At 33.8% G+C, this 144,179-nt stretch overlaps 1 protein-coding gene across 1 annotated transcript; it reads right to left on the bottom strand.

Annotated features, from left to right (window-relative positions):
• Positions 1–63,740: 63,740 nt before the first annotated feature.
• Positions 63,741–102,285, bottom strand: LOC137922713 (segmentation polarity homeobox protein engrailed-like). Its single transcript, XM_068765748.1, has 3 exons — positions 101,337–102,285; positions 64,604–64,695; positions 63,741–63,998 (listed from the first exon to the last, which is right to left on the bottom strand). Exons 1-3 carry the CDS (start codon positions 102,106–102,108, stop codon positions 63,765–63,767), a joined length of 1,098 nt encoding a protein of 365 aa, XP_068621849.1. The 5' UTR covers positions 102,109–102,285; the 3' UTR covers positions 63,741–63,764.
• Between the last annotated feature and the right edge of the window lie 41,894 nt (positions 102,286–144,179).

Below are 144,179 nucleotides of genomic sequence, written 5' to 3'. Positions count from 1 at the left end.
GCCCTTTCATATCAAGTTTATTTTCATTTATAAAGTTAGCCTAATAAAGAACGTATTTTTTTTACTATTCTTATGTAAATACATGACTATTTATAATGTTAATATAAAAGTGTAGTAAAAAAGTAAACATTTACGTCTAACCAGTATTTTATAAACTTTATTGTTAAGAAGGGCAATTCTAATTTGGAGTTTAAGCCTTTTGCTCCGGGTCCATTTAAATACAACGCTAGATTTCGGTGCCAAAATTACCGAAAAGAAAGCAAATTCCTTAATAGTTGCATTAAATAATTATGAGTATAAAATCTTTAATATTTTTTATACATTGAAATTTTATTTAAAGTGTTTCGTTAACAATTTTTAATGATTTCCTATTTAAACTTATCATTTAAGTTTCTAAGGTAATCATTTTAATTTATAAATTTTGGAAAGTTATGTTGGAGGTCATGTGAATTTTATATATGCTTAGCTGTGGCATACAACAAAAAAGGTTGACAAACACTGCGCTAAACCTTTTAATCGTAAGCAACTATTGTGTGTTAATCTAATGAGTGTATTATTGTAAAAACGTCTTTAACATGATCATAATTGGACTTGTATTTCTGTAGCAAGATTTTACCTTGTAGTTAACTGATCCTGTTCCATCTCCGATATCTATTCAGCTAAAATGTCTTCGGAGAAAACAATCACACCTTTCTCCGAAAACCGGGTAGATATCAATTAGTCAATACAATATGTCAGGCCATGCATCTGACTCAGGGCTCGCGAATTTGGGACCCGCGAGCCCTGAATCCAAAGGAGCAGTAAAAGCCAAAACGGCTAACACCGTACAACAGCAATCGAATGTAGCCAGTCTAAATATGTACGGATGGTAAAAAAGTTTTTATATACCATTTAAAAAATAAATTGCGTTTATTAAATCTACTTATTTTTACTTTCTTCTCTCACTTTACCTTCTTATCCCATAGGTCCCCTTTGCTATTAATTATCAAGTACAAATGATAAAACATTTCGCTTCTAGAACAATCTTCTATTTGAGGTCCCCCGCACAGGACTTTTTTTTCGCGAAGCAAACGCAATATTATCGCATTTCTGTCGCGACGTAAACGCTATCAGTGGTACGATTGTCATCTATATTAATATCAGAATTATAATTATAATTAAAATAGGTCTAGGTGTAATTAAAACTAAATACAAAATAATGCTACATCATTGAATAAATAAATAACATAAATAGTTGTGTTATTTGCCATTCATACTCTTATATGTAGAAGAAATATCGTTTTATAAATTCGCTGCAGGCTTTGTAGTGCCAAAAGTTATTAGCCTAACACATTCCAATAAAAAATATATTGTTACATATTTCAGAATGATGACTTTATATAGAATGATTGGAAATAGATATAAAAGTTTTAAAGCCTTTTCCTGACAAATAATCTTTACAATCACCCCTTTAAAATTTTATACCTATTTCTAACCAGCCTTTATCCTTATGGCAACTGGGGATATACGATACTGGAGTGGAGATCAGGAACCAGCAAGTAAAATGTTCAACCGCAAGAATAAACAATCCTACTAAGATTGTCGGAAGAGTCTGTATATAAGCCATCTCCAACCGGTCCTATTGGGAATATGTGAATAAAGACCATGCCCAGCAGTGGACGTATTAATAAAATGATTTTAACGATGAATTAAATTTTTATAGTTATCTAGAATCTTTATATATCAAAAGATGTTAGAATGTAAGAGAAAATTAGAAAATTGAAAGAAAAGTTTTAAATAAGTTTGTAGAAAGAATAATAAAAATGAAGAAATATAAAATTGAGGAGATGAAAGAAAGGCATAAAATAAAAGGGAAAAGGGATATGAATTGTAGGAAGAAATTGAAAATACGAAAGAACCTGAGATGCATGAAAGAAGAGTGCGAAAATATAAATATTAAATGGAAAAATTATTAAAGAAAAATAAAAGTCACTAACCCAAAAATAAGTTAGAATTACGGGAGGCCCCCATAGCGAGGCCTTTAAAAAACCTATTGTATACTAGTCCAAAATACAAAAACGATCCAAGAGGTTCATTGGTGAACGCCAAGCTTCCGAGCTTGGAGCATCAGCGAGTTGCTAGTTTATAGGTATTCTCCGGAATGCGTTTAGGAGAATGTGCGACAGAGTTACATCAATTAATTATCCCATCACGACATCCTTACACGTCTAAAATCTCATCAACCCTCATTAGGCTTTTCGTTACTACCTTTATACAAACAGCCAAGTTATGAAACAACAGCGACGTTGTTTCCAGATAACATTTACTTAGGAGTCAAGTTAAGAGTGAATAAGTTTCTTCTAGACAAGCATGTAGCATTGTAGACCTAGACCACGTCATCCCTTAACATTAGGCAAGGCAGAGGAGAAATACGATGCTTCTAGTCAATGAAAAAATTAAATGACGTGATGTTGGATTAAATTTAGAGTAATGTCAAATTTGTATCATTCCATCGTATAAATAAATAGTTAACATCAATAAAAGGTAAAAGAAGTGCTAAAATATAACATGTTTTTCAACCCCCAAAGTCACCCCTCGATTTGAAGTTATAAAAAAAACGATAGCAAACATAAGTAAATTAAACTTCTTCGCCCGGGAACCGAACCCGGGGATTCCCGATTCGCGACGCTGCCGCAAAAATTCTAATAAAATTCTTGAAGCCGCGGCCCCAACCCCCCAACCTGCGCCTGCCGAAGGGGTTGCGCTAGACGCGAAGAATTTCGCAATTTTGCATGATCAAACAGACAGCAGTCTGATCGGTTTCTATTTTGGCTCTAATATATCAAATGTATTTACATTTGCATAAGTATCATAAAGAAACAATATCATAAATAGTTTATCGATATCATCATTTTAGTCGTCAAACCAATTTGTATCTAAGTCTTATCAAAGTATACATTATATTACAAATCATTTTGGACAAACACAAATGAAAATTAACTTAGAACAAATGTCAGCCCCAACCTCCCACTATAATTATCATCGTTATTTCAGCACGTTCACTAATGGACATAGCTAATCTCATACCATAATTATCATTATTTCAGCAGAAGGACGTCCACGGCTGGACAAAGGCTTCTCCTATCGTTTTCAAAAAGGACCGGTTGGACGCGGTCTGCATCTTCCAACTTCTTTTTTTCGAGCTTCTTCCAACAAGTTTGCAAAGATCGTTTGACCACCTTGTTGTTAGCTGTCCTACACTATGCTTACAGGACTGTGGTCTCCAAGATATATATGAGATATAAAAGAATTAATAAATTAGTCCTACTGCTCTAAATTAGACCACTTCCTGATCCCTACTCCATATTACCATCCTCAGGTTGTGTGTGATTGCCGTATTCGCCATGTCGATGAATCTTGCAATCGCATCTTGAGTTTCATCCGCAAGCTGCTATACAGTCCGTGGGTGTCTGTTGTTCAACAACGATGACCGCCTCGTTCTTTAGTCCCTGAGTCTTGTTGATAGTAAGCGTTCTTGAATCTTCTTCTGTACCACAGTCTTGGCTAATTAGAAATTCTTATTTTTAATACATGATCATTCAGAGATATTATATATGAGATAATTGTAATACCATACACAGTTGCAAACAAAGGAGTTACTAGTCAATATGAACCAAAGTTATAACAAAGTTACTTTTGTTAGCATCGATATTCTTCTATTGAACAGTGGTTGCCCAGTGGTAAGGATAGAACTTTAATCATTTTTTTAAGGATTTTGGTTCAATTCCCGGTATATAATATTATACAATTTAAACTTTGTGCATTAAGACAAGCTTACTGAGGATCGGCTACAACCTCTTTTGCGTACCACGCGGTGATAGAAAACCCACCTGGCGTGCCGATTATGGTATATTCCTTCATGAACATATTTGGGGAACGCAGCCTTGCAGCATCATCGGTGCCTATTGTATAGTGTTTTTTAAGTTAGTTAGTTTTATTGTAATTTTTGTTTTATGAAAATTAATACAAGCATATTTCTGGGGGCCTGGAGTAGGCCTCAACATTTGCTGTTGTGATTATTGTTAGAGGTTATATATTATATATAGGTCGAAGATTCTAGAACGTTGAACGCTGAATTCAAGTTGTTACCGTAAAAGTTTTATTATAGCCCCCGTTTTGGGGACCTTTCGTCCACTTCTGCTTTATGTAAGCAGGGATATTAAATTCAAAAAATTAAAAAAAAATTGTGATTACCACATACCTCTTTGTCCTTAAAACCATTCATTCCTTTGTCGTCATTCTCATTCTCTTCCATTCCTTTCATCATCACGTCTCTTCCTACGCCTTCCCTCCATAATACGGTAAAATTTCTATTTTCTTATAATATTATTTTATTATTCTTCACTGTTGTACATTTCTAAATCACAATTTAATTTAGGTTTTTTTACGGTTTGTTCAAAAAATTTATCTTTCTTCTATTGACTTACGTCTTATTGCTTTTAATAACTGTTCAGATTATCTTCATGCAGTATTCGAGAAAGATCAGTCTTCCTCCCTCTTGGTTAACTAGCGAGGCGATGTTACTTTCCTCTATTTCTAGACCATAAAATTTAATTAACACTGAACATTACGTCATATACGCAAGTGGGATATTATCGTATTTAAAATATACACAGCACACAGCACGTGCATTTGAAGGAATACGAGTTTAACATCTAAAATATTATTGTTTAAAGAATAAAAACAGACATTAGGAAATATAAAAAGCTAGTAAAGTCATAATAGCAGAGTTATAAGACAAGAGTTCGTCACAAATGTTTTGCCTTACGATAGTGTGAACATACAAACTGACTCAACAACTTTTAAAGCGTATATGGAATATTTATCTAAGTCAACAAAATAAAAATTCCTTTTTTTAAATTTCGAGAACCAAAGAGATTCATGTATTTACACTTTAAAAGACATTTAGTGATACTGAATGAAAGAATGAAATAACAAATTCAAATTATTTAACTGATTTATTAATAATAAATAATATACATGTTTCTAAAGTACACTTACGCACAAATAAAAAAATGAGTTTTGTTTTAATTTTAAAGTTAAACAAATTAAAAAAAAACAAGTTGGTTGGTTATATTTTATCGTACGAATGCAAGTTCAAGACCAGTGGCGGGTAATTCTACTAGAGCGGCATAAAAAAAAGGTTAATTTGGGGCGATGTCGTTGCGTCGCGTATTTCGCATAGCTGTCTATAAGGGTGGGTTTGCATGCACGTGAAAAAGACTTCAGAGCAATTTATATCAACTGGGCAAAATCAAATGCTTATTATGATGTATATACTGCTTTGAAATAAACTCTCCCTAGTTCAATTTCAAGAAAAGGGTTGCGACTAAATCGCGGTAAAATTGATTTAATTATCTGTACTCTATTTATAGGTGTTTGTATAATTTATTTATATTATATCCTCCTATTTAAGTAAGTTTTTATCAGTAATATGATAACATACATAGTATTTATATATAAAATATATATACCTGTATATACATAAAAGATCTCCTATGTACTTACTCATCACTATATCTGAGAAACTACATATCTCAGAGAGTTAAAATTCCGTAACGATATTACTTTTTTAAGTAGAGATCGGCTAAGTGCGGATTTTACGAAATTCTATTCACAAGTTGGTTGAGAAGGTGAGGATATATGTATATACGTATAACAGCTTCTTCCTACTCGTTAGTCTTTAATGCTGAAGAACACATCCTTCTGGAAAGCCTCATTAAGGTTTCCAGAAGACGGTTGATGTAATGTTTCCGACCTGTTCTATTGGAAATCTATTGAGTAGGCCTACGTCCAGCAATGAAGGTTCTACTACTGAAACGACGATGATAATGATGAAATTCAAAGTGTTTTTGTATGCGATGGAGGTAGGAGCGAGTGGTATCATAGTGAAATCTATCTATAACCTGTTGAAGAATTTAAGCCTTTCAAGAGCGGACATCATATCGTTTCTGGAACAGGCTTCCAAAGCAGCATTGGCATGATCGTTTAAATTTTGATAAAGTAAGGAGTGGAGGGGGTAAGATATGGTGAAACTCAATTCATTACAAAAAGACAGTCGTTTATTTTGGTACGATTGCACCAGAGAACTGTATCCGGCGCCTCTTCTAACAACACGATAATTTCGACACCCACATAATAATAATGGAATGGACTGATGTTACTTTAATTTATCATCAGCACCGTGAAACACGGAAGACGCGTTTTGGCCTATGGCTTCTGCCTCGCGCTTGGTGACCGGCCTTGCTCTGACCGAACCCAGTGACATCTCGCGACCTTGGCTGTGAACTACCCAGTGGAGTCTACTGGCTCCTTGTTGGTACTCAGGAACCTTTCAGCTTCAACAGCCGCCGACTGCACGAGCCCGCCCACCTCCACATCAGGCGAGTAAATCTTCGAAAGGCATTTATAATTCTATCTATAATTTTTATATAAAATTGAGGCCAATTCCATTTATTTGTATATATTAAAATAAGAAAAAAAATTACGTATACTAGATTCTTGTATGTAAACCCAGCATAAGGCGAAACAACTCCGAAATTCCTTGCCGACAGTGTGAGAGAGGTGAGTTGCAATATTCTTGCACTCAATCGAGGGCCCCCCAGCTGCCTTTTATTGCTTCTCCGGCAATCAAACAATTGTATATTCACGCCCCTTTCTTAAAATAAGACTGGCCACCCTAAAAACTTCTCGCTACTTAAAAAAAGAACAAAAACAGTAATTGAAATGATTTTATTTAATGTTTGTCTTAATAATAAACAGTAATTAAAAATGTAACTCTTGAATTACGTACATTTTCGGACACAAGAGTTTATAAATAATGAGATTATACAGATGATTCGTTATTGATGTAAAAGTTTTAAACGGGTGAATGTTTTGTTCATTGTTCATTTTTGTTTACGCTCTGTATTTTTTCTTTGTGAGTTAGTCCGGTCCCACTTGTGGGCATTTAAGATTAACAACAAATAAAATACGTTAAGGAAATAAAATTAATTTTAGACGCGTTTTTTTTAGATACAGGATGGTTAGTTACAGAGATAAGAGCTTTAAAAGCGTGAATGTAAAAATCATTTGCTGTCAATTAATGTTTAGTACACTCTATTCAAAAAACGATAGTTTCAGAAATCATATAAAATTAGGATTATTACAAGTTGAAATGAAGTGCAATAAAAATGCTTTAATATAACATATGTACCACTGATTACTTCATAAGAGGTTATTGAAACTAGATGTAAAAATTTCAAAGAATTTTTTGGCAAATGAGCTATACATTTACGCCATTTTAGCTCATATATCTGTAAAAAATTGCAGTTTACAGATAATATAACACAAAAGATATGTCAACGTCGCAAAAGGATTGACAACTCACTGTAAATCATTTCAGACGACGTCTGCGGTCTAAAACCGAATTAGTGCTTACACTTTGCCCTTGGTGTGTGGCCTAGACGCCGACTCGTTTTTGTTCCTATATTTATACGCTAAACTAATAATCCAACGTAATTAGATCTTTGGTGCCCCAAAAAATGCATCCGACAGTGGCTCCGGCGTAATTGGCTGTTAAATGAAGCCACAAATGAATGGTCCCGTTGTCTAATGCAACCGAAGCGTTTCAAGGGTCAACTAATATCGGGCGTGTAATACGTAAGTCGGCGACGTGGGTGGTCGGCCATTTTTATTTAACCGTCAAAAGGTCATTCACCCGGTCGATTACTGTGATGTCGTCACACCTGTTAAGGTCTTTTTTTGTTGGATACTGTTCGCTTACATCTTGTTATTAATAATATTTTTTTGTTGTTTATCAAGATAACAAAGCGATTCCCGTCACTTGATTACTGTGGATTTCACTTCGAGCGATGTTGAGATGCACACTGTTTCTTTTAATTTGCGTAACATCTACCATTTTTTTAATAATTTAAAGTAATGTGGTATACAGTTGAATTTGTTTTAGAACTAGAAACAGATATAGCTCTCCTATTAATACATCCTTCAACTTAAAGCTAGCTACAAGGATTATTAACATGTTCTGATCTGAAAAAAACAAACTACAAGCTTAAATGCTATCAGAGAATAAACAATGATTGAAATACTAGAAGCAAACAAAATGAAGAAAATTAGATAAGGAATAATTATAATTTAATTAATTTCAGCTGATAGACGCCCACTGCAAAGCCTCAAAGATATCTATGGGGGAATATAAGCGGGTCAGCGATTGCAGTATGGTATTATGGTACGCAGAGGATGAAGAACAGCAGCATTCCTCTAATGCACAAAGTGTGAATTATATAAAACTTTATCACGGGAATTGAACCCGCTCCTTACGATCACAAGTTTCAGTCTTTAAAGCTAGGCCACTACTTTTCTATATATAAAATAATAATTATCTATTTATCGAGTGTTATTGAGAAAATGTGTCAAACTTTTTTTCGTCGTTTCAGTCGACAGACGCCCGTTACAAGGTATAGGCCTCCCCAAAAGATTTCTGTGTTGGATATATCATATTCCTCGCTCTTGATAAGGGGGTTGAAGATCGCAGTGTGATATTATGGTACACAAATGATGTCTATGTCTATACTCCGAAAATTTGTCTGTGAACAGTAGCAATCCTGTATAATGAAAGCACAAAATGTGAATTATATAAGATTGTATGTCAGGAATTAAAACCGCGACCTAAGATCGAAAGTTGCCGTTCTCTATCGTTGTATTACCATTGTTAATTTTTTTCAACGATCGTTTTCCGATATTTATATTATATTATTAATTTTATTTACGCCGTTTTCAGCAATAAAGGCTATTATATTTATTTAATGCGTCTATCTTACGTGATAATTGTATAAGTTTTTTTTATACACTCTTGTGTAATTGTTTCTTTGGATTTCTATTGAGAGGCCTAGTGGAATTTGAATTTGGAATAGAACCCGCGACATACGATCGCAAGCCTTTGTTTCCTACCACTGAGCTACCACTGCTCATTACATACGAAATAAATGACATGTAATTTAACGTATGTATTTAGAGATATTGAGCAAGTACATAAATTCATTCTTTTATAATCTGTCAAATCGATGTGTCAAAGACATAAATACTACGTGACTTAGTGTTTGAAAACATTGCATACGCAATTAGCGGACGGACGTCAGTTAATTCCTAAGCACGTTGGAGAGGAAGATGATAGCCAAGAGTAGAAGGAAGGGGGTGTATTCACATATGTAAAAAGAGTATTTACAACATACACCTCCATAACACAACAGCAGCGCACACACCCACATTACTTTTATGTATTGTCAATTTAAAATTCGAACGCCACAAAATGATTTTATAAAATGGCCAAAAATACGAATTGTGAATGCTACAATTATATATGCTATAAATTCAGTGAGATATATAAAATTTATGTCGTTACAGACAGATGATATATAAAGTATTTTTCATAGGATATCTAGGCAAAGTGAGGAATTCGTCGCCGTGGTTTCAGACTTTAGACGTCCACTGTTAAGCACAGGCCTCTCCTAAAGATATACATGAGAGATATATCATAATCTCAATACTTGGCTGCGGGTTGCGTAAATATCACACATATATTACATTACTATACGCTACCGTATATCTATGTAATTTTTTATTTTATTTTTCTTTTACTTTTGTTTCGAGTAATAATTACAACTTAATATTGAAAATACAGTACAAAACAATGTGTATAAATCTAAACAATCACAGCATGTGTTACGTAAAAAGTACATAACAAATACACGTTAAAATATTAAAGTATAAAAATATTAATTAAAAACAATCGAAAAATCATTTGTCTGTGTTCTGGATGATCACCATATCTCTTGAACTATAAGGCTTAGAGACTTGAAATTTGGAGAGAATATTGATTTTATCTAGTAAAAGTCTGCTAAGAAGGGATTTTAAATGTCATTAGCAATAAAGGTTATGTTGACGTTGTTTAGGTCCGCGAAATGGACAAGGGGTAACTAAAATACTAACATATAAAATTATCAGTGTCATATTTCTAAACTTTTGCTTATTATTAGACATATGTATAATTAGTTACTTTATATTTTAACATCTAAACTTCGTTTTCAAAAGTAAACAAATCCTTCACAGGTCTGGATGTAGGAATATATAATAAAGTTCCACAATATATCTCACTACTTCCTTTTCTTAGTATAAAATCTAACATTAAAGGTTTATTATTAAATAAATCATATAGCATTCAACAGTTTTTAATCGAAATGTGTGGAACTTGATCTGTTGACTTATTTACGTCATTTCAAAACAGCAACAGTCGAGTATCTGGCCGGTTCTTCTTAACAGATCGACGTTCCGAGCCGGTGGTAGCTTACTCATTGACTGAACACGCTGACCTTTTTGTAATGTTAAAAAAATCAACGATAAAAAAGTGTTTGTAAATGAAAAAACCAAATACTTATTTAAAAAGAGATATTCGAATTTCGAATACGATTAATCGACGTACTAATTATAATGTTAAAATAGTCGACAATTCAAAAGCGCTTATAAATACCTATTCGAATTAAGATATTTTGAATTTAGAATTTTTGAAAATCCAATTCATTCTTTCATTTGATAGCCGTAATGATAGTCTGGAAGAAATCGCCATTTTAGGTGACAGCCGTTAATACTTTTGCTTATTATAATAATTCATATTCTTCTTCTACATGTATGATAAAGTGTAATATTAAGATATAAAATAGAAGAACAACTCTATTTAATAGACATGGTGTAATAATTTAAAATTATAATGGTAGAGTTATTCTGCAAATAAAATTTATAAGACGTCATACCTCGGCACTGAAACATTCCACCAATTGAAGTACATGGAGCCATTTTAAATCGAAGAAGAAAGTGAACACTTTTTATGACTAAAAATTAGCAGCATTTATTAAACGAATAAATAAGTTTACTGTAGATATAATGTAATATGATACATTGTACTCATATACTGCAACACTCTTTGGAAAATGATGTAATATTTTATGTTATGTTAATAATAAACAGATTATACCTAATCTTGCAACACCAATATACACGGTTCTTTAAAATTTTCAAAAATAGAACAGCACGGAAAAAAGATGGTAGCAGTAAGTGGAAGCGTGGAAAGAGAAAAAGAATTGAAACCGCCCTTTACAGAACTTCGAGCCTAGTGCAATGAGAATCCATTTTTATAAAGAAGAACAAGTAGAATTCTTTGTCACAGTAATGAATATTTAATTTAGATGCATATAATGATTAAAAATATATAGTAGACTGTGTTTCAAATAAAGAAATGTCATAATTGTATATCTGTAGAGTTGAAACACACCATAGAGTAAATACAGCTTTGATAAATCAACATGACTGAATAAAAAATATATGGATATATTTCATCACTAAACTATTCTTTATTCAAATTTTTTTATCAACCTAAATATGTCTATATTCGGAAATATATAATTAAACTTGCATTGGTATGTTGGCTTAACTGAGTAATAGATTATGCAAATCAAAGTTATTTCATTATAAATAATTCGCAAATAATTACTTCATTAGAATTAAATCGTAATAGTTTAATCTAATCGAGTCGACAACAGCTCTGACATGCTAATGATCGATTTCTATACTCGGAAAATTAATATAATAAATCGCATGGCCGTTGCTCTGAAGGTAATAATAAACATTTGTAAATTCGAATATAATTCTACAATTGTTTATTACTTCCAAATAAATATTAAAAACCTTTAAGTATATAGCAATAAGGTTTAAATTAAAAGGAATGTATTAATATAGATACATTTTTATTTTTGTAATTAGTTGAAGCCGATCGAACGGAATCAATATAAGGAGGAATTTTGAAAATAGAATGCGCGAGGCGCCGGCCAATCAACGAGTAGGGTTACCGACGCCATAATAATATTCGCACAGATATTGTAACTTTTTTTTTATCGTCCACGACTATCAGTGTAAACTTTTTGCCGGCGTACGAGATATGTCAAATTACAAGTTTTATTTTTATTCGCCGAACAGGTTTTTGCGTGGCAAATTGCGATTGACAACTACAAAGGCGTCTGCTACATAGCACTCTCTACCGCTTCTCGATAATGGATAAAAATGTTATTATCATTTTGTAATATGTTTTTATACTTAACATTACATTGCAGTCTCATATCATTCAATAGAAAACCTATGTGTGACGATTTGTGATATTGAAACGTGGTCTGTAACTTATGACTTGATTAACAATCACTTAATTAGCCGTGAAAGGAAGATTCTCAGGATATCTCAACAAGATTGGATCAGGAATGAGGAGATCCGAAGACGAACGAAAGTATCCGACATGGGCAGCCAGATTTGCAAGGTGAAGTGTTGTTGGGCGGACCAATAACGCGTAGAACAGGTGCCTACTGGAGCTGTGAAGTCCTGGAGTGAAGACCACGGACTGATCAGAGAAGTACAGGACGTTCACTTAAGATGAAGGAACGGCATAGTTAAGGTCGCTGGGAGACGCTGGAACAAATAAACCGATGCTAAAAGAAATTACCTTAATGTCACTCATCTATATATATCATTATAGAAAACCATTTGAAAATATCATCTATCTTAATACTATCTGTTTAAGTTGGTCACGTAGAGACCAAAGTAAGGATTTTAGTAGACCATAGACCAGATTGAATTTTATTTCGAAGAAGTTAATGCTGCTAGCCCTAAGGCTTTTAAAGCTTCATCTGCCATGATCACGGAACGGAAGGGATCGTTAACTATACCATAAACCTAAATATTCGTGTTTAAAACCTATATGTGACACTCTGACGGAGATGGAAGCGGAGAAGGCAAGGCTTACCTGGTCGTGTCAGGGTTGATGTTTGTGTGGTAAGTGAAGAGTGCGGATTGGAGGGCAGCGTGGACCACTTGGCAATCTAAGGAAGGAGGATGTTATTTGCCTAGACTCTTTATTTATACCAAACCCTAAAAATACGTTAAGGAATCCTAAAAGCAACTTTATTTATACAACCAATCACAAGCCGTACTTTACAACCAATCACACGAGTCGTTTGTGTGAGAGCGACGGAAGATGTGTGACAAAGATAGGTACGTATAATAGTACGAATGCTCCTAGTTTTGTAGCACGCAATGATCTATGCATCCGGTTGTTGTCGCTGCAGATAATTCATTACATGATTATTGTTTATCTTTTTTAATTAAATACATTACATAAAGATCCTTGAAGTACTCATAAATGTAAGTTAAAAGTTTTCTTTTTAATTATGTAATACTGCAAAATCCGATAAAACTGCGACACCTGTATTGTTATTGAGATATTTATTATGTATTCTGTATTATAAGGAACCCTTTAATACTTCAACCACATTGCATGCAAGAGCATAGAAAATATGCAGAATCCTATAGCAATGTAATAGAAAAAGTGGGAATGAGACGGTCATCTGCTTACTGAATTGACGCATTTATAAAAGCACGTAATACCACCGTGCATGGCTTCATAAAATTTTACGAAAACCTAGAAGCCTATAGAAAAATGGTACCAGTGACTGACACGAGTCACGAAGAAACGACTAAGGGGTACAATGCGATGTAGACCACAGGTATAAGCATTTTATGTTATTTTGTATTTCACCTTCATTGAGGAGATCTTTGCGAAGGCTAACATTTTGGATAATGAAGCACCAGTCATTTTACTTTTGATCTTCATCTAATTAAGCATTCGAATGCCGTTACGAATGTTAAGAAGCGGTAGATGCGGCTTGGGTAGACCGTTGATATAGTCAAGGTCACAGGAAATCTCTGGACGTGGACATCGATAATAGTGGTGATCTTTGAGGGAGGCCAATGCATTGTTGCGGACGTCTATAGGCTGACATGATTATCAAGCATTATTAAAAAATTAAAAGCAGAACAATTCACAGCCATAGTTTGCACAGATTAAAAAAATATATTTTATCTGTACCCGTGAACCTTAATCGACCAATCGCGGCGCGCGCCTATCTGTTACGGGCGCATGCGCACCGGACACAAACAAAAATAAACAACTGCATCGAGATGGGTGGTCGCCCATCTTAATATATCAATTTACAATTTAGATTTTAATCAGTGCGATGTGTGAGTAACTAACACCAACGTCTGACTTAAGACTATGCACGATTTATATTCACACATCGATATGAAATCGATTCTGATATATTTTAACATTAATCGATATAGACATGGTTAAAACTATGTTCAACTATATGCAGAAAGTATTTTGATCTTTTAAAACTCTTTTTTTTATTTTTTATGCACAGATAAAAAAAATATTTAGCTTAATCTTGTTAACATTGATTTTACTATCAGTATGGTTGATATTCGATCACAGCTTATTTTTGTTTTAGATCTAAACGTCATCAAGGCACTACCTGGTTGATCGGTTATAGGTGTAAAAAGTTTAAAAGAGTTATTTTATAGCTTCTTTGGTTGTCAATATATGTTACACCTTATCCAAAAAATAAGTTTCAGAAAAAAAATGTTAATATAGTAACAAAAAGTGTTCTAAATAACACATATTAAAGGTTATTTTTTACTATCTATACTTTGATATGCCGAATAAAAAAATAAATATTTCAAAATAATCACTTCATACAGGGAGTTATAAATTCACCGCTTCAAAGCTTATACTGCAATAAACAATCATACTGTATATTTCAATATGTCAAACGAATGGAAGGATGTGGAAAGTTTTTCTTTTTAATTATTTCACATTTATTTGTTTTACAAAATTACATACTTTATATTCTCAATATGAAGTAATCGTAAAAACTGTTTTATTTTTTTAGGTAAAAAAATGTACAAAAAGTTTGCTTCATATATTTAAATAAAGATAATGTAATTAAAAAAATCGATATTAAATAGCTTATGCTGAAATATTTGTGTGCGCCCAAAAAGCGCTGCGCACGACGCTCGCCTGTCACGACACCTGTCAAACTGTCAAATCGGAGGGAGCTGTCAAAACAGCGCCCTATCAGTCTAATTGATCTTAACGGAGATCATTCTACCAATCACGGACGTGTTTGGCTCTAAGCTTTTGGCCGTTCCGTGAACCATGACGAATTAGAAAAAAAATACATCTTCACAATCGACATTAATACATTCATTTTTTTTTTCATTTTTTATTAAGTCCTAAACAGTAGTTAATACAGATAACATATGCAAAACTTGATAGAGCCATCTTACAATATAGGATTTTTAATAAATCAAGTTTTTACTACAAAACAAAGAATGATTTGAAACCAAATTTGAAACACTATTAAAATAAGATAGGCCTAGAACTTCTGGCAGCACAGTCTGTATCTTCGTCATGACATCATCCGCGTGGAATTTAACAAAAATTAATAAGACTTTTTCGTTTTAGAATTTTTCTAAAATAAAAATAGCCTAAATTACTCCTTATTACATTAGCTACCTGTCGGAATAGGTCCCGTCAAAATCATCCAGATATTCCAGAGATTAGCCGGAGCAAATACACAGACAGACACGCAAAAATTTAATAAAATGTAATTTTGGTATATGTACCGTATATATCAGTATAAACATAAAGTAAAAGGCGGTAATTTTAATGTTAAAAACAGACGCTCCAATTTTATTGATTTTTATATATGTAGTTATCGAAATTTTTAAACTCTTTTTTTATTATATTTTATATGTATATATGTTATAATATATTTGTTGAATAGGGTGCCCATAAATTAATTTTCAGGGAATGAGATATAAAAGTAAAATAATAATATTTTTTAATGTTTTTTTGTATTATGCACTCCCAACTCCTCTCCTTCATGTCTCTTATCTCCATCAAAGGTTGTCTGGTAGAGACCGCCTCTTGTACTTCTATATAAATTGTTTATTTTTTATTCATTATCTATTATATGTTATAATGCTTTGATACGTTTACTTTTGGATTATTTATAGAGTGTTATGTGTACAATAAAGTGTAAAATGAATAATTAAATAGTCGGATTTTAATATCGTAGATAATTTACAACTAAAATTGTTACCGCTTCATAACGGTAGAACTAGTAGAAGAAGTGGTGAAAGAAACTTCAGCAATTCTATTATCAAATAAGAAAACTGTCCTGGTATATAACGGTAGGATAAATCAATATATTCAATTAATGATTGGAAATGTATCATCCTATTGCTTCTAGCTTCAATCTTCATCAAATTTGAATTTGAGGAACTTTCCTCGCACTGCATAGGGCATCATCTATTGATTTATCTAAGCAAAACAACTCTGCATGTCCAGTAAATGGAAGTTCTTCATGAGCTAGACTTAGAACTTGTGTTCCGGGACAGACCACCAGTGAGGTTCCCATAACCTAACTCTAATCAACTGTCTTAACCTTGAAGATAACTCAAGGATAGGGTATCTCGGCACCTCAACCGAATCCCGGATTCCAGCAATCTGATCAGAACCTTTTTTCAATTGCATCCAGGAATAAGTCAATCTTGGTCACTTTTAGATATGCTGTGCGAGGGAGATAGCATAAGTCTTTCGGCCAGCGGAAAAGGGCACGGTACAAGAACTGTGCGAAAGAGACATCGCGAAAACTAATGTTCGAAAATCAAAGTAAACAGATGATATATATACTTCATTATTGACATTATTCCTGTTACAATAATGTGACAAATCATTGAAAATTATATTTAAAATAAATTAATTGTAAATAAACTGCAACGGTGTATATACATGATGATTAATAATAGGCTATAAAGTTGTAAATGCCTAAATGTATATTTTTTTGCTTCGTTAAACGCGTTGTACACACTATCCAAAAATCGATGGTTTTTAGAAATAATAAATAACTTAATGATAATATAGTACGAAAAAGTGTTTTAAAAATACGTATTACTACATATTAAAATCAATTATTGTTTACCAATTTGTTCTGCAGACTTTGCACTGCTAGAAGTTATTGGCATTGCAATAGATAAGCTATATTAACTTTACAGTTTTCAGAAATCCCTTTATACAAAGTGTTTTAAAATTAGCGCTTAAGCTTTATACTGAAGAATGAGACAATTTAAGGCATCTACACCTGTAACTAATCATCCTGTATATAAAAATGAATCATTAAAAGGATTGCCAAAACTCGAAAACAACTCTACCAACTCGATATTTTTTAAATACTTTTCATTAAAACTATGAAGGTTCTTACGAGGGAAAAAAGAGAAAATTACGACATAAATAGTGCTAGATGTACGGATTCACGATATCCGTACACCGTTGAAATTCCTTCTTAAGCAAACTAAGTTTTGCTAATACTTTTATAGTGCGAACAACCTACCGACGTCATTGTTTCCAGCCAGTTACAACTTAGGAGTCTTCAAGTCAAGAGTGAAAAGGTTTCTTCTAAGTAAGCAATCGTAGACCTCGTCATCGTTTAACATCAGGCGAGACATAGGTCAAATGCTTCGCCAAAAAAAAATAAAAAAGTAAACAATACATTTCTTTTTCCCCAAAAATCTACGAATAAATTAAAACTTGTGTGATGTCAATTGAAATAAAAAAGACGATGAGATAAGATAGGTGGGATGTAATAGAACAAATAATATTATGTACCATAAAATTTTACTTCGTATGAAATAGAAAATTCATTTTTATAAACAATTGTAGCTTATTCGCCGTTTCTGCCCATAGATGCCCACTGCAAGGTATAGGCTTCTCCTAAAGGTATATATGGGAAGATATACCTTAAAGTGGTATTATGGTGCGCAGAGGACGCTGCTGCCCATCCTCTAGAAGAGAGTTCCCCAAACTTTTTTGTGTCGTAGACCCCTTGTCATGTTTTTCCGTGTTGGGTAGACCCCCTACTTACCTGATATTGATTTCCTGTAAATTTCTAACTGTAGTGAAGTTTAGTGTTAAAAACTTAAAGTAAAAACACATGATATTTATACATTTATTAATTGAATTTTAATTAAAACTACTCAAAATAAAATTTTGTATCTGTTATATAAAAAATACGTAACATTAAATAAACATAAAATAAATTATAAATAAAATAACATAAGCAATAAGTCAATATTTTTAGTGAGAAAGATGAACCTGATGCTGTATTAATAAATTATCAACATTTGGCTTCAATTTTGTTAGGGTTAATCTTAAATCTCCTCGGCTAATGATGTCCAGTCTGTGGACCCCCATTTTCATTTCATGGACCCCCAAATTTTTTTTCGCTGACGTGGACCCCTTGCAGGTTGTCATAGACCCCTAGGAGTCACTCCACTTTGGGAATCACTCCTCTAGAACCTTGTTTGTGAGCAGTGGAATTTCCAAATCATTAATGCACAAAGTGTGAATTATATAAAATTGCATCCCAAGAATCGAATCCGCGAAATAAGATTACAAGTCCCAAACATCTACCTCTTGACTGCGAATGCTACCAGTTATTACTGGCACTCTGAAATAAGTTTTATCTATTTATTAATTTATCTATTGGGTTATAATTGGCCGATAACTTATGAACAAAGACAATTGTGGTAGAAAGTTAAGAATAAAGACTTTTATTACATCACTAATTTCATACTGTAAACATACTATGTATAGTACAACATACTAAACCCCCTTGTTTACAAAAGGGGATTAAATAAAGAACTTAATGCCTGGAGCCAAAAATCTCATCTCATAGTGTACCGGTGAATAGAACATTACAGTGAACAGTTGGTTGGTTAAAAAAAATCGCATTTAAGAATTTAAATCACTCATATATATTAAGAATTGAAAATTATACATTAATTACAAATAAAGTATATATTGAATTACGTCAATCCGTGTTTAAATTTATTTATTATTTGAAGAAAATTTACAGATATCTTAAATAATATTAACAGAAAATAAATTTGAGAAGGGCTTTAAATGTTTTCGCAAATAGAAAAGTTAAGATTGTTGTTATTGTAAATATCCTTATTGACATAATTTTTATAGTATTATGTCCACTGGTGGACATAGACCTGTCCCACAGATTTCCTTTGGAACCAAATGGAAGCGACCTGCTTGTCTTACCGATCTTAACTTTGTTTACTTGAGACTTTCCTTTTTTTTACTTTTTTCATCGAAACTTATGATCGTGGTGTCGAACCACGATATACATAACCAATCATGAAATTTATTTGTAATCTATACAAATAAATAAAATTGAAGTGTATGTTTGTAATTTAATTTCCGTTAAATACGCTTTTCAATACATGCATATGAATATATATAAAGTACATTTTCCAGAATTACTTATAGTCAAATTTTTGTATATCTGTCTGTCTGTTTGTTCTGCCTAATCTCTGAAATGTCTGGAAGTATTCTGACGGAACTTATACTGGCTGATAGATAGTGTAATAAGGATTAACTAAGGCTGCTTTTATTTTAGAAAAAATCTTTAATGAAAAAAAGTAAATAAACTAAACATTTTTTTTGTTGAATTCCAGACGGACAGAGTCGCGGGTATAGCTAGTGTCGCATAATTAAAATGAAATAGATAGAAGAATTGTTCATCAAAACTAGCAGTAGGCGGGTCTTGAGCAGCTGATGGCTGTTGAAGACGTTAGGTTTAGTAAGTGGAGACCATGACCCAGTAGACCAAGCATGAATAAACCCACCACTAGGGGCAACGACGACATAGATTAGATAACAGGAACTCGCTGAATTCGGGCCACGCGAGAACGATCGCTTCTGCAATTTTCCAAAGAGGCCCATGACTTATTGTGGGCATCTATCAGGTGATAAGAAAAATAAGAAGAATCAAAATTAATCTATTAATAATAACTTTAATCTATACGAATAATTACATTTGAATTTGTTATAACTTTTTAACAATTAATATCGAATGGCAAAATATAATATTTCTCTATAGTCTCACTTACAAGGATACCGGATTTATCCAATATAAAGGATATTAATCAATATAAAGAGTGTTATCTTTCATAATTGATGCTACATCATACGGATTTTTAGCCACCAAGCAAAAATTTAAAAAGTTTGGCTGGGAGTTGAAATTTCTACCTCTTTCGCGTCTATCGGCTGAAAATAAGATTTTAATAATATATGGCAACTTTCAAATTAATGTTATTATGTCGACATTTTGAATTATATTACTTGATTAAGAAAATGCGTGAATAAAAGATTTCTAGGTGAATTTAGACATCTGGTTCCGTGGTCTAAGCAAAATCTAAAAGATATAACTTCTTTCAAATAGCAAATATTTAAATGACGTTTGTAAGAACAGACAAAAGAATAACTTTTTGAATAAATATAACTGCGTAGTGATTAGTCGATAGAGCACAGTCTGTATTTTATACACAGCCAGTCAAACCGAATTGGCGACAAGGAGGGCTAATTGAGAGGACCCCCGCTTCGGAGAGGGACGGAGAGAACGGGATACTTTCGGACCACCCAAGACGCGGTGCGGTATTCATACAATGCGTTCTGATTGCGTATTGTGATTCTTGATCGTTTAATTTTCAGTTTTTTTTTTTATTTACGTCTATGCTCCATACTTTTCGCCTTCGATTTATTTATCGATAGATACTGTCAATTATCATGTTACCGGTCGACGTGTGTGAATATTAAAAACCAATTAGGTATGGTATGTTACATTATAAAAAAATGCCGTTAATTTAAGTGCTATTGAAATTCAAGTGTTAATTGATTTTGAATTACAAGCTGATTAATTTTTTTTTAACTATCAAAGTTTTTTATTCGCTGGACATACCCCACAGATTTCCAATAGTAACGGATGCAAGCCACCTGATTGACCGCCAATATTGATTAGAAAGTAATATTGTATATTTTGTTTAAATATGTTTTTAAATTTAATCCTTAAAATCAGTCATACAGTCGTTGATTCCCCTAAATATTATAAATCTTACGCCCTAGTATACACTATTGTTTCTATTTTATATAAATTGTTAAATACTAACTATATTCCATATTAAATGTAATGTAATATATTCAAGACACAATGTTTTTTAAACTAAAATAATATTGGTTAAACATCGAAGTGACTCACTCAAGTATCAAAATACTCAGTCGCGGTATACCAACTGGTAATAGGCCAAGAGCTTTGCACCAATACATTTTTTGATCTCAACCAATGATTGTACGTACACGCTGCTCTATACACGAACATTGGTGAGAACATACGGGTCTATAATTTGTTGGCAACCGTTGCGTTTTATTTTAAACTTTTATTTATTTACCAAGTCCGATGAAGATAGGTATCGTCTGGACCTTGAATCTTGAACTCGTGGAATCTGCAAATGTCACTTAGGCCGTGGTATAGGCCATGTCAAAAATAAGATATATATGGAGTTATGTACAGACACATTGTCTACTATCATTGTCTCTGCCTATCTTATACATATACAGATATATATATACATCTTTTACATGTATGTATAAATATCCTATATATATTTAATTTCTTGGTAAAATTATATACAAAATTTGCAAGGAATATCTTATTTATAAGCATATGCTCGCATTCTATATATGAAGAGAATAATTGCATCATATTTGGTATAGTTGTGTTATATTACCGACGTCAACAGCTAGATGAACGTAGTCGTATAGAATTACTATTATACTGTTTATGAACAGCATGTATAGCATCTTCCGACGACCTCAACAAGATCGTCTTGTTGCCGACGATCTTGCTAGTGGACACCTTATTTTGATCGAATCGTGGTCTGTTCAGCAGCCTGTTGTTTGAGCTTGACAATCTAGCTACACAATACCTGACTAAATATTGTAGAGAAATCGATTAAAAAAGAGCGTATGCGATCGTTCTCATAGTCTTGTATCGTCTATATTCACTGCAACAAGTAGGTTGAAGTTATCTGGATACAAATGCAGGTGAATTGGCCATCACAACTTGGATATTGGTAGTATATTGCGAAGAATACAGTCGTAATATTAAAAATTTGTTCCAGTATTAATCAGTATTTAGTGAATGTTGACAATCAAAGCGACCGATGTCAGAATTTCACTACGTACGTTCACAGACTATTTGTTTAACACTTCTCCATAACAGTGGAGTGGGCTTTAATAACTTTTGTACGCATTTGATAATTTGATTGATGTGGCGTGTGTTTGGAGATCTGAAAAGAATGTTTTGTTAATGACCCGATAGCCGAGCGGCGACTTCCGCTGCGGAGTCCTAGACGCGGCGCCCTGGAAGTTGAGCGCTCTGTAAACACGACTCGGTGCCAGATGGATGCTCTACTACTGGACTTCTATGCTATTGCCATCAGAACTCCTTCAAGACATAATCTGAACTAATGATGGATATATGTTCCCTATATATCTATATTGTCTATTTAAACTATTTTGTACATCTTCGATAATAACAAAAAAAATAATTCATAGAGAGGTACAAAAGGCGGTCTTATCGCTCCAGGCGATCTCTACCAGACAACCTTTGGATGGAGATGAGAGACATGAAAGAGAGGGCAGTTTAGGATGTACAAATACCTACATTACTATATATAGATATAATATATAGAAATAAAATATGTATTTACTACACAGTATCCTATTTTGGCAGTCAAGGAAGATTCTTTTACCATTTTTAAAATATTGACAGTGATTTAGCACATCTAAATCGTTCTTGTAACTCATTCTATCACCTAACAGCGACAACCGTAAAAGATTTCTCCATAAACATAGTAGAATGAGATGTCAATTTCAAGTTCTCCGGTCATCTAAGCAACTTATCGTGTGAGTCATGTAAGAAAAGAAATCTAGATTTAAGATAAGAGGGAGTAAGCAGGTAGGGGCATTCCGGCGAAGTCTAATCGGCAAACACCTGAACTTATTACGAAGTACAGAAACAGTCATATTTGCACAGACTAAATATGAAACTTATACGAAAATTCTAAACGCCCTCGAACTTATTAAGCTGTTATTGATTATCTATATTAATCTGAATTGTAAACTATTGACCCCGAAAACTTTCGCTTAAAGATTTCTTAATCAATCTCAAATAATGTAATAGACGCTGTACAAATGCTATAAAATTCTATCAAAAATAAATATAAAATCTAACCCCTGTATATCTTGAGATTTCTACATTAATATAAAATGTAAACAAAGTATACTATTGATCCTGGTAAACTTCCGCCTGGATACTTCTACATTAGTATAAAATTTAAACAATGCTAGATGCACTACTGAGGAACTATAAGAGAGGAAGACTACTTTTACATAAATCTAAGTTTTGATCAATAGTTCCTGTATAACTTACTCCTGTGTACTCCCACTGGTGGACATCTTCATTAATATTAAATGTTAACAATGAATGTTGTCTAATGAACCCTAAAGACTACAAGACTGGAAGGCTAGGTTTATATAAACATAAGGTCTACTTCTTTGTACTTCTCCCGGGGGAACATCTTTACAAATCTAAAATATATAATGCGTTATTACTTTTTACGTTATTATTACTTACTACTAAAGTCTACTAGAGAAAGGTTAGGTTTACACAAATCTAAATTCTTAATAATGGGTGATCTACAACTGATGCCTATGTACTTCCGCCGGGGGACATCTTTATTAACCTAAAATGTAAACAAAAGATGCTGTATCACTGAACCTTAAAGACTACAAGTAGGGAAGACTACATTTACATAAGCATTAGGTCTAATCAATAGGTGTTGTACTACAGACCCCTGTGTACTTCCACCTAGAAACGTCAACATGAATCTTTAATTTAAACAATGGATTCTGTACTACTGGACCATGAAGTCTACAAGAGAAAGGTTACGTTTACATAAATATAAGATCTAATCAATGGGTTCTGTACCACCGACTCCTGTGCATTCCCGCCGGGGGACACCTACATAAATCTAAAATGTAAACAATAGATGCTGTATCACTGAACCTTAAAGACTACAAGTAGGGAAGACTACATTTACATTAGCAAAAGGTCTAATCAATGGGTGTTGTACTACAGACCCCTGTGTACTTCCACATAGAAACATTTACATGAATCTTCAATTTAAACAATGGATTCTGTACTACTGGACCATGAAGTCTACAAGAGAAAGGTTACGTTTATATAAATATAAGATCTAATCAATGGATGCTGTACCACTGACTCCTGTGCATTCCCGCCGGGTGACATCTACATAAATCTAAAATGTAAACAATGGATGCTGTATCACTGAACCTTAAAGACTACAAATAGGGAAGACTACATTTACATTAGCAAAAGGTCTAATCAATGGGTGTTGTACTACAGACCCCTATGTACTTCCACATAAAAACATCTACATGAATCTTCAATTTAAACAATGGATTCTGTACTACTGTACCATGAATTATACAAGAGAAAGGTTACGTTTACATAAATATAAGATCTAATCAATGGGTGCTATACCACTGACTCCTGTGCATTCCCGCCGGGTGACATCTACATAAATCTAAAATGTAAAAATGGATGCTGTATTACTGAACCTTAAAGACTACAAGTAGGGAAGACTATATTTACATAAGCATAAGGTCTAATCAATGGGTGTTGTACTACAGACCCCTGTGTACTTCCACCTAGAAAAGCCCAGTGAACTTTTTATTTTATATAACATTTAATTATGAGCCATACATGACGACTTAAGGCGACATATTCTGATGACAGAGCCTTAAAGCGGCTCACCGCCTTGACCGGTTTGCTATGTAGCATTTCAACTGCCAGCTATAGCTTTTGTACTATTCGTTCCCGAATTTTGCTTTAAATAATATATTAAATGGTTATTCTTATACATAGATCACATATATATGTTACATACATCAAAATAGTGGCTGTTAGTAACATTATAATATTTTAATAGTTTAAATATTAATCTCTACTCAACTTTAAGGATTATTGTAACAAAAATCGATTTTTCATATTATTTTTCTTTGCCGTTAGTTAATAATTAATATAATTTAAACTAACATGAACTAACCTTAAGTAACGATATATATAATATAAGAATTTCTAATGTGAAATATTTTTAAAATTATAAATTATTTATAATTGGTAAATATACATTGAAAAGCGGTAAAAACTTATTAATGCTCCATCTAAATCATAACACATACCGAACATCATTATATATCTAATTATAATAATTTATTGCATAAAGACTATAGAATAAACATCGCAAATAACTAAAACTGAATAATGATGTGCACGCAAACAACTGAGTATACAGGGTGTTTGGTTATAGATATAAAAGCTTCTGTTTTAAATGTATGATACATCCTGTCCTTTGACTGAGACTTGTGATCAATGGTCGCGGGTTTGATTCCTGGAATGTAGTCATATAATAGGTTGTCAAATATCTCCCTTCCGCCTTTTTGTCTTCTGAATTTCGCGGCTATGTACAAAGCGCTACAGAGCTCGTATCTGGCAATACTATACATCATTTGAAAGGTCTTGACATAACCTACAAAACTACGCTATGCGTGATTAGTTTGGATATTGCGTTCAACAGTTATAGACGTGTAAACATGGAGTTCACTAACGCCGAAATTCGCGCTATTTTAAAGTTTTCCTTCGTTAAAGGCAAATCCGCTAGAGAAACGTTCCGTGAGATTAATGGTGTTTTGGGAGATGGTACTCTATCACTTCGAACCGCGGAAGAATGGTTTCGACGATTCAGAGCCGGCGAAAACGACACCATGGATAAGCCAGCCGGCGGAAGACCTGTGACGACAAATACCGATCAAATCATGGACTACATCGAGTTAGACCGGCATGTGGCATCTCGTGACATCGCCCAGGAGATGGGAGTTAGTCACCAAACCATTTTAAACCATTTGCAGAAGGCTGGATACAAAAAAAAGCTTGATGTTTGGGTGCCGCATGATTTGACGCAAAAAAACCTTCTGGACCGAATCAACGCCTGCGATATGCTGCTGAAACGGAACGAACTCGACCCATTCTTGAAGCGGATGGTGACTGGCGACGAAAAATGGATCACATACGACAATATCAAGTGAAAACGGTCGTGGTCGAAGGCCGGTGAATCGTCCCAAACAGTGGCCAAGCCGGGATTGACGGCCAGGAAGGTTTTGCTGTGTGTTTGGTGGGATTGGAAGGGAATCATCCACTATGAGCTGCTCCCATATGGCCAGACGCTTAATTCTACCATCTACTGCGAACAACTGTACCGCTTGAAGCAGGCGATCGACCAGAAGCGTCCAGAATTGGCCAACAGGAAGGGTGTAGTGTTCCACCAGGACAACGCCAGACCACACACTTCGTTGATGACTCGTCAGAAGCTTCGGGAGCTCGGATGGGAGGTTTTATCACATCCACCATAAAGCCCGGACATAGCGCCAAGTGATTACCGCCTGTTCCTGTCCATGGCGAACGCCCTTGGTGGTGTAAAGTTGAACTCAAAAGAGGTTTGTGAAAAGTGGCTGTCCGAGTTCTTCGCAAATAAGGAGGGGGGCTTCTACGAGGGAGGTATTATGAAGTTGCCGTCTAGATGGAAACAGATTATCGAACAAAACGGCGCATATTTGAACTAAATCCGATCACTGTAACACTTTTTATAAAGCATTGAATAAAGAGCAAAAAAGCGGAAGGGAGATATTTGACAACCTGTTATATAATTCACACTCCTCACGAAGAAGTTTCCAGAGGATGGACAGCAGCGTTCTCTGGGTAACATAATACCACACCACGATAGGTAACCCGTCTACCAAGTGTGATGATTATGGTATATCCTTCCATTGATAACTTTAGGGGCTTTAGGGGCGTATCCTTGCAGACTAGGACAGGAACGACGACGACATCCATTTCTAAGTCGTTTTATAGTTTTAAAAATTATAAATATCGCTACAGTAAGAGCAGTTTCTTCCTGCTTCTTCTTCACTACAACACCTTGCGAAGCAGACTAGAGTCAAAAATAAAATAGATTAAAAAAATAAACAGATAATAAGTTGACAATCATTATAAGTTTCATTGTTGAATAAATTAATTTTAGCTTTTTTATCTAAGATAAAGCCAGTGACTACAAAATACAAATTACAAAATATTAAAATTAATTATTGTTTCCATTGTTCCTGGAGACTGTATAATAGATTTTGATTAAAATAAATTAATGTGACATAATTTAGTGTGATCACTTTATATACAGTGATCGGAAAAATCTGGCAGTGATGTACGTATAAATACATATTAAAATATTTGTTATATTATTGTCTCGATCTTTCAAAGGTACTTAGCAATGCTTATTTAAAAGAATAATGTGCTTCATTGGAGTCAAAAATTTTAAGGCTTTTTTCTGATATATGAGCTAAATAGTCACCTCTTTAAAACTTTTACAATTGTGAGCAATCACATTATATATTTGTGATTTTAAACAGTCCTTTATTAAGTTTTTTTGAAGAGAGACAATCTCCAAGAAGCAAGGTGATTTATACCTGTGTGTGTTTCTACTAAAACCTTTATGATGTTTATAATGGTGACAATAAGATCACAGCACAGGACCTGGTCATGAACACTTCTTCTTTTAAGCTGATGAACACCCACTACAAAGCATATCCCTTCCAGAAGACTGCCACGATAATCGGTCATGTGCTGCCTACAACTAGCGACTTTTGCCACCTTAATTATATAGTCCACACCCACCCCCCAGTGGAGGGCCTGTAAACACCACGTCTAACAGCTCCTGGTCGCCACTTGAAAACATTAACATTTTCTACACCATTAAAACGCTTTATTGTATACATAACAACAGAAAGAAAAAACATAGAGTAATAATAACATAAAAAATTACAATAGGCGATGTCATTACTCAAGACAACTTTTCTATAACAACCATAGTATTACTTGAGGTACGGAAACCTGGTCTTTCACACGCCTCAATGTCAAGTTCAAATTTAAGATTTCTCTATGAGCACGAATGAGCCCAGCTGATTGTCGAGTTGAAGTGACGGTGGCCAGACCACATAAAGCATAGAACCGATAACCTGGATTCTTAGTTTTGGTGACCAAGGATCGGCAGACGCAGCGCTAAACGTCCTTACTAACTTATGTACTTAACAAACACGTTATGCACGGATACAATATAAATACATGGTCGTTTCAGCCCATAGATCACATCAGATCAGCCAAAGACACAGGCCTTCCCCAAAGACATCTATGAGGGAATAGTCGTCACGCTTGGCAGGCGGGTTGGCGATCGTGGTGCTGTATTATGTTCTCAGAGGACATTGCGGCCAGTCCTCTGGTAACTTATTTGTGAGCAGTAGTAATCCTATAAATATATATAATTAAAGTACAAAGTGTGAATTATATAAGATTGTATGCCGGGAATTGAACCTGCGATCGCAAGTCTATCCTCTACCACTGGGCTACCACTGTATATACTATACATAAGAATATGATTATATTCATTTAATAGCGTACTAAGCACGATAAAATTCGCATCGCATTACTTGTTTATTTATAGGAAGATATATACTATGGTAATAAACTTATATAGTAAAGGGTATTCGCAGCTTTAATTATGGTTCATTAACAAACTTATATTTAATATGTTTAAAAACCCAGAAAAAGAAAATCTTTGCATGAACATTTTCGAACATGTAAACATATGTCCGTTATTAGCATAAGTGAAAATGTTTATTTAGCCTTTATTAGCAATAAAAGCTATTATATTTATTTATTTGTTATTTGTTTTATATGTATATCTAAGTGATAATTATGTAAGTTTTTTTTATACTCTCCTTTGTAATGTACAGACAACTAAATGTTCTAAATGAAACTGCTTTCCATGGTTTCTTTGGATTTATATCAAATGGCCTATCTCTGTGGATATCTTACTATTGAAATAATGAAGTAATTTCTATATACATTTCCTAGAAAGTTATGAATAATTTGTTCGTGTGAACTTCAAGCGACTTTGCCGGGGTCGTCTCGACCTCCTAACGATCTCTCTTCGCATATTAAAGTTATTAATATCGCTCGATTACTGCACCCGAGTACTAATATGGAACTACCTACATATTTATAGCGGTCATTAACTAAATATGTGACTTTATACATGGGCTATGGCGGCATAGTTGTTACAAAGTATATCTTTTGTTAATAAAACGCTGGTTTTATTATTTATATAAATACTAGCTGATCCCGCAAACGTTGTTTTACAAAAAAATTAAAGTTTTTAATTAACAAATTAAAGATAATAATAATTGATCGTAGAGGGGTGAAAATTTAGGGTTGTATGTATATTTGTATGCATGTATCATAATAAAATAAAAACCAAAAAATTTGTATAAAAAATAAAATAAAAAATTTGGGGGTGGACCACCCTCATCACTTAGGGGTATGGAAAATAGATAGTAGCCGCTTCTCAGACCTACTGAATACGGATATAAAATTTGGTAAAAATCGGTCAAGCCGTTTCAGAGGAGTTCAAGTTCGAACACCGTGACACGAGAATTTTATATATTAGATTTATAATAAAAAGTGTCTTCGTAAATAAAAAATAAATTAATATGTATAAAAATTAACTATTGTTTACTATCTGTCCCTGAAGCTTTGGTACTGCAAGAAGATCCTGTCGAAATTCTAATATAAAAAATTAATTAATGTAACTTATGTCAGAGTGATCAATACACACAGATTTTGAAATAGGTAATAAAATTAAAAATATATGTGTCTGCGTGTGCGTGTGTACGTGTGTTTGCGTGCGTGTGTGTGCGTGTGTGTGTGTGTATACGTGCCCGCCGACATTGTAGATGTTGTACGGTCAAAAATCAACAGTGTGTCAAAAAGTTAAAAAAAAATATAAATAAAACCTATTTCACAGTGATAACTTTATTTATTTATTTAATGATGTAAACAACGTATTTCGTGTCTTACAATAATTAAGTCATAATAATATAAAATTTTCGTTATAACGCTTTATTTAATATTGTTTTTGATTAGATATTATCCTAAAATGACTTTATTCAATTGGCGTTAAATGTTGTATAGATATTTAAATTTATATTCTAGAAAATTTTCCGTTTGTTATCTCCACCAGAAATTTCTCATATATATCGAAATAATGAAAAAAATAACCAAATTGGTTAAACCGTTAGAGGTTTTTGTGGTATATTTATATACGTATTTATTTATACTTGTTATTATTAAATTTTGATAACATATTTTGATCACCTGTGTTCGACAAAAGTATAATGATAGGAGAGCTTAATTTGAAAGTAAAATCACTAAATGGATTCTTTCAACTTAAAATACATGTGATCACGGCGTATTAAAACAATAGCGAAACTTTCAAACACGCCGTGATTTGAAACCACAACGAACGGAATCCTGTTTTTCCTTATAAATTTTACCAACCTTTATCGTCCTTTCAAAATCCTTCGACTGAAGTTTTTGTCAGATTCTTTTAAATAATATCTTTATAATTCATTGCATGATAATTCAGATTACAATATACTACGTATTATAAAACCATACAGTTACTATATATGTTGGATACATATCTATATATCTATACAAATAAATATAATTGAAGTGTCTGTACATGATATTAAAATTAGCGCTTTTTACTAAACACATATGAATATATTTATATAATATATTTATATATATATATATATACCAAAATCACTTCTTTTTTTAATTTTGGCCTGCCTATCTGTCTATATGTTTTGAGTAATCTCTGAAATGGCACGACCGATTTTGACGGGACTTATACAGGCAGATAGCTGATGTAATAAGGAGTAACTAAGGCTATTTTTATTTAAGAAAAATAAATAAACAAAAAAAAACTTAACAAACTAGATATTTTTGTTTTCAATAATTTCACATGGATGAAAGCGCGGTCATAGCACTACTACAACATTTGTACAGATTAATAATATTTAATTGTTTTCATTTAAAAAAAAACCACAATAGTTGCATTACTAACCCATTATATAAACTGCCCAAAATGCAGTCACTCATAAATACATAAATAATATATAATTATTTCATATAAAATCATCGATTGTGGAAAAATCTTTGAAAAAAAAATTCTGAACGTGCGTGTTCACACGCGCATATAATAGTAAAGTTTCACACTATATCTTAGATTTTCCTCTTCTTAATTTTAATCTAAAATTGTAGTTACATAATTATTTTTTACAGCAAAGAGTTTTTAATCGGTCGAAATGTGTGGAATTTAGTTTGTTGACTTATTTATGCGATAAATTTGATGATGTTCACGTTAAAAATTGTTAAATTTCATTTTAAAAGAGCAACTGCTGAGTTTCTGTCCGGCTCTTCTCAACAGATCAGCATTCCAAGCCTATTGTAGTTTAACCACAGACTGACCACGCTGTCCTGTTGTTAAAAAATTTAACAATTAAAAAATTCGTGTAAATACTTATTTGAAGAGATATTTTAAATTTAGAACACTATTAATCGACCTATTTGTTCTAAATGTTTTTAATTTTATCCAACAAAAGTTTCAGTAAATTTGTCAATTAACATTTATATGAATAAATTGATAATTTGAGCTAATTACATTGATATATTTTCATTAAGATTTATATGATGCCTGACGTATCGCAATATAACGTGGATAAGCTAAACTATGGTTGTATGTTCGTATCCATAGCATGCGCAAGCAGCGGCCCGCGTCGTGTGTGGTCCGCCGGTCGGCAGCGTGCTCTACTTCGTTATATTATTTACAAATACTCACATACCAATATTTATTCTAGCCGCCATTCTTATGCGAATCCTATTGGAATTTTAACAAATGCTTCTTTACGTCACTTCTTTACATTAGTTTTTTTTTAATATATAATTTCGAATTTCGAATGCTTTATTCTATCTATTTATAATCTATATTTTGTTGAAATGCGCGCGAAAATCGAACGTCATTTTTTATGACGTTAAAGGTTATGGATTTCACCGGATGGTTTGAATAAAGAATGTAATTTGTTTTGAAACAAAATATGTATATTTATACATATATAGATATATGTAGACTAGCCAATTTATATTATCCAATATATACTAGAGCAAGCCACATATCGCGCAGAACATATAGCTACTGGAGCCTTAAAGAAGATCTTTTTCTACAAAATCTATGGAGGAATCCCATGCCCACCTATGGGCGACTTATGAGTGAAATGATAATACTATATCATATTAGATTAAATTTATTTATTCTCCATGTTCTATTTCAATTTATATTGAAAGATAAATGTTATAATTATCTATATGTGTACATAATGTATCTAAATGTACAGTTGAATAGATTAAATTTATTTATTTACTTCAGACTTTGTTTTGGTGATAAATCATTTACGTATTATTACAATGAGTTAAATTTAAGTATATTTGGCATAAAGACATTTAAATATAGTACAAAATATACTATAGTTAGGAAAAAATATGTGTGAATACGGAAAGTAATATAATACACTGCAAAACATACATTAACAATCGAAACGATAGACGTCATAGTTTACGACCTTTAGTTAAAAAAATAGATATTTAAATAAATTTCGCTAGCTATAAAATATAAAATCAAAACATTCAAAAATCAAAATCGTAATTCGTGAAACTCATACAAAATCAATAAATATATATAGAAAGATCGATCAACATATCTAGTTTTATCCATTTTTATTTGACACAATGTCTAAGATTAAATTCAATAATATTAATATATTTTTAAAAAGTTATAAGGAACAAAGTTTAAAACGTTCTTTTTTTTTAATGATAATTAATTTGCACACTAAATTCTATCTTTTTTTGTACACTAAATTAATTTTAATAGTCAACTATAACATGCGCCATGTTTAATAAAACAATTAAATATACAACAGAACAAGTCTGCCCGAGCCGAAGTTCCTCCGGAAACCCTCCAACTTTAAAAAAGGTTTAAGACTAGGCGCACTCAAATAACATCTGGGAAGCGACAGTCCAGTCCAAAAAAACATAACCTTAAAAATTACATACGCATTCTCTTTCACTTCATACTTAAATCTGAACAAAATACTAAATAAACAATTCATTACCATTTCAGATCAGACTTCAAATGTTGAACTCAGGCCTACCTCGAAGATTTTAAAGGTCAGGAATGGGACCTGTTCTTGCTGGTTTTTGGTTTCCACTCCAGAACTTTAAAGCACCAACGTCCATACGCTCTGCGTGCTACATGGCCTGCTTAATGCCACTTCGACCTGACCAACACGCTAGGCCACGTCAGTTTCTTTCGATCGTCAATAAGTATCTTTAACCATGTCCTAGAAAGATGTTCGAATCATAGCTCTCTATAAAGCTTTCGATTGTGAGTTTGTATAGACATTTCAATTTCGGTAGTCATCTAAATAAGTTTGAAAAACATATCAAGACAAAGCAACATTAAAACTACCAAAATTCCCATCTTTTTGTACACGTTAAAACAAGTCTAAACTACCAAAAACAAATAATGGCCGTTACAGTTTTCTCATTACTACCAATCATCTCTGTTTGCCGAACTGGCCCGATGTTTGCCGAAAGTGCCCGATGTTGTCCGAAAAACACCGAAGTTTACCGATCATGATCAACATAACTGCACAATCAATATTATAGTTTTTCATAGAGCTCCGCAACGACACATTTGCGGCCGTATAGACTAAATATTTTAAATAATGTATAGTAACAGCTTTACATCGACCGCAAATGTAATTTTGTTGAAAAACAAAGTTATATTTGCGGTCGAGATTCATGCATTTTTTGCGTTTAGCAGTGGAATAAAATTTCCCGGGCCGCATGTGTATTGTTGCGTGTTTGATATTTAAGTTCAAATGTTGACGTAAGCTGTAGTAACGCATTGTGAGGGGTTGTTGTGCCAATTAGACCGATGTAGCGTTTACAGACGAAGTTTGTTTTCACTTATAGCCGGGTCACGAGGTGTTTTGATTGACTAGGAGGAGCAACATCCAGTTTGAGATTTTTATAGATACAAATCGGCGATACAGAGAGTTCTACATACAAAAATTGTTGAGATAGAATGTTCTGGATGCCTAAAACATAGGTATATAATGTTTTAGGTAGTATATACTAGCATAACTAACCTTTATACAGGGTGATTGGTTATTTATGTAAAAGCTTTAAAGGGATTTATCGTTTACTATAAACGCCCATTGCAATTCAGACCTTCCACAAAGATATCTATCGAGGAATACCATAATCGCCCCGCTTAGCAGGCGGGTTGGCGATCACAGTGCGGTATTATGTATATATATACATAGGACGCTGCTGCCCATCCGTGAACAGTGGCAATCCTGTATAACTAATGCACAAAGTGTGGGAAATCTAACTGAAACCACTGCAAGAGGTGAAAATATAACTTCACAATCAGAGAATATAGGTCTGGCGCATTCCAATAGAAATGATATATTAATGTAACATATACACAGTGTGATCGTGTGAAGTGTGAAGAAGTGTGAAGAGACATAAAAGATTTAATACCATAAAACTTTTATATCTATAACCTAACATCCTGTAGAATTTTTAGAGACTAATGAAGTTGAGGTAGAGAGACGTATTAACATAGCCTGGAGGAAGTTCTGGACAACGCAAGAAATCGTAAGAGAAATATGCAGCATAAACTTAAAAACATTGTATATGATACAGATTTGATTGTATTTGATTAAGTTAAATGCTGAACAAAAATCTATGCAGAGGAGCATGCTTGACATAAGGCCCAAAAATCAGATGCCACCCCGGATCTAATCTCAAAGTGGTGATGGGCACGATAAAAGGTGGTCACAGCTGTCATCGAAATGGAAAGGTGATATATCTGAAATCGCAAGCAGGAATTGGGTGAACAAGGCCAAAAGACGGGAAGCCTTGCCTTCACCCAAATCAAATAAAAAGAAATTACTGACAACTGCCTTTACGGAAACACTAAATGTAACTATAGCTTCATTAATTTATTCAATATTACAGTAAATAAATTAAAAATGTACAGTTATTTAACTATTATTTTGTATTATTTCATTTCTTGATTCCATTTGTATATTTCGACAGAAATAGATATTAAATATTCATTTACAATCATTGTGACACATAAATAGCTTTGATATGGATTTTTTATTTATATTTTTGCCTCTTGTTATCTTATCTTATGGAAGGACAAGATCATTTCTTTTCTTTTAATAATTTTTTCACAGCTTATTTTATTTCCGCACTCTACATCCATTCATCTCAATTCATTTCATTTTTTTTCTTTCTTTCCACATTTCGTCTGTGTTACCCTTTCATTCTATTTCCCTCTTTTCCGATTTCTTTCTTTCGTCACCTAATTACTTAGTTTTACAATTTTTTTTATTCGGTTTTACAATTCTTCTCAAGTCTTATTTCGTTTTATTATAATATCTATGATAATGATTGTGTAAATAATGTTGTACGATCCTTATAAAGTAAAATTAAATATCAACCGCGGTCAATTCTGAAACATGTGCAGCCGGAGGGCAGAGAGCTAGCTAGCTATTTATAAGTCAATGTTGAGGGAGATGCGAAAATTTTTGATGTTTCCTATAAATACTGCACCGCCACTTACAGTGATCGATGCGTGACGTCGACAGATTTACTGTCGGCATGTCATCGGTACTCATTTCGAGAGTATAGTACAGTCACCTTACTCCGTTTGCTTCTCACTTAGACTTTTTTATACTAACGACGTTACTTCACAGAGAGCTTTCAAGATAAGAATCTGTATATGACATATTGAGATAGTCCAGATGGGCAGATCTTCGTCGTTACACGACCGATCTGCCTCACCTACTGCCATTTCAAAAGAGCAATTCTTTGTGCTACAGCGGTGATCTTGATCCTTTTACAAATCTCCTAATTTCTGACCCCATTATAGATTGTTGCGCTTATGTCAATGGATGCACGAGCTATGTGCTTACTCACCGTCACTTAGATGAGTAATAATTCAGGCTAATTTCTTTAATACGATTTCATTTTATTTTTGAATTCTTCAAAAGAAATTACACAAAAAATAATTACAAAATAACATTTAGAACATGTTAAAAAATAATTTGTAACTTAAGCCTAGGCAAAAATAAAATAAAACAGTCTATGTAAAAATAGATAAATAAGAAACTCTAGAAGAAAACTCTCTCTATCTTTCGACTTTGCAACATTTTCCCGACACTTTTCACATAGAGGTGTTTAAATTTGTTAAAAAAATTACTGAACATCAAAACTTCTGAATATTTATTAAAGAAAGATGGTAGAAGTTGATGCAGTAAATATTAAAAAAATTTTTCACCCATTCATGAATCTACCATGTTACCATGACAGCCAAAGTCGAGTTCCCCTCCTTGAAGCCATTGTACTAGTTCATTCCATAGAACACCTTAAGCAATCTAAGAGTTCGGTGACCTCCCAATCCAGCCACGGTACCCAAAGGAAGTCTTCGAGGTAAATTACGCCAAAGACCTTCAGATCCCTCAAGCCAGCGGAGTGCCATAAATGTCAATAATACACAGGTTGAATGGTCATAGTGTATAAGCTGTAAAGAAGTGAATGTACGCATGAATGCTTTTACAACTTCCACCGAAAATCAAACGTTTTAACAAATACGTTTCCAAAATTCGGATAATTACACGTTAAAATAATATATAGTTCACACTGTCCTTGTAGATTTTGTTCTGCCACAAGACTTTGGCCTGTAGTTCCCGAAGAAAAAACATAATGTAACATATTTCATAGTGATCACTATGTACAGGATGTTTGGAAGTAGGTGTAAAAGCTATAAAGGTTTTTTGCTGACACATGAGCTGTACATTTTTATCTTTTGATTACCTTACAGTCACCCTAAGTGTACCATTGCGATATACCATAATCGCCACGCTTGGCAGACGGGTTGGCGATCGCAGTGTGGTATAGTATGCAGAGGACGCTGCTGCCCATCCTCTAGAAACTGATGCCTGTCACATCTCCTTTTGGAGCCGAAAGGTCCTCAAGTGTCGGATCACAAGGAGGACCGACGACATTCTTATGGTAGTGAGGAGTCGCTGGATACGGCCAGCATAGGACAGATCATCGTGGTGATCCATGGGGAAGGTGTATCCCTTGGAGTGGGCGTCCATCGACTGAAAAGAAGATGACAATCACTCTATAGATCCAGAATAAAAAAGTCTTTACCCAAAAAATGTTTACACATTGTTACCATTAATAAAAAATATTCATATCATTGACTTATCTTACTTAACGTATTAAAAAAAAAACACAAACACACAGACACACATAAACATACCATAGACAACCGCGAGCAATTTAAATTTACATCGGGTCGTGCTTTAGTGGGCTCATGACAGACGTTGTCGCAGCGCTGTGATTTACGCGTTTAGTTTTTAACTGCGCAAGCGCCGATATCGTCGCCTTCTATTAACTTTAAACTACATAAATTGTCTATGGTAAATGTTTCAATCATCGCGCTGTGACTCACCAACTTAAGAGAACACTCTGTGATTTTTTAAAAACAATATACTCTCAAAACTGTTTTTGTGCGGTGGAAAGGGACCATATAATACAAGAAAACGCATTAAATATCGCGAATACACATAAAATATATGTGAAGTAGAAAATATTATAAACACAAAAAGTGACCTCGATCTACCAGAAATCGCAGATTATTTCCGCAAGACATTGTCTTGTTATTTCGTACAAACCCATTGGTTAACGCAGCTAACTACGAACCCGATCCGAATTCGTCTACACAAAAGTGTCGACCACGCTATAAGCGCATCTCGTCCGAACAAGTCTCACGGCGAAGGAACGACACCGGAATAATAAAGACTGGACCAGACCGTGGTCCACCTTGTAGCCCACTGTCCCACGTTCGAACAACCTCGGATCGACTCCGAATGCCGGTTAGGTATGAAGGTTGACGAAAAAACAATGGCTTTACTAATAATAGATAATGATACCAGACCAACATTCCTAAAACTGCTTAGAAAAATTATAAAAGATATAATAAAACGAAATAGGACTTGAGAAAAATTTTAAAACCAAATAAGAAACAAATTGTAAAAAAAACAACAACTTTAAACAAAATTTTGTAAAATAAAAGAAAATATAAATAAATTCTAAAACTAAGAATTTAGGTGACGGAAGAGAGAAATGAAATGGAAGGGTAAGACAGACGAAATGTGGAAAGTAAGAAAGAGAATGAAAGAACTTGAGATAAATGAATGTAGAGTGCGGAAATAAATTAAGATGTGAAAAATAAATTATTTAACAAAAAGAAATGTTCCTGTCCTTCCACAAGATAGGGGAACCAGTGGTCCCTAATAACGGAGGTCATAAACAAAGACAACCGAATCAGTTTTGAAACGCTCTCTCGGGTCCCTCCGGCGACTCAAATCAATCCTCTCCCAACTCTAATATTCCGCTAAAACGTTTTAGGAGGAAAGGTTCACACATAACATAGTTACAAGCTTTTTAAACCAGGAAGGCTAACAACTCCTGGCACACATCGAAAATAGCCTTTTTCTACGACAAGATTGTTTACCCATACGTAGTCCAGCTGACGTCAGAACCATGGGGAAGAGATGGAAAAATAACCTGAGATTTCCTGTATTAGACGTCTTGCAGCTGAAATGATGACTATAATGCAATGATCTTGTGCAAGGCAGTCTTTCAACGGGCACCAGAAAGCTGCTATGCTCCGGATTTCTCTACGAGATCGAATCAGGAGATCCGTAGACAAAAGAAACTAACTAATATAGATCAAAACGCAGAACTGATGGCGTGTGTCGTTCTTATAGGACGTTCCCCTACAACGTGTTCAGACTACCTTTTTAGGTCGTCGGAGAAGCTGAATTTAACGTAAAATTTCTTTTATAAGGTGAATAGATAATCTTAGTTAGTCAGGATCCTCGGATGAATCTAAGTGTGGACGCCTACACTTACACAGGCTTATATGAAGTAATGATCATATATGTTTGTTCATTATATCATATCTAAGCTTGTAGTAATAAATGTAATATTGTAGAACTCTGTAGGAAAGGTAAAGGAAGTGTAGCAATATATGTAAAGAAAGTATGGAAAGGAATTAAAGAAATTGTAAAGGATGAAAGAATCAAAGACTTTTATAAAGACGAAAGATGAAATAATTAGAATAAAGACTACATTCACCGATGATAAGGGTTAAATTAGAGGCTTCAAAAACGGAGCCAAAAACCACCATCTTGTGTTTCGGCTTGTTAAAGTCATCAAAGGATGATGAACGTGTTACGACTGAATTAATAAAGATTTTTTTCGATTGAAATCTGACTTATCGCAACGAGCTTTAGTTAATTTGTATCTACAGTATAATTATGTACACTAATAAAGATTGTCACTGTTATTAAAATCAAGTATCATCTCCTCGTGTCGTTGCAAAAAAAGGATTATAAAACAATTTTTGATACCACACCACAATTCACGCCTTCCGCGAAATTCGCAGTCTCAAAATATCGTGAACCGCAAAACCGCGACATCGGATATTTCCTTTATACGAAACAAAAACTATATACGTCAAGAGAAACAAAACTAAAAAGTACATTTTTTATTCAACATACACTATGACACCAAAATCAGTATCGTGTTCACTTTGTTACTTGATTCTTGATGTAATATCTTAATATCTAATTCATTTATAATAAACGGAAACACATTTATTATAAAATAACATTACAAGAAGCAATTAGATGCGCTAAATCGCTGGCAGCTTTAAAAGATGGTAAAAGAGCATTTCCTAGGTCTCCAAAATAGGATATTGCAAAGCATTTGTTATTTACTCGTATTTATGTATTACCTTTTCCACGTATAACTTATGTATATGTGTCTATATATTTATATAAGTATGTTTGTATGTTTGCCTTCTCCTTCATGTCTCTCAACTTCATCCAAATGTTGTCTAGTAGAAATCACCCCGAGCGATAAAACCACGTCTTGTACCTATATATAAATAGTTACTTTTTTGTGACTTGTGTGTTATTTTGTAACATTTTCTTTCTATATTTTCCTTTTTATTTAAATTACGACAATCCCTGGCAATTACGTTGTTTGATTGGTTAGTTTTCATTTAAGCTATATGTGACAAAAAAAACATGTATACCTAAATTAATATTGTTAAACTTTTGTTTAAAGGATGTGTTATTAAGAAGTTTCTTCTTGCTCCATCCACAAACATTACGAAGCAGAGTGGAGTCAAAATAAAAGTTGACAATCAGTAACAGTTCTATTAAAAGTTCCATTATTTGTGATCACTTGGTTTTCACTGCGATGTATTTCGAACTCAATTCAATAGCGAATCTGCATAGGTTCCTTATCTATCCAACGAAAAATTTGGCTGCCTCTGAATTTTTAAACTTTCTATAGCTTCTCTTTCTTCCACTGAAATATTGTTAAGGCGTTAATGTTCGGGATCAGGAGAATACTCTGTTTTTATCTGAACAAACTTCAATATTACACAGGGCTCCTGATCTTCGCTTGTTTACATTAATCGTACGGCGCTCAATCGATAATCATCTTTTTACCAATCTGCTACGTTTGTCTACTTGTTGTTAAATCACCCAATTCATCTACTTATTAACTTTTTACACCAGAGGTGATAGACTTGTGGTCGCATGGGGCTCGATATAAACATTTTTTGCGACCTAGTCAATTTATCCGACGTTTAGTAAAAATAAAGTTGAAATGTGATTTACAAACGAAAGCATATAAAATGATTTTATAATTTATTTTAGGAAGACACGTGTCTCGTACAGAGAACTTGTCCACACCGGCAGTCTCCTAATGATTCAAGGTCAATCTGGTCAAGTATGTCGCCGAAAAGCAGCAAGCAAGCTTGAAATGAATCTTACCATGTGGTGAAGTTTAACAGGTTAGGTAGGCAATATTAGAGACAACACCTAACGAGCTGGAGCACAAAAATTAAAACGCTTCGATGAAAGATAGACACAGTTTATTTAAAAGTCATCCGCCTACAATTTCAGATATACCACCGCCGTAATAAATTATTTGTCATGCGAATGAAATATTTTTTTTATAAAACTTTCACCACTCATTTGTAAGCATTAAATATTGATTAAATGATTTATTTCAAAATTGATATAAGATAATTTTTAATTACATATTCTATCAAAGCACTTAAGATTTAATACAAATTCACTAACAACAACACATATGTCACTTGACGCCGTTCGCCATTTTTATATCTCATAATATTTTTCGGCGTTAGACGCGGTTTTGACAACCGCCTACAAATCATATGCCGCGCGTCCTTACATTTTGCGCATGCGTAGACAGATGGATTGACAGATAAGCGAAAGCATTTTGACAACTGTAATTATTTCGCTACAACCGTAACGTCGACACATGAGTGGAAAGATATCTTCTAAGCAAGCATGTAGCATGGTAGACCTCATGGTTTAACTTCAGGCGAAACAGAGCTCAAACGCTAGGCCTATAAAATAAATGTTTTATTTATAAACTATATGAATAATTTTAAATTGTATGCACAAATGAAGAAATATGTCTCCTGATCAAAACTGTGTTTATAATGCTCGCGTTGAGTCAATTTTGAAATTACCCATAAAATTTCTTACGAAATAAAAAAGGTTATATCAGAGAAAAGATGCTAAATATCAGAACATAAAGAATAATTTAGTCCAAATGAAAATATTTGTTTCTATGAACATTAATTTTTTGCAGCCATATTAACTTTTAAGACATACATAATTTCACTTCTACTTTCTTCTATCTGCTTCGCTTCGTCTTCACTTACCGTTTTTAGTTTTAAATTGATTTTTTTCCATTTGTCTCGTTCCATTCTTCATCTATATTTGTTGTTTGACTAGCTAAGCGCCTCAGGAGTTGCAAGCAGCAATATGGTATAACAGCATCTCTTGCCACCCAAGAGCTTGGCGGCCTTCTATTTCGATAAAACAAAAATAAATTAACAGCTATATCCGTAGCTCGTGAGGACTTACAAAAACGAGCTTAAGAATTGAGAAATGAACCAAGGCTTTCGAAGAAGCTCTCAAGGTTAAGATTAAGCGGTCTTTCCCCAAACTTGGTGAAGTTACAAATGAAAAACGGCCAAAGACAAAAAAGCTTCGACCTGTTCTTAAAGTAAGAATTATATCCCTTTGTCAACTTACTTATTGGTAACTTATATTCAAGTTATGTAAATCCCGTCAAAGTGTAACAAAATAAAGGGTGTTCCAATTAGTGAAGTTATTCAAACTGCTTTACGCACAATAATTTCACGTTGGAAACTCGGGCGGGCGTAAATATTCACTCAAAATAGTTCACGGCGCACTCGACTCCGGTGCCAAAAGATGTCGCACCGATACGATTCTGTTATGTTGATTGAGTGCATTTTCATATACAGGATGTTTGTAAATTTAAAACTAAAATTTTTAATAAAAAATATTGAGCTATAACCTCTAAATACTGTTGGATATAGGCCTTGTCAAGTTCAGGTTCCAGGAACACTTGCCCACCTTGAGGGTGGACGTCTTTCATTTGTAGATCAGAGGTCTCTACTCTAGAACCTTCCAGAGGCCATCCGATCTGTCCTGATCCTGAGAACATCGACTGCAACATTAACTTGCCAGCGGACTATATAACTGACTTTCTCATTCCTGTCTCGAACTATATTATACTTCAGGGGTAACAGGTACAACACATTCATTGGAACGAGATATCTTATTTATATGAGGAGTGACAAAGCTAATCATGATTAGTCCATGGTGTATCAGAATAAATCAAAAAGTCTTTGTGCATCTAAAATAATAATAATATATGGGTTCTAATGACTAGATAACTGTAAAAGCTTATCAAGTAGGTTTTTATTATTTTTTGCTTTTGTTCGAATCGAAATATACCAAACTGTATGTAAATATCATGTTTTGAAAAAGTATTGCGTACCAGAAATGTATCATGTTTTGTATCGAATTTGCTTACTAATATTTTTAGACATCACGATTTGCGTGAAACTTTCCATTTCAGACGCAATTTACTACAAGCATCAGTACGATTTGAACCACACCACGTATTCTGTCGAAAATTTTTGTTTTGTTACTCCATATATATATATATATATATATATATATATATATATATATATATATATATATATATATTTTATGGCCCCCGTTATTGGGGTAGATATTCAATCATTCCTTTCCATACTATATTTTTTTCTTTCTTACATCGCCTTCCGTTCTGTGCCTTCACCTCCGGAATACTACTTTTTTCGTTTTTAATTTTAGATATACTTTTGTTTAATTTTGCATTCCAGTTTTTACTTCACAATTTTTATAATTCACTTTGTTTGGTTATAAATTCCCATATTCTCCCAATTTGTACCTCATTCCACTCTTACCTGACTAGGACTTGTAGCATATTTCTTCTCTATTCTTTCTTCTAACTGAAACTGGCACACCTTACAAATAAAAAGTACGATTTCAGACGGAGTTACCTTTGTCTTTTACAGCAGAGGATGATCGCCAAAGGGATTTTAGTGAGGAATCTCGCATAAACTTGTCCTCCGCCAGAAAGCTGGACATCGTGTTCCATCCACGTAAATTTACGAATTTTCTACCTAAGCATCTATAGAGTTACGAGCACACTTTTTAAGATATCTGCAGTTCCACCAGTATCCAAGAGAATGGTAACGTATAGGGAAATTTGATCATCTTTATCATGTCAGACGATAGACGCTCGCTGCAACGCAAAGGCATCCACTAAGATCAACTTTATGACAGTATCTTCGAGTTAATGACTATATCTTCGAAAATAAAGTTATCCGCCTATTGGCCAGTGCATCTTAGGTTAAACCCTTGAATTGAAAGACACGTGATACAACGGAAGTCTAATCATCTGATGTAAACTTCACTAGTCATATTTATTCATCGATAGATGCATTCTGCAAGGTATAGCTCTCCCCCAAATATCGCTATAACGTCCGGTCTTGACTATGTCCTCGATCAATCTATTGGAGAGCCTACCCGCGCCGCATCTACTGGCACGTGGTTGATATTCAAGGATCTTTGGACTAGGTACTTCGATGACCATAGTCCATATTTTTGATTCGATCTCCCATTGAATCTCTGAGCATAGCCTATATATCATTGCTCTCTGGATTACCCTTAGCCATAGCGCAATTTACTTAAATATTTTCAGGGTTATCTCAACTGCACTAATTTAATAAGAGGTAACGACAAAATAAAAATAGATTTGCAAAGTTTAGAATGGAATGCAAATTTACATACGATGTATCAATGTAAAAAGATACAAGATGTAGTGAACAAAAACCAAGACAGCACCATCACCACTGCACTGGCAGCATCCTGTTTTTCAAGCCATAACTCAAGCGCTATGACAAGCAAAATTGGACCCCAATTAGTAGCGAAGCCGACGATATATCACCGCTAACTAACCGAGAAAGCGTTTGTAGCAAATGTGCCGTTTAAGTTTTTAAAGTACAAATAAATGTTTATTTTTGCCAATTAGCCGCAGTAAGACAACGCAGAGGTTAATAATTATTTTGTGTTGCAACACTGGTTTTAGTTATCTGTGCCCATAGTACAAATAAATGTAACAGAAGGGTTTACGGTTGGTAGTTTCATAGATTTAAATTTAAATACGAAAATTCTTTATTCCACATCACTCTGTAATCAAAGAGCAAGGTGAAATTGTCATATAAAACTCCTGGGCTACTGACTGATCCTAATGGAAGGCGAGTTAGTTTGTTTTAGATTGGTAGGACTGTCTATAACATTTACCAAGCAAATTTGGATGATCATTTGGCTCAGACAAACCTTTTTGAAGGATGTTTTGATCACAAACGCTTCACGTCTTGATTGGTGCAAAATTTTTTTGGAAAAATGCGTTAAAAGCTCGTTTCATATCTCCATGCGACTTGTGACTATTCTGCAAATTTAAAAGGCTAATGCGGGAGTGCTATTTTGACACTATTGAGAAAATCAAAACCGAGTCGAAGAAGCTCTTGAAGGCTGTCCCGGAAAAAAGACTATCCCGACCGTTTTAAGGACTAGAAAAGGCGTTGGCAAAAGTGCGTTTTGCCAGACGGGCAATACTTTGAAGGGGATTAAATTGATTTGGAAGAATATGTAAAGATTTTATAAGTTAGTTCGACTTACTTCTTGAACACAGTACATCTCTTTTTTACGTCAAGTTGATTCTACCGCTTTTTCAAATGAGAAATGTCTCAGTCAAGAACCAGCGAAAGTATATATATACATAGCCTGGAGACGAACACAACATTCCAAAGCTCTACTACTTATGAAATAAATATATCTATGAAGTAATTTAGAGCGTCACCGTTACACAAAATTCTTTGACATGTACTTTGAAATCTAAGACATTTTCCACATTATGGATGCCTATGAGCTGAAACGATGTCGACGACGCTGAATAAAACTGGAAAGTGAGATTGGATCAGGAATGAGAAGATCTGTAGAAAACGAATGTAACCGACGTGGCCTGGGGTATTTTTATAGGATATCTACAAGTTCAGACGTCTTATGTTTCGTGATATGACCACAGATTAACACAAAATCTTTCATAAAAATCATGCCACGTATTCGTTAATTGGTAGCAACTATAAAATGTGTTCCTAATTTAAATATTGCCTTCCTTTAGCAAGGACATATCCATAATAGATATCCATGGCATATATATATATTAGGGGGACCGGAGAGCAATATCGTTTCTGTCGACATATTTTACTGAAATCCGATTGATTTCTGCGGCTTCGGCGTTAAAAATTTGTATATTAGATGTCAAAAGGTTGTTGATAACGCAGGTGAATATATCGTTGATTAGAAATAATAAAACTTGTTAAAAATGTAGTCGTGTGAATTAAACTTAAGTAAGCTACATTACTTTCCAGTCCCTTTAATATATTATAATGTCCATATCGGCGGGAGAATTTTACTTATAAACAAATCGAATTGCAACTTTAATAGACGCTATGCTATCCCTTTTGTATTCAAATAAAGCTTAACTTTTTTTACTCTATGCAATGACATAAACGTCAAAAGAAAAACGCGCCAATTTCTAGAATGTTTATGTCAAATATCAATCGACCATAACCAATGACCATAGATATAATTCACTTTTAAAAGGCAATACGTTGTTTGTTATGGATGTAATTTTTATTGTTTTAAAAAAGAAACGTGAGCGCTTTAACAAAATGCGCGTTAACTGTGACATTATTCAAAAATGGCGGGAAAAAAAGTTAGCCGCGCTGTTTCTTCTGCTATTGTTGTTGGTGGCGTGTTTGAATTAATTTTATACATTTCAAAGAATCAATAACAAAATTATTCATACATAATCAATTGCTTGTGAATTGTACTCGTAAACCTTTTGCTTTTACGACATCGATTTTTTTTAACTATTTTTTTATTAATTTTCTTTGTAACTTGAATGAATATTAAACGATACGTGTCTTACCTTTTTTTTTAATTTTCCTCGTACCATAAAATGAAGATCACCTAGTGGATATTAATAAATATAAATGAAAAGATGAGGAGACGAAGAGTTTCTTGTCTGAAATGGTAGTGGTAATGGCGGTGGTGGGGATGAACATTATGGGTCGAAAGGTGGGTAGGCCCCAAACCAAGTGGACCGACAACAAAGTCATACATAGCGGGATTTTACGGGATTCAGGCAGAGAAAGACCAATCACCGTAGCGATCTTTTTGGGATGTCAAGCCTTGTCAATTAAACTTTAGTATTTTAACACATATATAATATTTCATAAATTAATATTGTATCAAAACAGTAGAATCAAAATATTCAAACAAAAACATTGCGTTGAGTTTGAGTACTAAAACAATGAACTTTTAAGCCTGTTGTCCTTATCATAAAGTAAATATTTACAGTTATACATATAACAAGCTGGTACACATGGTGACATATATATAAATATATATATATATATATATATAATATGTTATAAAATACAACTGTATATAATAATTAAAATTAAATATAACGATTCCATGCCCGACAATCTGAGGAAATTAGAAAAAAAAATTAGACATTAGATTTTCAGGTTATTAATAAAAATGTAATAAGTGTGTAATAAGAGAAAAATAAAACACATATATCAGGAGTAGCCAAATTGCGGCTGGCCAGCCACATGCAGCAACCAGCACTTTGAACGATTATTTTTGGCACCGATTGATTGTCGAATTATTTCAATATTTAATTTTATATTACCTAAGTCAGGTCGTATATAATAATTAGTGAAATCTAAATACCGACAATTACCAAATAACCGACATCCTAAGTATTATTAGGTGTGCTCTCATATACGTGTGCCATTATATCTGACTTCAATACATATATTTTATACTTTTGTCATATAACTTTCGTAGATAGAATTTAAAAAAAACTCTGTACTTTGAATGTGTATTAAATTGCGGTTTACGAAAAATTTTAAATTTCGAACAATGGCTCGAACTATCAAAGAGCTTGGCCATCCGTAACATATAGCTTATAATGAAACATTAATGCAAATGATCAATGTACACCCTATACAACCTATAAATAAATCAACATCCTCATTGCCATTTCAACCTTAGGTTTCCTCCATAGAGCCCATTGGAGCCTGTTGGACCTGCATCCAACGTTTTCCGATGACTTTAAACCACATTTCTAGTCCAACACATATGACTAACTGTCTAAATAAATAATACGCATACAAACATTAGTCAAAAATAAAAATTAATGATACAATGTATTGTTATACACAGTTCGAATCATCGGAAATATATACTGCGATATAACTCATTAAAAAATATTTTAAAAAGATGTTCATATTTGTAATTTTTTTTTAATTTGTTGGTTAATAATTTATTTATATTATTATCTATATTTAATATTATTCATTGTGCACGCTAGGAAATATGTAGATAGATTATAATAGTAAAGAAAAAAGTACAATGGATGGTCTTATCACACAGCAATTTCTTCCAGACATGAATGAAAACAGTAGAAGTATAAATAACGGGTAGTTAAATTGTCCAAAACATACATACATACGTACATAGCATATATAATTATAGTAAAAACAGTATAGTCCATACGTATTACAAAACGTTGAAGCACAGTGCAGATACATTTGAATGTTACTTCGCAAGGTGCCGTGTCGTACTGGCTCATAAAAGTTGGTTGGTAGCCATCTCGCGCCGGCGCGTGACCGGCACCTCATCGTACACCCCTCGTCCCTACCAGTGCGAGAGCAGCTAAGTAATAATAAACTTAATCCTTAGTTGATTTACTCTTACTCGACGAAAGGAAAATTTCTAAAAAATTTCAAGTCTCTAATTCTAGTCGTAAGTGGAAATTTCTTCTATATAGATAGATTTATCGACTATATACTAACTATATAATTATTTTCTATTGGAGAATCTATAGCTCTGGCTGTGTAGCCATGACAAGTGTGCGTTTATCGAAGATAGTATCAGCAGTTCATGATCATACATGATCATCGATTAATAGCCCCGGTTTGGCCGTCAATAAAACCATGGACAACAATTTTGTACACAAAAAATACTGCACCATAAAAAAATGCACTATGGTCAATATGCAACAAACTTTAAAAAGAAACAAAAGGCAACAGCGTATTTCAGACACGGTAATAAACATACGAAGTTTTTTTTTTTAAACAGTCAAACCAAATAGGGCTGGCACGTTGCGACGGTTGGAAGAAAAATTTAAAAAAAAACGAATTGCAAGCTTAAAGCTCAACATAGAACACCTCAGCGCTGTTACAGTCTAACATTTTCGAAGTTAAAAAAAATGTTTAACTTAAAAGCGCTTAGCTATAACTTTTTACCAGTACAGGAATTAAGGATTCCTGAACAATGCCTGACGACACTTTTTAGTGTGCGGAATGTTTATGATCTTTCAAGGTATTCTTAATGTATCCTGGACAATCCATTACACTTGAAGGTATACAGTTACAAAATAGTTTTTAAGGCTTAACAAAAAATGATTCGGTTCTGTTATCCTAGTTACAAAGGTCATAGGATAGCTATTTAAATATTTTATTTCTTACACTTGATCTAAATCGATGGACCGGCATAATACCATTCATAATTGTAATAATAAAACCTTTAATTTCTTGTAAAAAGAAAAGTTACAGATTTAATGGAATCGGGCGTTACCTTGCGGAAGTCCATCCTAAGTAAGAAAAGGACCAATTTAGCCACTTCCGCACATGCAGTGGTAGTCGTGCAACAAAGCGCACCGCCCGCCAGCCCGCTGATAAATGCGTATGCGGCAAACAATGCGAATTACAAAACTGCCACTGCTAAATCACTCAACACGTGTTTCACCCCTCCATGAGGCATCTTCAGGAGTTATATTACACCGATTAGTGCCAAACACAGAGTGAAAAGTTACAGAGTTATGAGTTTCTTGTTTTACTAGCTTGTTTCTTTAATCTAATCTAATTTCTAATATACAAGAACCCCTCCGCGGGTGAAGCCCTCCTCCAAAGTATACCAGATTTCTCTGGCTTGTGTCTCCAGCTCGGACCTGTCACTTTGCTGATATCGTCTGCCCATCTCGTAAGCGGTCTGCCCCTTTGACGTTTTCCCCAAGGGCCTTTTCATAGTCATCCTTATTGTCCATCTCTCGTCTCTCAGCCTTGCTATGTATGCCACTCACTTCCATTTCAGTTTTAGTGTGAGGTTGAGCGCATCTTGGGCTTTGGTTTTGCTCCTTGTTTGTGTATGTCATATTTTAAGGTTTTTTAGCATGCTGTTTTTTAGACCTCTTTGATATGTGATATTTTTTTTATTAGTTTTGCTCGTGTGCTTCCAGGTTTGACAAGCATAAGTCAGGCATGATAGAAGGTAACGGTGCATAGCTCTAGTCTTTATCTATACCGGCATATTGCTTTTAAAATTTTCTCTCAGGATCCTATAACTTGTTCCAGGTGAGTTGGTTTCTAAGTAGTTGCTTTCCTTGTCAAAGTTGATTTGCTTGCCTAGATAGACATGTTTATCTATAAATTTCAGTATTTTGTTATCAACAGAGATTGTTTTTTCTAAACTTTTAGTCATCAGCATTGTTTTTGCGAGATCCATCTCTAATTAAGTTAATCATACCGTTAAGTGATATAAAAAACCACCAACTTATCGATTATAGAAACTTTTAAATAATTTCTGTAATATTACAGATATTAAGTACTTAAGACTCGTTTTTAGAGATAATTTCAATTTGATAAATTTGATTTTACACTGCACTGTATTCTTTTTTCTAAATTTAATTTTTTCAAATTATTTTTATTCTATTATATGCGTAACCTTTGTAATCTTCTATTAGGGCATGATTTATTTAGAACGAATCATTGCGAGCTGTTTTTCATTTGTTTTTTTTTTACTAAAAAAAATTGTAAATATTTGGATACAATTTGAAATATTTTAAAACAGGCTTAAAAAGCGTTTGGGCGCTTCGAATTCAAATTGCTGAGTGCCAAATGCGTATATTGGTATCGTATTAATCATCTCATGGTCACCAATATGCGCGTTTTGCATTGACTGGAAACTACCACACGTGTAGGTATTTATTCCTCAAAAATTAGCACATGCAAAGACGACGGTAACATTAATGCATCCAAATTCAAATTCTCGTTCGAATTTTAATTCGAAAGCGCAAAGATTATTTTATGTAAAAACTTGTCGCCATAGTGGCCAGCTATACGAAGGTTCTAGACATTGCTAGAACGTTTAAAAAAAAGATCACTAAAATATTTAAAAAAAAACATAAAAAGCATAAAAACTGTTTTAGTTTTGTTTAATTAAAATAGTTTAAGATTATTAGAATACTAATACAAAACAACATTGTTACACGCTGTAACAAAAGCAAAGATAATGACAAACATTAAATGTGACGTCGTTCTGTATGGACATTTGTTAATTGACCCGTTTTTGGGGCCTCTCGTTCAACTCCTTTCATAAGTGGACAGCCTTTATTTACATTGTTACTTTTACATAATTTTAATTATTTTCATACCCACCATTCGTATTTCTCAATATCTTTCATTGTTTCTTCTAATTTACTTTACAATAGCTTTAATTCCTATCCATACTTTCCTTCCATACATCTCCTCACTTTCTTCGCTTTCCCTCCAGAGTTCTAAAATGTTATTGTATTTTGTATATAGATGTTAGCGCCTATACACAAAATAATTCTATAATATAGTCATAATATTTGTGTTTGTGACAAAAAAAAAGATCGCCACAACGACCGATCTGGCGCTGCTTTCTTCGTCTTCCTGCGAACTTTATATTATATTTCAGGTATCATTTTATATTTATTTACACTCTAGTACACCATAGACAATAAATAGAAAAAAAGGAAAAATAAATAAACAGTTCATAAAGAGATACAAGAGGCGGTCTTATCGCTCGAGGCGATCTCTACCAGACTACCTTTGGATGGAGATGAGAGACATGAAAGAAGGGGCAGTTAAGGGTGTACATACATACAAACACATACTACAACTTTACGCACATATATATGACATTTTCCACATACATATATATATGCTACACTATATCCTATTTTAGAGACTAAGTGCTCTTTTAGCAATTTTTATTTTTAACATATATACATCATACATACAAAAATATATACATTTTATTTAGGAAGTCTAGGAATAGGTAAAAAGCTTTTCGCTAACAAAGGATCTATACATTTCTAAACATTTTACAATGTAATCATCCTGTACAACTAATTTACCTAACATTTCTTTCTGGCATATGCACCATTCGTATCAGTATATTTCAAATATTATGATAATAATTACTAGAGTTACGAAAAATAGTACATATGTTTAAAAATATTAATTAAAATAATGAAAAATACCAGATTAATTGTAGATTATTAAAAAAAACTAACAGTCGTAAATTACAATTACATCTATAAATAAAATTAAATAGTAATAATTTCAAAATAACAATAAATTATTATTATTATGTGGAGATCAACAGAAACACCGAAGCTGCCGACGTAGCTCGAAGCACGTAACTCTTTCAACCCTGGGCCGTTGGAGTCGAAAGGTGACAGAAGGCCAGACGACGACGAGATAGCCGGTAGATGTGGCGTAGTCTAACCACTAGAGCAGAGCTTCTTAAACTTTTGTCATTCACGACCTCATTTATGATTGCGAGTTTCTTAACGACCCCATACAAATATAAAAAAAATATTTTTTGATGATTTATTTACTAGGTAACAATATTTTCATATGTATATGCATACATATGAAAATATATAGTTTTAGAATTCGTTTTGAAACATAAAAAAAATCTAAAATTTAAAATTGCACAAAAAATTATAAAATTGTTTGACATTAAAATCCCTCGACCCCAGAAGTTTGCCCCGCGACCCCATTTGGGGTCGCGACCCATAGTTTAAGAAGCCCTACTAGAGGAACAGACGACTTAGTTAAGATTGTGGGAGGCCACTGTCTCCATGGTAGCCCAAGGATGAAGGACAGAGACTCGCGATCAAAGTTTCGATCACTGGAACACAATCTTAACCCTTAATAGCCTAGAGTTTCAAATTTGATACCAATCTTTTAAACTGAATGTTCACATTACTATAAGTTTTTTTATAGGTTGGCTGTACGAATTTTACTGTTCTATAATATTCTTTACAACGAAATTAAAAAAAATCTAATTTTCCCTTCATCTAGACCCTCAAGCAAACACAGTAATATTAAAAAAAATCACTTTCGTAAATCAGGCTATTAAGGGTTAAATATGTAATTCACACTTTATATATTAATTATATATTGCCACTGCTTACAAGTTTACACAGGATGAGCAAAAGCGCCCTCTGCGTATCATATTACCATGCGATCGCCAACCCGCTAGCCAAGTGTGGCGATTATGATAAATCCTTCCATAGATATCTTTAGTACAGGCTTATTCCTTGCAGTGGTCGTCTATTGGATGAAACGACGACGGGAAACGACGAATCATTTACATAATATAATAATTAATAGAATAACTTAATAAGTTTCTCCCGAGGACAAAACCTTTCCCAAAGACAGACTAAAAGAGTAATCAAGCGTGGCAATTATGATAAATCTTCCCATAGATATCTTTAGTAGAGGCCTATTCCTTGTAGTGGTCGTCTATTGACTGAAGCAATGACGGCAAACGACAAATCATTTACATAATATAATAATGAAAAGAATAAGTTAATAAGTTTCCCCTGAGGACCCGACAACACCTTCCCCAAAGACATACTAATAGAATAATCAAGTGTGGCGATCACGATAAATCCTCCCATACATATCTTTAGTAAACGCCTATTCCTTGCAGTGGACGTCTATCGACTGAAAAGAGAGAAAAGAGAAGCAAAGTCGTTGGGAATGGACAACGCAAGATCGGTCAATGTGGTAATCTTTGACGAAGTTTTTGCCGTGCAGTGGGCGTCTATCAGCTGAAAAGAGAAAAGAGAGAATGAAAGTCATTGGAATCAGGCAACATTAGATTGGTCACAGTGGCGATCTTCCAGGAGGCCTATCCTGCAGCAAATGTCTTCCGGCTAGTATAATGATGTAAAAAGCAAATTTTATTAAAACTTTGCGTTGTTATCTTACAGTTCTGTACCTATATTTAATATCTTTATCTAAATATATATAATATAACTATTGTAGATATTAAGTTCTGATAAAATTAAATACCATATTTGTTACTGTGCTTAAAACAATATAATACATATTAAAAACAAAAAGAATATCGGTTTCGGAACGACGAAATGTAATTTACGTTGCGTTCCCGCCATTTTGTGCGTCGATATGTGACATTTAGCTCGTTTAGCTCGTCGGGGACGAGGTAAGGTTGGGTACAATAATCATCATATTCCTGACGGCATTTTTATGTCATTTTCAACTGGAAAACAAGAGCCGTCAGCATTCCGCGGTCCGGCCGCGTTCGAATCGCAGTAAAATTAATTAGCTTCATTGTGCACGGAGCGCTTTGAATATTTCCGGTGCGTTTTGTATCTTTGTCGGTCCATCAGTCAAACGCGAGGTAATTCGTACACTGAAATATATCTCGGGCGGAAAAAAACATAATTGGGACCGCTCCACGAATTGTTGACTCCTATCAAAACTGTTTGCGAATGTCGGTAGATTGCAATCTTAATACGTGGTATACAGGGCGTCACATAAATCGAAGTCAAGTCTAAATCAAATGACAGAGCATTTAGTGGAAAGAAAATTATATTATAAAATTATTAAACAAGTTCTACGTAATTTATCTTTTTTATTGACAAAAAACAAATGAGCTTTGAAGACTCTGTTGACAGTTATCATGGACTGAACTGGTCAGGTCTCATAGCGCTTAGAAAAGATCGCCGCTGAGGTCTTGAGATTCTGAAGTGGAGACCACAGACCAAGATCAAAGTTTTACAGACAAATTTGTTAATGTCGCCGGAAAATGTTCGATGCAAGTCGTTTCCGGCAGGTCTTTTGTAAATTTATGGAGGAGGCTTTCGTCTAGATGTGGACATCTTACTGTTGATTGATTATGATTATGATAATTTCACAAATGCGCTACGTTAAATAAATAAGTTAATTGGATGCTTTCATTATGCATCTAAACGTAATTTTTGTAAGTGTAAGGTGATGTATTTAGAGCCAATTGCATAGATTTTTTTTCTTTTTATTAGTCGATAGTTTCCCATGTCCGGTCTTGCACGCCCCACGTTGATCCACATAGTGGTGGACTATCACGCCGCACATTTGGAATTTTTTATAAAATTATCTGCACGTATTGTTTCTAAAGATGTTGATGCTGTTAGCTTCGATGAAACTGTAAAATCGGGAGGCTTCAGGGGTAATTCACGGAACGGAAGGTTCCGTGAACTAAAATTATCAACAGCTGTATGCGTAATTATAACTATACAATAATATATATACAAAATTTACGAAAATATATTCTTTCTAAATTAATAAGAGTTTAGATCTATTTCACACTAAATTATTTGTGTTATATTTATTTAAATAATTAAATTCTTGTTGAACCGCTATCTATATATATGCAAATGATTCTTTTCTCGCTTAGTCACGATGTGACTTACTACTTTATTGATTTCACTCCATATGTGCAGAAGTAAATATACCTATGAAAAAAAACTATAAACACTTGATAGTTATCAGGAAATGTTATAATTCCACCTGTTACAAATTAAAATTGTCGTTCAACATTGATCAGTACTTCTTCATTACAAAATATATTTATTTATTTTATATTTAACCAATAAACATAATGATTACTTTTATACATATAAATATTTAAATATTATTATCTTTTTAAATGTAGCAGTGTAGTTAGTTTATAAATGAAAGGTTATTCAATAATTGTGACTCTTATCACTAAGACATAGATGTCTTGTATATAATTAAACACGTCTAATTTGTCTAAAATTATTCCAGAACATTCCGAGAAAATATCCGCTCTGTGCCAGTGATCTTAAATAGATGAGCCGGCGTTGAGTTCTACGGAGCAATTAGTAGTGTTGGGTTCGGTTCCCGGTAGAGTGCTGGTAAATCATTCGGTCGCGGACGGAGCGTGTGATTTACCGCCACGTTTAACGCGCGCTTAATTTGTTTAAACATATAATTAGATATAGTGTACACATAATCTAGATCAGAGTTCCCCAAACTTTTTTGTGTCGTAGACCCCTTGCCATGTTTTTCCGTGTTGGATAGACTCCCTACTTACCTGATATTGATTTCCTGAAAATTTCTAACTGTAGTGAAGTTTAGTGTTAAAAACTTAAAGTAAAAACACATGTTAATTTATACAATTATTAATTGAATTTAAATTAAAACTACTCAAAATAAAATTTTGTATCTGTTATGTGAAATATACGTAACATTAAATAAGCATAAAATAAACTATAAATAAAATAACATAAGCAATAAGTCAATATTTTTAGTGAATACCAACATCCTACAACTTACACAATTTTATAAACATATATAATAATTTTTTTACTTCATAGGTACTTTTACCAATAACGTAAATGTTTTGATATTATAAGATAGTATGATGTAAGTAAATAGGTACTATCAGTGTATGTGTTGAGATCCACTATCGTAGACCCTCATTTTCATTTCATGGACCCCCAAATTTTTTTTCGCTGACGTAGACCCCTTGGAGGTTGCCATAGACCCCTAGGGATCGATATAGACCACTTTGGGAATCACTGATCTAGATAGATGAATTAAAATGAATAGTCAAAAGTAAATAAATTTGAAATTTGAGTCTCGAATGATTCGACTTAACCCTTCGTTTGCCGCAACATGGCGCTAGTGTCGGGAAATATATTTTTATATAATGATAAATGAAATATTATTGTTTATGATTCTGTGGTCAGTATTACATCCAATGCAAGTGATTTTAAACTGTATTTTTAAGGGGATTTGGTATAATGTAGCCTACTTTATTTCAGGCAGATATGACCCGTACGCACCCGGAGATTACGGACAGATATTTCCATAGGTAGTTGATAGGTTAAAGAAGCGAGGTAGATCCACAACTGGGCATAGATTTCCTTGATAGATTTAGCGGTCTATATTCAACAATTTCCAATGACCTTTTCAAGGTCATCTGTCCGTCATGTGAGCGGATGACCCGCGCAGCGTTTTTCGATACCTGGTCACCACTGCAGAACTTAAAGACTTCAGCGGGATTTGACAGTAGGAAGACATGGTAGATGTCCTATGTCCTTGTTATATAGAAGGAAAAAAATTGAAAAATCGGAAAGAAAATAAAAAGAATATATTATTCTTTTTCCATTTAAACCACCTAGTGAATGAATCTACTGATATACCAAGAGAACGTACCAGCTTCACAATGAAAATATAAAGATAATGGTCGTTTGTTATTAAGGCATAAAATCATTTTATTGGTTACTCCTTAATAAACAAAAATATCTATGTGTATATATATTATATATATATAGAGAGAGAGAGAGAGAGAGAGAGAGAAAGAGAGACAGAGAGCGAGTTAGACAAACGGTCAATGAAAAAAAAAACATACAGTGGTAACTCAGTGGTAATAAAAGATAAACTTGCGATCGCAGGTAGTTGGTTCAATTCCCGGCATACAATCTTTTACAATTCACACTTTGCGCGTTGATTATATAAGATTGCTACTACTCCCAAATAAGTTACCAGAAGACTGGCAGCGTTTGTGTTATATAAATATATCTCAAATTATTGTCTCCGATGACCAACGAAGGTCAGCTGTGCTCGACTGACTTACCTCGAGGCACTACGACCCGCAAAGTGTGAAAAGAGCGCTTGCTTACTTAGAACTTTAACTTAGTCTAGCGAAAACAACTACATGTCGCAATTCGTGGGTCCTGTAACCATTGGTGTAAGGGATCTAATTAAACTGAGCAACGATACCGAGAAGCAAATGAAGTATAACTCGAATACTGGAAACGCCTGGGAACATTCCGCTACATTTCACACACGGCATACGCTGTCAGCGCAAATAATTCCGCGTATTCACAAATGTTGCCAAGCCATAGCAAAGACAGGAAGTCGCAAACGTTTCTTAAGATTTTATATTTTTAATTATATTGGCTTTATAAACTGAAGTATATGCCTATAGAAGAACAAAGCTCATTGGCTCGCCCGTGGTCCCGTCGTGAATAAGTCCGCTTGAACATATACACACAAATACACACACACACACACATGTACAATGTACCGGGGGTACCTTCATAGGTTCAAATAAAACAAGATCTCTCAGACTGTCCTAATTGTTTAATGGAATCAGGCGTTATTATGCGGAAGTCCATCCTAAGTAAGAAAAGGACCAATATTAAGCCACTTCCGCACATGCAGTGGTAGTCGTGCAACAAATTGCACCGTCCGCCAGCGCGCATAAATGCGCATGCGGCAAACAATGCGAATTACACAACTGCCACCGTAAAATCACTCAATACGTGTTTCACCCCTCCACGGGGCATCTTCAGGAGTTATGTTACATCGATTAGTGCCAAACACAGAGAGAGAGTGTCTTAATTGTGTCAGGATAATTGAAGATGCACAGCACGTTTTTTTGTCTGCCCCCGGTTTAATGAAGCCAGGAGGTCTTGGGAAGAAGGTGTAAGATGCAAAATCTATCCTGAAACTCTGATAGCTACAATGCTATCCTCACCTTCGACCTGGGAACTTATGAGGGCGTACTCTACGACCGTGTTAAAGCACTTGCGAAAAAGAGAGCAGGAGAGGAAAAAGCTGGCCTGAACAGCCACTATCTCAGGGACAGCTGCAGCTAAATCCCTCCCCTACCCCCGCGAAGTAATGCCTAGTGTTAATTTACTATTATAATTACTTGTTTTTAAAAGAAGCAATCCTTTTAAAAAAAATATGTATTTACTATAACTGTAGATTAATGTTTGGTTTATTTAAAATCCTCATATTTATGTTGTGTGCAATAAATATATTACTATATAAGACATAGGTTAGAAGGAAGATTCTAGATGCAGGAAGCGCATGACCGATCGTCGTAATCTTTGGGGGAATCCCATGCTGGGTAGTGGGCGTCTAAAGGCTGATATGATGAAAGAGCCACAAACAGAGGAATATGTTGTCAACATTACGGCTTCATTAATTGATTTAACAGATCCCTGAAGGATATAACCTTAGATTGCTTTATATTGACTAAACGAGGACTCGGTTTGTTACTACGGGCCCGATACACAAGATTGGAAGGTTGTTCAGTTATTTTCTACTTATGTATTTTAAGCAAGCAATCCGTGGTGCAATCACCTAGTATGTTCGGCTGTTAACCTAAAAGTTGGTAGTTCAAGCCCACCCGGAGACAGGAACTTAGTCTTACTCCTGTTCTATATTCAAAAAAACGGTTACTTTTAAAATATATACTCTCATGTAATTGGTATATACAGATGTCGTTTTAAACTTCCTCTTTCGTCGCGTACTATGTTACGCCTTCTATACTGGTCATCATAGGCTTGTATAGCTTCGGCTGTTGTATCAAGCGTATTTCGAACCTGATCGGTCGAGCTCATTGGACTGCGGACTCGTCGTCGCGTTCATCCACTTTTATGATGATCAAAAGTTTTTCCTAGTTATCACCGCTTTTCATTACTCATACCAAATATTAAAAACGCAATGACGTTCTTAAATCAAATATGATTTTTACTATATATATTTTAATTATATATATAATGATCTAAAACGTGGTCACTTATGACAGGCCTTATAACAAGCCTCAAGGTCACCCAGAGAGCATTGGAGAGGGCTAAGCTCGAAGTTTCGTTGCGTGATCGAAACAAAAATGAGGAGATCCGCAAAAGAACCAAGATCACCGACGTAACTCGAAGAATATCTCGTCTAAAGTGGCAGTGGGTGGAGCACATCGCTCGTGCAACCTGTGGCCTTGGGGCCCGGGTTACGAGTGGCGACCACGAGTTAGTCAGGCCCCAAAGGTGGACGAATGACATAATTAAGGTCGCTGAAAATCTAGATATAGACAGCGCAAAACCAGTCATCGTCGCGATCTTTGGAGAAGATAAGCCTTCGCCTTATAGTGTGTTTCTATCAACTGAAAACAAAAAAGATATATCTTCTTAAGATTATGTAATTGTATTTTTTAAGACTGTTACGTAACCTATGTATGCTGAACAATTTTTTGACTAACTTTCTTCTATCTAGGATTTTGATACTTTTGTACATCAACACTATCTAAAGTCTGCTAATTGTGAAAGCACATGATGTCCCATGTATGTATTTCGCCTATTATATTGTATCTAGTTTTATAAGTTTCTTTAATGTGTGAAAAAAATTCACACTTTGCGCATATTAGACGTCACTAAGGATTTAAAAATAGATTATTCCGTCAAAAACAATAGTAAATTGAAAAAACTATGCGGTATAAGCTTCTATAGTAAAAATATCGATAATTTCTTTATTATATATAATGAAATTAAACGCATAAGCTTCATTTTTATAAGAAGTTCTTTTAGGCAGGAAGAAATTATTTTTTCTTAAATAATACCAAATGAAACTCATATCACTAATTATTTTCTACCATTAATACTATTAATCATAATAAATTTATTATAACAGAATACGCTCGTTATGCTATTCCATATGTCGCATCATCATTAGATAGGCACGCGACTAGTCATGGTTCAAGGACACAGATAAAATATATTTTATAATCTGTGCAAGCTGTGGATGTGAATGGTTCTGTTTTTAAATTATTATTTTTTAATCCATAATTATCATGACAGAACATAGACGTCCATTGCAAGGCAATGCTCTCTTGCAATGATCGCCTGCCAGAATTCAGCGATTTCGACTTCTGCGTTCTTCTGCGACTTCTCTTGACTACGTTTGCAGTCCTTGAGGGCTTAAAGGCTTTGTTGCATCACTTGTAAATAACTATTTACACAATTTTCTGTGTAATTTAAGTATTTTTGCCTTTTGTACTATTTCTTTTATATTTGTAGTAAAATTAAGCTCTTCTCATTTGATCAGCATTCCGAGCCTGTGGTAACTTACTCACGGTCTGACTACACCTTTTAATAATGTTAAATATAATCGACGATTCAAAAGTGCGCCTTTATGCCTATCTAAATCAATTTATTTTTTTAATTTTTAAAATACGCAGACATTATTTAGTCATTTGACTGTCTAACATTTAACTATCTTTGGAAAGGCGATTAAATAAAATGCAATCGTTTTTAACCATAGATATAATTTATTTCTATTTACACTTAAAAGTAATGCAGTCCACAAATAACTATGAAATAAAATTTGTTAATATTTACAATAAAAAGCTTAATATAAATTGGAAGAAACATTGACTGGAAATAATAATACATAGACGAACAATGTAAGATATTTCTTCAACTTACGAATGTTATTAAACATAAATATGACTCCGAAATTCAATTTAAAAATACAATTTTATCTTATTCATAAATAATATTACATTTCAATTTTAATTTTTAATAAGTCTTTGATATATTCCAGAACAATAATAAATTATTTATAATTACAACATCGGAACTAATGCGGCTGACGTATTAACAAAATGGCGGCAGTAATTTTAGCGGGAAATGTCACATCTGACATTTTCATTTTAATACACAAAAAGTTTATTTTAACATTTACAATGTATGTATTTATGATAAAATTAATAAAAAAATCTATCGAATACCTTTATTTAATTCATTTCGAATTTCGTAAAAATTTAAGGAAATGAAGTTTTTAAGAATTTAAAAAAATTCATACAAGATGACAAACTAATATTTCCAATGTAACATTTATTTAAAACTAATTAATATTATTACTACTTGGTTACTTTATCGCATCGTTTCAATGACGTAGTCGAATTCAGTGCATTTATTTATTAAGTAAAATTTACATTTTACTCTGTGGCTTTTTTTGTTACCATAGGACAGGACATCGATGTATATATACTTGAAGTTAATTTTTATTAAGAATAATGACGACTTTAATAGATTTATAAATAGAGTAATAAACGGATGTAGTGACAATAGCGTTAGTCAGGGAAAAGCGACCGTTTAAGACGAGATTCGTCCTTCTCAGGGTTTTATTCGCTAGGCAACTTCTGGCATTATAAACACGATAACAGTTTTCACTGATTACTATGTGACAGTGACAAAAGACGGTATTTGTAAGTTGTTACTGTGAATAGTAACGTATCAAAAACGCTTATTAGTTAGATATTAGCTTATTAGTAGCTAATATTAGCTACTAAAAGATAATCAATTTATAATAGCTCTAATTTCTACCACGCAATTGCAAGTTGCGCGCATGCACTGCTTTTTAATTATAATGTAGTGTAAAGTTATTTCATTTTTCATATTGAACAAACGAACGCAATTCACGCTCAAATATCATCAATCCAAATCCTTTTTCTGCCATCTTGTTTGTCGCAGAGCACTCGTACGCATCTAAATCCAGAAAAACTATTTAAGCTGCTATAAAATTGTTAAAAAATTTTGCGAACATATGGTTATAAATGTCTTCTAAAAAAAGTGAAGGAAATACATGAAATAACAAGTTATGTTAGCCAACTGTCCGAGTCAACGTTTGTGTTTCTCTAGCTCCCTTAAAGATTTTTTTTTAAATAAAAGTTCTCTCCGTACTAAGCCAATACTTCAACTTTAGGTAAATACACATCCAAATATTCAATACCTATTACGTACTGCCACTCTAATATCAAACATTGGAAAATTCTATAACTTTTATAATACAGAGAAATTCTCAATTTATCTTTTATACTCTTCAATGTGGGTTTTTAATATCTCTAACAGTGTTACCGGAACCGCTGTACCGCGCCTTAGGTATATACGAGGCGGGACGAGAGAGAGTATCGGTCGTACCTATTTTTGGGACCATATTTACACTGCTGTCCGAGTAGCATTTGTAGATTCCACAGATCCGCCCGGGAAAGGACTCAGAGGGCGATTAACCTATTTTAAGTTGGCGAATCTCGTGAACTCCGGGAAGCCAAACCTCCGAGCGCTATATACTACTATTTCACCGGATTTGCAGGCGATCGAGTTCTTATACGGCTCCGACAGGCGCTCCGTGGAGTTTCCAAGGAGAAGTCATTTTGGACTGGCACTCGTCAAGAATACCCGTTTAGTGTTCCGACACAAGGGGGTCCAAGTTACCTGAACCTGGACTTGATCCGTTACCTGGCTAATGGCCTCGTCTCGATCATCACGAACTTGTTTCCTCGACCCCCCACCTTACTGCGGTTTCCTACCCGGTACAGCGGTTTCGGTTCCACTATAATGCAAATTTATTATCTGTATTTTATCTAGACTTTGGCGTATAAATTAAGCCAATTTTAAAATTATTTATTGCTCGTATTGTTAAAGAAAATTCTTATTTTATTATCTATGCATCGTTAGTTACGGAAGCATTTCACTACCGACAATACTTTGGACGAATATTAACCTACTTATGAACAGTGAATAGATAATAAATATGTTACCATTATTTACAAAAAAAGGAACATCCGGTTATAGTACAGAATATAAAGTCACTTTGATAATCCAGAAGACCGTTGAATCGAGATCATCTAATTTAAAATCGATTTGAGTTTGAACACTGTATATTCTGTATCTAAAAAAATAAATGATATTGTCACTGTCAAAGAAATCCGCCATGTTTATTTTTTAAAATTTGACATTTGTCTACTATTTTTAACTGCTATACGATGTATAGTAATCGAAAAAATATGCTAAGATTGGATACATAGCAGTTATATGTCTGAAAGAAAATACGTACTATCCGAAAAAAATATGTTGGTTTTATAAAGAAAGTTGATGAATTAATTTTGAATTTGGAAGCTATGGGGTAAGAAATAGAGTTTTGTTAATCAACCAAGAACTCATTTGATCCTCAACTGTATTGATTTTACAGCTTGCAAAAAGTAAGTTAGTAAGTAATATTTATCAAGTTAATAAAATTACTTATTAAAATGGGTCATCGTAGCGATCTTTGGGGGAGGCATATGCCATGCAGTGGGTATCTTTCGGCTGAAACTAATGAATGAATATTTATCAAGTACGCTTCTAGAGGTTTCTAGATGTTTCTAGATCTTTCTATATCTATGTGACGTTTATTTCTTCCTCGTCTTCGTCGCTTTCGGTGGCCGTGCTGTGGTTGTAGAGACCCTGTGCCATAAGCTGTAGAGCGAGCGGGTTGCGCTGTCCGGACGCCTTCTTGATCTTGGCGCGCTTGTTCTGGAACCAGATCTTGATCTGCGCCTCCGCCAGGCCCAGCTCCGCCGCCAACGCCTGCCGCCGCCGCTCCGTCAGGTAGCGGTTCTCAGCGAACTCGTGCTGCCAACAGAACACCCCTGTCATTCTCGAAAACCAAACCGATACGCACATGCACACGTCATCATTATCAAAACTACATGCAGGGTAAAATATACAGGGTGTTTAGTTATGGATGTAACAGCTTAAAAAGAGTGAAGGTATAGTTCATTCGCTGTTTGGCATATCCTAACATTTGAGCAGTGGTAGCCCAGCGATAGAGAATTGAGACTTGCGTTCGTAGGTCGCGGTTTCGATTCCGCGCGTACAATCTGATATAATTTACACTCAGTCCAATAATTTTATAAGATGCCACTGCTCATAAACAAGTTTCCAGAAGATGAACAGCAGCGTCCTCTGCGTACCATAAACCACACTGCGATCGCCAACCCGCTTACCAAGCGTGCCGATTATAGGATATCCCCCCATAGATATCTTTGGAGGAAGCTCATATCTTGCAGTGGGCATCTTTGAGTTGAAACGACGACAACGACGGCTAAGAAACTTTTCCTATCCTTACGTTACAAAGAATATACTTGATGTCTCAATCTCTCCAAGCAATCAGAATACGTTCTCTATATAACCATCAGAAGTTAGAATTGTTGTTACATTCAAAAAGTTAATAATACCTTTAGTCTTGCAAGTTGCGCGGCACTGAAAGCAGTCCTCGGTCTCTTCTCTTCTGGATTCATCTTCTTTTTGACTCTTCTACTTCTTGGTCCTGTAGACAAAAGAAAAATATATTTAAAAACTGCATACATACTTTAATTGTTATAGTATATAACGGAATATAGATAGGTACCTAACTTATACCCAATCCGATAAATTAGTTCTCATTAGCCAAGGCTAAGGTAGCAGGTTCAAAGACGCTCAACATCCACGAGGCTCAGGGTCTAAATATCGAAGCGATCACTTTTGTTCATCGAACAACAGATACCCTCAGTCTAGCAATATCATGTCACACAAACTCTTGCATGTATTACACGGACGCGACCCAAGATGCGATCGCAAGGTTCATCGATGTGATGAATATGGCAACCGCAAAGGTACTGGCGCACAACCTGAGGCAATATGGTGTATGGATGAAGAAAAGGTCGCACGAAACGTAATATTAAAAACTGGACATTTTTATGGCGTTGTGAACAACCAAACAAGATCAATAATTTAAGAACGTAAGGTTTAAGTTAGGGAATAGTTTAAAAGACTTGTTAAAGCAAGGTGACTTGCAAAAACGTGTCCAAAAAAAATTCGGAAATATTTAGCATAATTGTAAAACCAAAGGCATCGACGCTAATGTCTGTGGAATAAATATTATAAATATTATTTATTTCTTATGTTACACTAGTTGATGATTTTCAAATTTGGAATGGTAACATTTAAGAAAAAAGTAGCTGCTTGTAACATAATTAACTACATATAGAATATATTTCTAATTATAATTAATTAAATTTATTAATAAGTAAAATGTAATTAACATAATAATAATTAATTAACAAAAATCTTTGACCTCTCTGCCAATGACGTCAAAAAGCAAAAGCGAGATATGAAAATATACTGTTAACTTTATTACTTGCAACTTTATATTCGTAACTGTTTAAATTTAATTAAATAAATTGTAATGTTCACTCGTTTCGTATTAAGTAATTATTTACGGCAGTTTAGCATTAAGTATAATCGCGCACGAAATTCTGTAATAAATGTGACAGAGAATTATTATTTTGCGTCAGGCGATATCGTTCCCTGTGTCTATATCAAGAATTATATTTTTCGATAACGATTTTTCTTCGCGTGTGTACATACTATAGAGATTACGTTCGATTTCAAATAATATAAATCACAGCTTGTTTTTCATCTAATTTCACTACCATAGGTTGCATAAAAAATACATTTAAATTTGAAACATGCTTTCTATCGATTGTAAAGTGACGGTTAGGAACTACGATCTTAAGTCTCAGGTTCAATTTTCGAAAGACTACATACATTTCCTGAATTCTATGATTTGATCACTTATCATCATTTCAGCTGTAGCATATCTACAGAAGTACATACACCTCCTCTGTGGTCTTCCAATAACTTCTAATAAAAACTAGGAAGCACTCTGCATCTAGGGTCTTCTGTCAAGTCTGATCTTGACAGGGTTATTTAAGTTAAAGGGCGTTCTACACTGCGTGCCTGTGTTCTGGGTCACCACTCAAGAACATTAAAGCCCCAAAAACCGACTGCCACTTAAACCGGCCTATCCACTGAGCTGTATCGTTACTTTCGTAGAAAAATCCCGAGCCCCGAGTGAGGCACACCACGTGTCATAGTTAGTCATTTAATATATTCGTATCTAAAATTACGCATTCCAATTTGATTAAATTTATTCATATATATGTAGTAATTAAACTATATTATAATTAACAGTTTTATAATTATACAATAATGTAAATGATTCCCGCCAAAATAGAGGTAACAGACAGGTTTATTTTTTAAATCAATTTATAGATAGCAATGACATTAGATAGCAATATAATGATTTAGTAGCAACGCTAATTAAGCTATATAGCATTAGAGTTATAACCGGTTTTGAGTCGGGCATTGAGAGACCAATCCGTGTCGACGCCTCCGGCGGCTTTACACTTATGATGTTATCTCTCGCAGCGAACTATTGGCCTGCTATTTTTTTTATAATCAATCAAACGTCAAATTGAATTACATTTGAATATGTTATAATTAAATAACGAAATTGATATGCGAGTGTTAATGTCATTTCGTGATTTGATTTTTATGCTATATAATTATAGCTGTAATAGCTTTAAAGGGGTGAATGTATAGCACATTTGTCAGCGATAAGCTTTTTACAATAATTATATATCAAGTGCTCATACTGAAATACGTTATATTATTTTAACTTTTCTATTAGCATACAGGCCAATGAGTTATACCAGTAAAAAGTCTGTAGGATCAGATAGTATACAATAATTAATTTTAATTTGTATAAATCTGAATTTTTAAACGCTTTTTATTACTATATCATTACGTTAATTATTATTTCTGAAACCGTTAATTTTTGGATTTCTTTTTTTAATAAATTCAAACGTAAACTGCTTTTACACCTATAACCAATCCTCATTTATATTACCACCGAAGAATTTTTTCTTTTTATTTTCTTTTTCTTCTTCTCAGCATGCTGTCCTGCGCTACCGTCGTCGGTCTACTTAGTTGGGGGCCTATACAGACCTTCCTATTTTAATAACCAGATTTTATCTGTTAACAGGACGGTAAGGCTGTTAAGGTAGGTTGCTCTCTCATAGCAAGGGCTCCGAAAGGTGACCTCAGCTTGACTTGTCACTTGATACTCGTTCGACATTTCGATTCAAGTTGCCAGTATCAAATCACATCGGATAATGTTTTGTAACACAATAATAGATTTGTATAAGGATTTTATATACGTGAAATACTGTTTTAAAGTACACTAGGGTGACAAAGAATTGTCAAAGATGTAGGATAATAAGATATTAATTTGTAAAATTCTATTTTTAATTTTTTTAAACTGAACTGGAACGGTTATGAAACCGCTCGAATACGATAAAATGGTCTGAAAAATAATGGTTGTGCTCTTAAAGGATGTTGTATAACATATACAAATTTGAAATAGAGATTAAGTTTGAAAGACAATATCGTTTGAAATTATTGAGTACACACAATACAATTTAAACCTCATTGGAACGTGACGGCTTGCTGTGACTCGTAATTATTGCGGTGTGATATGCAGAATGCCTGTTTAGTGATGTTTTTATTTGTTTTGTCATTGTTTGACTACAAATCATTAAATGTTCTTAGTGAGCTAGTTATAAGATAACAATTGTAACTAATTTTATATTTCTAAGTTTCTATATTTGTACTTTCTCACTGCCTTTTGTTACTATTTAACTCCAATAAAGTAAATAAATTAATTAATTGATTTTTATAAAAAAAATTAAAAAAAAAACAATCTAGAACGATCTAGATATGCCTATGCATGTGTTATGACGTCACAATGTAGAAACAACTCCTGTTTATTTTTCTTTTTTGTACAGTACAGTTTAAACATAATCATGGAGGTTATTGCACGGCCATCTCTTGTATCTCTATCCAGGGCTCACTTCACACATTGATTCAGGGTCAATTCCATGAGGAAATTCACCTGACCGTTTATTATAAAGCGAAAAGATTACACAATCATCACAACAAGTCATTTCAGAGCCACGTTTTTCCATAATGTTCATATTATATTGTTAAGTGCACCGGAAATATGTATAGATAATTAAAAAAATATGCATAGTTGTATAGATAACTTATATATTCTTTGTCATAGAAACTTTGATGTTTGAAATCCTGACGTCTTCGAGGTTTCAGCCCATAGACGCCGACTACTAGGAATATGCCTCCTTCAAAGATATTTATGGGGCACCATATAAACACATCATAATCGCCACACTTGATAGGTGGGTTGGCGATCGCAGTGTGGTATTATGGTACACAGAGGACCCTGCTGCGCATCCTCTGTAAGCTTGTTTGTGAGCAGTAGCAATCATATATAATTAATACACAGTGTTCATTATATAAGTCTATATCCCGAAAATCGAATCTGTGACATACGATCATTAGTCTCAGTTATCTACCGCTGGCGTACAACTCCTCGCATATATTATTATATATATTTATATAGATACATAACACATACACAACACTAATAAGCCAGAGTATGAAAAAGACCAATATTTAGCCACTTCCGCACATGCAGTGGTAGTCGTGCAACAATTCGCACCGCCCGCCAGCACGCTGATAAAAACACAGAGTCTCTGTGTTTGGCACTAATCAGTGTAACATAACTCCTGAAGATGCCCCGTGGAGGGGTGAAACACGTGTTGAGTAATTTGGCGGTGGCGGTTGTGTAATTCGCATTGTTTTCCGCATACGCATTTATCAGCGGGCTGGCGGGCGGTGCACTTTGTTGCACGACTACCACTGCATGTGCGGATGTGGCTAAATATTGGTCTTTTTCATACTTAGGATGGACTTCCGCAAGGTAACGTCTGATTCCGTTAAATACTAATAAGCCAGAAACGATAAGATTAATGTACTGTTAGAAACGTAAACATTGCTCTTGATAATGCACAAAATGTAAATTATATAAGAATGTATTGCGGAAATTGAACCCGCGCCGACACTGTTGGATATTTATTTATTATTATTTTGGTAGATTATAAATGAATATACCTACTTCAATATGAATAAATCTTTATTTCACGTCAATAGTTGATTATATTATAGTGAAAGAATGCCTCGATTGATAAGATTTGCATATTTTATTACTTATTCTCAGAACTGCTCGATGACAACACAATACTATGAATCATATCAATGTTTTTAACTCGTGTGATATTAAATTTAGACAATTTTAATGTTCTAATATACGGGGTAATTTATAAGAGATGTAAAATCTTTGAAAAGGAAAATAGAAAGAGACGGAAGAATCGGAATAAAAACTGATTTCCTGTCAATTAATATATCGTACACCGTATTTAACCTTTAACTGCGGACGCGCGGTCTCACAGACCGCTTGCAGTTTGTAATTTTTGTGTTTACCCCTTTCCTCTTGCTCCCCGCATTTAATGCTCTCAGTAGCTTCAGTTTTAGCGCCCAAACGTATGATGAGATAAGAGATTGTGTCGGCGGCCACAAATTAGGTGAGTTATTTTACTTTATACTTGAACCGCGGTCTGTCGGACCGCACGTCCACGTTTCCTGCGTAAATAATATAAACGGTGATTTTGTTTAATTTGATTGTTTTATGTAATTTTCTTTCAAAATATCAAAGAATATTGAACTAGAAGATGGCTTTTGATCATTTTATATCGCATTCTTGACTTGTGTGGTATAAATGCTCATGTGCTACACAATGAGCATCAGAGCAAAAAAATAAAAAGTGGAGTATTCCTAAAAAAATGGCACGATCTTTAGTCATATATGCATGCGGAACGAATAATAAAAGGAGACGAGCAATAAAATCAAACGAATTGAAAATGACAATGAGGCGAGTTTTAGGCACAGATATGCTCCTAGATGAACCCCCTAGCCAGGAGAGTGATTCATTAAAACGAAAAACATGTCGTCTTTGTCCACCAAAACCAAAAAGAAAGTCCAATTACACTTGTATAGATTGTAGGCAGGTCATATGTTTACAATGTTCCAAACCCTTGTGCAAGGACTGCCAATAATTTCAAACAATTGGATCAATGTCAAAATTTTTTTATTTGAATTTGAGAAGACTTTTATTCGTTTTTATTTTAGGTTAAACCTTAGATTTATAGTTTTGATTGTTATTTCTTCTAAAAAGTTTAATTCGTTCGAGTTTTTCGTCCTACAATTGATCTCTAGTAAATGTATGCCAAAAAGTGTCTTTAATTGTTATTATGCTTTATTTTATTTACAAATAAAGAAAGATTGATTAAAAGCATCGAAATTATTTAATTTTAATATACATAAAAAACAAAAAATACAAAAGTGTACAAATAAAATTAATATTTACGTAATATTTGGACTTTAGAACATAGCGGTCCGAGAGACCGTGCGTCCGTGGTAGTGTGACAAAAAAATGACGTCCATAGTTAAGGGTTAAAAATAAATTGTTCCGGAAATAATAAATTACGCAGTGAAAATGTAGTAAATATTATCATTACGTTATTTATTATTAAAATGGTTTTAATAATTCGGATGAATGACGCATTAAAATTAATTATTGTTTATCGTCTGTCATTGCGGACTTTATAATGCCAGATGTTATTGGTCAGTCGCAAAATATAGGATATTTCATTGTGATATTTTTGTACAGGAAGACCAGATTGAGTTGTAAAAAGTTTTTTTGCTGTCATATGAACTATACATTCACATAAATCTAATATATAAAATTCTCGTGTCACGGTGTTCGAACTTGAACTCCTCCGAAACGGCTTGACCGATTTTTACCAAATTTTACATGCGTATTCAGTATGTCTGAGAATCGGCTACTATCTATTTTCCATACCCCTAAGTGATAAGGGTGGTACACCCCTAAATTTTATTTTTAATTTTTTAGACAATTTTTTTGGTTTTTATTTTATTATGATACAGCATACAAAAATACATACAAACCTAAATTTTCACCTCTCTACGATCAACCCTTATCTTACATTTGTTAATTAAAAACTTTAATTTTTTTTGCAAAACAACGTTTGCGGGATCAGCTAGTCTTCTATAAAAACAGTTTATGATTCGAAATCAGAGTAAACGTTTTTAAATTTAAATACATAAAAATAAAAGAAATGTCTATGGGCATGTTCCCGTGACAATTCAACCCATAGAATTACATGAAAATGTAGTTAACTAGCGTAAGGTACGCCCACAGACCTAATTAAATGCTTGCCGCCATAATAGAGCAATATTTCCCATCGGCCATGTCACACGGCGGCCATGTTCGGAAGTGACGTAACACGTAGTCAAGCTCACGTTTAATTATTTAAACTGCACAGTTAATAATTCACACAGTCTACATTTTATTTAACACTATTAAAAATTCAGTAATAATTTTTATACTGTGGAGTTATAATAACAACTTTTTTATACAACATATGTAACTTGACATTACGTCATACAGCCACTGAAATAATGAAGCTATAGCAAATTTAGAATATGCTAAAAACGGCCGATCAGATCAAGGGTTTTAACAATTAATATTTTTTATGGAACTGTCTTAACCCTTTAACCTACAATAACGGGCACAGGTTATTTTTCGGATAACCCGAAAGCTGCATCTATATCGTAGGAAGAAATGTTGAAAAGTTTACATAGGCTAGTTGTATATAGCTAATATAATTCATAGATAAAAGTTGGCATAGGCCTCGACCAAAAATCACAAGAATGATATCGTCAATTCACCTAGTTCACATAGAACCACACCAATCGACTTCCTTTTTTAAAATTCTAAATACTTGAAGTGATTATCACAATATTCGTCCGCCGTTTCGATAAAATGTGATTTAAATTTTCAAAAAAAGAATCGACTTCTGGTTTGCCGTGGTGATTGTCTAAATATTATTAGTAAAGTATTAAACCTTGAGTAAATTCATTAAACTTGTATTGAAAATATTTTTATATGAAAGTAACTCGGAACTTAGCCCTCTCCATACTTTGTTGAGCAGCCGTAAGCTTGACAAAACCCGAAATGAAAGACCACGTTTCATCACCGATAACACACATTAGTCGTAGACCTTCGTCTTAGCCAATAAGAGACATTGAACGACGGCATGTTTCATAGTTAATTAGAATATAGAATTGTTAAAACAAGAAACGTTTCCCTGTAAGGAGATATTGATCACATAGCGCCATATTGTTCCAATTACCGCTTACAATACTCCAGATTTAATTCCATAAATATATATACCATTTTAAATCACCCGCAATCATTTTAAAGGGATCTAGACAGTTTAGCGTGCGACTGTACACAGCAATAAATCCACACTACGCCAAACGCTATCAGCAGAGGAAAATGGCAACTATAAACACTTCTGTGGCTTCCTGTACCGGTGAATTTATTCGCCAATCCATTACGTCAAAGGATTTCACACCTTAACGAATTTACGTAAAGTACAGATTTGATCATCAAGTCGTACGTGACTTACAACAGTTCATGTAAACGGTTTTTTAAATTATTGTTCCATGCTATTTTGGATTCTATTACGTGGGTTTTGGGTTAAAAAATCGCTTGAGCGTCTTCCAAACGCAAGCGTTACGTACGTAATGAACATTGAGTTTTATCGTTTTAAGAATAGAACGGGAAATGGTGTAAACACAAATCTTTTGCAGTTTGAAAAATGTTTGGTCGTAGCCAAGCGAAAATATACCATGTGTAGTGAAGATAAGGTTTGTTTTAATGTGACCGGTGAGATATCGCTTCAAACGCCCGTTTATCACCCGATAAAACGGGTGGTAAGTTTTTTTTTTATTCGTGTTTTTAATTAAACAAAGTCCCGTGGATCGTGTGCCAGGGAATTTTACGTAACGAGGCGTAATGTGTTAGGGCACATTCTTTTATGTGTACTGAATTTTAATTATTGGAAAACGTAGGGTAGGTGCACATTTGCTGACCAAAAGTAATGACCGCTCGGAAACAATTAAGATTCGCTAAATCAACGTTAATTTACTTAAATATGACACTGTACACGCGAACCTTGTTTGTGAAAACCCTATTTTTTTATAATACTAGTAAAAAGTGCAAATAGTAGCCATTTATACAATTTAATCGCTTATACGTGTAAAATCTAGGAGTAAATATATGCTGTCAATTGATGTTTGGTACAACCCTATCCAAAAATCATTACATTTCAAAAATAATAATTAACGTAAGAAAAATGTCATAAGAAAAAGAGCTTTCGAAATACTTATTCTTACATTTTTAACTTAATTATTACTTACTTTTATAACCCCCGTATACTTATATTACCAGAAGTTATTGGCCTGCAGCTTTTCAAAGTGATAACTTTATAGAGGGGGACAATACACGACAAATAAGCTATGTATAAGCAGGACATGGTTAATAGCAGACAAGGAAAATACACAACTCATAGATTAGTCAATTCTTAGCAAAACGCGTTTACACGGCCAAAAAATGTCAGTCGACATCTGTCAGTTGTGCTGTGCAGACGTGTTCTCTTATGTCCTCCTGTGTACTATATAGTTTAGAGTATTTTCTTCGATTTTAATATGTTGTTACAATGAAATGTTATAAAATCTCCAATTTGTGTTTCACGGAGGCGTTTTGTACAAAAGAAAAACTAGCATACGATGATATGAAAAATCAAAAAAAAATATTGCGTGCATACCTTATAAAAATTAGATACATGTAAACATATCTTTACATTGGTGATTATTGATACTAATTATATAAAAGCGATCTTTACTCGTGCATCCTGCATGGGATACCCCGCCGTTACGGGGGCAATGAAAGGGTTAAGCCGGACTTCTATCAGCTAAAACTCCTCGATCTTCTAGAACGCCTTTTTGTTGAAACTTCGGGAACGCTTTCACATACTACCGCAGATTTAACAGCGGTGGCCTAGTATCTCGACTCCTTACTTGCGGAAGATCACCTCGCCTCCTTTACCAAGACCATGCTAAGTAGGTTATAGAAAGGCGCGGTATAACACCCTCCGACGTCCAGGTCTCCAGCTGCGAATGGAGAGCTCAGATGTTCTTTCTCTCTCTCTCTCTCTCTCTCTCTCTCTCTGCAGCCTCTTCCTGCGACATCACTTTTTCGCAAGTTTATACCAGCGCTCCATGACTGGTCGTTCTGTACCATCACCTTAACAAAAACGAGAGGTCATTCACCTCAGTGTCGATGAGTTCTAGACACAGCTCTTCCCAAGCTGTACACTCCTCAAGCGTGTGCTGAACTGTATCCTCTTCGCTACCACAATGGTGGCATATTGTTTAAGGACCCCCTGCCTACGCGACACAGGTACTTGCTTCTGCAGTATATATACAACTACTATATAATAGCACTGTAATAACCATAATATACTATTATTATATGTATTTACCATTATAATTGGACTTTATAATCTTCCATCATAATTATACCACTATAAAAAATGATTGACGGATCGATTCTTTATTATCTATTATGAAGATATAATGGGCTTAAAGAGAATAGCTTAAGACATTTGAAATGATTTGCATATTACCTTATAAGGTAACCTATTAGAAATCCCTGATTGTTTCCTCAACTCATTTCCCGGAGAAAAACTTGTGTAAAAAATATTATACTGTCTTGTATAACTGGTAAATCTATTCACATAATTATTCTTTTTTTAAACGATAACCATTTTTAAATTTCGATTTCGCCATTTTTAGGAAAATCGATGTAATTCTAAAGATATCGATTTCAGAAACATCTACATGTTTATTTAATAATTATAATATTTCTAGCATCGTCGATAAGACTACTTATTTTGTCAGTTTTGATAAGAAAGATATTTAGTTTTAAAAATATTGATAACATGTTAGTAACATTAAAACAAATATTACATTGAAAAAACTTCAATATTTTTAATTCCACATCTACATATCGTTCGATACATCAATATTTTATTTCAGAGATATCGATATTATATTATACTTTATATTTTTCTTAATATCGATATGGTAACAGAATAATCGATATCCCTAAATTTAATTTAATTTAATACTCTAGTAGCTTAGAAAAAAATACAATATGCGGTCTTATCACTTAAGGCAATTAATTCCATACAACTATAGTATTACATGAATAAACATACATACCTCTATATACTTCCATTTATTAATATTTATTATTGATAATAAACACATTAAAATACATAATGATGTATTATGAAAACATATTGGCAGTAACCAACGTGAAATAAAAAGTTGGAAAGATCGAATATACGATCGGCTGATGACATTAACACAGCGGAAGAATTCGGTTGAACCTAGCCAGAGAAAGAGACGTATGGAAGAAGTAAGAGAAGGCCTGCACCCAAATAGGAGTCTATATCCCATAGTAACAAACAGAACAACTTACAAATAATTAGTCATAAATAAAAGAATTTATTTATAGCTAAAATTTCAATTGGCTAAGGCTTTATTGTTAATAATAATACGTAATTATAATGACAGCGATAACTAAAATAGAAACATTTATAAATAAAGATTACGCATTCGTGAACAGCGGGAGCTGACAAACATGGAGGCGCCCTCAGCGGGCACAACTTTGAACAATTAACATTCCCGCCAACCCCGACGGACGCTACCCGGACAAATGAGGATGATAATTTATTCATAGCGCGCGCCGGGACATATTCATTACTTTCGTAATTGGCAGCGTTAAACGTAATGGCCGACGCGAAATACACCACCGTTTAAACTTGCGGATGCTTGTAATCGTTTAAACTTTCACTTAAATATACTGAATTTACTAGATTGCTTAACTGAAATATATGTACTCTGATATATTTTTGATTTTTATTACGAAAGAAAATTTATTAAATATATGTAAAAGCAAACAAGATTCATATAAGTATCATCGCATTATTTGTTCACCAAAAAATATTACCATCTACATTAATAAAGGATGTATAGCTCATTAGTCAGCAAAAACATTTGAAACTTTTACACTTATTTCTAATCATTCTGTACAAAGAGAACACTCTGAAATGTGTTACATTATTAATTCTATTGGAATGCATCAGGCAAAAAACTTCAGGCAGTAAAGTCTGTAATGACATATAATAAATAATTATTATCATTACTCCCTTTTCTAAAATCAGTGTTTTTTTTTAATCATAAATAACGTTATATTAATAAAGTAAGAATAAGTGTTTCCAATATTAAAATTACTACATTTTTAATAGCCGTCATTTCATATTTTCTACTGCTAGAAGTTGTCGCATGTCGCTGTGAAGTAGAAAATATAAATTGATATAATATATATCAAAGTGATCAATTTATACAGGATGATTAGAAAGTTTTTTTTTCAGACATTCATTTGCACCTTTAAACAACTATTTAGTGCAATAACTTTTTCTTTGCATAGCTTTCCTTTAAGAAAATTTACCTTCTGTTCTGACCGAGATGCCCTTAAAGATTTGTTTATCAAACTAATATCAACACGATTAAAACTTTTTATATGGTTTCATGTGGACTATATAAATAAGAGAAAATTTTTGAACCCGCGTCCAAAAAGCGTATGCCTTAAGTTTTAACCAAGCCACTATTCAAACATTGGTTTTGTGTGAATTAATATGAAATAATTGGCCGTGAATTAAAAAAGTGTTTTGTAATCGACATTGTCAAGCTAATATGAACTTAATGTGTGTTATTTATGGTAGAAAATGCATCGGGACCACATCGACGCAAGCGCATCGCAACTATGTTTGCTTGTTAATTAATATATTAAGTGCTAAGTTGCGAAGAAAGCTTACAAAGTGCTAATTTAACAGCCCGCTTCTACACAATTACCGGCCCATTGCGCTGGGAGCACTCGCAATGCTCTGGTTAGCGTGTTCACTGTACGTCAGGTGTATGTTTTTTTTTTATTCTACACTTGTGTAGCATCCAGCTACAGACTACAAGCATTTATTTAAACATGCAATTTCAAAAATTGTCTTTTATTATTAAAGTCGGTCAAAATTAAGATGTGCCGTTTTGGCGTTTTTTGATATGTCCAAACATCCAGGAACGGACTTGATGTACCACAGGACACACTTATTATATATTTTATTTTATTTAATGTACATTTAAATTTATTAATAAATTAAATTTATTAAAATATATTGAAAATCTAACGAAATATGTCGGAGCTTTTTCCTTTTAAATTATATAGTATACATAAGATTACATTTAAATAGACACTCAACATGTATTCCACCAGTTGAAGGATTATTTTTGTCCTTCGATAAATGTAATCGTTCCATTTTCATTTAAAATATTATTTTTTTGTGCCAAATTCTGTTAAAGATAAAAAGATTCAAGCGTTTGTCAATAGATGGCGTTAGTGTGCCGTATACCTCGATGTTTACGTTGCAGTCATTCTACGCCGCGACTTAAAGGCGACATGACGTGTTAAAACGATTCTCTGGCGGTTTTGTGTTAAGCGTATCTAGTTGTGTGCAGGAGAATTCAAAAAATTGAGGTTAATAAATAGTAAAACTTATTAACAATATATGTTCATTAAAAAGGTTAAGATTTTAATGAAATATTTTTTTATAATTAATTTAATACAACGTTAAGTACGTTTGGGGCAAGTGCCTTAAATTTATGACGTCAGAAGGCGGTAGCAGTTACGTTTGTTCCATTTTAATTAGCAACTGTATAAGGAAGTGGGTTTTGAAATATTACCAGTTTTATTAAATATTTTGAGATAGGAATCTATTAGAAGTAACACATGAGGGTGGCACGCGATTCGACGATTTCATTTAGAGAGTTGCGTGCGCCATGAGTCGCACTGTAATTATTACGTCAAATCTTTTTTTTTTTAAATCCGCATGCGTAAGTATTAATGCTTATATATAACAAATATAGTACGTAGGGGGCGCTTAGCCTAAAATGGAACCGCAGCTCGAGTCACACTACAATTTCAAGAGCTCTGAGATCAAAAGGACGCCAGCTTGTAACACTCCTTCGTAATGCCTGTTTACATTCTGACAAAAAGGGTGCCTGAGAATCTCAACTTAGTTTATATTACCTACCTAGCATTACTACAAAAGTATTTTAATACACTTATAAGTACATAATTTGTATAGAACTAGAAATTAGACTAAGATTTCGCAAAACAAAGCTGATATATTAATTACAAATTTGCTAAGATGTCTTTATAAATAATAAATTTAAATAAATATGTCTATGAAAATCTTTTTCGTTGATATCTTATTTGTATACGTTTAACGTATTTGTAATAGAAAACCGACGTGTGTGGAACTATGCAAAACGATTGCAATTAGCAATCGTAATTAAAGCAATAAAATTAACTATCGTAAACCTTAAGTATCCATCCAGACGCAAAGGTCGCGTCAACGGAAACAGGTATCCTAGGAACAACTGGAAATGGTGGCAATTATTTGTTTAATTATGAACAGCTGATAGACAGTTGTTAATGAAACTAAGATGGCGGACGGTGCCTTTGTCGCGCCCATATTGAATTCTAACCTTAAAATTCTTATTGAACTTATAACGGCTATGACATCACTGATAATAATAAACAATTATTTAATAAATAATTAATTTATGAATGGATAATTATATAAAAACAATTACCAACTAATTTTTAATATTATAAGGTAAATAAATTTGATTTTGATCTTATTGACTTTATTTAAAAAAAAAAAAAAAGTTTTTTTGTTAACCTAATGCATGTTGCTTTGTATTTGTATTTTGTTGTTATTAAGTTAATTTTGATATATCTGTAACTATTTTATCTATAATTTTTGGGATTTTGCTCAAGGCACTTTTTGAGGTAGAACAGTACCTACTAAAACTCTTTCTCCCATTTATAGTTGTGTTCTGTATTTTGCAGATGTGAACTGGATGGAAGCGGCCTGCATCCAGACCCTAACAAGGTGTATCCACATCATCATTTTTACCATAGAGCGTGCAGTGGTGGGTATGATACCCCCACATTCATTTCCAAAAGAGCTGGTTGAACGTGTTACACATCTAACGTATTCTGAAGACCCTGATAAGGTGTAATATCATCACAATTTTAGCCAGAGGAAATAAGGCCATAGATGTCCAATAAGACAGTTTGGAAATTTATATGTATGCTGATCACAAAGAAGTAAAAAAAGGTTTGTTTTTGAAAAAAATCAAAAATAAAAAGTAATTTGTATAATCTCTCACAGTAAATATTCCAAGGGAAACGTCGTGAACTTTTATCAGACGTTGCGTATAATAGAAAATACGCAATGCCACTGTCCATCCCTAAATGATAATGGTCGTGATAGCACAGTATTTGTAAGTAAATCTATTCAAACATTCTGACATGTGTAGTTCTCCGGCGTACCGCGATTGTCTCCCGCGCGTCGATGCGTGAAACGGAACATGACTTTTATTGGATGCGGTACATTATTTTTATTGTCATCGATAAACGAGTGATGAGAAAAAATGCGATAAGCCTACTCGCATTCGAATCTATAATAGCTTGAAAGTATATTACTAGATTAAAATGGTATTTTAATAGAAAACTCTATAAAAATAAACAGTAACATCTAAATTATGTATACAGGGTGATTGGTAATAGGTTTAAAAACATTAAAGGGGTAAATGTATTGATCAGTTGCTGCTAAATAATCTGCGAAAAAGCATTTTCAAAATTTGAATTACTATATACTGAAATTATTTAGTATTTACTATCTATCCATGCTTAATTTGTACTTTCAGAAGCTATTAGCCTGCTATTAGAAGCTATTAGCTATATTTTAAGGTGAGCCACAAGCCTTTATAGCTTTTACTCCAATTCTGTTGATAAAACTGATGTTTAGATACCTACTCACTGATAATCGATGTACTTTTCTAGCTTGACTTGTAGGGAATGCCTACAAGACGTAACGCAAAACGCGCTGAATATGTAACGAGACATGGATGAACGAAAGTAGTCGTATTAAGATGCGGTATTACAAGTTAAAACGACAATGGAACTTTATGACATATTTAAATAATGGAGGACTTATTTACAATGTAATGTTCATTAAATAGATGGATAATTAATAGTGATATTAATGTGATATTAATACAGAAGTAACTATAATCAATAAGGATTGTTGCTGCCGTAAAAACTTGTGAGCTGTAAAATCAAATTACATAAATGCGCAATAATATAACATAGTATTTTTACCTTGTAATGCCGCATCCTATTACGACTACTCTCATACATCTACGTCTCATTACGTATTCAGTGCGTTTTGCTTTACTCAACGCAAACATTTGTTACCTATCAATCCAATTTGGACTTTATCCAGTGTATTTAAGATTTCATTTCTTTTGTACGCAGTCAGTGTAATATCGTTACTGTCGTGAGAGGATTTTAGACTTATTGGTGATGGTATAAGGTTTATATTCGGGTGTATAAAGTGAAGTTAGGTGTGTTAGGTAATTGTGCAGGCATTTTGTAGGGATTGATTTTTTTGTTTTGCGGAGGGTTCCCTCCGCGGTGAGGGATTATAGGGAGGGCTTTGGATAACAACACGTGCGGGATTTCTTATACAGTTAAACTGTTTGTAAATTTAGTTTGCTTGAAGCGTTTAGGTACTTACCTAGACGGTCTATGGGGCTACTAACTACAGCAACGATTCGCTTAAAAATTTCTTTTCGCGTTACTGGAATACACGATGGTCAAGACGCACACGAGATATTTTAGAACAGATTTCTTAACGTTTGACCACTTTTCCCGTCCTGTCATATACCTAAGGAAGTAATTTCTACAAACATACACACTATGTGTATCATATTATAAATTGTTCTAGAACATTCTAGAAGTTTATTCCTTATTATATATAAAAGTAATAATTCTACTGTTGATTTCGACTTATACCTATTTTTATATCTATTGATGCTAACTTATATGCAGTTAAACTAAATATTTCGGTTTTCCAGCGACTATAGTTTTAACGTAAATTGAACATCATCATCAACCATAGAATGCCCACTACTGGACTTAAGCTCTCGTTTCAGTGTCTTCAGACGTCCACGTTGTGGGAAGATCTCTTATGCTTGCCGCTCCTTGATCTCCACTCCTACACCTTAAAACCTAGTGACCCGTATAGGATAACAAAATAAAATACTCTAAATATTGTTGTGTACATTTATTTATAAGTAAATCTAGACTTTTTAGTTTTTTATAAAATTATGAACATCAAAATGTGTTTATCATTATATACAAATAGATGACCGATGTATAGGCCCGGTTCAAAGATATCTATTGGGGGATTTACCATAGCTATTAAGGTACGTTAATAATACAGCTGCTCATTCTCTGTAAACTTGCTTATAAGCAGTGAAATTCTTATATAATTGATGTATAAAGTGAGAATTACATAAGATTGTATCCCGGAAATAGAATCCGCGACCTACGATCGCATGTTTAATTCCTCTACCAATGAGCTACCACAACTCAACTACCACCAATCATACTTACTTATATTTATTACTAAGTATGACTAATTAATAGTCATTTTAAGTAAAGTTGTAGTGTCTATCACAGTTGTCAAAATGCTTTCACTTATCTGTCAATTCATTAGTGATGAATGATAATAATAATTAATAATTGGGAAGAAAATAAAATAACCGACTGAGTTTGTTCGCTTTTCATAGAACATGGTGTGTTTCATTTGAATTACTGTAGCGAAATAATCACAGTTGTCAAAATGCTTTTGCTTATCTGTCAATCCATCGGTCTACGCATGCGCAAAATGTAAGAACGCGCGGCGTATGATTTGTAGGCGGTTGTCAACACCGCGTCTCACGCCGAAAAATATTATGAAATATAAAAAATGGCGAACGGCGTCAAGTAACATATGTGTTGTTGTTTGTGAATTTGTATTAAATCTTTAGTGCTGTGATGGTATATGGAATTAAAGACTATCTTATATCAATTCAAAATCAATGTTTAATATTTACAAATGAGTGGTGAAAGTTTTATATAAAAATTATTTCATTCGCGTGACAAATAATTTATTACGGCGTTGGTATATCTGAAGTTGTAGACGGATGACTTAAAATATACTGTGTATCTTTCATCCAAGTCTCTAACATTGCCTACCTAACTTGTTAAACTGCACTACAAAGTAATAAATATTAAGTAATAGTCAGACCAAGTGAAATGGAAAAAAGAAGAAATAAAAGATCTCCGTGTGACAGTAAGTGATTTTAAGTACTCATATCACATCCAAATTCAAAATACATAGAAGAACGAATAACTTGGAATGTTTTATCAGTAAGTGTTGAACATAATAACCTTTCTTACATGTATTATGTTAAGTCTCACCGTGAAGTGCAATCCATTTCTTTGCCTAAGTTCACACGGCATAAAAGGTAAAAAAAAAACTTTGTTAACTAGAATTTACCTTAAGTACTAGCTACAGGAATGTTAATATGCGAACATTTGATGACTTTTATACGAATAACATCGACTTTAGTGATGCGACGTGACGTTAAAAAGAATTATCGATAATAAATTCATGTGTTAAGTATTATCGATATAAAAAATACATTAACATCTTTATTTGGCTCGATGTTTCATGAAGCGAAACGGATAAGTCTCGTTATTACTTGTTGGAAAAACTAATGTATTGTTTCAGGGCTGGCGCTATGTAACGACACGATCGATTACAGGGTTGCCACGTGTCCATTTGTTTATTTAATATTCAGTTAATTTATTAGTTAAGGTCACGGGGAGTGGATGCAGCCAGAACCAAAATCGGTCATCTTGTTGATCTTAGAGGAAGAGCTTTTATTTTATAGATAGGATGATGATGTTACTTAAATGTAAACGTAAACGAAAGAAGTACATATGTATATAATAACATACTGTGTATATATATACATATAGGATATTGAATGTACAACATATTTCCTCATCGTCATTATTTAAGACGTCCATTGTTAGACCTCCCTTATTAATTTCCAAGAGGACCGATTGGAAGTGGCTTGTATCCAGTGTCAAACGACGACCTTATGAGGGTCTGTCCACCTTTTGAGTGGACTAAGGCTATGCTTGTCCTCGATATCCAAGTAAGAACCTTATGGCCCAGGATGCCAACTATTCTGGATGCTACAAGACTTCATAACTTGATCGTCAATTTATTATCTATTTTATTTTTAACTCTACTCTGCTTTGCAAAGTGTTATAGTTGTGGAGAAGAAGCGTGAAGAAACTCCACATGAATACATCCTTTAATAAAGTTTAACACAACTACTTTTGACTACTGCCACTTAAAATTGCCAATTCAATACAGTATATATATATACTAAATAATAAATTTGAGAGTAATTTCTTTTTTTTTTAAATTGGCCTTTGTGATTACGCTTTTTGTATTGTACTAAAATGTAAATAATCGTGTATATATTATAATTTTACAAGAGATTCATCGACATTCGGTTTAGTGAGGTCAGCCCTACATTAGAGCATCGGTACAAATACCTGCGTTGCTCTGGAACAATGTGGAACTATAAATACGACAATTTATTGGCCCTTACCCCGTAAGTATCAATCTGTTAAAAGAAACTTTAAAAAAGACGAGGGCCACCTAAACAGTAGAAATCAAGTTATTAGCGAATTCTTCCGAGCAAAAAGCGCAGTGGACGGTGGCCGCTTCTCGGTACCGGGAGATTAGTGATGTGCCTTTGTCGATGAATTATTGATGATATTAATTTGCAGACGGTTTTTAAAATCATTTTTAACTTACGATTAAATTAGTGAAATTTGTATTTTTAAAGTTGCGCAAACTTTAAGTTTGTTATTTAAAAAGAGGACGTATTGAGTTTCTGACCGTCTCTTTTCACCATTCCGGGAAGGCGGTAGACACTCCCCATGCCTAATTAAATAGATATTTCGACTCCTTTTTTCAATCTCAGTTTCTCGGTTTATATTTATAGCTAAACAAAGTTCAAGTTGGCTGATTGCTAAAGTCATCATTTCACAATAAGCTGATTACCTCTGTTTATCAACTTTCGATCGAATCCATTCATTTTAATTTATTTACTAATAAATCGCAGTATTAAAACGAATGAAATAGAAATGACTTTAAATTTTAACTATAAATATGCTATGCTATAAATTTTAATTACAAAATTGCGGTAGATATATACACAAACAAACATTGCCATGAAGTTGACCATTAAAACTTTTTTGGTGTTGAATTTTTTGATGAACATATTTCTAACATAATTATTGTAAGCGAGCTAGCATATTTATAAGCTGATACTATATGTGACGTAATACCAATAATATGTACTATTATATCGTCTTATCTAATGTTTGTGACCAGTGACCACTTAAAGGCATAATGTCAAAGGTGACCGATGAAAGGACTTCCTCAGAAGCCTTAACTTAACGAATCGTTAGACTATGAACTATACAGCAAGAAATCATGGTGATGATGACGAGTTTTAGATCCTTATCATATCGGGAGTGTTGATTAAAAATTAAATAAATATGCAAAAAGTGCCTTTAGACAATTTTGCACAAGTACTTCTAGGACTATAAAAGTGTATCAATTCGTCTTGTAGTCATTACATTATTTCCTTTAACTTTATTGATGGGCAATGGAAATATAATTTACTATATATTGTTAAAGAAATCAGGCTTTTTATCGAGTAGAGACAATACGGGTTCTTCAAAGCCTGTAAGTAAAAAATTACAAACCAAAGATGATTGTTCAATTGAAAAAAATCATTGACACCAATATAACATAAGACATTGGCTTTTCACATATACCATATGGATATACCATGATCGATACGATTGGTGATCACAGTGTGGTATTATGGTACGCGGAAGACGCTGCTGCCAAATCTGTAAACACTTTTTCGAAGTAATGGCAACCCTATAAAATTACGCAAAGTGTGAATTTTATAAGAATGTATTCCAAGAATCGAACCATCGACCTGCAATTGCAAGTCTAAGCCCTCTACCGCTACATTGTTATCGACTAATTAAAACAAAATAAAATATGTAGATAATAAAAGATATTTTTTATTAAAAATATCAATAACATCGATATAGCACGAGCACATCACTATTTCAAAACACTAGTAACGTACGTATTGTTATCGATGTCAAATGAATAATATAGATTATAAATATATTTTATAGCGTTGAAAAAGAATATAAATATTGTAGTAGCTCGTAATATATACGCATAAAAACCGAAGGCATTACACCCTGTATATACGAGCCGACATGACAAGCCACAAATGGAATTTACGTTGATGAGACATTTGCAAAAAAGTAGTCTCAAGTGATGCGTGTACGCAAGTCCAATATTGTGAAGATTATCACTGTACATCGATTATCGCTTGTAGTAAAAAAAGATCTCGTCTATGTTACTCTTCCAAAGATAGCGGATAGTTTGATTCAATATAACACGAGGCACATTTCATATTTAACAATGATTCAAGTTATTGAACACGTTTTTATATACATACGAAACATGTTGTCATAATAGTCTTCATCATCATTGGACGTCCACAGCTAAACATAAGCCTTCTCACCCAGAATTCCGGTTGGAAGCTGACGGAATCCAATGTCTTCCTTACTAAGGTCATCTGTCCACTATTAATAACGGACATTATACACTGTTCTTGCCGGTTCCTGGTCTCCACTTTAGAACCTGAAGGCTCCAGCAGCCATGTCTTCAATATCAATATTGAATAGTGATGAGAGTGATGTGGCTTCGTCAGAATCAAGGTCTACTCGTATATCATCAAGGGCCACAAACCCTCGATTACCACAGAAGTGTTGCTAACCAATTAAATCGAGTTTCAGCCTTCATAGTCTAAATCAGTGTTTCCCAACTTTTTTATGCCATACTCCACCTTAGCTTTTTTAAAAGTCTTATGCCCGGCATTTTAAATTGTTCTATATACATTTATATTTAATTAAGAATTTGCTTTGAACTTTAAACTTGGCATCTGGAATTGCATTTAAATGGCCCGGAGCGAAAGGCTTAAACTCATATTGATTCCATTTTCGAATTGCCCCCCCTAAAATAATAATAATCATATATCATAATCTAATAATAATTAAATTACACCTTTGTGGGGCGTGGGCTTCGCGTTGGGTAACACTGATCTAAATGCTAAACGGATTTTATCTATAAGTGATAGATCAAGCTAATTTCACCTTGTGGGCTTAGTAGCAACATCGAGCGTTTCCCTAAGAGGTCATATCTACCTAAACATGTGTGACCCGTCATATAGGTCGATTTTAAAAACACAAATATTTTGTAACACGAGTATGAACCGTGTTACAAGTATTTACGCCCACAATGGGATGATTACAGCCGTAAGATGTCCACTTCTTTACATAAGCCCCCCCCCCCCCTTTCTTGGTAGACTGGTTGAAAGAAGTTGAAGAAGAGGGCTTCAGGCATTTTCCAGTGACTTCATCAACAACGATCAATAATAATAGAAGCGGATATTAGTACAAACAAAGTTATATTTCATAAACGATTCTCTTGAATTATTAATATAGCAAATTATGATTGGGGAAAACACCAATTATTTGTTAAAAAACACCGGCTCTCTAGGTGTGGTTACCGGTTATTACGATTTTACTTGAATCTTTTTACTCTACACTATTTCCGGATTACGCCCGGGTATTATCGTTAAAATTAAACACTTACTTCCTTTTGATGTTCTTTATTTGAAAACGTTTCACTTCAGCCTTGTTATAACCGATTTCGTGTATTAATTAAGATATACATATTCATTTGTTCATGTCAGTAGATAGATGCGCAATGCAAGGCGTCAACCTGCACAAAAGAACGTCACGATGGCTGCTCTTCCGCTGTCAAACGACTTTCCGCCGCCCAGTGGGAGCCCCGCTGAGCCTTCAGGCTCATGGTTGCAAATCAAAAACCTTTTGCTCATGGTATACATATAACTGTGTCCTTTTTAGTTATTTGTTCTCGAAAGTTATATCTATCGTTTTTGATACCTCCGCCTCTACTCTTGTCACTGTATTTTGAGTAAAAAAACCTAAGTAAATTATTTTTAATTGTTCATTAGCATAATGTCTTCGAAAATAAAAGTGCATTGTGTAATATCGAATAGTTTAAAAAATTCCAAAATAAATAATAATATAAAAGCTTCTTAAATTTGTTCCAGTTTTTATGGATTTTTTTTAATATTTCCTATCAAAGGCTCTATGCGCACCTGTAGTTCGAAAAAATCCCGTGTTAGTATATTAAAATAAATATAATTTATCTGTTTTAACGATTTTAAAATCATCATCTTGTAGCCAATAGACGCCGACTGCACGGCATATGCCTTCCTCAAAGATCCCAACGATGGGCGGTCTTAGACTGCCAGCATCTAGCGTCTTCCCGTGACTTTGCCTATGTCGTCGTTAATTAATATAGATTGTAATAAACAATTTAATATAGATACAGACGAGCCAGAATGTCGCAAGTGTTTTTATACATAAAAAGAGACAAGAAAACTGGTTTAAATAATGATTCATTTAGTGTCTAAGTAAAAATTTTTCTTGCAACGAAATAATTTAATATATTATTTTTAAGTTAAAGCAAATGAGAAAAAATTAACATACGTACATATCTATGATGTTTAAGAATTATTGTATGATATTCATTCCTTTGTTCTTATACGGAAGCATCAGTAACTGTCTTTGAGACGCTATAGAAAGACGCACACGAGATGTTCGAAAAGAGACGGTTTGACGTTTCTCTACTAGATCTACGTTACATATAAAAGAAGGGATCTAATATGACATTGATGACAGATTGCTCTATGCGTTAAATTATTTATAGTAAAATTATATATTTTGTATTATATATTATGTCGTCGCTACACGTACGGACAGTCAATTGACTTTAGGTGCAGCATTTGTATACCTGCAGCTAAAGTCAATTGATTGTCCGTATGACTTACGACGACATATGTTATAATTTAAACTGTTATCTTTTTAATATACAGTGCTTAAGTTGAAGAGCCGGTTATATTTCTATATCACATTACATAAATATTTACACATACCATACATTAACATATGTCACCTCATAATTCTTAAGAATTATCATATATTAAATTTAAAGAATTGTAAGGTAGGCACCAGCTAGGTCCGACGATATATTAAAGGTCTTGGGAAGTCATTGGATGCGGGCAACGCAAGACTGATCATCAGCATCTATAAGCTGTTGAAATGATAATGGTGATGAATACAACTTGGAAATGAATTGCACAAACTACCACATAAAGTATGTTTTTGACAGTAGAAAAATCAACTGTGTTTGTTCTCGGCTTACGTCAAAACGCATTTAAAACCTTAGTAATTTTATTTTAAGCTAAGGGCTGTATAAGTAAGTTCGTTTTGATACATTCATGTCAAATTCGTCTATTGTTACGTACATAAGTGATCATTGTAAATGATACAGGTAGTAAAATAAAGTGTATAAATGAATTATTGATGTAAAAATTATCAATACATCGTTTACCGGATACCGGCATATGATTTGGCACATGAGAAATATTGGACACAGACCGCTTGTAACTGGTCCTATACAACAACGGACTTCCTGTGGCTGAAGTGACGATGATGAAACATAGTTTTTTTATAATTTTGATTTTGCGGAAGTGCAAAATAAAATGCCGGTTAATATATAACATATCTAAATTTAATTCACGAAGAGAGCTAAAGGAAAGTACGCCAGCTATGGCAGGCACATCACTACCGCAGCAATGTCTGAACATCCGTTCGATCCGTGGAGCGATTGGTTTTTTCCGACCGCACCAATCACTGATTATCGACAATCAAATGGCGCATCACTCCGTTTCTTTGTAAGAGCAATTGTCACAGTTAGCGAGAAGTGGCGGGCGCACTAATTAAAAAGAAAACGCACGTATCGCTAAGTACATTCATGTCCTTAATTGCGGTGAGCTTCTATTTCTGGTTGCGACGTTACTACGGATCACTTTAGTTTTGCTTTAAAATACCTTGATACGTTCTTTATATATCTGTAAAAAACTACAATCTTACCATAGATTGGCTACCTATATGTATATAACTAAATATCCCCTTTTATTTAAGTTAAATTAGGTTAACTTAGTTTAACTTGAACGCCTCTTTAACCCACTTATGGATTAAATTTCATAAAAATAATTCTTAGCTGATTTCTGTGTAGTAAAAGAAATATGCTAACTAAATTTCTTATTTTTGAACCATATGGTTTCAGAGATATCGTGATGAGTCGGAATATACATATATATATATATATATATATATATACATCTCTTACAGATGATTAGTTGTAAGTGTGAAAACTAGATATGAATGTATTTCTCATTTGCTGTCAATTAATGTATAGTACACATTCTCTTTAAATCAATAATATCAAGTTTTAGTAAATAATAAATAACGTTATTATAATATAGTAAGAAAAATAGTTCAAAATCGATTAACTACATGTTAAATTTAAATATTGTTTACTATCTGTTCGTCCAGACTTTACACAGCCAGAAGTTATCTGTCGCATCCCAATAAAAAAATAAAGTTAATGTAACATATTTGTAATAATTTTATACATGTTGTTCGAAACTTCGGATCGCTTTTTATAAATATTTTAAAAACATTATCAAAAACATCAAAACAATTCGTAATCACTTCTCTCGTTACATGTACACGAGTTTTTAGTGTCGCAAGATCTAAATAAGTTTTTGGTTCGATCATAAAGACTGTACACTTTGGGAGCTGAAGAATTCGATGGCTTGATCATGTTGCGTGGACAGTTTGGCTTGCCAATTTATACGTACAAAGGGTTTTACATTTATTTATTGATTAAAATAACTTTAATAAGATTAAAGGAGCCATGAAGAGAGCTATGCTAAGATTAAGAATTCTCTACGAGATTGAATGCATTGTGCACAAAAGAGATAGTCGCTAGAGCTTGGTTTTGGTACGGAGACGGTCTTTGAGAAGGGACACGATGTATTTAAATCCGTCGGAAGACGCTTGATGCAGACCGCTTCCAAACGATCTTCCTGGAAATCTACGTGAGAGACCTGTGCCCAACAGTGGACATTCTACAAATGATATCATGATGATAAGTAACATAGATAAAGAAAAATATTTAAGAAACGTCAAATCAAAATTTCCATGTTAAAATATATATAAACATAACTTATTTACTCTAAAATTATTATTATGGGTTCTGTTATTTTTTCTTGGATATAGATATTTTTGATAATGAAAACTTAGCATAAAATTCCCGAAAGTTCCAGAATAAAATGAAATAGTTTGAAGTGCTATAGGAAAGGTGTTTTTTTATTCATTTTTAAAATAAAATGACAATAAAACCGTACAATACCACTTTTGATTACTAGAATCTTGAAGATATTTTTTTTAGTTACAACTTAAGATTACCATAAAAATAGACTTTTATAAGCGATTTTATTTAGACGTTCATGGATGCGTGATCTAAAGGTTAAATACCTCTGGTTTTCTAGTTCATCCTGTTAGATATACTTTATTTGAATTTTAATCTCGTGTGAAATAAGAGTGCCTGTATTTTGTTTACATTAATGAATAAAAGAGATCAACTATTAACAATAATAGAATGGTACAATATTTTATGCCTAGAGTCACTAATGTGGCAACACTCCAAAATTAATGTTGCAGATGTCAACGAACCCGCGAGATGTGCCTTTTTAACCTAACTGGGCGTGCCGCCATTATGATCAACAAGATGGCCGCCGTGCGAAAAAAAACCGATAATCGCACGAAATAATTGGGACCAAATTGTTTCATTACTTCACCTGTTTCGCTGATCAGAAGTGACTGTATTGCATTTTGCGTTCGCGTTACAAAAATTCGTTTAATTTTGAACCTTATTACATTAACAATTAGACGCCATAAATACAGTGTTGCCAGTAAAAATAATTATCGTTTCCGTGCCTTTAGTTCCAGCACTGACATTTATATGGTGCGAAGTAGGCGGGCTTTGAAAAAAGAAAGTTTTTTTTTTTTAATGGTACATAATAATGTTGTCAATTGATTTTTTTTTTTGGGTCCACTCAATGAATTACGATTCGTTTCGTGCACCTGCTCGCGTTGCGCCGGCTCATGAGACTGGTCGGCTCGTTATAAAATAATTGCGGCAAAGACCTCAATGTTTACGATAAGTGAATTTTAAACTGCCGACTCGAGGATTCGCATGACTGGCAGATAATTTTTCTTCTCATTTTTGTCGAAAATTCGAAAAGATTGAACTTCTTTAGTGTTACCATGTCACCCATGAAGATCACAATAACATGGAAGGACTGAGAGGAAGTCCTAAACAGTGACAAGACCAGATATGGATCTGGAGATAATTCCAGCAGCTAGTGTTACCAATTAGTGTTTCAAAATATCAAGCAAATCAGGTTTAAGGGGCAGTGAAGGAGTCATGTAGAGAGTGAGAGAGCCGAAAATAGATGGCTGCTGGAGACTTAAATTTCTGGAGTTAAGACCAAGAAACCGCAGTCGCTAAAAGCCCTCAGAATACGTTAGAAGCTACATTTTCCGGTCGTATTGAAAATCTATTGCCTATACACATATATACATCTTATGTTTGAGATGACGATAATGATTTAGAAAGTTATCCGTAATAGATAGGTTATGTGACAGTGGTTGTAAAGTAACGTAAATTTTGTCACCCGGGAAAACACCTTTAACCACTGTACTACTGCCACTCTAACCCTGTTGGTATTAACGATTTGAATTTTCACGTATCACAGAATTTTCAGTTATCACAGAAATAATAAATCACGTAATGATAATAATGTAAGAAAAATCGTTTTAGAAATTTTAATACTTATTAAAATTAATTCGTTTTTACTATTTATACTGCCAGATGTAATTGGCCACTCGCATAATATATTTTAAAGTGGTCACTTTATATAGGGAGATTGAAAATAGTTTTATAAGCTAATAAATTAGCTATGTATTGAGCTGTACATTCACCCTTTTAAAGTTTGTACATCTACAATCAACCATCCTGTATATATTATAATTCCTTAATTAAACAGTTAAGATATCTTTCGATGCTTTACGTCAAGATAGTTCGGTAAAATTTAAAAAAAAAAACTCAATACATTTTTAATAAAATTGACATTCTTCATTTTTTTTGCAGATAGCGCGCTGTCATCTTGACATCTGTCACCGGTTTTTTTTTTTTTTTTTTTTCATTTCGAAAGTTGACAAGTCGTTTAACGGTTCGGTATTTATTTAAGTGTTGTTTGTGGAATCGGTAGCTTTCGTTGGGTACGGGCAATTATCGAAAGAGAAATATAAAACGTGTCAATTTTGACAGCGGACAGTTAAGACGTAATTAAGACTGGCGAAAGATGTAATACTCAAAGTTGTCAAACAATGTTTATCTAGTGTATACAACAGATTATAGTATTATACTGATATAGAATTTTTAAAAGGATATTGCGAAATAGGATAAAAAAAGTGGATTAAAATTTATTACTCAGGACGCTCGTGCAACTGATGGCTGTTGGGACCGGAAGGTTCATCATGAGCCAGTAGACGCGGCGTGGGCAGGCCGCCCCCACTAGTGGGGCCTAGTAGTCGTAGTAGGTCGGTCATCGTGGCGGTATTTAAGAGAGGCCTTTCAGATGACGTGTGAAAAGAAGATTAAAAATAGAGCCTTAATCTATTCGATTATCACTTTAGATTTTTTTTCATCTTGTTAACAAATCGATTGCTATTATTGAATATTTCTCTACATTCTCTTTTTGAAGGATATAGGATTTTATCCAATAAAACTGATAATAATCAATAGATAGGCTCTCTTTCATCACGAAAACACTACACTATACGCATTTTTAGCTACCCAGCAAAAATTAAAAAAAAATTGGATGGGAGCGGATAATACATCCGCCATACAGCCCAGACCATGCACATTCAAATGCAAATTTCTACCTGTTTCAGTCTCATCAAAATTATTTTAGTAGTACCTAGTTAATATCAGGAGTCTTTCAAAACTACTTGTCGCCTTTTGATGATCAAAAATCTCAGAATTCCTACAGCAACAGTATGACGTCACTACCTACAAGATAGCAAAAAAATCATTAAACAAAATGTTATCTATTGTAAAGATAAATATTAAAAATAAACTTAAAACTCAGTTCCTTTTACAACGTGTGTAAATGTGACGGGTTTTTTTTTTAAATCTGGGTTGGCATCAAATTGAAGTTTATATTTGCGACCTTTAAAACCGTTTTTTACTCTAATTATCAAAGGCGGTCCTAGGCTTAATCAAATATCTAATAAAACAACAATCCCTGAGTCGATTGAGACCTTTACGACGCTTTTTATAGTCCGCCTAATTTGACTCGGACTTAATTGAAGGCATGGCCGTAAAAATAAAAAAAAAACAGTCGGCCATCTTTGAGACGTTAAGATATTATACGTCTGGATTACGTGCCATGTGATAACGTCTTCCAATACCCCTCATTGTTGTAGAACGAAGGTCTGTAACCAATGTTCAGGTCACAGCGTGCAGAACAGATGGCTGCCGTGGCTTTAGGTTCTGAAGTGGACGTCAGGGATCGATCGACAGACAACCTTGACGATCACCGGGAGACGTTGGATACTGACCGACTTCCTATCGAACTTATTGGATATCCATGTCCAGCGGTGGGCATCCCACAGCTGAAATTATGATGGTGATGACGCATTTGGAAACGAAAAAAACAATGACGATAGTAAATGATATGATCCGGACAGTGATGTAATACCAGAATGAGAGGTAAAAAAAACTTTTAGTAATATTATACAAGAGATCTTAAAGAATGCAGCAGTATGAAAGCTATTAAAAACTTAAAAAGAAATCAAAAAGTAACCAAAGGTGTATTTATCTAAATTAGTCGCTGAATCATTTGTCTGACCCAACATCGGCTGAGCTTATACTTTTGTCATAACTTATATTTAAAAAAAAATAATATTTTAGTATCTCTCATGCATGATTGAAGCAAGTATGCATTATTTATATTTATTGTTTAACATTATTTATCGCATACAGCCACCGGTTTTCATTTAAACATTTAAAAACGAATAAGTTAAATGTAAATAAATATAAAACCTAAACAACATTGACAGCCCGCCAAAAGTATAAAAAAAAATGTAATCCACGGGCGTTCCTCTACGCTTAGATGACAGATAAAATGAAATTAATGCGACAGATTTATAATACTACGTTTTGCCTACTAATTTATGGATGCACACGAGATGCAAACATCAAAAGAAAACACATCACTGAATAACAAAACACCAGCTGTTATTCCTGAGGTGACCATTATACTTGCTAAAGGCGCTCTCATACGAATATCACACCGTTTAAAATTCCACCAGAATTTTTCTTACGTAGGCGTACCATTCAAAAGTGTTTTTTTTTTTTATTAAAAGATCACAGATAATAAACATGAACGTAAAAAAGTATTAATGATGATTTAATAACAAAAGTTTCTTTTTAATTTTTTTATAGTTTCGTATAATTTACATTTATTACATTGAAATGATTTAAAATACGGCATAGAATATATTAAAATCACAGACAATTGTTATATTGAAATATTCACATACAATATAATTAAAAAGTAAATTTTGTTTTCAACGAAGAGAACAGATAGTCACAAAACATTGTAATTAATAAAACAGATAAAAAAATTTAAGTTTTTATTTTCGAATCTGAAGCAATGGCAGCGTTCGGAACGCTCTGAAACATCTTCCGTTTAAAATGACGCAATGTTTGATGACGAAGGTCTTTGACCAGAGTTTGTTACCGGAGATGATATATGAACCTGAGGCGTGATAGTTTATGATGGGCATTATAAGAAGGCTTAATTTATAGAGAAGAATACACTCAGGATTTTTTAAGAAATCGATTCAGGAATGAGTAGATGTTGATGAGGAGCAGTTGAAGTCGACCTTTAAGGTGAATAGACGACAAGGTCATCGAAAGACGTTGGATGCAGATGGCTTCCAACTGGTCGTTTTGAAAATCAACCGTCTGGACGTCCTACAGCTGGAATAATGATCTTGATAATTAAAGTTTTAGATTGTTTATTAATTCTCCAAAATTATGGTCACTGTCGTTATTTACTTTAATATTCTAAAGAGAGGAGAACCGTTTAGAAGGTTCCATAACATCGGAGCCATGACCCCCAATCGGCCGACGAGATATACCGAATATAATTAACACTGCATTTACAGACACGTTAAGATCGTAAATCAGAACATGGACGCAATAAATAGAGTAACTAAATACGACATTAATCTCAGTTTACTCGTTTTTTTTTATTCGCAGCGTAGACTAAGACCGCTTCTGTGCAGCCAAGTAACGTTAATAGCAGACATTATTTCAAATTAACGAACGAAATTAATACAAATCGATTAATACACGCGAACGTGGGGCGATAAAAAAAGCACTCTTTCCGCATGCTATTTCGTTATAAACGCTATTACTTTTTATTCATTGTTTAATTGAAGAATTCTTTAAAAATAGTTGCGCAATGCTAATTTTGTACAGCGATATCCGATATCGTTTGTTAGCTGTTCATATGTTAATTACAACGTAATTCATGGTCGGAGATGATTAATAATTAATGATACGTATCCTGAAAACATTTACGCCTTTATCAGAATATACAATGCAAAATTATTAAAACGTATTTAAAATTATAATGTAACATTTTTACTACTTGTAACTTTTATACAGTTGTTGACATTTTTAATAAAAAAGTGGCAACATTGCAACACTTTGTTATTGTAAACTGTTTAATATGAAACAAGGGACAGTGAATAATAAATATTAATGTACGTAACAGTATTACAAACAGAATAAATCTATTTTGACAGTAATTTTTTTTAATGTCATCATCACTTTTGAAAGTCAAAAACAAGTCATCGTGTTGACGGGTTTGTTGTCCAATATAAAAGTGTTGATAATGTTTTTTCCGGCAACTACCAGGGTTTATTCTTTCCGGTTGGTAGTTATGCTAACCAAGCGATAGCAATCGACCGAGTCCAGGTTTCGAGGCCTTTGGGCGACCAGACTAAACCGGATAAGCTTCTATCCAAGGGATCTAAGATGTCGACAGCTTCCTTATCTTGTAACAAAAATGAACATTTCTACCTGCAGAAGGCAACCTTCCCAAGCAGGTTGTAAACAAGACAATAAATAAACTTTTGAATACATTCTAGGATATTGATTAAAAAAGAACTGATACAAATGTGATGATTGAGACGTAATTAAAACAGTCCATCATTTCAGCCGTAAGAACTGCTGGAAGCGGCTTGCATTAAGCATATTCCAAGGCCGTTCACCTCGTACGTTAATTTCCTATGCTGCGCCAGATGCCATTTGCTCTGAATTCTATATGGCCAGCATTCAGCTGATTCAAGTTGCTTATCTCCTGGACGATGTCAGGTACTTTGGTTCGTCTACCTATCTCATTTGTAATCTGTCTTCTTAAATAAATTCCGAGTATAGTCTTCTTCGTGGCTCATTGAGTGACTATTAGATTATTAAATAAAGTCTGGTGTAAAAGACGAAGTTACAATAATTTTACTAATAAAGAAATATATCAAAACAACAATATATAACATATATTTACTGGAATTCGTGAAATAGAATCGATTGATTGCTTAATGCTGGTAACTGATAACCTCGTTTCAAACTAAAAACTGATTTTTTTAGCGAAACATAGCGGTTGCTAATTGCGCTGAAATTGTGATAATTAACAAATAGCCGTTCCGTTGAATAGGCCGTTTCCCGTGCATCCTGGCACACGCCCTTTTTTTTTTCTTGGCGTGGCCGTAAGGGCAACGAACTGAGGAGGTCGCTTGTAATTGATACGGCTTAGGTAAGACCGTGTTGGCTCAGTGGTTATCGACTGATTCTTAGGTACGAATCCGGAAAATATCTTTTGTTATGTTTGAGACGTTTATTAATATGTTAATTTAAAAACACTGTGATTGATTATACACGTAAAAGCTTTGATTGGGGTATGGATAATAACACAGTTACAAAAGCATTTTCAAAATTTATTAAAATTAATAATAGTTTTCTATCTGTCTTTACAGATTGTACTACCCTAGTTACTGGCCAGTGACATTCATATAGAAAAAGTAAATTAATGTAACCTATTTCTAATATAAAAGTATATTACAAATTTAAGCTATATATACATTTACCCCTTCGAAATTTAAAAAGGGCACTGCAGACGCAGTAACTTGGAACGTCGCTGACAGATGTCACTGGCAGTCGAATGCATCGCGCTATCGTTTGACATGGGTGGTCGTGCAGTCTGGCCTCAAGATACCACTTTGAATCGGTCGCCTTACATCTAAATGCTTTGTGCGATTAATTTTAAAACAATCCATTACAACATACTATGTATTAAAATTAACAAGTTCTTTAAGCAAATTATAAAAAAAATGGCGTAACATTTTTAAGTGACAATGAAAATTGAGAATGAATTGCTCTATTGTTTTTGTTCAGGACATTGCAAGAGTAATAACAAAAAAACCGTCTGAGTTAGTTGTGGGATCTTCTTAGATCTGCGCGCATTTTGAATAAGTTGAAGAATGTCATTATTACGGAACCTCAAATTGATTCTAATTTCTATCAAATTGGTCTCTTCAGGCATTCTCCTCATAGATTTATAATCATTTTCTTTGGAAATGTTTGTCATATGCTATGTTACAACGTTTGTGCCAGTCTGTGGCGGTGTGTGTTCCTTAGGATGCTGTGGCATCGAACGCTGCCGACTCAAACTGCGTCTACAATATTACACTACACATCTCTACACGGGTAGAGCTGTTACCTTCGTGCGAAAGTCATCGTACAACTAGAGTGTCCAGTATAATTATTTTCAAAAGTTCACAGACCCTTCCGTTCCTTGAACTCTGTACAGAGGAAGCTCTAAAAGCCTCCGGGCTAACAACAAAAACTTATATATAAATATCACTCAACTACTACAATTAAATGATTTCCAGTAAATCTATTTCTGCCGCTAGAATAAATACAGTAAGCAATATGATACGGTAAATAAAATAGCATAGTTACAATTTACATATGTACTCGTATTATGTTATTGATCGACAGAGATTCGATACACCGATGAATATTCACTTAGAGCTTCATGTGTTGGCTTAGTATGGAAAACGCTTTTGAGTAAAAAATCGAGTCTTTTTTAACGTTAGAGGTGTCAGAGTGCAGAAGGAGTTTAGCCTAAAACCTCTTATGGTAGAGAGGTTAGGTCGTAATATCCGTGAGAAGAGAGCCCGGGATAACGGAAACTCTTCTTGATCTTTTGAATAAATAGTGACGGAAGAAACTCCGGCAACGCTCTTTGAATGATTGAGGGTTTGCGACCCCTGTGATATACGAGCCGACCGAGATTCCGACGGGGCCGGATTTTCGAATATTTGTGTAAATACATGTATAACTCATGAAAGTCGCTTCCATAATTTCTTAGCGGATATATAACGCAAACATACATGCGAATATCAAAACTACACAAATATTTTCCCAATATAAATGTTTCCAAATTTCAATAAATACTACACAGAACAAATTAAAATGTACTTTATTTACTGTGTATCATTTTTGATAAAAAAATGTATTAAACTGCAGCGGTCTATACTTTTGTTCACAGACCTGACATTAAGAAAAAAAAATTAAATAGTATGGCAATGTGTGACAGAGTTTATCTTTTTTTAATAGGACTCTAACTGCTGCTCAAATGGCATTTGCAAATTCCAGGAATATGAAGCGCATAGGACGCCTAGGTAGACGTCTTTTAAATTAGCGAAGCCCGGGGGCTCCCGAAGGGGATTGGGTTCGCCTCGAGCTCTTGGATCGCTTCAATAGAAGTTCCATGTATAGATAAGTCTCGGCTGTCAGTAACTTGGTATAAAAGTTTTTACTATATGCATTACGTTGTATCAATAATGCTAATTAAAAGAATAAAATACAAATAGTAACGTTTTCAAATCCGTTACAAATATAAACAGAAACATAACAAAAGGAAAACTATATATCAATATTCATTACGAAGTCTCAAAGGCAATAGATGGATTCTTTTAAAATTCCGTGAAACAATAGAGAAATTATTCGCAGGTGTAAAGGTTTTTTGTTTTAATTAATACATTTTATTATTTATAGCCATACATAGATAACAATTTACAAGGCTGTGCAGCGAGTTCGAATCATAAATGAGCACATCATTGATGTAGCTCGAAAAATTGCTTATCTGGAGTGGCAGTGTTGCAAACATGAGCAGGTAGACTGTGTGGGTAGACACCCCCTAGGTGGTCCGACATGCGCTGGATGTCGTGGATGTGAGCAGTACCGATTATTGTGACAATCAAAGGGTGAGGCCTATGCCTTTCAGTGATGGTCTATCAGTTGATATGATTATGATGATGATATATACGTATTTAAACCTTATTAATATTGTCTACGGTCTCATTACATATTAACTAAGAAAGGTATTAATATATAGCTACTTCCACTATGCAGCAGTAGTCGTGCAATGAAATGTAATATCTCCTGAGGATGCCCCGTGGAGGGGTGAATCACATGTAGAGTAAATTAACTGTGGTAGTTGTATTTCGCATTGTTTACCGCACGCGTATTTATCAGCAGGCTGATGTGCGGTGTACTTCATTGCGCGGCTACTGTTACATAGCGGAAGTAGCTATATATTAGTCCTTTTCTTAGTTAGGATGGACTTTCGCAAGGTAACGCCTGAATCTATTAGACAATAACATATTGTCTGACAGCAATATATAGATTTATTATTGCGTATGCATGATGTATTATATATATATCCTTACATATTGTTATATATAACAATCTGCGTGAGGTCTATGTCCAGCGGTGGATGTCTAACGGCTGAAATAATGATGATATATTACGTTTGCAGACTCTGGTTAAATATATATACTGACAATATTGGACATTTATGAAATAGTAAAGTGTATATCTATAAAGAAAGAAAAAGAAATATTTTAAAATCATTTCGTCTCTTTCGTCACAGAGCAAGGTATTTTTTTTTGTTTAGACATAACTTGCGACGGAGACAACGTTATTTGACCTTAATAACAAAATAAATCATAGTCTGATCCTAAGTGAAGTTTTTATTATATTTCTAAATCAAGTTAAACACATGTAATCGAGAAAAAAGATTTTTAAAAATTATAAAACACTGAAATAAATCTCATAGTAAATATTAATAATTATGGTTATATAGTAATATATTAACTATGGAAAATATACCCGTGAATAATTATTTACTTAATCTACAGGATGATTATTTGTGAAAGAATAACAAAGGTATACATATAATAAAAACATCTGTTCTGAACAAAATGCTTTTAAACCTTTACATATAATTAATGACACTGTATAAAGTTAGACATATGTTACTTTTTTATATACTTTATTGGATTGTCACCAGCCAACAACTTCTGTCAGTATAAAGTCTACAGAGATAGATAATGAACAATAATTAATATTATTTTCAGTAACCAATTTTTATACTGCTTTTTCTTACTGGCATATAATCATAATTTAAATCTATTTTTGCGGAATTCATTTATTTTTAAACAGGGTTTATTATATATTTAATGATACATGAGTATATGTTCAACTAATTTAAACTTTTATAAATATATAATTAATCATTCTGTATAACAATTGAATCCGGAAAAGAGTTGCGAAGCGCAAAACCCGGGAACGGCACAACCAAGTCGGTTAACATATTTTTATAACACTCGAAAGTTTCTTATAGAAAGAAAACATTAAAATCACTGGGAATATTATAAAAAAAATCTTTTCTTTTCTCATACTAATAACCAAAGAGTGAATTAAATGCCCGTTTCAAACTAATAAACATTTTGACGTCAATAAAAACATTTTAAAAAAACCTAATGATCCTTGACAAACCAGTATCTTTTAACAGAGCGTCTATTGGAACAGTTTGAAAACACTTATGAACAACTATAAACTGAAAAGAAACTTTTTTGAGGATATTGTTTAAAAAAACATAACTTACCGGAACTTGGGCGGTCGCTGTATCGGGTGCAGTACACCCAGGCCGGCCAAAGAGTAGAATTACCGGGGGAAGTATGACCAGTGGTGTCCACACTGCCGCATGTGGAAGGCGCCCCGCTGGATGTAGACGAGACCATGGAACTGGCTGAATCTGGTCGCTTCTGAGCTTCCACTGTCTTTGGTATCTCCTTAGTAACATGCTCTCCAATCTGCGACACAGTCTGCCGAAGCCCTCCAAGCGGGGGCAGCCCACTGAAGTCACTCGGCTCCTTCGACTTTAGATAGTCGAAACTGTATTTCTGGTAGTCGCTTTGCTTCGATAAATCGTAAGGTTTGTAAAGTATGCTATGGTTTGGGCCGACGGGTTTCGGTCCTTCTATTTTGTTTGTTTTTCGGATCGCGTTCAAACCAAATTCAGGATGCAGGATGTTGCTGATCGAGAAAGGGATGGAAGCCGCCGGTTGCTGGCGGCAACGTTTATCCGGATCAAACCGGTCAGGGTTTATCACGGGCTTAACATCAGGAGTCTCCGGCCTGAAGTAGCTTTGGTATTCCATGTCGTTCTGGTTAGAACTGGGCGATGGAGAGCTAGGTTGGACTTTGATGTGGGTGACGGGCGAAGTCCTGTCGTAGCGGGCATCAATTGTGGTGCAGGTGTACTGGCTGGGTTGTCGACAGTTGACAGGGCTGGTGCCGTGAGGAGCTGGTACTCGACCTTCAACCGGCCCTGGACTAGTGGCCTGGTTTGGACTGCAGCGGTCTTCAAAGGCCATTTCTTCAATTCGATGCGTCGACACAACACAAATAGAATCAGTCTATATTCTTTAAAACTTGCGCGTTTAAAATCGTAGAGGATATTTGAATGAAGCAATTAATGTAATTATTCTCGCGCGTCTCTCTGATTTCTCAATCCCATCATCGCCGAGTTCCGGAGCGTGAGGGACTGCGCTCGCGTCGGCGGCGGGCGAGCGACTGCGGTCCGCTCGAGCGATGGGGGACACGCCCCTGTGAACAAACAAGCTTTTTTTCCCTTCCCCCGTCCGTAGGCGGCGACCGCGCTTTTCACAGGCAACACCGGCCCGTCATCCGACGTGCTCTTTCGCGCGCGAACGCCGCAAGCCAGACAAAGATGGCGGCGCGCGATTGATTTAAGCTTGTGTATTTAGTGCGGCCGGTGGAGATTTGTAATTCAGTTGTAAATTGCCGCTATGGCTCTTTCGCGAGCCCGTAATGTATCAATAACACCGCTCCGTGCGCTCGCGGTGCGGAATTTCAATTAAACTTTGACAGAATTATTATATTGATAGACAGGACGCCATCTTGATGAATTATTGAACGGGCGGGAAACTTGAGAATTTTTTTTTCCAGATCGCTACTGTCGTAGTGCGCTGGCGCAATTAAGTTGTATATTATGGTCATTAGTGCGCCGCGGCTAGGTGTTTTATGGGGCGATTTTTGACGCCTTGCATAATCGTCGGCCTCCCTGTCTTTTCGCATTCAAATTATCTATAATGAGTTTAATGGAAAATGGAATTTTTAAACCATCCACGTAATTACACTCGGAGTGGTAAATTGCCTTATTTATTGCAGTACACGACGGGCTAAATAAGCCGCATCATTCTTCGATAATTGACTGTAACAACCACCATTTTTATTTAAATATAAAAGGTCAAGTCGGACACATACATATGTTATTATAAGTCATATATTGATTAAACAATCTGATATGTTTCAAAAACTATCCGATAGACACCCACTGCAAGGCATATGCCTTCTCCGTAGATCTCCACGACCAACCGTTAGTTTTAAATGGCTTGTTTAACGTTGCACTCGTCTATTTGTCTATCATTGTCCACGAAGGTTACCAGTATTTTTTAAAGCCCCAGAAATGGGAGATATAACTCTCGCAACGCTTCTATTTAACGTGATCAGGTGTTGACGTCTCCTGTTCCCTACGAACTGACCTCGCCATGGGCGGCTTATATGGTCTGTCTTTGTGTCGTCGTATCTAATCTCGTCTTAGAAAAACACACTTTTAAAATTCCTAATAAAGTTTTTAGACATTCCTTTTTTCAGTATTAAATTTAAAATTAAGAGTATGTTACTAAATAAATCTTATTATAGCATTTAAAAGTGTATATTTAATCGAAATGTGTGGAACTTTGGTTTGTTGAATCATTTATATGATTTATATGATTATAACATATACAACAAACATTGTTAAATCATTTTTGAAAAGAGCAACTGTTAAGTTTCTGGCCGTCTCTTCTCCGCAGATTTAAGTTCCGAACCAGTGGTTGCTTACTTTTAATAATGTTAAAATAATTGACAATTTTAAAGCGCGTATAAATGTCTAGTTGAATAAAGATGTTTTGAATTAGGAATAGTTTTGTAGATACCTACAACTCTATGGGTGAAGTATATGTTCAGTAGACGTCTTACTGCTGAAATGTTGATGATGAGAGGAATTTAAGAATGACTCCGTGATGACTTTCACATGATCCGTCCGTGGCAAAGTGAATCATTTTCTAATACGTCTTTCCATAGCATTATCTTTCTTTCGGACACCGTGCTTATTTCAGATTCTAGAGTAAACTCGGCTGTTTCCTATCGGTTCCTTTTGGGAGTGTATAGGTAAGGCTTTTATCCAGCAAGGGACGACCTATCACTGAAATGGTGATAAAATTTCTTGATTTTAATTTGTAATTGCCATGTTGATCAGTGAAAGCCTTCTTACTATATTTCGCTTCACGCTAAACTTTTAATAAGTAACCTCTCTTTTTTAAATCTATCTAATCTAAACTTTTTATTACTCTGTGAGTTTGCCTTTAGCGCTAAATAAAAAAAAACATAATAGACATGAAACCTCTCCCACTAAACATAACGATGATTATGTTAATATTTAACCCAGACACATGTAAGTATTAGTCAACAGTTCATATTTATAACTTAATAACTTACCAAAGTAAGTCATTAGAATTCGCAACATAAAATTCAATTATTCATCACTAACGACTCGTGCCCACTGACGCCATCTTCTAATTTATTCAAAACTACGCTTCCGTTTATGTAAAAAAATAACACCACAGATAAAAAACAAAATAACATAGATAAAATGGAATCGTTTTGTTTGTGCGTATGAAATATAGTTGTATTTTTATTGGCCGTGTTCCAGAGTGATGACCACAGACTTGCAAAAACTACATTGGTTAAAACTGTTATCAACTGGTCCTATTGGTAATCAATTCGGGAGGGTGATGTCCTACGGGACGTGTGAAGAAAGGATGATGACCTATCATTGAATCACCATTATATGTAGTCGAGTCATATAGTTTCACATAAATATACTCACTCTTCTTACTTTTTAGCTAATGGACGCCCACTGCAAGGCATATACCTCCCCCAAAGATCGCCACGATGTCTGGTCTTCCGCTGCCAGCATCCAGCGACTTCTTGCAACCTTGACTGTGTCGTCGGTCCACCAGCTCGTGGAAAAATATACCCAGAAACTTCCTTTATGGCTTTTCGTGCCTAGATCTAAAGTATAAGAGGTACACCAAAATAAAATTCATAATTCAACTTTGGAACTTTTACTAAAAATCTTATTGATCGTCAACTCGTTGTTTCTTTTTTTTAATCTATTTTATTTATGGCTCCGCTTCGCAGTGTTATAGTTGTGGAGAAAAAGCGGAAAGAAATCCCACAAGAACAATTAAAAGTTCAGATTTATACGTATACACATTATTAGATATAGCCTAAATTATACAGTATACATTAAATACAGTACAGCATATAAAAAATATTAAAACTAAGTTATATACAGAGATTTGAGAATTTGGTTATAAATCTGTAGTTCTGCAATAAAAATGTATTTATTTTATTAAAAGTTGTATTATTTAATTATAAGCGACATTAAAAGCGTAAAACGTTTTGATTTAATTTTGAAAGCAAATCGTCTTCGTTGGCCCTTATTTCTAAACACACTTTAATTAGTTCTTTCTTTCAGGCTTATGTACATATGTATTGTGCTTCTAAAAAATCTAAAAATCTCTGGAATCATTACTTTCCCGAAAGTAAAAGATAAGATGGTATGGAAAGAGATCTTCATTGATTCCGTCAAGGCGTTTCAAGACACTACGTTCAGAAATGATGGAACTAATGTATTAGTAAATCAATGTTACTGAATCTAATTAACAAAGAATAAAGATTACCGAAGTTTCGTTGTCAGAAATGAGAATCTTTATCATCATCACCATCGCCATGTCAGCCAATTTACGACCAACGCCAAGCACAGGTCTCTCCAAAAATTCGTCACAGTGACCGGCGCTACCCGCATCCAAAAACGATGAGAATAATGCTAAGTAATCGCTCTACACTTAAATCTAAAAGAACTAGGAAAAAATAATTTAATCAAACAGATTAATAATGGCAGAGCGGTGAGGCGCCATTGCCTAGACAATTGACAATGAGAAACAACAGGAAGAAAAAAACAAACTACAACATGGCGGCGCTAACTAGCCGACGGTCGCTGTCACTACTTCCACAGGGCTACCAAATACAATCCGATTCTTATTTAAACATAAATTATATTTTGTTTAAATATTTAATATTACTAATTAAACGTTTATATTAGAGAATAAATAATATGATGTGATGAAATAATTTATTTAAATAAAGAAGCTTACTGGCTACTCACAAGTTTAGAAATAACAAAAAAAAAATAAGTTCGCTATTAACAAGCTTCCACAGATAAAATAATACACTAATAAAAAGAAATAAATTTGATATAATATCAAGGTGTCTTATTTATATAATATAAATTTATTATACTTTTAGCGACGTGCGTATAATATACAAAGCACGTTTTTTTTTTTAATTGAATGTGTTTGTATTAAAAATGATGAATACATACATTTTATAGATAATGCATATTCAAAACCATCATATTTTGTAATAGGCTTGCAAATAATTTTACAATAAAAAAATATTATAAATTTTAAAATAAGGTAAAACAAAATAGTTGTAAACTGAAAGTAACGTATTTCACATTTAAACATATTTTTATACTATATCTAAAATTTTATTACATATATACTTAGTATTCGTTAATTGTATTATTATATTTTAACATTATTTCTGTCACCATATTGATAAATTGTAGTTCTAATATATAATTTTATTTATTATTGCGAAATATTAATGAGCATAGAATTAATAATTAACACCAAAAATCGTATGGATTTGATGAATTTTGGCGCTGTCAACAAAATTTGTTATTACTGTTGATATTTGCATTAGACTCGTAGCCTGTACAACATGACTTCTACCGTAATTTTATTTAAAAAAGGTTTTATATACTGTTCCAAAAAGATTTTTGTACATTTTTAACTGAGCAATGACCTTCAATCAATACAAACAATGCTTCATTGGCGACAGCAATATGCTTTTATTCAGAAGTGACGTCATTTTATCTACCATGTCATTACTCTTTGGTGATTATAGAAGACTGTCATATTCCCTTTGCCTCTCTGTTGCTTAATTTAATTCTTAACGAAAATGTCCTTAATTTTCAGGAAATATACAATAAAGCGAATGGCTTTAGTGTTTGCGTGTTACAAAAACGATACAGTATCTTTAGATTTCTAACATCTATGGAATTTTACATTTGATTCGATTTAATTGATGTTTTATAACAACAATTTCATCGGGCACAAAGATGTCAAGTTACAATGTCGTCATATTTATACAGTTTACAGCTATCAACATTAATCAATGTAGGTCCGAAAAATAAAAACATTCTAGAAGTTACATATAACGCTTTACAGACACCATTAACTTCGACCGAAAACAAATTAAATTTGAATATTGATGTTTTTAAATACAAATATTAATCTCATAACGATTTATTGAAGACAAGCGTTGAATTATTTTTTTTAAAGTAAAGACATTTATTTACTTCAACCAAAACTATATAATAATTTAAATATTTACGCTTCATGATTTTAAATGTATTTGTTAACGGGTCAAATATTTAAAAAAATTTAGAAGGTGCAAATAAGGGTTTTAAAACACTATTTACTTCAATAAAAATAAATAAACAAAAATATAAACATTAATTATGAAATCTAAAAATTAAATTCATATCAAGTAATTGAAGACAACCATTGAAATGCTTTCTTATGACTATTGTAATTAAAAAAGCAGAGAATCTCTGGTAGCCCTGTTCCCGCCTAAATAGCTGTCAAATGTCAATCTCGGCAGCGAGCGGCGGCCATTGTTGTAGCCGTCGCGCCACGGCGCCGTCCGACTTGTTTTCACAATTGTTTATTGAAAGTTAATCTCTTCGTGTTTGTTTGTCTAACACCGTCGAACTTATCGTAATGGAGAATTAATAGGTTGTAATGCAAATAGAAATAACACAACGCTTTTTATCAGCCGGACGGGCAATCGGTTTTAACATCAATCAAAATATACAAATGAATTTATTTACCTACAATAATTGCGCTTTGATTGTACAAAAAAATAATAAATTATTAATCCTACGTGATAAACGCGTGTTCAATTCTGTATTACAAATTTGAGGATGCGCCTTCGTCAACAATAATGCCAAAATAAATCATTACAGAACTTCAAAAATTATTCAACTAACGATGGTACAGTACCCGGCGATAAATATTGCACATCGAACTTTGGAAAGAGACAATCGGCTAATTTCGGCTTCGTAGGGCGTTATCTCTGTCGCATGAATATATAAAAAGGTAAATATATTTTTAAATAATTTAAAATTAAGTATACGTGCTATCTTCTACAAAAGCATTTACAATGTAGTCATCACTTGCACATAAAAATTTATTGATGTTTTTTTTAATATAGCAATAGAAGCTTTTTGTAATCTTATTGTAACAGAAAGATTAACCAAATGTAATCTAGTCTTGCACAAAAACTGTTTTTACTTCTGATATTTACACTGTATAACATCACAATCTTTATACGAGTAAATACCGTTTAAAATTGTAATAACTAAAATAGCTAGTCATTTATAGTAAGAAAAACATATAACATAGAAAAGGTAATTATTTATAAATACTTTAAATTTATTTTCAAAATCATTTAATCTTTGGTAGCCAACAACTGTAGACAACTGTAATATATATTTTTAGTAACAAATCGCCTTAGTGGCATTTACTGCTTTCGCGGAATGAAGACGGTAGACCACTACAGACAAGTCTAAACCTAGTCATTGAACTTGAGATCTACCTCAAAAACCTCGGCACGGGTCGTTAGTATACAGCTTGATTGGTTATCGTTGTAAAAGCTTTCAGTATCAGCGAAGACATTTAAAGCTGTTACATCTATTTCCAAACGCAATGTATAAAGTGATCGTTTAGTAATATGTTACTTTCATTTATTTCTTCTAATGGAACAACAGCCTAAATACTTCAAGCTGTACAAAGTCTGTAGGGAAATATAGTAAACAATTATAATATACAGTAACGCGAATAAAAAAAAACATTTTTTGTAATAAATTATCATTGCGCATTATTTCTGAAATTATGTTTTTACTGTCAAATGATCTAAACAAAAGGTTGATCCTTATAAACGTAAATATTTTGAATTTTTAAACTTACTAAAACTACGTAAATAATGAATGTTACTTTTTCCTGTGGATGGATTTGTTTCGTATGAATTAACTCATCGAACAGTGGACAGATCACATAGCGCGCATAACAATGGCCGCTGGGATCTTACTTGGGGAAGGTTCTTGTGTGGACACTGCGAACCTTCAAGCGCCGCGTAGAACCTCCACTGACTTTAAGTTCGAAAGACATCGGATGCACGTCGCTTTCCTACCAGACCTCTTGAAAAACTCACCTTTCAAATAATAATAAACATTTTATTAAGTACATTTCTGAAGGTGATCATTAAAATAAAACCTTAATGATTTTATTGAAGGCACGCGTTAGACGGTTTTATGTTTAATGCTATTATATTTACTAAATATAACTCTAATTCACGCAAGCATCTATCGGATTGGGCTTATACGTCCTTCATATACGATCCCTAAAATTATTTAATTAAAATTGAATTGTTTTATTTCTGGAAGCTTCCCATATTTTTGATCCATATTATTATCAGAATTATAATTTAAATAAAAATAAGTGTAGTTAAAACTAAATACAAAATTATGCTATATCATTGAATAAATAAATAACATAAATAGTCGTGGTTATTTGCCATTTACACTCTTGTATTTGTATCCAGTGGTGATAGAAAGCACTTTCGTGCACATCACGCGCCACAATTAAAATATTATTTCTACTTTTACGTAGCTTGTTCCATGCACTATCTATTCAACATCGCAAGTTTATCTTAAGTTGATAATACTATGAAAAAATAAATTGCCAATTATCGACAGGTTTCCGCTAGCATTCTTAAGAAAACTGCCTACCTCGTTTCGGATACGGATTTAAGATACAGATTCTAGTTCAGTGTTCGGTTTCGCTCCAGTTGTGCGGAGGGAACTCGGGAACGGAAGATCTATTCCTGGCGCGCCGTGTGTGGTCGCCGTGTTGTGGCAACACTTTATGAGCGAAGCCGCTGTGCCGCTGCTACGCTTTATTAATCGTTAAACCGCGCCGGCTGAAAGCGCTTCAGATAAAAAAAGAACAGAAGGATGAAACGATTGGCCTGTATCACTGATCGGCATTCGTCTTGCAATACAACAAATGGTATCGTTTAGTCTGTTAACTTAAACTAAGTTTATTCAAAACTAAATGCGTCAAAGAATATCAAGGTGCGCGGCAAGAGTGCGTATTTTCTCCGTTTCTTTTCACAATGTACGCGGAGAATATATATCAAATAGAAAACGAGATAGAAGATGCATTTTATCATAATCGTGGTAGACCGAAAGGCAAAAGCCTTCCCAAAGAATGCCCCTGAAACCGGTCTAATAGAGTTAAATCAATAACTAGATTCTTCATTATTAACGCCCATGGAAACCAGATAGGTTAGTATGGAAAGAACTTATCGTAGATTCCGTCAAAGCCTTTCAAGATGGACAGGAGCTTCATAAATGAAAAGAAGACTGAGGAGAGGTACAACAAATGCAGCTTCTTTTCAGACGTTTCATCATTTCTTTATGATCATTTATTTGTGTTTAGGTCACTGTGAACTTACATTTCTAATTATGTTTATAATATTTATAATATTCTCATGTATGTACTAGACCGTCGGAAAATGATAATTCATTTGATTATTAACTCGAAAGAGCAACTATGGGTATCGCGAACAGAACACAGCAGTACACAAAATTTTGGCCATTAATTTAAGCGGATTTTAAACAATCATATAAAAAAATATATTTATAGTAAGGTATAGTAACATCACTGAGGCGTGTATCCATCTAAACGTATTACTCTTCGAATTGAGAGAGTAAATTTGTGTACACTGGCTAGCACGTCACTCGTAGACTAGGAGACATTTCCTCGCGTACGTTGTTTCGAAGCTGGGCAAGCGCAGTCGGTTTTGTCTCTTAAACGCGACTCTTAATGTAACACCAGAAAAACAAACCTAGTAACGTCTGGTCTGGGTTCTGGCGAAACCATGAATGTCCTTTCGATACGACCGTTCCGTTAATAACTTCGCTTACAACTGCTATAGGGTTAAAAAATATCAAAATGTCTTCAAGTAGGGATTTAGATGCGCTTTTGAATCGTCGATTATTTCAGCATTATAAGTAGAAAACTATCTCCGCTGACCTTCTGAGAAGAGTCAGCCATAAACAAAACAGTTGCTCTTTTAAATGAAATCTAACAATATTTGAGAAAATTTAAAAACACTTGAAAGCTATAATATGATTTATACAAATAATAATGTACTTTTTTTTTAAACTATGTAAAGGAAGGCTTACGATATCTTGTGGAACGTTATAGTATACTAACTTTGCCCTCCACTTTATCCGCATGAAGTTTAACGAGAAAATTATTTAGTTTATTTGGTTTTCGTTTGAATTTTTTTCCTGAATTAAGGTTGTCTATGTTACTCCTTACCACATCAGCCATCTGCCACGATAAGTTCCATAAAAAAAGGTCTAGCCATTTCAGAGATTAGCCGGAACAAATACATACAGATTAAAATTAAAAAAAAATTAACTTTGGTGTATGTATTGTTTTCATGTGAATGTAGTAAAAAGCGGTTATTATAATATTAAAAACACACTCCAATTTTATTATATTTTTGTACTTATACGTACACTTTATGCGTTTATTTTTATTTCTTGTATTTATCATGTGTCTGTCACTATTTTTCATATAACGTTCGAAATTAAGGCGCTTTTATAATTTCATTATCAAAAATGTATTGCGACGTAACAATACTAATTGTCGCCGTACTGTATGGATGTCGCTTTGAATCGCAAAATTCAAAATCATGTAGTTTTAGAAAAAAAAAAGTTACCGATATTTGAAATTCGAACGCCTTCCTAGCTCATCTTGTACATGCCTGTAAATACAGAACACAATAAACACTGAACCATGACAGTAACCTCAAATGAGTTTTTAATAAAATAAATATTGTGATGGAATACTTTTTTTAGAAAATGTCGATCGTCACTACTCAACAGCGCAAAATACATTAATAGACGTAAATCATAGCACAAAACCATTCGCCATTATATGTCTAATTAAACTAATTTATTGAGCAAAAAGTACAGAATAATCATCCCAGGTAACTCGAACTACAAGACGGTAATGATGAACACGCAACCATTTATCCGCGTATAATATTTTTGTTCTTCAATCGATATTTTTTCTTTTTTAATTGAATTTCAATATAGATTTTATTTATATTCGATGTAAAAAGGAGTTTCCGTTCAATAAAAAAATAGCGGATAGAAATATTACTTAAATAGTGCCTATTTATTTTAACAGATGGCGGTATAATACATTTTCACTAAAAACATCTATACCTTTTAAACGAGATATATTTAGGGGAATAACAGAAGAGTTTATTACTAGAAATAAAATTCTATGGAAAACTGGTATTCAGAATCACAAAAGAACATTACTTATATAATCGTGTTTTCAAAAAAATTAAGTTAAGTGTATTCTGTTAGGTTTCATTGTAAATAAACCAATTATAAAACGGGAAATCGATTAATAAAATTTGGAATAATCGAGTAAATGAAAAGTCAGAGTAACGAAATTTTTAAATTAAAAAAATATTCTTTGCTTATAAATGAGAAAGTTTTGATTGATGGATTCAATCTGAAACTTTCTTTATACTGGGGATATATTGAAATATTAAAAAATAATTTACTTCCTGTGAAATGTACCAATTATATAAAATAATAAATCTTATATTGTTAATTAAAAATATTTTAAAAAATCATCAAAACTTCAGCTTTCGACGCAATAATGTAGATCTCTTTAAACTGTTCTTATATTAATAAAAAAAGGCATATGTCATATAAACTTACTCTAAAGACATGATTCACAAACGAAGACTCCATATAGCGTAAGAAAAACTAAAAATAAGTGTTTAAATTTAGATTAGTTATCGTTTACCCCTGGCATCCTTTGTACTGTTAAAAATTATTGATCTGTTTTCTCCCATGGGGAAATCCTGGGACATGGGATACCCTTCGCGATATAACTCTCTCTGACGTCCAGGTCTTTGATTGGAGATGACAAGCTCAGATGTTCTTTACTTCTCTCTCCGCAACCTCCTTCTTCAACATTACTTTTTAGCAGGTTTTACTAGCGCTTGATGACTACTTCATTTTTACCATCGCCATAGTCAAGCCTGGCAACGTGAGGCCATTCCTCATAATGTTGGTCCTGGACGCAGCTCAACCCAAGATATACAGTCCTCGAGCGTGTGCTAAGCCGTATCCTCTTCGCTACCACAATGGTGGCCCATTGTTGACGCTTCCTTTCCTATGTGGTAGAAGGTATTGGCCTATCACATTAAAATTGCAAAATAGAATAATGTAACAAATATAAGAGCGATCACTTTATACAGAATAATTAGAACGAAGGTTCAATATTTTATTGTTGAAATATGAGCTATACATTCAACCCTTAAAAACTTTTACAACAATAACCAATCACTCTGTATAACCCACTGTATAATTTAACAAACTTAGTTTAAAATTATTGATGATTGTTAATTTATTCTAACCGGTTACTACATATTTAACGCTAAAAGGCAGAAATTGTATACTTCGATCGGCCTTATTAAACAGCTGTCAAATGCGTTCAACAGCCGCCAAAAAAAAAATCAAAATGGCGGCAAATTGCTATGGCGAAAAATTACACGTGTGCAACGATTGCGACTATTTGGCCGCGCGACCAACCAGTTAATCTCGATTTATGTACAACATAATGTAATTGAAAATGTACTAGTTTTAGTTATGTTATTATAAAGAATAATTGTTTATAGGTTGTAAAAGCTTTCAAGGGGAATATGTTTACCTAATTTTCGGTCGATTATTATACGGTACACCCTACCAATGGTTTCAGAAATACTAAATATTATAATGAATACGTGTTTAAAAAAGCGTTTTCTAAATTCAAATTACTATTAATTAAAATTATTTTCGTGAATCTGTCCCTGTAGACTATACTGCCAAAAGTTATTGGCCAGTCGCATTATAAAAAAAAAATTTAATCTATTTAAGGATGATCACTTTATACAGAATGATTGGAATTAGGTGTAAATTTATAGCATTTTTCATTTTCCCATTCACTCCTTCAAAGCCTTAATTAATTACTCTGTTTACAGTACTTTGTTTAAGTAACATAATATAGTATTTGGTGGCATTTTTGTAAGATTCGGCGTGATACAATTAAATGTAATTAAGTATTATTTAATATAAAATACTTAATAAAATTATAGTTATAAATACGATTTCAAGACGCCCAATAATTTACTATTAGTTTAAAATAACATGAACAATAATGAACAAATTTTTCAAAATTTAATATGACCAACATGGCTTATAATATTTACAGAGTTTTCATAATTAAATTTGACTTATGTTTTAATCACTGAATTCAACGTTATATGTTTAAAAGGAAGGTTCTAGATCTATATCTCGAAGACATCTATGGGGCGGTATTACGGGCGGGAGGGTTTACTGAAATAAAATGTCTACAAGACATTAACTCCGTCAACTAGAGTAAATACATAAATAAAATATATAAAGCACTAGATAAAAACTAAACAACTTTATATTCTAAAAATATATAGCAACGCATCACAGTAACATATTAGAAGCTAATTCCCAAGCATTTAATTTAGGCCTTGTAGTGAATTCACTTGTAAATATAGGATGATGAATGTACATGGAATGGAAATTAGAATTATATACCTTATTTATAAAGGACCTATCTGTTTACATAATTTTGCTAATCGAATGCGACATGTCGATAACTTCTAGCAATATACAATCTGCAGACATAATCAGTAAATAATATTAAATTTAGATTTTTAATAATCTACTACATTACGTAATACATTTGAAAGCGTTTAATAATTGACAGCAAATAAGTTATACATTCACCTGTCTAAAGCCTTTACAAATAAACAATCACCCTGTATAAAGGTCAGCATAAAGACAAAATGTTATATTTTAAAAATATAGCAACATTAATAAATAATAATAAAAATCTAGTATTATTTCGCTTGTATATAGAGACATTAGTTTGTCGTGTGGTCCAGTTAATTTTTTTTATAGTAGTCAAAATGTCAAGTCACAAAATGTGTAAATTATTAAAGTTAGGTTAGGTTTAATAAAGTTGACATACGAAATTTCGCAAACCAGTTCCAGCACTGGCGTATTGTCTACACATTATCTCCATACAAATAGGCTATTTTTTTGCTTGAACAGCATTTTTACCTTTTCTATCGTAAAAAAAGTAAAATATGACGAAAATGCTGCTTATTGCTCTCCATATTTTAAAAGGCATCGACCAAAAACTACTGCATAAAATCAATTGAACTTGTGAATAAGTTTACACAAGCCTTGTTATATCACCTGTCAAAAATACAATGGCGTTGCGACTTAAGTTTGAGGTTAGCTGTCAAAAAATACATTAAAACCTCTTTCGTGAAAAAACTAAATTACTTTCCTAACAACCTAATAGATATCGTCATAGATTTTGCGACTATTTTAACATAAAACACGTGAATATGAAAATTACAGTCGTAAGAGACCAATATCCACACGTATCGTGAAAGCCAATGAATAATAAATCCAAACGCCATAAAACAAACAGAAAGGTTAGGGTGGACATCGAGCTTTGTGGAATTAATAGTAACATATTGAAGGGCGGAGTTCACTATGGGTAAATATAAACTAATTGAACGCAACCGTACTATCACTATAAAATATTTATACGTAATTGAATCAAAAATGTAGGATATATCACAAAAAAAATTGTTTTTCTCGCATTAAACGTCCATATAAACACATTTTATTGAATAAAATATTCGATTGCAATTTAATGACAGTTATTGAAATGTCAAATCGATTTCCCGCCAAAATTTATGTCATTATAATTGACATTGACGTCTGCGTTTTATTAAAGAAACACGAGATTCTTGAATTCTATTTACATATTAGTTTAAAACAAGCGCCATTTGATTACAAAATAAACAACATTATGAATATTTTAGTGCGTTATACGATTGCGAAAGCTAGACGTCACGGATCAGTGACCTTTGAGTGCATTGAATAATGTTAAACTGTTTTAAATGACGCCATAACATTCTTCATACCTATCGACTCGTAACGAATCTATTTGCCATTAACACATTTTTTTCTATCTACATAGAGAACGCTAAGCGTAATTAAGGAAATAACTTTGTGGTTCTGCACAAGGTATTTAAACTTTAAAATCGCAAACTAATTCCAGTTAATCATTATATGAACCGTATTTACACACGCGCATGGCGTCTAAATTGCAATCGCCTTTACGATTACTAGCAATCGAATTATTCTTAAATATTTAATGGAATCAGGCGTTACCTTACGGAAGTCCATCCTAAGTAAGAAAAGGACCAATATTTAGCCACTTCTGCACATGCAGTAGTGTGTTTGGCACTAATCGGTGTAACATAACTCCTGAAGATGCCCCGTGGAGGGGTGAAACACGTGTTGAGTGATATAACGGTGGCAGTTGTGTGATTCGCAATGTTTGCCGCATACGCATTTATCAGCGTCCTGGCGGGCGGTGCACTTTGTTGCACGACTACCACTAAATGTGCGGAAGTAGCTAAATATTAGTCCTTTTTTTACTTCGAATTATTCTTCTTCTTTTCAGTCTATCTCTCAAAGATCGCCACGATGGTCGGTCTTATCTACCCGCATCCAGCGACTTCTAGTGACTTTAACTATGTCTTCGGTCTACCTAGTGGGGGGCTCACCCACGCCGCGTCTACCGGCTCGTGGTCGCCATTCGAGACATACGCCCAACGGGCATCAGTATCACGAGCAATGTGCCCCGCCCACTGCAACTTCACACAAGCAATTCTTCGAGCTTCCGTGACTTTGATTCTTCTCATTTCTAATTCGATGTCGCAGCGAAACTCCGAACATAGCTCTCTCTATTGCTTTCTGGGTGACTTCTTATGAGGCCTGTCGTAAGTGAATTACTAATTTATACACATTATTATCCACTTGGAATCATTTCAAATGATCAATTAAAAGCAAAATTTAATACAAACTAGGATAAGAGTCCGCTTTCATGTAATGGCTCTTTTAACTTGAAGCTACAAGGGTCCCAAGCGCGCCCTGGTTTGGGAAAGCCCGCAATAAATTCAGACTGGTACTTTTGTGGTCTGTTTTACAATATCCTCAATACAGTAGAGCAGGGATGAGCAACCCGCGGCCCGCGGGACGCGTGCGGCCCTCGAGGCAAGTAAATTTTAATTTAATTTTGTATTTAAAAAAAAGGCTAGAATAAAGGCTTTAAAAACAATAAAAGTGTCTAATTAGTTGTAAATCGGTTGATTACGAACATAAATTACGTTTAGCACATGGTTTTAACCTTGAATATATACTTTATTTTTTTTCATGGCCCACTGTTTTTGAAACTGCGGCCCTCCGACCAAAAAAGGTTGCTCACCCCTGCAGTAGAGCAATTAATATCCCATGTTTATTATCACTTTAGAAATCATTCACACTATGATATGATTTTTATTACAAATTTTTATTTAATCAACTTTTTTTATTGGTACACGGCAGCAATAGTAATCCAATTGTCAGAACTGAGACTTGTTGTTATAGGTAGCAGATTTGATTCAAATTGCATTAATTTATATAATTTTTTTTTATTGCCACTGCTTACAAGTTTACTGGAGATGGGTATTGCGTACAGGAATACCGCACTGCGATCGCTGATCTGTCAATCGTGGCGATTATGGTATATCTCCCCATATAAATAATATCTTTGATGTAGGACTTATGCCAGTGGGTGTCTATGGAACGAAACTACGGATTTCTTAAACCGGATGTCTTAAATTATTACAAACACGCATTACATTTAAGCTCATCAATCTAATTTTAATTTTCTATTAACATCTTCAATTTAATATGTAGTGGTAATTTTACAACAGCCTTAATATATAGAGAATTAAAATATTGAAGTAGTAAGAAAAAGTTTTGTTCAAAATTTAGATTATTGCATATTTAAATTAATTATTGGTCATTACGTTTTTAGCCTGCCGCATTTCAATAAAAAAACGTAACACATTTCTAAGTGATCACTTTACACAGGTTGATTTGTATTACGTGTAAAACTTTTGAAAGTTTTACTGACAAGTGAGCTTTTCATTCACACTTTTAAAGTTTTACGTCTATGAAAAATCAAAAGACAAGTAAGAAAAGGACTAATAAATAGCTACTTCCGCTATGTAGCAGTAGTCGTGCAATGATGGACTTCCGCAAAGTAACGCCTGAATCCATTAGATTTTTAACAAACATCTGTTACAAGCAGTCCTCTGTGCAGGGCGTACCTGAAAGAGGACGAAACGCTGCCTACGTACTACTTCGATGTGCGGAGGTTGCACACTACACGGCATATTACACCGATTAGTGTCAAAGAAATGTCAAATGCCAAATGTTTGACATTTGTTTGGCATCTCTACTCCTTAGGATGCCCCGTGGAGGGGTGAAACACGTGTTGAGTGATTTAACGGTGGTTGTTGTGTAATTCGCACTGCTTGCCGCTTGCGCATTTATCAGCAGGTTGGCGGGTGGTGCACTTTATTGCACGGCTACTGCTACATAGCGGAAGTAGCTATATATTAGTCCTTTTCTTACTTAGGATGGACTTCCAAAGTAACGCCTGAATCCATTAGATCAAAAGACAAGACGCCCATGCTTAAGCCTTCTCCTAAGCTATCTATGGGAGTATATACATAATCGCCACACTTTGCAGGCGAAGGCTTTTATGGTACGCAGAGAGCGTTGCTGCGTATCTTCTTTAAACTGGTATCCTATATAATAATTAAAATAAATGTAAATCGCAACTCCCAGTCCTCCACCGCTGGGCTACCAGTGCACATAGATCTTTGAGTATTATCTTACACAAGAACAGTCCAAAATATTACAAGTTATTAGCTTAGTATTCAGCCTGTAACTAGCGTAGAGTATTTTGTTAAGTAGTAACTTTTATATTGAAAATAAAAATGTTTATTGATTTATTTATTATATATGGAAGAACAGCTGCTGGAAATATATTAACATAGCAATCACTCACATCTTTTCAGCCCTAAGATAGGAGTACATGGATCTACGCCATAAATTACCGATGGGACCGTCAAGGAGTCATCTGACGTCTTCCGACGACCTAAAAGTCGTTTGTCCACCTTGTTACCAAAGGTCCTTTTAGTTATCAGCCCTTGGTCTTCACCTCATAACCTTCAGACCCTAGCGGCCATCTGTTCTTGCTAATCCGCTTCTTTTTTTTACTGTATCAACGTTTGACCTTTATCTCGCCCGGTGTAAAGTGATGATGAGATCTACATTGCTATATGCTTGCTTAAAGGCAACCTGTTCACTATTGACTTGAAGACTGGATTATTGTTAGCTGGAAACAACGATGCCGGCAGGTTCTTCCATACCTTGGCTGTTTGCATTGTAAAGGTATTATCAAATATAATATAATATAATATAATATAATATAATATAATATAATATAATATAATATAATATAATATAATATAATATAATATAATATAATATAATATAATATAATATAATATAATATAATATAATATAATTTAATATAATATAATATATATATAAAATTCTCGTGTCACGGTGTTCGAACTTGAACTCCTCCGAAACGGCTTGACCGATTTTTACCAAATTTTACATGCGTATTCAGTATGTCTGAGAATCGGCTACTATCTATTTTCCATACCCCTAAGTGATAAGGGTGGTCCACCCCAAAATTTTATTTTTAATTTTTTAGACAATTTTTTTGGTTTTTATTTTATTATGATACAGCATACAAAAATACATACAAACCTTAATTTTCACCCCTCTACGATCAACCCTTAACTTACATTTGTTAATTTAAAACTTTAATTTTTTTTTGCAAAACAACGTTTGCGGGATCAGCTAGTATAATATAATATAATATAATAATTACATTTAAATCGTGGTCACACATTTCATTAGTTAGAAAAGCTTTGTACTTATCCGCAGTGGTTGGTGGACCTTCCATTGCAATTACGGAATAACAGGTTTAGCGGCAAAATAATTAGGTATCCGTTGTTTATAGGCTGCCTAGGTCTCGGCGACCTAGACTAGGTGGATAATTAGTGTTATTGGAAACGTCCACTATGGCTTCTGCTAGTTTAATATGGTAATTTGTTACAAGCGATGCGAAACCGTTCTCTGTGAATTGTAATTTATAACTTTATGACAATTAATGTTTTATTTTTAGAACAGAGTTGCACAAACTTTTTTGTGTCGTAGACCCCTTGCCATTTTCCGTGTTGGGTAGACCCCCTACTTACCTGATATTGATTTCCTGTAAATTTCTAACTGTAGTGAAGTTTAGTGTTAATAACTTAATGTTAATTTATACATTTATTAATTGAATTTAAATTAAAACTACTCAAAATAAAATTTTATATCTGTTATATAAAATATACGTAACATTAAATAAACATAATTTTTTACTTCATAAGTACTTTTATAAATAATGTAAATATCTTGATATTATAGGATATCCAATATCGCGGACCCCCATTTTCATTTTATGGACCCTCAAATTTTTGTTCGCTGACGTAGACCCCTTGCAGGTTGTCATAGACCCCTAGGAGTCGATATAGACCACTTTGGGAATCACTGTATTAGAGGAACCGGAAAGTAATGTAGTTTCTGCGCATGTCGATATTTGATTGTCATTTGGTAGCTCATAACGTACTTGCAAGACGAAGTTGAATATATTGTTGATTTGAAATAAAAACTTGTTAAAAATGTAGCCGTATGAATTTATCTTAAGAAAGGGACTACTTTCCGGTCTTCTTTAATACAAATGTGATAAAAACTAATAAAATCTTTTAATCATTAAACCACAACCTCATATGCTGATCTGATCAGGTCCGTACAACGCTCGATATCACAGCAGCCGAAGAACACACCGATAAAAACTAGCATAGATAGCTTAACACAGAGCATGAGAAATTTTCCAAAAAGACTAACAAAATAGTTGTAAGTTATGTTTTGACTATGTCGCTCTAAACTAAAGCTCATAAACAAAGGAGAAATTATTTATTTAGATTTGTATTAATTGTAAAAATACAAAAATACGAAAATTCAGTTTCATTCTCTGTCAATTTGTAAAAAGAACATGTTTTTTTTATTCATTGATGCTCCAAAAATACCGTGAAATATAAAGTAACATGTTAAAATGAAAAAAAAAACGCTTAGGAATTATAAGCTTAAATACATAATATCACATGTAAATTCAAATTTACAAAAAGTATTTATTGCAACGTTTTCTATAAATAATCAATTTTGTAAACAAAACACACGTCTAGTGTTTACACGACTACTTATTATTATCTAAAATGAAATGTGACGATATCGCAATTCAAATTTACATTGCTGGTGATGTTAACGGAATATACATGAAGTGCGTGTTACAAAGAGTAATGTATATAAAACTCAGTGATAGATTATTTAAAATATACCATATTGTTACTATGCGATACGTTCGCTCGCCCTTTTTTTTTCACGCCACGAATTACGCGGGTTGCGTGCACTGCATTCGATATTCGAATGTTGTCTTAACGGTTATCTGTTATTTAAAATTAATCCTAAAATCATAGATACGTGAGTTTAATTTTGTTTGGCAACATAAAAATGGTGAAACAATTTTTTTTAATTTCGCCGCCCATAGACAAGTTCGCGTGGCGCGTATATGTTGAACTTACAGGCGGAAGATTCTACGAAATTATTGTGGTTTTTCCTTTAAAGCCCTTTGTGCTATGTAATTTTTACCCTAATTTAAGCAAATATAAGTTTATATTTGAATTATTCAAGCTAATGACACGTAACAGGTGAACTTTAGCATTAGACATTTTATATTTACGATTACGTAGAATATAATATAATTAATGACGTAATTACTTATGAATAATGTCCTAGCTGTTTACTTTGTGAGGTATCCGTTTTGTAAACTAGTGTAATTGTTGAAAATTGTTGAAAATTGTTTGGTTTGCAGTATAAAAACAGATTAATAGCTAAGAAAGAGAGACTTGTCGCCTAAAGCATGTAATCATTAATTATACTTATTTTACAACTAATCTAATGGCTTATTTATTTTAAATCAAATTGAGTTCATTTATAATTGCATTGCATTTAACATAAAGCTATGATTATATCTAAAGCACCTTGAAAAGAGCTAATGACAAACCTGATCGGTTTCTTTTTGATCCAGTAATAAATTAATGAAGATACAAGGAGGAGAATTGGTTTAGGAGGATTTAAGGTTCAGTAGGACATTATTAGGACATCCCCCCACCAAATAGACTAATGATCTTTTTAAGGTCATTGGAAGACGGTAGATGCAGGCCGCTTCCAATTAACCCTATTGGAAATTTATGAGATGATGTAATGTTGGTGATGATGAGGAAAGTGAACAGATATGTCTCCTAAAACAAATGTTGTTATATTTAAAAGGATACGTCATTACTTGTTGATGTTAATTATTTATACGGGTTTATTAGTTATAGGTGCAAAAGTTTTAAAATCGCAAATTTATAGATCATTTGCTGTCAATGTATATATCGTTACTTAAAAATCAATGGTTACAAAAATAATTAATGACGTAATTAGTAAGTGAAAAAATAAAGAAAAATAATTTTCAAAATTCGATTCGATTCTTGTAGTGTTCAAGTTTCATATTACTGGCCATCACATTCTATATATAATTGTAATTTTGATTTGAATTATTTTTGCGCGTTCGATTTCTGATTCGAACATTAATTTGAATTCAGATGTCATCAGAACCATGATGGCTGCCGTTAAGGAGATGTAAATGTAAAGTTTTTGGAATCGTCTAATCCTTATTGATCACATCTTGGTGATCATTTTCCTCGCCATGAACTAGGAAACAATACGTGCTCTAGTGGTAAGGCCTCACTAATTGCGTATATACATATAAAATTAATCATTGTTTTTCTATCTGTACATGTACGTCCCTAAAACTTATCGGTCTGCTTACTTCAATATATATCTATACGTACTACTAAACAATACATATACAATAATATTTTTTTTAGTTACAAATGAGCTATAAGTTCCATAAAGCTACACCTATAATTAAACACACTGTAAAGTTGGCGAAATCTAATATATAAAAATCTCGTGTCACGGTGTTCGAACTTGAACTCCTCTGAAACGGCTCCACCGATTTTTACCAAATTTTATTTGCGTATTCAGTAGGTATGAGAATCGGCTACTATCTATTTTCCATACCCCTAAGTGATAAGGGTTGTTCACCCTTAAAATTTTTTTTTTAATTTTTTGACGATTTTTTTTGTTTTTATTTCTTTACGATACAGCAAACAAAAATACATACAACCCTAAATTTTTACCCCTCTACGATAAACCCTTATTTTTTATTTGTTAATTATTTTTTTTTTTTTGCAAAACAACGTTTACGGGATCAGCTATTAAATATATATATTTTAGTATTGTTAGAGCTGTGACCAAAATTTACCGGAAGTCACAATAATCCTTGGTTTACCAGTGTTCTATAGAGGTTTGTATAATTAACAGAGTATATATAGGCCCCGGAAGGGCATTTACGGTTATTTATGGATCTTTATGTTTGGGTGTGGAGACCGCTACTAAATACACCTACGAAATAGATTAAGAAAAATGTTCAGCGGATTATGAAATATAGGGCGTCATAAAGAGCACTATGTTGGCCATACGTTTGGATGCAAATCGATTTATTTTATTTTCATTATCTTTATTTATACTTCATATACACCTATCCCTGGATTTACACGGTACTTGTTTTACGCGTTTTCGCTTTTACACGGTTTTCGCAAAAAAATTGAGGCAATTGTTAATAACCGATTTTATTACCATCTCTTATAATATAAATATTTCTGCTTCAAACATCGAATCGGCACAAATAACTTCGAGTGATGAAAGTGAATTCGAACCTTCGATTCCTAAAAAAAGAATGAGAGTAATTTCTGACAGTGATTAAGAATAATAAAACTCCTTTTGGGTTTTATTTTTTTGTTCTCCTATTTAATGTATATTGTAATTAAATAAAAAAAGACAGTGTTTCCGTAATATATTAAATATTTTAACTTGTCAATGCATTTTATTTTTATTTCTGTGTACACCTAAAAATATTGAAAAAAAAACACAACTGTTAAATAGCAAAATTATGCATTATCTGCTAGCTTTTCGATTTACACGGTTTTGACTTGAAAATTTTTAATTTTCGATTTACACGTTTTTCTCAGGAACGTATCTACCGTGTAAATCGGAGGATAGGTGTACTATACAATGCATTCTTAATAATGATGCAAATCTTTTATATTGAGGCTTGCTTCCAGCATTTTTTTTTTAATTGCACAGTTTTGGGTGTTTCTCATTCCTCCAATCGTATTTTTGGGACAGGGACTTATATACTATATACTTTCTGGAATAATTTTTCAATTTATAATTTATTAACATCTTCTATCTTCTGCCTTAGTTTTTCAAATTATCTTTCACCCTCTCATCCTTCGTGTGTGTGACGCAATTTACATTATTAATTTTTAGTTTTTGTAATATTATTTATTCAATTTTTCTTTGATTAAAAACTTTTGTATACAATATAAGCTTATGTCTAATTAAAATCTTTCCTTATTATACTTAAGACAATTATTTTTGCCTGTATTATCTTGTGTATCACCTTTAACATTTTTTTTATTTGTTTAAAATTGAGTTTACTATAGTTTGTAGCGTCTCCTATTGAAAACACTAGATAGTGAGATAAATTGACCACTATATACTTAAACTACTATATAATTAAATAAAAAAATGCTAGACTAAATGTTCAATACACATGGTCCAGCATTTTTATAAAAGGAGATCGTATTACAAAATAAAACGCTTATTTGCCCATTTATATTCATAATATTTTATTCATATAATCACATAGTTATAAAACAACTAGCACTTGTAAGAATACATTGAAGTATAAAAGTACGAACCACACAAATAAAATATATCAACTCGTATCATGTTCGCAATTGCTTGAGAAAGAAAAGAAGGAAAAAAATATTTACTCTTCTATGTGCCATTTCACTGGCCAGATTGCAACGTTTCGAAACACAGTGATCAAACGCAGTAAAGCATGACGTCGTAAATAAATGTCGACCATGACGATATCCTGTAAAAGAGAAATACACACAATTATTAGTTATAACAACACTAATACATCTTAGTAATCTATACATATATATAAATAAAATTGTAGTGTTGGTTTGTAATATTAGAATAATCACTTATTACAACATATTTTTTTAAATTTCTGTCTGTTCCAGCTAATCTCTGTCATTGTGTCGACCACAAGCCGGCAGACGCAGTTTGGGTAGGATATAAGATCTCATTGTTTCTGGTTCGATATCGCAAAATATCCCAAGAATAGTGATCTGGGAGTTAGGAGAGTCCTCAAGGAGAGCCAGGGTCTATCGAGTGTCTGTGCTTGCTAATGGAGTCCGAAGTAAGAAAACACATTACGATGTCAAAGACATTTGATATATACGCAAAAAAAATTATATGCGTATATAAAATCCATTATTTAACTTGATGATGTGACCCTAAAATTACTAAAATGAGGTATAGGACAAGGGCATTATTCTGCTTCCACAAAATTCACTTAAAAAGCTTGATTGGCTATAACAAATAACTCGAAAATAAAACAGGACATGTCGCAGAAAGTTACAAAAATTGGTCACCCTATCAGCGATGGGAGAGGCCAGGTGCGTCCACAATGGGGTCCTAATGTACCGCCTCCTGCAGACAGCTCGCCCTAGCGCTGTATTGTGTTCACGGCTTTGTAATACACCGTATTTATTTACCTAACATCGTGATGACCCAACAGATTTGTACCTTGAAATAATGGTACAAGAACTAGATAGCTCTTATATCTGGTCAATCTAGAGAAAGATCTAGAAACAATATATAGATACTAGCTTCACTGGGTTTAAGATCTAGTTCAGCTCCGTGAACTCAGTACCGATGAAGCTGTAAAAGACTCAGGGTTAACAGCATTAGCTTCATCAGAGTATACTACTGGGTTTGAGTTGGTTTAAACCAGAGTTCCCCAAACTTTTTGGTGTCGTAGACCCCTTGCCATGTTTTTCCGTGTTTGGTAGACCCCCTACTAACTGTAGTGAAGTTTAGTGTTATAAACTTAAAGTATAAATACATGTTAATTTATACATTTATTAATTGAATTTAAATTAAAACTACTCAAAATAAAATTTTGTATCTGTTATGTAATATATATGTAACAATAAATAAACTGTAAATAAAGTAGCAAAAGCAATAAGTCAATATTTTTAGTGAGAAGGATAAACCTGATGCTTTAATAATAAATTATCAACATTTGGCGTCAATTTTGTAGGGGTTAATCTTAAATCTCATAGGTACTTTTATAAATAATATGTTTTGATATTATAAGATATCAGTGTATGTGTTGAGATTCACTATCGTGGACCCCCGTTTTCATTTCATGGATCCCCAATTTTTGTACGCTGACGTAGACCCCTTGCAGGTTGTCATAGACCCCTAGGGGTCGATATAGACCACTTTGGGAATCACTGGTGTAAACAAATAAAAACCTCTTCCCGTCCAAAGTACCTCAATGTTTGAAGAAGGAGATCTTTGATCCGAAACGTGGTCACTTACAACGGGCCTCATAAAAAAAAGTTCTGCAGAAGAACCAAGATCACTGACGTAATTCGAAGAATTGTTCGTCTGAAATGGCAGTAGGCCCCACTTCGCTCGTTTAGCTCGTTTGGCTGTAGAGGCCAAAAGGTTCTTGAGTGGCAACCAGGAGCCGGTAGACGTGGTGTGGGTAGGCTTCCCACTAGGGGGACTGGACTAAGTCGCTAGATGTTGGCAGCGCAGGTAAACAGTCATCATGGTAAACCTTGGAGGGAGCTTATACCTTGCAGACAAAGTCCATCAACTGAAAAGAAGAAGAAATAAATAAGTCTAATATATCAAATTCTCGTGTCATGGTGTGCGTGATTGAACTCCTCCGAAACGGCTCGACCGATTTTCGTGAATCTTAGCGCGCATATCGGCCAGGGCGGAGAATCGGCCAACATCTATTTTTCATCCCCCTAAACGTTAAGGGTGGTCTACCCCTAATTTTTTTTTAATTTTTAGACAAAATTTGCGTAAATTTTTATGACACATCATAACAACATTTGCGAGATCAGCTTGTATATATATATCAGCTTGTAATATATATATAGCAATAGTATAGATAAAAACCAAATTATTGATATATACGCCCACTGCAGAACATAGACCTTTCCTATAGATTTGTAATCCGGAAGCGGTGTGCAACCAGAGTCTTTCAAACATTTACAAGGTCGTATGTCCACCCTGTGGGATAGAAGTCCAACGCTGCGCTTGTCGGCCTGTGATGTCCACACTATAACGATAGACTCCAGTGGCAATCTGCGCTATATGTCTTGCCCTTATTACAACATTAATGTGTTATTATAATATTTAGATTTGTGTACGAAGTTTTGTTATTAAATAAAAAGACCTTTTTAGTTTATTTGCGATAGTTTAAATATATTTAAGCAGAAAATTAAGTACATAAATCAATAAATTAATTGATCACTGAAAAATACCTTTGAGCAGTGATAGCTCAGGGGTTGAGGAGTGAGACTTGCGATTGTAGGTCGCGAGTTCAAATCCCGGAATGAAATCTTATAGGATATAGGATTGCCACAGCTGACAGACAAGTTTCTAACAGCAGCGTACTTTGCGTAACATAATACCACACTGCGATCGCCAAATCGCCTGCCAAGTGTGGCGATTATAATATATCCCCATAAAAAATTCTTTGATATTAATAACAGAAAATATCTATCGCCAGTTTGTAATTCTCGCCGAAAAACTACGAGTCCGTAGTCTAAAACGGTATGCATTATTTTAAAAACATCCTGTATATGAAAGACATTTAAAAGCTGTGAGTAATATGTTTTTTTTCCTTATCTAAATGATTCCTAGCCACCAATCGATTTCAAGTTAAATATCTAAACGTATAAATGAGAAAATAAAAAGATTTGGGCATACCAACTTTAAAAACTTCAGATCTTAATCTATAGTCAACCAATTCCGAGGCAATTAATATATACGTGGACAACAGCCTCTTAAATAAGGATATGTTAGGAAATTAAAAAAAAAAAACTAAAGAGCCATCTGCTAGTCGGCACACAGAGACGTAATAATCTTCAGGTTTAAGAGAATCAGGTAAAAAAAAATTCCAAATGATTTGAACATATACAGCGTGATGTGTTTTTTTTATAAATTATTTAAAATTCAATTATATTTCGCTTCAATGCGTACATATGTGCATTAATCTAATATATAAAATTCTCGTGTCACGGTGTTCGAACTTGAACTCCTCTGAAACGGCTTGACCGATTTTTACCAAATTTTATATCCGTATTCAGTAGGTCTGAGAATCGGCTACTATCTATTTTCCATACCCCTAAGTGATGAGGGTGGTCCACCTCTAAATTTTTTATACAAATTTTTTGGTTTTAATTTTATTATGATACAGCATACAAAAATACATACAACCCTAAATTTTCACCCCTCTACGATCAATCCTTATCTTTAATTTGTTAATTAAAAACTTCGGGATCAGCTAGTTCATTTATATTATTTTCAATTACGTATCGAACTTTTTAACACTCAATGAGATAAAGTAACTTAAACGTAACAACCCACGGAGAAGGTTATTCGCAGGATCTCTCTGCGACTTTTAACAAGGAATAAGGATATTTATTAACAAACAAAAGTAATATATAATCCAGTAGTTCGACAAGTTGAAGTAGCAGTGTTCATGCCACATGGCGCGTAGATGGACGATGTGACCTAAAGTTGTGGAATGGAGACCACGTATCGCCAAGTGCATAGTAGAAACTCCTCTCACAAGGTGGAGCATTGACTTTATTTAGATCGTTGAAAAACACAAGAGGAAATGTCCAGCTGTGAACGTCCAACTTCTGAAGTGATAAAGATAAGGTTTCAGAGACACTGAAATACACTGATCGCAAATGTGATTCGACTAGAATTTTACAATAGCATCATAGCGTAATTATCTGGTATACAAATTCATCAATTAGGCAAATATAGGTATATGCTATTTATGAATTAAGTATTAGAAAAAAAAATATTTTAAATAAAATTAAATTGTTTTAAATAGATTTGGAAATATAAACACCCTATACACACCGTAATCATCGATACAGCCGCACAATCGCAATTTACCCAAATGACATTCTACCGAAAAATATAAATTTCTTCCTCAAAAAAGGAAGACAGAGGACCGCGGCTTTAAGTATCTGCGCCTTGGAACATTGATAATTAGAAAAAAAAAACGGGCAACATGGCCGTCGCTTTCAGCGTCCTTCGGCTTTGGTGAAAAAAAAAACAAAAAGCTTCCAAATTCAAATCGAGCGCGGTGGGAGATGAAAAAGCGGGACTAATTTCATGCGCTCGCGCAGTGTTCCATTTTCAAAAGTTTTTACCGCGAGACGGATATATAGCTAATTGCGTGTAGGAAAGAGATAGTTGCATTATAAATGTATTAATCGGCTCGTAACTTTGTGGAATATGTTGTTTATGTTGAGGTGGAATTGTATCTCGAAACCCGCAAACTAAATTTATTTTCGAATACGAAAAATTAAGTGACAATTTTGGTTGAGATACGCTGGTATTGGTCGCTTCCTTTGCTTGATTTTACATGCCTTTAAATAATTGAAATTGAATTGGAGTAATCCGTTTGGTTTTTTATTGTACGTACGTTTCGACGATCCCGTAGTACAACATATATAGTATATATTACATATAACATGGATAAATAGAATGCACTCTGCAATTAAATTGGCTCTTGATCATTACTCGCTTCAACCAAAGCGCTTCTATTGAAATCATAAATGTAATTAACATTTAAAATTTAAGATTTTGTTTGTAATTTTATACTAAATAAATTTCAATTAAGATGCCGAGCGGTGATTATCAGATGTGATCACCAGTAGATGCAGTAAGTCCACCACTAAGTGGACAACAGCAGCAGCGCAAAATGGGAGACCTGTGCCTTCCAGTGGATGTCTCTTGGCTGATATGATGATAATAATGAAGCTTCAATTCTTAACGTAAATTATTTATTTTTAAATATAAAATTGTACATATATTATTATTACCTCGTATAATGGCTTATTTAGTTTTATAGTGAGCAATCAGTAAAAAGAAATAAAAGGAATTATGTTCTGTTCTCTAGCGCGTGTGTACCTTGTTACCTTAGCCTCGTTTTATATTTAATGGAGAGAAAAAAAAAACACATTAAGGCAATCCCACTCGATTGCTACATCCCTCGCGCAGGGCCGACTCCATCCGCACACTAACGACTTACAAAATTAAGTTTTTAAACGCAGCCGGCATTTTGAGGTAATGACGCGCCCAAAGGAGAACAAGATGGCTGACCTCGGATATTTTTTGTTAGGCCTATAATTACAGGGAGAACGGTCTCAGAGGTGGGAGTAAATGTTACCCGATTTCCAGTTGATGGCCGAAGATATACTGTCTAATATTATCAAGGTAAATATACTTTTAAACGGGAAACGAAATACATCAAAACTTAAAAAAGATAACAAAAACCCGAATAATGCTTTAATACAAGTGTATCATAATTAAAGGGAGAATTTGAAAACTGTCTTTTATTTATAATAATCTAATGCTAAATAAACATTTTATTACATCTTTATTTATTTTTCGTAAACAAATCTACAAACTAAAATTAGAAATTAAAACCTTTTTACAAGAATTACGTTACACAAAAAATTAAAAAGCATTGTTTCCTTTTTCAAATTTAACTCGTCTGAAAATTGTGTAAAAAAAAGTTATATTTGCAAATAAGTTTTAACATCATTTTATTTGAATCGATTGTTGTATTATTTTTAACTCCAATCAAATGTGATTAAAAAAATTAATTAAAATATTGTATCAGGAATTAAATTTCAAAATATTTTTAAAATTACGTATGGATTTGATCTGTTATTGACGGCAAGTTGAGTCTACCCTTGTCATATATGCTTCTAACCTGAGAAGAGTCGGTGAAACTTAGCTTAACTTTATTTTAAGCTTAACTTTATTTTTTATTTATTAAGCATTGAAACAGCCTGCATTTGAACACATCATCCAACGTGTCCCAATCTTCTATGGAGTCATTTACGTTGTAATAACCCTTAATATACAAAGGTTCTTTAAAAAAATATAAATCCAGGAACGGAATCTTTTTGTACATACATTGCTTTATTTATATAATATATAATAAACAAATATGTTACAGTTTTATTGTGTACTATTTGAACTAGCATACTTTGTTAACAATAAATAAATGTATAGATAACGGATTTTCATATTTATTGACTGATATTTTTTACTAATATTTTTAATGTGTTAATATCATATCTTAATACTTATTATTCTGTTCAAAACGCAAAACCATACAATAAATAAAAATAAATATTAATTGTACAATTCGTTCTTTACTTATAAATAGTGTAACTAACACTTTATTACATATGTATCGTCATTCCAGCCTATAGACACCCACTGAAAGGCATATATCTCCATCAAAGTTATCTATGGGGGGATACACCATAATCGCCATTGGCAAGCGGGTTGGCGATCGCAGTGTGGTATAATACGCAGAAGATTCTGCTGCTCATCTTCTGGAAACTTGTTTGCGAGCAGTGGAAATCTCATATAATTAATATACAGCTTAAATTATATAAAATATCCCTGGAATCGAACTCACGTGCTTCGATCTATATTACGACGATTTTAATAACAGCACAATCAAATTCGTCGTCATAACATTCTATAGAACCTGTGCATTTAATACACAGTGTTATAACACTAGTAATAGTAAAAGTAATTAGAAATTAATGTTTATTTTTTATCATAAACTTGTACGTCCTAATTTTAAATGCCTTAACGAACCAGCCTCAGCATTCCCTAGTTAAATTAAACTAGGGAATACTGTGGCTGGGTTGTTACAGGGATAGGTTGTTATAGGCCTAACGAGCTCGGCAGAGGACAGATTCCGCTCGGAGATGACGCCGTCAGCGCAGAGACGTGCCTCGCGACGGCCCTCCGATGAATGGTGCTCCCCTACCATAAACGGGGCCCTCGGAGTCGCGGGAGTTTAGGGTGGGGGCCCTAAACTCCCACTAGCTTCGGCGACTCCGAGGCGGACGATGGTTCGACGTGGTCTCGAACCAGCGTGATAGTACCACGAGGGTTTCGGGGGTAGCGTATCCACGTATACCCCGGGACGGGCTATCAAAAAATAGCAAGGCGCAAGGGAAGACCGCGTGGCGATCCCTGACCGGGAGATACCGCGGTCCCCCGTTTAGCGCAGAGGGCGACCACCGGGGGGGGTTTTAGTGGGTAGGAATCCCACATACCCCTGTCCTCCCCCCAGAGGCAGGGCATCTTGAATACCAGAAGATTTCCCCAACCGAAAAAAAAAAGGCCTAACGAGCTATAACGAAACCACTACAATGATTTTATAAATATATAAATGATGTCGGACAACATATCGCACAAGCTAGTCACATTGGTGTTCGTGTTATTTATTAGTAATTATTGTCTAGCACCTTCTAAACAAGCTATTTATATTGTGCGATATCTTCTCCTCTTCTTCCATATATTTCCAATAAAATCGGTAGAAAGCGGTCTACATTCAGCATCTCACTAAAACCTTAAATTAGCAATCTGTCTCTTTCGTGTGTAACCTTCACCTGGCATGCCAGTCAGTAGTCTCTTTTCTAGAACTTCAAGACCAAAGCGACAATCTGTTCCACGTGTTATATGGTTGGGATCCTGCTTTTAATTTTGATTCCTTAATAGTTACAATATGTGAGTTAAGAGATATATACAAAGAGCTCAATATGATTGTAATTTGAATCAAATTGAGTTCCCTTGAAATGAAACTTTTCAACTTAAAATATAGCTACGTAGTTTCAAAAAGCAACCGACCTGAATACTGAACGAATTTCACCGACGAGTGGCAGCCGAGGTCTCTTCGTGGTGATCCTAGGGATTAGTCACTCCATGAAGCGTCCGTCGAAACAATTTAAAAGCTTGGCGGTCATAGAGGTCCGGGTCGAAGCTTCCGAAAAGCTCAACAACTTCGTTAAAAGAGGTTTTAAGCCAAGCTGACAACTTTTAACCCTTAGTAGCCTGATTTACGAAAGTGATTTTTTTTTTAATATTACTGTGTTTGCTTGAGGGTCAAGATGAAGGGAAAAATAGATTTTTTCTTAAATTTCGTTGGAAAGAATATTATACAACAGTAAAATACGTACAGCCAACCTATAAAAAAACTAATAGTAATGTGAAAATTCGGTTTAAAAGATTGGTATCAAAATTAAAACTTTAGGTTATTAAGGGATAAATACTGTTATGCACCACCATTAAGTTATATACGATATATAATGCGTAATATGTATTGTATACTTTATATTATACATACAAGGAATTGTTAAACACACACCACACACACTAAACATACACTCTCTATGCACACTGTAAATAGCTCTAGTATTTTTCTTCTTTTTTATATCTACTCTCGTAATTTTTTTGGAATTGATGAAGATGTGTATTTCGTAATTTGCGTAGTTTATCTGTTAGTGTTTATATTGTTATGTACGAACCTGTCAGCTGTAAAGAACCTTGGAATAAATAAATAAATAAGACTACAATGAATTCAGTAAGTTTTTCTTTGTAATTTCACAAACGTACTTAATACAGTATTAAAGTGTTATAATCTCAAGCAAGTGTAAAATATTTTAGTCTAGTAATTTTTTTTAATAATTTTAACAGCCTTATTCTATATTACAAACTGTAATAAAAACACTTTCAATATCAACACCTTGCCACATAAAAATAAACTGTAGGTCGTCATGTAACAATTTTATAATTTATTTATTTATTTAATTCTGGCCTTGAAGAGAGAATAAAATGTATAATACGTAAAATTTTACATGAATACATGATCATTCAATGTGACTTAATTATATCTAGACGCTTAAAATAACATAAAATGGTTAATAAAGTTCTTCGTTGTAAAAAAATAATTAAATGATTTCAAATTTATCATTGTGATTTAAAATCATAATAAGATGTTTGCATGTAATGACAAATAATACAAAAATATTACAAAAATAATGTGGTATTGTTGATTAGACTTTTTATTATTAATTAATATTTCAAACAACATTTGGTTACTTTCAAATATTTTTATAACCTCAAAAATAAAACTAAAACTGTACAAAACGTACGACTTACAAAATTGTCACGGGCATTACGCAAGAACCAGAAACACCCGAATATTTACTCCGAGCGTCGCTGGAGCCACATAAGCACAGATAAGCTAAACGAAAATAAATAAAGCCGGCCGGCGCATAAATTAATAATGTCATCCCGGACTAGTACTCATTATCCGTTGCCCCTAGAAAAAGTTCTCAATACAAACAACAACCAATTTAACTTGACCTATTTCGCTTTGGCAATGTAGTGTAATAAAAGCTTTCTGGAAGCTGGTCACTTTCCTGTTAAAAAGAGATGGTTATATTTCGACAGTGACGCTGAGAGTTGAACAGGACGGCCGCCATTGGCGCGCGTTTCCCGCGCAGAGGGCGTCTCCGTCGAGTTCCCGCCATAAATTGAGTTGTTGACACATTAATAAGGTAAGGTTATGTTTTAATATCGCCTTTTTTCCCCCGGCCCGGCTCGCGAGCGCGAAATTATAAGCCCTGAATATAATTACTGTTGTTATGATTCCTGTTTTAATACGCTACGTGTGTGGTCCAGGCGTCGGTCGTTTCGCATATTGAGGTAACCAAGATTCCACGTATTCGCTGAGGGACTTTAACATTATGTTTATTAAAACGAGCTTTTATTTAATTAGTTTCAATATTCATGTTATTTTATATACTAGCGGTATGCGATTACTACATTCATGCTAAGACAGCGCACGTAATTTTATAAACATTAAAAAATAATGGTCTCTGGTCAGGAGATCCGTATAAGATAGGAAATAACCAGCGGATTGACGAGTTGAAGTGGCATTGGGAAAGCCATATACCACGCAAAACCAACAGGACAAGTACTTTATTTAACCGAGAAAAGGAGAACATGATAAATTCAAAAAGGAGATACCAGAAAAGCACGGAAAAGAAATTCGTTAAAGAAGCAAAATCAAATAAAAAGTCGTTGACGATTTACATAAGATTTTCAGAACATAGGAACAGTGTCCAAAAATATCTTATATTATTATTATAAATGAAGATAGACAGAAAGATAGAAAGAAATTTAATGGAATCAAGCGTTTCCTTGCGGAAGTCCATCCTAAGTAAGAAAAGGACCAATATTTAGCACAAAGAGAACGGTGAAGAGAGAAGAGTAACTCTGTGTTTGGCACTAATCGGTGTAACATTACTCCCGAAGATGCCTCGCGGAGGGGAGAAACATGTGTTGAGTGATTTGACGGTGGCGGTTGTGTAATTCGCATTGTTTGCCGCATACGCATTTATTAGCGGGCTGGCGGGCGGTGCACTTTGTTGCACGACTACCACCGCATGTGTGGAAGTGGCTAAATATTAGTCCTTTTCTTACTTAGAAAGATAGAAGTAACAGATATAGCCTAGCGTATTGGCATGTTTGAAGTGACTGCGGACAAGATAGCGCACAGACCAGGTGGCCGGCGGGGTGTTCAAACATCATCATCATTGGAATACGCTACATTCAGGCGAAATAGGAACTTTCAATAGAACTATTACTGATCGTCAACTTTTTAATTTTTGATTTTTCTCTGCTTCGCAATGTGTTATAGTTCTAAATATGAACCAGGGAGAAACTCCTAAACAACACATCTTTTTAACAAAACATTAACAATATCTACTTACGTATATACATTTTCCATTAGATATATTTTAAATGTAAACAATATAATCAAGCGAAATGATTTCTAATGATTTTCGTCATTTAAATATTCGTTTATTGAATTATATGCCTATTTTGTCAATTTATTTTAATATGTTTTTAATACAATTAACGGTAGTTTAAAATACTTTTTGCAGAATTTTAATACAAATTAAAATCTGGTTCCGTTCGTGATGTATTAAAGACTTTTGCAGTAGAATCTTTGGTACAGTCAGTTTTTTACGGTGCGGTATATACACAATTTATTTTCCTTATGTTTTAATTAAATGTAAATATTAAAACCTGTTGTATATATTATACGTTTTAAAGAGACCTGACATGGGAGTTTAACAGTGTTGACAGGTACTTCGTTTCAGCCCATAGACGTCCATTGCAAGACAGGCTTCCCCCAAAGATATCTATGGAGGGATATACCATAATCGCCACTAATCGCCATACTTGGCAGGCGGGTTAGCGATAGCAGTGTCGCTGCCCATCCTCTGGAAACTTACTTGTGAGCAGTGGCAATCCTATATAATTAATGCACAAATTGTGAATTATATAAAATTGTATTCCGCGAATCAAATCCGCGGCATATGATCAAAGTCTTCTACAGCTGCGCTACCACAATTCTACAGGTTCCTACAAAAGAGTACCTATAATTTTGGAGCCTGGGAAAAACTGAGACTACACCGACTAATATTTCTAATACTAATCTTTTCTATATCTTATGTTAAGTTCAAATACACTATCCATTTCAATATAGAACAATAACAAGCCGTAAAATTTCGTGTTGTCGTGGTTCGTTGATTTTATTTATTTTTACGTATGTCATATTTTTTATACATTCAATAATAAGATATAATTTATAATTAATTAATGGTTCTTGTTGTTCTTCTTTCCGTCTGATAGACGCCCACTGCTGGGCATAGGGCTCTTCCAAAGATCGTTATGGTGACTCGTCTCGCGCAACCCGTATTCAGTGATTTAACTAGACAGTAACTATGTCTTCAAACAACCTAATGTGGGGCATCCTCACCATACGCCACCACTGGTTCGAGATCGCCACACGAAAGTCTTTCGTCCCCACCAGCCATCGATTGCAAAGCCGCTTATTTAATTCGAACAGATAATAAAATTCCTATTTACTAGCCAGTGTACATTCGAAAATAAATTATTTCCCGAAAATCCAAATAAAAGCAAACTCAACTACTGCGTACACGTTTTCAATCGTGGATTGTAATAAAATTATTCATCGCACGAAATCTCCGGCCAGTAAAAACTTCTTAGTTAACCCGCGCTACGCCCGCTGGCAGCCATTAAACGGCCGCCGTAAAACAAATTAAAATATTGGACGCGGAAAATGGCGGGCGAATCTAAACAATTAAAATGGCGTCATACGGATCTGTGTTATGTATCGTTTCTACTACAAAACGAGGATATCCACGAAAGTTTTTGGCGTCCGTATTTATTTATCTATGATTAATAGACATTTTTTTTTTTAATTGCCTGTTTACAGTGTAATAGGCAAATATGTAAAGGACACAGGGGTTACCAACCCCAAATAATTCTAGATGGAAGCGTTGCAGTAGTTTTTTCTTCCACTTTTTCTCACATCGTCTCCCGAAGTGATACTAATTAGTTAAGTAATTGACCAAGTCGTGGGTTGACCTTCTTCGGTGATTTTTTCGGTGATTTATTATTATGAAATAAATAAATCGTCACATAATTTACGATCGCATCTCAAATTACATATAGACAACATGTATAAATTATGTCCTATAATAATTTTAGCTATAATATCTAGGTGTCAACCATAGTCATCAACTTGCTCATCTGAAGTGGCAATAAGGGGCCGAAAAGATACCAAAATGGCACCACGTGCTGGTAGACGCGGCGTGGATAGGCCTCCCATTTGAAAGACCAGATACAGGCACCGTAAAACTGGTCAATGTGGCATCTAACAGCTGACACGATGATCTGTTTGGGAGATATGAGATAACTTTTAGTTACCCCGTCAAAGTCCATCAATTTATTGGCATATTTATCATAATTTTCACTCTCTTCTTTCTTTTCAGTTTAGTTCATTTATATAATATATCAAGACTCTATCGAATCATGAACAGTTTTACGGATATAGTGGACTTTAATTTTGACAGCATTAGTAAATTATATAAAATTATTTTACAACAGTTTCCAGAAGAACAATTAATATTTTGATTCAATAAATTTTGATCAAGACTCCATCGAAAACCTCGTCTCTAGATGTCTGTTCAATAGACCTCTTTTGGATGGGCTTTACATAGAACAATCCCCCGAAAGAGGACCTCCGGTTAGTCTGCCACTTGATACACGTTAAACATTTTGAATCAACGGCGCCTGAGAATTTCGATCCATAGCTCTGTTGTTATTGCCTAACATTACTGCTACTTCGAAAGCAGATATGATTGTTTATAGATATATTTTTAGTGCATATAGCGCGCAGAACAAATTGCAGAAATGGTTTGTTATTGCAGGCCTTTCTTGAAGGTCCTGTTGGAATGGAATCTATGGGATATATACCCAGAAATGAAATTCGTATACTAAAATTCTTATGAAAAATAATGAAACTTTTATACATAAGAAAAATATTTCAACACAAATAGAAAATACTGTAATGATATATTGTTTTATAATATACTATTGAAATTACATTTGATTACTTATGGATATATAACTGAATATGGATAAAGATTTAAAATATGTTATTTATAAATTTTACACTGAGTAACATATTAATATAAGAGTATAAGAAAATTTCGATAAATGAAATTGTTACCTGGAGTTAAAAACTAACGGACTACAACATAGGTTGCTGGAAGTCCCTGAAAGTGGTCCCAGCGAAAGAGCGATCGTCGCAGTGACTTTTGGATAAAGCTAACATATAATATATAATTATGCCTTGCAGTGAGCGTCTTTCAGCTGAAAAGAAGATTAACTATTTCATAGAATTTTTTTTTAATTTACTATTTTATAATTAGGCAATGGGTCGTCTATTTCTTTATTTTCATAAAATCTTTTTTCCAAATTAATTCACCAATCGTACCGATGATAATCAAAGCCTGCGATGGCAGACGCAGCCGACATCTTGGGTTGCCTACAAAAAAAAACTTTCAAAGTAAGCTATACCCTCACCTACTTTATTACCGGCCGATAACAAACTAATCTTCAAAGAGCGAAACCCTTAAGAGGATATTTAAAAAACTATAAAAACCTACCTACCTACACCGCCGCGGCGCGTCAGAAGCGGCCGGACCTAATAAAACAGACTAATTTATACTCCGGACCGAAAACTCGCTCGGATCCTCAGTAATAACACAACCACAACAACATTATTCGGCTTATAACGTTTAACTGGCAACCCCACATAGGAGGCGTGCGTGTGTGGTGGCCTCTATGTATAAGCTGGCCTACGCCGCGGGTTTAAAAAAAAAAACGAATTAAAAAAAGAAGCCGATGATGAGGTAACGAACGAGGCGCGGTTGGCGCGTTCCTTTTTTAAAAGCCTCGCCGCTTCGACGTGTGTGGTCCGTTCGGATACACGGTGAGATTTAAATTTCACCTTTACATCGACGCTTCTTAAAATCGACTTTCAAATGTTCGTCCGTAAAAAATTTTCCGCTTTAACCCTGCGTATTGAAATTGAAAATATTCCCGACGGAGGACTTAATTGTAGTAAAATTGTACATAATCATTAAGGTATTGAATTTTTAATTAGTTTTTGTTAATAATATGGCTCAATATAGTTCGTAACCCGTCCACACCAATTGTGGAAAAGAAGCGACGTTTCTTGTTTCACTTAATTAAACGTTTACAACGTGTAGGTACAAGTCGACGGTAATTTTCTTCCCATTAATAACGTCACGTATTTAATGGATTTTTTTAAGGTTCCGATTATAGACCGTTGTCTTTAAAAAATTCAAAAAACAAAGTGCGTAATGACACAAAATTCTTTCACGATCCATCCATTTTAGGTGGGAAACACCAGTAGAATAATGAACCTTTAATAAGTATCACAAAATACGCGTTTATTAATGTAAAATAAATTATATGTCCATTTATGTGAGAGTTTTAATAATGATTACAATAACTTAAACGTTCTTGCAAATCGTGTTCATTAAAATTTAATTTAAAAAAAAATTATTCATTTAAAACGCAACTGTCCGTTAATAAATACCGATGTTTTTTTTTCTATTCGAAAAAAAAAGCTGTCACTGAAATGTCAAATTTTTCGTCAGTTTTCTTAACCTAAAAATTGAACATTGCATAACGCCATTATCGAAACGTGAAGGTGTGTTCGATTCCGTTGTTCAAATTACGCAACCTCATTAAGGTTATAAAGGCCAATATCCATTTTGCACGGCCACGGTAATTGCATCGGGGATATGAGAATCAATTAGCCAGTACACCCGCACAAATACGTACCACGGTCTGTTGTTATTCGTGTAAAAACAAGACAAATATTTAAAATTATGTACACCATTTTAGCGCTCCTATATCACATTTCTAACATTCTAAAAACGCATCCTACGTCTACACTATTTAAAAAAAAAGCTACATATATGGGTATGATTGTTTATAGGTGTAAAAACTTTAAAGGAATATATTTACAGCACATGTGCTGTGAATAAACAAAATCAGTGCCTTCAGAAATAATATTTATAACCTAAAAAATCGTTTTCAAAATTCGAACCGTAACATTTTTTAAATTAATTATCGAATCTGTCTCTGCAGAGTATGTACTGCCAGAAATTATTATGCCTATCGCATTCCAATTAAAAAATAATTAATATGATGCACGTGAATTATCATTTTATACAGGTTGATTGGAAATAGCTTTAAAAAGCTTTAATGCTTTTTGCTGACAAATGATTCCGATCATCTGATTCACATTCCTTAATATATTATCAATTAAAAATCTTTTACACTTTTCTTTATTTGTTGATCATTTAATATTTATTACGTAATAATTAACGAGATATAACACGGTAGTTTATTGTAAAAACAATACACAGTTGCCTAAAAAATAGTTACTTATTTTATACAGACTGTGAGAGGTATAACAAGCATGTTTTTTTTAAATTTAATTGTGTCTGTGGACTTGCGTAAATAAACATAAGTCTCTATTGAAAATTAAAAGATATTTCTCGAATTAATATTTAATATACCAACTTTTTGAGCAGTGATAACTTAGCTGTATGGAATTTTTTATTATGAATGTAGTATTGCAATTTTAGAACGCGGGTTCGATACCCGTAATATAATCTAATATAATTTATTTAATGGAATCAGTCGTTACCTCACGGAAGTCCATCCTAAGTAAGAAAAGGACCAATATTTAGCCACTTCCTTGCACATGCAAAGTCGTGCAATGAAATGCACCGCCCGCCAGCCCGCTGATAAATGCGTATGCGGCAAACAATGCGAATCACACAACCGCCACCACCAAATTACTCAACACGTGTTTCACCCCTCCACGGGGCATCTTCAGGAGTTATGTTACACCGATTAGTGCCTCTAATATAATTTACACTTTGTGTAATGCTTATGAATAAGTTTTTAGAGGATGGGCTGCAGCGTTCTATGCCTGCGAAGCGTGGTGATTATGTTATATGCCCCCGTAGATATCTTTGGGAGAAGCATATGCTTTGCAGTGGGCATCTATGGACTACGAAGACGAAGACGATATAACAAAACAATAAAGTTATGGTGGCGAGAGTCGCGGGAGGCTGGCAGCGCGGGACCACTCATTGTGGCGACCTTTGTGGAAGTATATGCCTTACAGTGAGCGTCTGTCGGCTGATATGATGATGAGAGAAATATCACATGTATTATTGCAGTCTCAAAACGACTATAAGTAAACTATGTCTCTCCAACACTTACACCCGCTATTACAAGTAATGTCATGCTTTTTTAAATAATAACGTTTCAATCACAATAATACATTCTACCCTAATACTACAAACTAATATATATATATATAGAGAATAAATTTAGAAACGTAAAAAAATTGTAATTTATAAAATAAGAATTAGAGATAGACAATATGGCACAATGCCGCCCATTTGATGTAAATAGAAGACATGCACACATTGTACATACAGATAATACAAGTGTGAGGCAGTAAGCAGAAAAAAATATAGATTAAAATTTAACAATGAGCAATCTAGGTAACTAATATTGAAATAATACTTAGATACCATACATACATAAAAATAAATAAGGAATTAGTGGTATTGAGAAATGTAAAAAGCAATATCTCTGCCATTTGACAGCGTAGGATGACGGGTGACTTAAATAATAAAAAAAATAACTATAAACCTGTCCGTGTAAATTTAATCATTGCAAAAACAATTAACTGATCTGTATGTGAAAACCTTTGTTGTCTTACGTACGCCCCGATGTATAGTAATTATGGATAAATTGGTTCGTTTTCTTGGCAACATTGCAATTATTCTATTAGGAGGCGATCGGCGCTTTTTATTGTAATGTCAAAGATATCTTTTTTTATCTTTTCTAGGCGAAGCATTTTACCTCTTTATCGCCTGATCTTAAGCGACGAGGTCGATGCTACATGCTTGCATAGAAAAAACCTATTCACTCTTGACTTGACTCCTAAGTTATAATTAACTGATAGTTAATGTTAAAAACTGTGATCTAGAAATATAAATGGCGGAAGGAAGGAGACGCAAGAAAGAATATCTGCAAGCGAAGAATGAAGCGTAATAGGAATCAATAAAAGATGATGTAAAGAACGAAAGAGAACGTAGAATAAAAATTGAAAAACTCATTTTAAGTGATTTTTAACTTCCCTATCTGAAACAAGGCAGGGAGAACTGAGAGGCCTCAAAAAACCGAAGACATTAAAAGAAAAAAGATATATCTGGCTTGTAACAATGACGCTGGAAGTTTGTTACATTCCGACGTTGTTCGCACTATAAAAACATTAGCAAAACGCTTCGTTGCCTCTTAACTCGTCTCTGTATGGAGACCAAAGCATCGAGCTGGTACATCTTACTCTGTAATAATTACCATCATCTGAAAGCTTTTATAATTTTGTAACTTTTATCCTTTACCCGTAACCATTTATAGAATAAACGCGTTGAAGTACAGCCTAAACCTAAACAGTTTCACGGATCTTACAGTTTTTGTTTTTTAATTTTCAATTACAATGCGATAGACCAGTAACTTCTAGCATTACAAATTCAGGGTCAGATAGTCAACAATTATTAATTTTAATATGTAGTAGTTCCAATTTAAAAACAAACGCCTTTTCTAACTTTATTTAATCTTTCTGAAATTAACATACATAAATAATTTATTCTTGCACTCCTTTAAAACTTTTACATTCACAAACAATCATTGTGTATAGGTTAGTTTTTAACCAAAATCATCTACCACTAATAAAACTTATATAAAATACGATGCGTCGGATATAAAAAAGGTAATTTTTATTTAATCTTTAAATGTTGAATAAAAATAATATCTCCCTTGCCTGTTATTATTATTATAATTTCGTTTCAATCATATTCGCTTACATTACTTCTCTAATATATTTTCAATATAGATTATAAATTATTCCATTTAACGATGACAAAATACGACAATGTTCAACGAATTTTGACGTTTATTTAACATTTATAAACATATTCGAATGTTATATAATCAAATAGTTTTTAGTGGAATATTTAGTTTCGAAATTCAAGCGTCGTGATTCAAAAGATTCCTGTTCAATTTTAATATTCGCCCAAGCAGGCATCCTGGGCACGGGCTCTAGATGCGCCGCGTTAAAAAAGAAAGAAATATTTTGACAGGTAACACAATGGTCGTTTTCAAAATGGAGGCCACATGCCGCGCTAACGTCTTGTGATCATTTTTAGGTTGCGGATACGTTGGAATAAAATACTATTGTGGTAAAAAAATAAAACGAAAAAGTAATATTTTAAATATTTTTATGTAAACACATGTAATTAATTTAATGAACATATTTGATCCATTAAATCTAATCGTTTATTCAAA

The sequence above is a fragment of the Battus philenor genome, unplaced genomic scaffold (assembly GCF_028537555.1).
Source record: "Battus philenor isolate CCGP_79_NKW_IND1 unplaced genomic scaffold, ilBatPhil1.0.hap1 SCAF_20, whole genome shotgun sequence".
NCBI classification, from domain to species: domain Eukaryota; kingdom Metazoa; phylum Arthropoda; class Insecta; order Lepidoptera; family Papilionidae; genus Battus; species Battus philenor.
Note: the sequence above shows the minus strand (reverse complement) of the source record. Positions and strands in the feature narration are given on the sequence as shown.

Excerpts from the sequence above, each read along its gene's own strand:
- LOC137922713 (XM_068765748.1), bottom strand. The coding sequence starts at position 102,108 with ATGGCCTTTGAAGACCGCTGCAGTCCAAACCAGGCCACTAGTCCAGGG. Across the intron at positions 64,696-101,336 it reads CAGCGACCGCCCAAGTTCCG|GACCAAGAAGTAGAAGAGTC; the intron begins GTAAGTTATGTT and ends TTTTGTCTACAG. Across the intron at positions 63,999-64,603 it reads CGCAACTTGCAAGACTAAAG|CACGAGTTCGCTGAGAACCG; the intron begins GTATTATTAACT and ends TTCTGTTGGCAG.